Consider the following 121,896-nt stretch of genomic DNA (forward strand, 5'->3'; position numbering starts at 1 on the left):
AAAAAATCAATTAATTAATAGAGAGCGTAACAATTTTATCTGGCATAAATTAACAATATCTTTTCATATACTTTTTTATATTAAGATCACCAAAAATTAATATATAATCGTTTATTATTTTCTTTCGCACATTCGATAAGAGATATTTATGTGAAAAACAAAATTAATTATCCGCTATTTTATCCTTCCTCGCGACATTACCGTTCCTCCATCGTTTCTGCAAGTATATCGCGAAGAGATATAATAGAGCGCCTGGTCCCTGGCAACGAAAAAAAAAAAAGAGGTAGAGATGCTGAGGAGGCGAAGATGCAGATGGGCCGTCAGCCTCTTTTCCGCAGGGGCCCGCAATAAATTCAACGAGAGCCGGTTCGATAAGCATCGAACCATCGAGCATCGTGAAAGTGCTAAGTAACTACCGATCGTATCGAAGATACCAAAGAGAGAGAGAGATAGATCCCCTTTCGTATATTATATCCGTGCGGAGATGGATGTATTTATCGTGTCCCAGGGTGCGGAACGATCGGCAGGTCGGCGTCCCGAAATCGAAGGGCGACAATGGAGGTGCGAACAGCGTAAACAGTCGCGTTTGACGTTTATGAATCGAATTCCAACACCCCGTTGTATACAGATGGCAGATAAGGGCGAGAGTCCCATATCCGTAGCTAATCCCGACTCTCTTAGCGACCCCTGGAGACCTGGGATGAGCCGATGAAAATACCTAGTACTCCCTCTTTCCTTATCGACTTTAAGTCTCGTCGAATGCTAGAATGGTTTGAAATAATATTTATTATACGAGATATTGAAAAGTCACCGTGTTTATTTTGAATCCATTTGGTGATATAAACATCTTGTATTGTATACTGGCATCAATTTAAACGTAGAATTTTTTATTTTTATTATACTTAGGATAAAATCAATAAAGACATATCACCTATATTTTTCTAGGAATATTGCATAATGACATGTCACGTGTCACATTAATTAATTTTGCACAAATAACGTCGAGTTAAAAATTCTTAAAAATGAAAAGATTGAATTAAAAATTCAAAAGTGTAATTTTTAACCTTTGTCTCGAAAGCATCTTTTGCAATAGATAGATAAACTATTTTAGAAAATTCTAAATTTATTCCATATGTTAAAAATTTTAATTTTGATCTAAGAAATAATATAAATCAAAATTTATAATAAGACAATAAGTAAAATGAAAAGAAGAAACATGTTTTCAACAACTATATGCTATAGATTAATCTTTCTTTAGCGTCAACGATTAATAGTACATACACTACAATTATTAGCACATTTCTCAAAGAATTCTGAAAAATAATAAAAAGATTGATTTAAAATTGTTTAAAAATTAATTGAAAAATTTAATTTGAATGATTATGCGATGAGCAATCGTTGTGGGGATCTTTATGTTTCTCCACTCCCATGTTTGTGCGATGAATCGATGCGTTCATACGTTCTATAAAAGATATCTTATTAATTCATCCGATATACTCCAACTGGTTTCGGCGTTTATCCCACAGGAGGATCGCAATTTGTCGTAATGATATTACGTTTGCGTCACCGCGCGGCCTAATCCTATAGACTCCGAACCCCATGGAAGCTGTCAATCTCCGCGAGTTGTCTACGGGCGAACTCTATTGGACGAATCGCCCGGCCAATCCCCGAACACAAAAATCCGGAATGTCATTGTACAGAGGGGTTCCCGAGATGTTCGACATATGTTTACTGGGCCTGGCGTCTCCATTCCGCTGTAAGGGAATAAATAAGAGGGTGGAACTGGTTTTCGCGCGGGTTCGCTACCGATCTGCGGCACAAAAATTGCGCGAAACCGGTACATATATATATATATATATATGTACTATAAAAATTACTTTGTATTAAGGACATTTATATATATATATATATATATATATATATATATATATTTATATATATATATATAAGTTATCTATTGTATATATATATATATATATATATATATATATTGTATATAGCTAGCTATATATATATAAGCTATATATTTAGCTAGCATATATATATATATATATAACATATATAATAATATATATAAAAAAACGCGGTAATGGCGCAAGAAATATTCTTTTTAAGAGATATATCATTAAAAATTACTTTGTATTAAGGACATTTATATATATATATAAGTAATTTTTAATGATATATCTCTTAAAAAGAAAATTTCTTGCGCCATTACCGCGTTTTTTTACGAACGAAAGAAGAAGAGATAATTCTCGCATCGAAATCTGAGCTCAACAAAATTATTGCCGGGTCTTAATCCCTAATTTACGAGCGTGAGATTCCTTCGGCACGTAAGATCGATAGCATTGTTATTTATTGTCAATGTTCTCGCGATCAGGGAGCAGGTCCAATTATTCGCGAGATTCGGTTACGGGGTGCAATGCGTCGAGGCGCCAAGTCAGGATCCGATCCCGCGAGGGCGGGAAAGGGTGTAAGGTGACACCTCCGGGACAGGTCTGGCTTCCCGTCAAGAGCACGTCCGAGATAATCATATTCATAATTCGCAAGTTCGCAGAACCCGCGTCCGAGTTCGCGATGAAGAAAGAACCCCGCCGTCGAAAGATGGCGGATCGCTCCTTTTGTAATACAAAAGTCGAGATATTCGGACGATTTCTCGAGTGCGCTCCGGCGAGAGACAGAGTTCTTTGATAAATATGTTATATATATATATATATATTTATTTATTTATTTAGCTAGCATATAATTAAAAATATGTTTTTTCTTTTCATTTTACCACAATTGTCTTGTAAATTTTGATTTATATTTCTAAATGACATGCAGATCAAAATTAGAATTTTTGACAGATAGAATAAATTGAGAATTTTTGGAAAATAGTAATCTATTACAAAAGATGCTTTCGAGGCAATAGTTGAAAAATTATATCTTGAATTTTTCGTGTAATGCAGCTGCTTTATTACAACTTTTTTTGGCTTATCTTCATATCTTATTCTCCTGAATCTATAAAAAATGGATTTATATCACGAAATTATAACTGTGCCATCTTATCACAATATGAATTATAGAACCAAGTTAGATTTTCGAATAAACGGGGTGTTATGTTAGAAATATCACATACATAGTAATGAAACTAAATGATATGGCATATCCTGCATATAAAATGAATAATCAAACGGTTACAATTTTTTTGACAATTTTTCATTTTGATAATTTGTTCCTACATCTTTGTACCGTTGACGTGCTTTAAATAATAAAAAAGTGGCCGAGATACACATGAAAGAAAGAGAGGAATAGAGAAGAGAAGGAAAGTGGGAACAATCTTTCTTTCTGAAAAAAGGCAGGGAACGCATATACACATACGCACACGTATATTTAAAGGGGGCCCCGGCATTGCGTGAGTCCTTACGCGGACGTGTGGATGTTCCAGACGGGGCCCGGGCGTAATCTGACACCAATATGGCCCTCTTCTCCCTTTTTGCCCCCCGTTCGTCTTCCACCTAGTCAGGCCCCCTCGGTCCGTTCGTTCATTCGTTCGCTCGCATCCTCACGTCCCAAACTAAATCATAACCGTATTATGCGGTCCGACAATAGGGCCTCCCTTCTTCTCGCCGTACAGCGAGAAGCTGCCTCTAATCCGCCACCGCTTAAACATCTTGCTCATTATCTCTCCGTCTTCCTTTACCTTCGTTTTCTCTCTCGATGTGCTGAAATTTTTGCGAAAATTCGTGCTTTTAGAATAGCTAAATATATATATATATATATTTTTTTTTTGTTTCATTGAAATAGTGTAGAAAATATTGTAACCTTGAATAAAGAATGCCTCGTAAATGAATAAATGAATTTAAAATTTTAAATGACATTTTTTCACCCTTACAATAGAAATTATATACTTTAAATAAGAAATGACCGATATTGACGACAATAAAAAATTTATCCATATTTTTTTTTTTCATTGAAATAGTGCAGAAAATATTGTTACTTTTAATAAAGAACGCCTCGTGAATAGATATTTATAAATTTACAAGATTAAAAATTTTAAACGACATTTTTTCACCCTTATAATAGAAATTATACTTCAAATAAGAGATGACTGATATTGACCTTAATAGAAAATGTATGTATATATATATAAAGAATAAAAAATAAATTTCACTTCTTCATCTTCTATATATACTATATACAGTTAACCGATATTAATCTTACCGCGAATTATTTTCCTAAAGCGTCCAGCCGGCTTTTCCACAAGTCTCTCTTATCAACCCGATGTCAATCTCACCCGGGGAATTATTTTCGCGAATGCGCACATACCTACATCTGCATCATCTCTACGCCACCCATGAAACGTGTCGCGACACGAAGTATCCACCTACGATTTTCCAGAAAGATCCGCCGTCGACCTCCCTCCAGAGGGAGGACGCCGCGATTTATCTCGCGGCCAAACGTCGGGGACGGAATTTAAATTTCACAAATTAGTCTGTCCATTACACCCTCGGCGTAATCGGGGCCGGCTGATCTCCTTCTCGTGCGTCGGTCGCGGACGCGCCACGCGGACGACGATTCTTGGAAAGCGTGGGTGCCCACTCTCTCTCTCTCGCTCCGGACCGACCGACCAGGCCAGGATCACGATCTGGACGCCCACAAATCATAACGCGGGTGCACCGCAGATCTCGCCGCGAGATCCTCGGCCCTTCCTCGGGAAGACGCGATCCCTCTTGTTTCAGCCGCGCGCGAATCCTTCCTGGATCTCGCCCCGATGATGGAAACGCGACTGCGTCGTCGTCGTGAATGCGAGACTATATGTATATACTACTCGATTCCGAAAATTTTGAAAATTAAATTAAAGCACACAAAAATTTGTTAACTCGACTAAACCTTTCTCATGCAACTAAATTATTATTTTGGAAGATTTAATAATCGACCAAATCAGCAAAAATCAATTTTATGAATTTTCACGACGAGTAGCTATTATACTTTTATTTTATTTTTGTATTTTTAATATTATTTTTAATCTCAGAAATAAATATTTTTATCGGCTCTCAATATAAACAATATAAATATGATGTTTTCTAAATCGGCCAACAGAGCCAAAGTTCCATATATAAATTAATCTCGAAACTTACATATGGAGAAATAGACGAGAAAAATATTATTTTTAATGTATTTTTTGCAAGTATTGTTCACTTGATAAGGACCACAATCACATGGTCGAAACGTCGTGAAGATTAATAAAATTGATTTTTGCTGATTTTTGATGGATTATTTAATTTTTCTATTTATTGACTAGCGATTGGAAAGAATTATGTTTATGTTTGAATGATTATTTTGTTAATTGAACATATATTAGTATTTAAGGCAAGTATTAAATATTTTCATATGCTCAGTTAACAAGATAATATTTAGTTGAAAGGTTCAGTCAAGTTAACCAATTTTTCACGACAAATCAATATTATTAATTTCAAACAAATGATGTATGAAAGACTATTGAAATAAATAAATCTGTAGCTAACAGATTGTCGATATGACAGGACAACTTTCATATTTCTATTTTTAATTAATATAATTGCAGAATAAGAACAACACTTGAAAAGGACCCACAATGTGGGTCGAAACGTACTTATTTTCAATAAATGAATAGCCAGTTTTTGGTCGAATTTTTAAAATTGCATCTTATTATTTGTGAAAATTTTATCACTGGCAATCAACATAATTAATTGTGAAGATTTATTGAAATAAATATTTCTTTGAATAAAATTAAATAACTTTTTTCCGCGTACAAAGAACAATATAATATAAAAAGGCAACGCGATATTTTTTAACAAACCTCCTGCGATATAGATTGAAGCGCGATATTAAGACGCAACATTCGACAAAGATCTCTTACTTCCCCAACCAGGTGGGAAGTTGTTTCCGGGGCATCGGTCGGCCGATCTTCGCATAGCAAAGTCGTGCTCTCTCGCGAAACAACGAACTCGATCGAGCTGCTCGAGACTCGGAAGAGGGATCGACACGCGGAGAGGCTCTTCGTGCCCGTTTCTAATGGCCTGGGATTTCCTTACACACAAAAGCCCGCGAGGAGAAGTGAGTGATCGTCGCGAGGCCCGCGAATAAATTACGTGGCAGCCTATGCGGCTGCATAAATTAATTTCAGTCGGTCTGCCCATAAATATTCCCCCCTTCGAAATCGCTCGTCTAAGCTTCGCCTACAAGCGCGCGTTAGCCAACATCGTAATTTACATCGATCGCCCGTAAGTGGCGCATTTAATGGATTTATACGCCGCGTCAATGATCCTCAAATTCGCCTCGAACTCGACGATCTCGCGCTCCTTCGAAAAGTATCGCGTAATCGAAACTCGTATTTTTTTCTCCTCCGTCGTGTAAGAGAAACTTTTACGATGAATTGCATACAGAGGACTTTTTTCATCACTGATTGAACACAAGCAGGATTTTTTCATTCATAAATATTTACGAGTAATAAATCATTTCAGAGTTGAGTTACTAAGATTTAATGTAAATTGGGGATATACATTTTTTTCATAGATTATCTGTTTGCGTTTTGTAATCTCGTTACTAAATTTTTTAAAAAACATGTGATTAATATTATAAACTATTTTTAAGAACTAGAAAAATATTAGAGAATATCTTTTCTCAGCCGCTCTGAAAATAAAAATAATTTTGTCGGGCGACATAAAGATAAAATTACAAAAAATGTAACGTGTGATTTGTTACATAAATGCGAGTAGTATATTTTTTTTTCAACTCGGACGTTCCGGGAACATCATCGTATACTGTTCGGGACTTCGTGGGGTGGCGCATCGCGCATCCATTGTTGCAATTGAGCAGATGCGAGGAAAGGCCGGTGGTACGTTGCAGTTCCTGCCTGAATGCACCGTCATTACCGGCGCGTAATGATCGCATTGTAACAGTATAAAACTTATTATTTTCGCTCTAACGGGGATGCGCTACAGAAGACAAAAAAAAAAGGGATATATTTGGATGTATCACAAGCTTCGCGCCTCTTTCATGTGTGCGAGAGAAAATATTTTTCACGGCTATATATTTTATTTAAAAATAAATTATTTAATAATTTAACATTGCTTAGTTTAAAAAAAAAATATTTTATAAGAAAAAAAAATGTATACGAGTATAGAATTTTTTTCCAAGTCGTCACACTTTCAATTTTGTTCTATAACGATATTTTTTTTTTTTTTGCGAAATAAAAAGATAGCGGCGGAGAAGAGAACATCGTCCTTTGATCTTACAATATCCGAATGAACCCGGAAAGATCGGTGCTACGGATACGAACTGGTAATTATTTCAAAACGACCGTCCTTCGGCTCGCTATTAGGTCTATCAGCGATCGCGATGAAACAGATAAGATCTTTCTCCTCTTTGTGTCGATATTTACCAGTGCAGTTCAGATAATATCCTCTCCTCCGATCCTGAAAGAGAGCATCTGGCTTCTCCACGTGACCGGACGTCTCTTTGTGTTCGATTTCTTTCTTATCGTCGAGATGATCGCAGCCCGAGCTCGATCAAATTCACCAGAACTGTAATGCGTTGACGTTTCGTTCGAAGATTACATTTTTTCACAAATTTAATTAATATTTCATTATTTCTCCTCCACAACCATGATGCAAAAACAGATATAAAAAAATAAAGCACGAATAATTAATAAATTAAAATAATAAAAATAATAATCTATCCTTTTATCGAATGTTAACACTTCAGATATGATAAAAAAGGGAATAATAGAAAAATCATACGTATCTTCTCACAAAATCAAATAATCGTTTAGAAAAAAAGATTGTAAGTAAGACGTTCACAACAGAATAAAATTCTTCACGGTTTCGTTGCGTTGATTTCTCATTCGGCTTCCCTCGCACGATTTTTCTGAATCCGTCAGCGAGGCGGAATAAGAGCAGTCGACGCATGCTCATCGGCCTGTTATAATTTCGGTTCTATTAGCCGCGCGCGACGGGGCCCTAAGCTCCGAAGGGATTTTCGGAGATCGTAAAGTTAAGCACGGACCCCACAGAGGTATAAATGTGTATGTGTTTGAATGTGTATGCACGAGATGGAACGGGGGCGAGTGTGGGCCCCTGGCTGAAGAGGGTCCGCCGAGAGAGAGAGAAAAAGAGTGTACTGTCAAGTAGCATCTTGACACGGAGCTCACAATGGCTACTTGTTAGCACGCTGCGCCAACAGCGAGGGGAAAACGATCCAGACACTTGCCTTTTTCACATCGTGCCGGGCTCTTACCCGCGTTACGATTCTCGTTACGATCGCACGAAAGCATACATCGAATTTTCTCTTGGAATTTAACCGGAAAATCATGGTAATCGTGGTGGGACAACATGGGATTGGAAGAATTTTAGAAGAGTTTCTCTGATTGATATTTATCACGATAAAAAATATTAATATGTACATAGTAAATTTTACTATGTATATAGTAAAATTAATCGAGTATATTTTATATCTTATTGTGGTAGATATTCATATTTTTATTGTGGTAAATATTCAATCACAGAAAAACTCTTATAAAATTCTTCCAATACCATATTGTCCCAGGATACCATGATTTTCAGGGTTTTTAAGAGAAAATTCTCTCTGTGCAGAAATTTTTTACAATTACAATCTTATTGCTTTTTTTTAGTCAACTGTATTATTTTTCTGTAAAAAAAATAAAAAAACACATGTACAAGTTTTCGGGAGAGAATAAAAAGTGAACATTGAGAGAGAATCTTTTTACATGGAATCAATCTCGCTGTAGTTGAAGATTCATCTAATACAGATAATTATAAAACAATAATATAGGTGCACAAGAGATAATTTCTCTGATTGATATTTATCACAATAAAAAATATTAATATGTACATAGTAAAATTAATCGAACATATTTTATATCTTATTGTGATAGATATTCATATTTTTATTGTGGTAAATATTAATCAGAAAAATTCTTTTAACATTCTTGCGATACAAATTTTAAGAAAAAATTCTCTCTGTGTATAATCTTGGAAAAGAATTTTATTCGTATATGTAACATCAATCGAATTTTATTGAAACTATATTATTTCGAATCTTCTTCGTTAGGGGTTGAAATCAAGATGGTTCCGGTGAAATTTTATATTTTCTCGCTATATAAGATATGTGGAAAATTTATCTCTCTTATTCGATTACACGTAGGACCTTCGGAAGGACATGATTAAAAATAAGTGATTTATTAGATGTATAGTATTCAAATATGACAAAATAGACGTAGATATAGATGAAGAAAAACGTAAATTTGAATGTAATGCGAACGAATGTGTAATATGAACGAAAACAGAAACGTGAACTTGAATGTGGACGTAAAAATAAAAGTGGACTTAAAAATATATAAAAATATTTTTGTATATATATATATATATATATATATATATAAATATAAAAACATGAATATACATATGAATTTAAATATGATTTTGGAGAGAAAGGATATAAATATGCATGTAAATGCAGACTTACACATGGATATGTGTATGGTATTCGATTTTGAAACGCATTTTTGCACATTTATTTATTGCCGCTTCTTAAGAAGATACTATGAGATTTTTATAAATTTTAGAGCTCATTATTGTCCTGCAATTCTCATTATTTCCGATTAAAAGTATTCTCGCAGCTACTTACCCCTTTCAGTATTCAGCAGCATCTAATTGTAAGTAAAAGATACAGGATATTGTAAGAGGATGTGATAAACGCAGATAACAACATTTGATCTCTTATTACTTTAAATAACATCAACTTTACTCGATTACAGTTCGATCGTACATCGTGATCTCTTAACTTATATCTACTTACGCATCATCGTATCTCCCTTTTCATTTTTCCTCGCATTTATACGCACATATACACACACACACACATACATACAACTCGCCGATACGCACACACGCTCATGGATAACGACGTTCATAATCATTCTCGGCAATTCGTCTTAGTTAGTTGTGCAACGTTAGGTTTGTCCGCTAAAATACACGAATGAAAACCGGAGAGGACCAAGATGATAATGATAATAATGATCATTAATAATAATCGTCCTTGCGTCGCGATTCTCCTCTCGTTCACACTCGCTTCCGCTCTTTTTCCGCTCGAGTTTTGCGTGCGAGTTACGTGATTTGTGCAAGACTCTCATTACGATTAACTTTTCCTATTCGTAAAAATTAATTCTTTAACTTTGGTCGAATCGCAGCGTTCGTTTCGTAGAAAATTTCTTAAGTAACTTTCGATCGTGATTATCGGTTTACAAGCAAAAGGATCTCGGAAGTGTGGAGACAAAGCAACTTCCGGGGAAAACATTCAGAAAAAGTCAGTCGGAAGCTGCCCATTTGTGCATCATAATTTGTGTATACTCTTGAATGGCACACGTTTATACAGGGTGTATACTCCTAAAAAAAATTGATTTGCCCCTTTGATTTTAAAATATAGTTTTAATGAATATAAAATTTATGTTTTATATCAAGTATATCATATAATACTATATTATATTATTATATTAAAAAAAAAAATACTTCATTTATGTTAAAAATTATGTATAACAAATAAACTCATTTAAAAAAAAATTGTATTCTAAATATTTAAAATACTTCAATTTTACCTGGAATTTTGAACAAAAGTACCTGCGGAAAATCATGGAATCCTCAGGGAATTTATTTCTAAGATTTGAGTATACACCTTGTTATAAAAAACAGTTTATAATGTTATAAATAATTTATCCGAGGGCATATAATACTTGCTGCCTATGTGCGAGGCACCGCTATTAACGTAAAACTTGATTAAAACTATTTCGTATTTGACGAACGCGAAACTGCAAAGTGATAGTTTGTGTGTTTCATGATTTCGATTGAATCTTATTATCTAATATAATTTGATAAAACGTACGATATAGCAAGATTGGCTTTAACTTTGAGCTTTTAAAGGCGACCTAACAAATTATTTTCATCCAAAAAATTTTTCTAAATCTTACAGACATGTCAAATAATTAAGAAAAAATTGTCCATTTAATGCAAAGTTATTTAATTGCGTCGTAAATTCTGTCAAATAGCGGAAGGTTTTGTGTCATTCTTACTTGTTAGAATCATTGTTATGTGCATTCGGTTTTTTATCTCTTTTCGTTCAGATACATTCTACATTAATCGATTTCTTTGATGAGCCATTAATATTCTCTTTATTGTAACGCGTAATGTGGCACTTTCGAATTGTCGAATAAATAGTATAAAGTACTTTTGTTGGCGCGCGATTTATTCCCGTAAAGATGAGAACAAACACGCAGAACACACATAGATGAATGTGAAAGATGCGAAATGAAAATAACGCCGGTAGGTTCTGTGCCGTAAGATCGAAGATATTATTTTTTTTTTTTAACCCTACGTCTATCTCTTTCCTTTCACCTCGATTTTATCCCCTACCCTGTTTCGTCCCGAGGACTCTCTCGTAAGGGAAATCCTTTCTCTCCTTGACATCCTAGATAAGAATCTACAAGGCAATGTCGCAGCTAACGGAATATTCAGGACATCAGGCGCGCGAGTTATTTTACGAATGGAAAGTCGACATTTTTCAGATGAATTCAAATTCAAAAAAATAAATTTTAAAAAATAAATTTATTTGCAAATAAAACATATTATGCGTATTATAATACAATTTTATTTTAATTTTTATTAAGAGAAAATAAGAGTCACAAAAATCACGATGTTCGGGAATAAAAAAAAATTATTTTGCGAGCAAAAAAGCAATATCTTTAATATATTTCTCGCTTGAATAACAAATTAACGATTCATCTCAATATCTCGACTTTTCTATCTCTATCACACTCTCGCATAATGTCTTCTTCTCTTTTCTTTTCCCTTTCACATCCTTTTTTTTGCGCAACATTCTCGTTACTTCTCCCTCTCTCATTGTTTTCAGATATATTTTATGTACAGACTGCGAATAAATGATAACTTACGCTATCTTATATGCTGCGACAAGCATTCACTGTCTACTGGGAGTACCCTAAAGTTTCACACCCATTCCCCGGCTGCTTCTATGCAATTCAATCACTACACGCAATATCACATTTTTTTATCAATAATAATAATTACTCTTGATGAAATGTATCATCTTGCGCGATATAATGGTTTTTTTTTTAAATTATAATTATACTTCCTCATTCCGCACAAACCACGCATCTATGGAATGTGAATTGTAGAAATAATAAAACATCTTGTAATTTGAAATATTTTAGCTGGTTCATGTCCCGTTGTTGTTAAAAATGTTCACTATATTTTTTTGCTAAAAAAAAAAAATTACTGAATCAGAGTGCTCGAAATATGAGAAATATGTGTAAACTTTAATTAAAATATCAAAACCTAAATTTTTGTTTAATTAACGAAATCTAATCAACGACTCGGGGACACCCGGTAGGCAGCGAACAAGGACGAGATTAACTTAATAATATGTCGAATGCGTGTGTATTATACATATGTACATACAGGACAAACATAAAATCGTATGATGTAAGAGGAGCGCAGTTGATTACGACTAATTAATTAGTAGGCGGATCAAATCTATGAAATGAGGGAGGCTGGGGAGGAAATGAGTTGTAGTCTGTCGTTTGTATTCTGCGTGCGTTAAAAAAAAAAAAAAAAAAAAAAAAAAAAAAAAAAAAAATAAAACACTATCTTTGTGCAATTTATTCCGCTCGGACAGAAAAACGAAAAGTACGGCGCCAAGTATACGGAACAGAAAAGCTAGAGGCAGGATTTTTTGCCCCGTTGTTTACTTATGGAAATAACGGTAAACACAACCCGGTCTAGCCGGCTTGTCACGGGAGTTTACGAACTGGGAAAGTAAAATGCTAATATGTCTTTTGTTATATTTCGTTCGGAAGCGTCATCGCCGCCTCGGCGTATTCTTTGATATCGATTCTCACGAATACCCTTATAGAACGAGATATATTATCCTTTCATAGCAAACTAAACAATTTTTCTGTCTAAAAAATTAAACAGGTCATTTTAAACATATGTTTTTCGAATCTTGATTATTAAATTCAAACATACTAATTCGTATTAAAAGTTGTGCATATTATTTAAGTTATTTAAATAATTTTATAACTTATATTATATATAAAGTTTTTTATATAACTAGTATAATAGGAAGCTGCTTTTTTAAATTAGTAATTAATTATACTTATATTCATGCTTTTATGTATCTATAAAAATTTTTTTTTTTTTTTTTTTTTACGAAATTAAAAAAGTTTATAAACACCGAGGCGGATGCGACGATTTGACAGACAACTATTTTTGACGCTCTTCATACACGCTTGAAAATACTCATCGAGAAAAGCTCACGGAGAACGAAACGATTTATCCGTAGAGATCTTTCTCTCCTATTTATCTGAACATTATTGGATCGTCAAGGAATTATTGCTGCGATAAAAAAAGATATATTTTATATATACTTAAAGTTCTTTCATTATTTAATAATGGTGTTAATAATAAATTGAGATCGCTCACTGGGTTCCGTGTGTTTAATAATATAATTTTCATTAAATTTTTAAAACAATTTCCTATCCTTTTCTAATATAAATGAAGCAGATTTCAATATTAATAAGACTTTATTTTTCTTTGGTGAATAATAATCGATTGACGATCCAATTAATATCACAATAAATCATTCAAGAGTACCTTGATCGACCGGAAGTGTCGCGCCTCGCCGATGTGCATTAAGTCTTCTCCTGGCTCCTTTTGCTTTGGGTGCTTGGGGCCCAAGGTCACAAGGAATGGTACTCGCCCAGCACGAGGCCGCTATGGTAACTCGCGTGCGACGTCGACATCCCCATGGAGCCCATACCCTGGTAAGCGCCCATGCCCATGCCGTTCATCGACATGGTGTTCATGGTGTTGACACTCTGCATGGTGTTCGACAACATCGTCGAGGGCCCCATCGGGCTCAACCCGCCCATGGAAGGCGCGATCGCGCCCATTTGCATCGACGTCGCCGTGTGCGGCAAGGACTTTTGCAGATCCGCAGAGGTCGGCGTGCCAATTAGATAGTCCTGTCGAGCAGAAAATCGTAACTTCGTCTCGCGAGAGAATACGGATGTCGATGCGTGATATAAGACACATGTATATATGTGTTCGAATTCTATAATATATTTACACAGAGAGAATTTTCTCTTAATTTACCCTGAAAATCATGGTAATCTAAGACAATATAATATTGAAAGAATTTTAGAAGAGTTTCTCTGATTAATATTTACCACAACAAAAAATATTAATATCTATCACAATAAGATATAAAATATGTTCGATTAATTTTACTATGTACATATTAATATTTTTTATTGTGGTGAATATTAATCAGAGAAACTCTTATAAGATTCTTCCAATATCATATTGTATTGTCCCACGATTACCCTGACTTTCAAGGTAAATTCTAAGAGAAAATTCTCTCCGTGTAGAATCTGAAAAATCTTGTGTTTTTTTTAGATTTTCGAATGTAGAGTACATTTTAAAAATTTCAATATCTTTGAATAATTTATTTTAATCTTCTTTAGAATTTTTAAGAATACGTATGCACGCGCGCGCGCGCCATGAAACGTCAAAATGACGTCAATTTAATGTCGACGTTTAATTGACGTCAGTTTGCTACACTGAAAAAAATCCATGTACTTTTACATGGAAATTACTAGTTCAGAACTGGAAAAGTTACTTGCTTATCACTGTAATTTTTTTTCCATTTGTTTTAAAGTGAAAATACATATAAAAAAATATAGGTAAAATTACTATTTCTATGCAAAAATTATATGTAATTTTAAATTTACTATTTTTCCTTTATTAGAACTTTATTTCATAAATATTTATCTATTTTATTTATAGCATTTATACATTACCAACATTTCCCACGTGTAATTACATGTTCAGTGAAATATATTTAATCTTGAAAATATTGAAGAAATTTCATATAAAAAATTACATATAATCTGTAATCTTCCATGTAAGTATCAATAATCCATGATTATACTGGGTCGGAAAAAACCTAGCTTAATCATGTAATTTTACATAAATATTTTTTTCAGCGTCCTCGGGTTGTTATTTATGAACGTAAATTGGAAAAGTTCGCCTTACCTGCGGACTGTAGTACTGCATGTAATCCAGCTGACTCTTCTGCTGAGCGCAACTGGGCGGTGGTGGTGGCAAGGTAGCGGTGGGATGAACGAGACCGTGGGCGCCGACTTGGATATGATGCTGCAGCTGATGGTGGAGGTTCCTCTTGTCGTCGCCGCTCTCGCTGCTCGTGTCATGGTGCTGCATGTGCGGGTGGCTGAGAGACGTGCCGTGACTCTGGTGATACGAATGCGGGCTGGAGACCGTGACCGGAGGCGGAAGCTGGTACATGCCCGAGGTTTGCTGGTGGTCCACCATCTGCTGCTGCTGCTGCTGCTGTTGTTGCTGCTGAACGGCGCAGGAGGATGGCTGCTGCTGCGGCTGCTGTCCGGATTGCCGCTTCGTCTCGTCGCCGCTCTCGCTGCTGGAGTCTCCTAGACCCCCACCGTGAGTCTTGTCCTCCCTCTGCCCACTGAAATCGGAAAGCGAAGCGTTTGCCTTTTATAAAAAGAACAGCTGAGAGCCTTCTTTCTTTCCTTTTTCGAAGATTTATGTTTTGCATAAATAAATAAAAACGCGCGTTGTGTGCGAGGCGTAGTTGCAAGAATAACAAAAAGCAGCGGACGCAAGCCGGTTTAAACAAAGTTTTATGTTAATTATACCGTTATCATACATCGCGTTTGAGCTGTTATGCTAATTATATCCTATTATATTTCGCCGTTATCAAATTTTATCTTCTTAACGATCGTCTCATATATCTATCCTCTCTTTCTTTTATTCGCGCTCCCATCTATGTTGAAGAATTATTCATTCTTCTGGCTCTCTATGAAGGAATACAAATATTATGAAAAATCTTTTAATTATTATTTCAAGCAGAGTTTTGCCTCATTGAATATAATACCGCGTGTAGAGACACACAAATATCTGTGATCATCACTGTGATCCCTTCTTCTTATTAGCCATACGTTCTCTATCAACCCATTAATGAAGACATCCCAGGGGCCCGATTTAATTGCGTTCGCGAGCGCGAACCCTCGATAATCCGGCGACGCCGATCTCGACTGGGGAATCGAAATAATATCGTCTAAGATAACACCGGCACAGGCGCGTAAAGTACCGAGAAAAGGGTACCTATATTCCAGCGACTCTGCTGTACTTGTGAATTAAGGGCGGGCGCGGAATAAGATTTTAAAAAGGCGCGCAAATGGAAAAGGGAACGGAAGGAAAAAAGAGAGGAAAAGAGAAAAGGCGAGAAAGAGAGAGAGACGCTCTTGGTGTCTCGTAAACTCAATTTAGCAGCCTGGACCTCCTCGAAGCACGTGGGACCCACGGCCGAGCTTCTCCCTTTGTTTACCTCTCTTTCTACCTTTTCCACATCTCCACTTCTTTGTCTATCTCCCTCAGGTACCCAGCAATCGTTAAGCGCTTGTTTTACAAGTCGTTTAGACGCGAGACCGGTGATATCGCACGTTCAAGGCAAGTGCTGCGATACTTGTCTCTACGGGGTGTTTCCGAGAACCGGTCTTCGAGCACGAGAGAGAGAGAGAGAGAAACTACCGAAGTGATAAGAGAACACGGAAGACATCTCGAGCAATCTCGAAGAGCGTAGAAACATGTGTGACTTCAAATTTCCGGAATACTTTATAATTACGTCAAATTGAGATAAAGCGAATTAGGATATTATATTTAAATAAACATGTACACCGAGAGAATTTTCTCTTAGAGTTTACCCTGAAAATTATGGCAATCGAGGTATTAATATTTTATAAGAGTTTCTCTGATTAATATTTAGCACAATGAAAAATATTAATATCCATCACAAGAAGGTATAAAATAGGTTCGATTAATTTTACTATGTACATAGTAAAATTTACTATTTTTTATTGTGGTAAATATTAAGAGAAACTCTTATAAAATTCTGTCAATAGCATATTGTCTCACGATTACCATGATTTTCAAGATAAATTCCAAAAGAGAACGTTCTCTTCATAAATATTCTACATTTTCATTTTTTAGACATTACAAATTATAATATACAAAAGCAATGATTTATTAAGTCAACATAAATCTGAAAAACTGTTTCCGCGAATCCAGATATGAATACAAAAAATATTATTTTGATCATTTTTATATTTTTGTCTATCACAAACTACATGAAAATTAAATTCATCGATATGAATTTTCATTTTAGAGGCGTACCATATAATAACACCTTAATTAATTGAATCGCGACTTTTGTATCGTCCGTATGTATAGAGTAAGAAAAAGATATGTTATCCTGTGTACATCAAAGGCGACGTCCAAAACTGCGTTTATCGCACTGATCTTTTTCGAACCACCCCTTAAGAGATGCTATCTACACAATCATAATTACGTACTGGTTTCCAATTCCTGCACGCGAGAGATAAAATGTCTAATTAGTCGGGACGTTATTTTTGTTATATTCTAGTATTAAACGAGAAACACCGAAACAACGTAGGACCGCCGGGTCTATCGCATTGATCTTTTTTTCGTACCACCCGTTACATGGTGGAAGAACCTATAACCGGATGGAGGTGTCCCCAGGTATGCCTTATCTGTTCCGTGGATCACGCAGTAAATTTATCCGCGTTGCGTCGCACAGCCACGAGAAAAAGAACGGAATCTTTCGGGGTTATTATTATTTTCATTAGGATTTGTGACTCATCGCGTGCAAAAGGCATTTATTTTGAAGCCGTGACACCTACCTCGCGTCTTCGGATCGACGCTTCTCTCTTTTTCTTCTCTCCTTCGACGCAACTATGTATGTACATAGGATCGAAGAGATACAGGCCTTTTAAATGTTGGAAGCTTCGCCTTAACATGACTCCGAAACTCCGAAGGGAATAATCAATAATTATCTTCATGCCGACTTATCGTGTGATCTCTTCGTGTCTCTTCTCTTGCCTCTATTATTTCTTCAATTCTTTATATATAACAATAAGAATCAATCAGCTAAATTTAATCAGGTATCTTGTTATATGTGGAAAATAATCGATCGCGCGAAATATCGGAAAGAATCAGCGTTAATTAATTTCCACGGTCCTTAATTGAAAACCAAGCCGCATTTTAATGGAATGTATTGTTTAATTAAATCCAGTTATTAATGGAAATAAATTTAATAATTAAAACATTTACGTTAAAATTAGTCAAGTAACATAAAAGCTATTCTACATGTGTAATTAACGTATATTAATTGTGCTATATATATATATATATAATCAATGGAAATAAATTTGAAATAATTTTTTTTATTTCGAATGTTTATGTTTCTGTCGCGCACACCTAAGTCGAGATCAACGTCAAGGCTTATAAAAAATGTCGGGAATGTGACGAGATTCTATCTACGGACGGTTCTACGTGAATTGCCGTTGTCTCACGAAAAGTAGACGAATCGATCTTGGCCGACCGCTGCGGAATTTTCAAGTAAATCTTATTTACGAACTTGACCGATTAATAAAACCATAGCCGCGCCTTCGCCGATCATTATCTTTCTCACGTCCTAAAGTCGAGATCAACGACTTCGGCTATTAAGTCATCAAAAAAAAAAAAAAAAAAAAAAAAAGTAAATCAGGCGGGTGAAATTGTTTTACAGCGAATTTAAATAATCTATAAATAGAATAACATTAATTGCTGTGTTTCGGAAATTATTTTTATTGATTTATTAATTGTCGAATTAATTATCGTATCTCGTAATACAATTTAATTTATTGAATATATATGTAATTTATTAATTCGCGCATATATGAATATATTATTTTTTTGTTTTATATTTTTATTTAATTTTGAAGAAAATTGTCTTATAAATCTGTGCTATGTAAACTTTAGAAATTGCGCGAGATTGCTGGTGCAGCGTCAATCCAGCAAATTACATCGTACGAGCGACTTTATAGAACATGTCTTAATTTAATTGAGTGGCGCAAATCACGTATGTACACATAAATAATTGAGGAAACGCGATCCCATAAAACTGTTCATTCATGACGATCAATTTCGGATTGAGAAAACTCATGTCTCTATATTATATATATATATATATATATAAAACATATATAGACACTTTGTACTGTGTGTATGTGTGTGTATATATATATATATATATATAGGCCGCATTAGCATAATTTCTAATTTAATTTCTCGATAAATTCCTGATCGCACTCGCCTCGAAATGAGATGCTATCGCGGCATCGCTAATTCGCGTGTCTAAGTTTATATCGCCCGAGACCGGTACGAGACAAGATGGTATCTTTTCTTTCTCTCTCCTTCTCTTTCTGGTGGTTTCCTCATAAAATCGGATTATATCGGCTTTGTCGCCCCTGCGTTGTCGCACACTTTATTCCGGTCTACGTGCGATATCCACCCGTGGAAACGAGTTTGGGTCAGAGTGCGACTGCAGAATCCTTTTCCTTTCTCCCTTTTTTTCTTGTCTCGGAATCTCTTACGTGTCGTTATTATTAGTACGCGAGCGAATAGGAATTTCAATTCCTCAAGAACCGAGAATATGTAATTATTCGAGAAACTCTCGCAATGCGCGTATACGAGAAAAGATTTTTTACCGGATCCGCAGCAGCTTCTCTACATCTCTATAAGTCGGTTTAACTTACCGGTGTTCTTCTATGTAACTTCCAAATTGATTTTTCGCATTCCAAATATCCCACGCAACCGTCGCGTTTCGCTCTCGAGAAGATCCGCCAGTCTAGCCTCCGGGATTACTTAACTCGCTGAAGAAGGCAGAAAGGCAAACTTCGGGCTCCGTGGAGAGCAAATTGAAAAATCGGCCGACCCGTTTGTCGGCCCCGAAAAATCTCGAGGAACTCAAACGGCGGATTTCCCGGCGTGGAAACTCCGGAGAAGCTGGAGGGATCCATCTCCGTCCACTCCTCTCTCGGCAGGTGAGCACGTCGAGGAAGTTACTGGCAGCTGATTCCATAAGCAGATAGGGAAGGAGAGTTTCCCGGGCCTAAAATAATGGGGAGCAGCGTACCGTGTACACACCGTACGAGCCTCTGTTTGTAAACTATGGCGCTTCTAGCTTTCCCTCTATACCTGCAGGCTCTCTGGGAGTTCTGAAAACGTCCGGGCGAATTTCTCGCGCGAACACCAAATTTAGAAATCATCCGCCGGGAATTCGAAATCATTGGCAGGTTCGATTTACCGGATTGTAAATGATGAGCGTCAAACTATGCGACGATCGAATCGTGTTTCTGTTACGATGTGGGTAAACACAAGTCCAGATTTTCCTTCTTGAAAACTGACGTATTCGCCGAAGAATAATAATAAAATTTCCCGGATTGTGAAGACATGAGAAACGTCACCTCAAACTACGATGATCGTGTGTCTGTTATGACGTGTGTAAACACAAGTCAAGATTTTCCTTCTAAATCAAAAACTGACATATTCGCTAAGAATAATAATAAAATTAAAATTAAAATTAAATTCTATCGTTTTAAAATACTCGGAAAAAAGTCTTTTCGCCAGTGCGATGAAAAAAGAAATTCGTTATCTTGACTAAATCTTTCAACTAAAAATACTATTTTGCTAATTGACCGCATATAAAATATTTAAATTTGATATAACATTAAATCTAACAAAACGTATATATTGGACTTAAATACTAATATATGTTCAATTAACAAAAAGTAATTTAGTTGAAAGATTTAGTCAAGTTAACAAATTTTTTTTCAGTGTAGATTATTATGCAAACAATTTTACCAAATCTATTTAATTCATAACAGGTTTTCGAGTTGTATGTTTTGCGCAAATGCAAATATTAATAATGATGAAATGCTCGTTTATTAGAAGGGTGGACATTCTCGTAAGCATACAAATTAAGCAGAAAAAAATAATACGCTCATTGATGTACGTTGAAAATTATTTCAATGATAAATGATGCGTGTCACATTATTTTACTTATCATAATTTGATATAATTTGACATAATAAGCTAATGCACCATAAAGTGTGCCAAAGGATCCGCGTTCTCGTGCCAATTATTGTATGCGTCAATCTGAGGTCCACTTAAATTCGGAAATCAACAATGCATCGAGAGAGAATGTGCCAGTTTAACAGATAATTTATAAATCCTAGTAAATTGCTTGCACGAAACGCTTCAATCTAGCACCAACAACTGTTCTAAGAATACGAAATAAAGCGATTATTTTGATAAGTGATTGAGAAATATCGAGATGGTCTTATTTTTATATTACATTATAATAATCTTTTTTTATATTTTCTCTTTCATCGAATTACATATATTAATAACAGTAGATTAATGAATTTAATCGGGATTTTTATTATACAATATTACGTAATTAAGTTTTTAATTCTTAAATATCTTTCTCATATCATTATATAACTTCCGAATTAAGATTCTCTCAAAGAGAAGAAGTATAGACAAAATTAAAATTAAAATTTCATTATCCACTTGCTTATCAAGAAAACTTGTTAATCCAACGAAAGAGAGATTTGCATCTATTATATACTTATTATTCATTATAACAAAATATTATAATATAAAAAATTAATATTCTATATAAATTCACATTCTCACAAAAAAATGTCCACGTATTAGAAGGAACAATTCTCGGCGTGAAGATTTCGATCAAAAATGAAAGCCCGTTCATTCTATTTCTTTTTCTCTATTTGAACACCGCGGTGGTCGTCGACTCGGTGGTTCAGAGCTCGCTGTTTTCCATAGATCTATCAGAGACGCATCGTTATTTACGGCGGATCGACGAGATCTCCTCGCAGGTAGGAGAGACGGCGTCCTCGTATTAGGAAGCCCCTTTCGCGCCGCGGCGTTAAAACGCTTTTGCTGTTTTGGAATTTTTTAATCCGGATTACGCCGAACCTGACGGTACGCCGGTAGTTTTCGATGTACCGCGAGTGAGATCTCTGTCATCATCTCGTCTCGTCAAGCCGTCGCGTCGGTGTCGTGTGTGAACTCCTTATATTCCTTTGCTCCGAGGACCACGTGGATTTCATTCCGGAAGAAGACTCGAGGACGGACACCCAGCGCGAGTCCTTGATCCTCCGGAGGTTTTAGCACTCATATCGTCGCGCGTGCAGTTGACAACAAATTTAATTATAAAAATCTCTCCTCAAAGTTAAAAGTCGACCAGACTGGCGAACCTTAAGGATTATTATTTAAATTTAATTATATTTAGTAATGATTTTATCACATAAAATCAAATAAAATTATTACTGAATTATATTCAGTATCATAACAATATATGATATTTTGGAAGAATTTTATAAGAGTTTCTCTGATATTAATATTAATATTTATATCACAAAAATATTAATATCCACTATAATAAGATATAAAATATGCGTTCGATTAATTTTACTATGTACATGTTAATATTTTTTATTGTGATAAATATCAATCAGAAAAATTATCTCTTGTGCACCTATATTATTGTTTTATAATTATCTGTATTAGATTAATCTTCAACTACAGCGAGATTGATTCCATGTAAAAAGATTCTCTCTCAATGTTCACTTTTCATTCTCTCCCAAAAACTTGTACATGTGTTTTTTATTCTTTTCACAGAAAAATAATACAGCTGACTGAAAAAAGCAATAAGATTGTGATTGTAAAAAATTCCTGCTATTGCTAATAACATTTATTTTTGTTAAAATAACATTTAAATTATTACTAAATTATATTTAGTAATTAAATTTACTAAATATAATTTAGTAATAATTTTATACCGAGTATATACAAAGTCACAAGTATATAGGAAAGGAAGAAAAAATTGTTGATCTATAATAAAAATCTCACGTCGTACTTCTGGGCTAATTTATGATAGATATTTTATTAACAATAATTCTTATTTCGAAGAGTATGCGCTCCGAATTGAATGTGTATCTCAATTTGTCCGATTATTCGTATTTTACTCCCCTTTTACTCTCGAAGGACGCACTCGCGCGTCGATCGAAGAGGATGAACGCCCAACCGCAAACCACCACAAAGGATTCGTCTGAGATTGAAAGGCGCCACTGAATGCGCAATGCAATGCGTCGACCGGCCTTTCGCTTAAGAAAAGAAAAAAAAAAAAAAAAAAAAACAAGGGAAAAGGAAAAACACGCGAGAGCGAGAAAGAAAGAGACGGGGAGCGGCCATGTTGAATCGCCATTTTTGGGGACGAAAAAAGGCGGGATAGGGGGGGAGGCTCGCTTGGTGAAAACCGCTTTGAAGAAGACCATGTCAAATCTGACAGCTCGCGGGAAGGGTCCACATGTGGGCACGTAAGGGCCGAAAGGGCCCGCCTCGTTGCCGCTACCGTTGAAAAAGAGAACCAAACGCTCGAGAGCCCTCCCCCTTCGTTTCCTACCCCCTTTGCCACCCTTCGCGATCCCTCGTCTCTTCCTCTTCTTGTTTGGAACCATGAGGGGCATTCATTCATGTACGCATTCCCAGAATGCAACGCGCGAAGGGACATGGCGGAGAGGATAGGACGAGTATTTTCACCACGTGGATCTACAGGACGAGAAAAATAATCGAATCGAAGAGACGGTAAATAAATGTTATTAGCACACGGAGAGAATTGTCTCTTAGAATTTATCCCGAAAATCATAAAAATCGTATGGGATAACATGGTGTTGGAGGAATTTTATAAGAATTTCTCTGATTAATATTTAGCAAAAAATATTAATATGTACATAATAAAATTAATCGAGTATATTTTATATCTTATTGTGGTAGATATTTATATTTTTATTGTGATAAATATTCAATCAGAAAAACTCTTATAAAATTCTTCCAATACCATATTGTCCCAGGATACCATGATTTTCAAGGTAAATTTTAAGAGAAAATTCTCTCTGTGCAGGAATTTTTTACAATCACAATCTTATTGTTTTTTTCAGTCAGCTGTATTATTTTTCTGTGAAAAGAATAAAAAACACATGTACAAGTTTTCGGGAGAGAATAAAAAGTGAACATTGAGAGAGAATCTTTTTACATGGAATCAATCTCGCTGTAGTTGAAGATTAATCTAATACAGATAATTATAAAACAATAATATAGGTGCACAAGAGATAATTTCTCTGATTGATATTTATCACAATAAAAAATATTAATATGTACATAGTAAAATTAATCGAACATATTTTATATCTTATTGTGATATTCATATTTTTTATTGTGATAAAATATTAATCAGAGAAACTCTGATAAAATTTTTTCAATTATATCATTTTTTATTGTCCCAGGATTACCATGATTTTTCAGAGTAAATTCCAAGAGAAAATTCTCTTTGTATATATATGCAAGTACTAATCCCTTAAAATATTATCCTGGAAAAAAATTTGACAGTTCGTCATAAAAATCTTACGTGAAACAAGTCTAGAAAAATTCTTATATAGTTAACTCTTCAAGATATATGTAAAGGATATAAAAAAATAAGAGATAAACGTTGGTTTCCTTTGAAAAATGTAATCTACACAACTACAAGTGAATACGTAAATCTCTTTTTTAGAATAATGTCGACATAGTTTCAGGAAAATAAATGCGTTTTTACATCGTGAAAATTGCATAAGCCAAGTATCTTGGTTCGACCTTGGCGAGGTTGAGCCGCGCCCAATTCTCCCGCATGCGAGTATGACATGAAAGTGACGTGTCGTCGCGGAAAATTGCTCGACGTCTGAACGATTTCCTTGAGTCTGTGTCTCTCCTCTCTCGCCGCGGTCTGATTGCACAATCGATGCAAAAATATAAACGAATGCAGAACTACGATTTAGGTCGAGTAATACCGGCAATTATCAATGCAAGAAAATTCTAACAACGAATGTCAAAAACACAAAAGTCTCGCAAACGCGTACCATTAAATTATCTATATTAATCATATATTAATAAAAAAAAAAAAAAAAAAAAAATACAAAATTATATAATATATATAGTATAATTATATATAATTTTTGAGAAATAAATCGATATTAATATCGCTATTTTTCCGCGATGCCCGAAACCTTGACGACCTAATCCGCCGTTTGAATTACGACGTAACGTGGTCGCGGGGATTAATGAACGTCGAGAATTTGACATTTAGAGATCCAGAAATCTCGGAAGCGGATACGGCGCGACGGCGGTGCGTACGGCGTTGAAATGGGTTCTCTGGTTACAGACACGGGCAGCGCGCTGCCCAGACACCGTGCCCGCTGTAACCGTAAACCGGGGAATGGTACCAGTATTCGCGCGGCTATTTCGGGGCCACGTCGCGGCGCTACAATCTAAACGAGTGTCTCCTTCCGCTTGACCCGAAAGCATCTTTATTCGCGCGCGAAAATTCACGCGGCTAACCAAAACTCGCGTCCTTCTTCGACGAGCCGCAATCGACCGGAAAAGGGATGTACAAATCAATTTGCCGTCGATGTGTCATGGTGAATCTCTCGCGATTTAATGATCCAAATCGCGATATGCGTGCTTATAAATCTGCCACGCGAACAAAATGATATAATTCACCCAGAACGCGATTTTAATTAATGCGCTTGAAAAATATATTTTATTATTAAATGATCGAAATCCTATATTGAGCGATTAGCATGAAATTGGAAGATGTCGATTAATGTAACAAATCATGCACGTATCGGATCCTATTAAATATTGCGTGCATAATTTAAAACTGAATATCGAAAGTCTAATCGATGTCTATTTTATAATTTATTTGGAAGAAGAGTAAGAGCATTAATTGTATTTCTAATTACACAGATTCGGTATAATCCGATATGAAATATTTTTATATCGCACATATACATAGCTCGGTCTCGTCTAACATCAGAAACATAATATTAAATAAAATGTTAAAATATATAAAATATTTAAAAAAAAAAATAAAAAAACCTAGGACTGGATTTTTCTTGCTCGATATCGGTTTAATATAATTTGAAAGAGATAGTCTCTCCTCTTGACAGTATTTCGAATCTTCGAGTGATTAATGACGACAGACGCGACGGTGGCCAAAGTTGGTTCTCTAATGTCTATTTTATAACTTATTTGGAAGAAGAGTAAGAGCATTAATTGTATTTCTAATTACACAGATCCGGTATAAAATATTTTTGTATCACATATCTACATAGCCCGGTCATCTAACATCAGAAACATAATATTAAATAAAACGTTAAAGTATAAAATATAAAAAAAAATATCAAATCTAGGGCTGGATTTTTCTCGCTCGATATCGGTTTAATATCGTTTGGAAGAGATAAAGTCTTCTCTTGACAGTATTTTGAATCTCCGAATTTACAATATTTGGAAGAAGAGTAAGAGCATTAATATTATTTCTAATTACACAGATCCGGTATAAAATATTTTGGTATCACATATATACATAGCCCGGTCATCTAACATCAGAAACATAATATTAAATAAAACGTTAATATATATCAAATGTAAAAAAATAAAAACCTAGGGCTTGGATTTTTCTCGCTCGATATCGGTTTAATATCGTTTGGAAGAGATAAGGTCTCTCCTCTTGACAGTATTTCGAATCTCCGAATTATTTGGAAGAAGAGTAAGAGCATTAATATTATTTCTAATTACACAGATCCGGTATAAAATATTTTTGTATCACATATATACATAGCCCGGTCATCTAACATCAGAAACATAATATTAAATAAAACGTTAAAGTATAAAATATAAAAAAAAATAAAAAACCTAGGGCTGGATTTTTCTCGCTCGATATCGGTTTAATATCGTTTGGAAGAGATAAAGTCTTCTCTTGCAGTATTTTGAATCTCCGAATTTATTTGAAAGAAGAGTAAGAGCATTAATATTATTTCTAATTACACAGATCCGGTATAAAATATTTTGGTATCACATATATACATAGCCCGGTCATCTAACATCAGAAACATAATATTAAATAAAACGTTAATATATATCAAATGTAAAAAAAAACCTAGGGTTGGATTTTTCTCGCTCGATATCGGTTTAATATCGTTTGGAAGAGATAAGGTCTCTCCTCTTGACAGTATTTCGAATCTCCGAATTATTTGGAAGAAAAGTAAGAGCATTAATATTATTTCTAATTACACAGATCCGGTATAAAATATTTTTGTATCACATATATACATAGCCCGGTCATCTAACATCAGAAACATAATATTAAATAAAACGTTAAAAGTATAAAATATAAAAAAAATAAAAAATCTAGGGCTGGATTTTTCTCGCTCGATATCGGTTTAATATCGTTTGGAAGAGATAAAGTCTCTCCTCTTGACAGTATTTCGAATCTCCGAATGTATTTGGAAGAAGAGTAAGAGCATTAATATTATTTCTAAGTACACAGATCCGGTATAAAATATTTTTGTATCACATATATACATAGCCCGGTCATCTAACATCAGAAACATAATATTAAATAAAACGTTAAAGTATAAAATATAAAAAAAAATAAAAAACCTAGGGCTGGATTTTGCTCGCTCGATATCGGTTTAATATCGTTTGGAAGAGATAAAGTCTCTCCTCTTGACAGTATTTTGAATCTCCGAATTTATTTGGAAGAAGAGTAAGAGCATTAATATTTTTAATTACACAGATCCGGTATAAAATATTTTTATATCACATATCTACATAGCCCGGTCATCTAACATCAGAAACATAATATTAAATAAAACGTTAAAGTATAAAATATAAAAAAAATAAAAATCTAGGGATGGATTTTTCTCGCTCGATATCGGTTTAATATCGTTTGGAAGAGATAAAGTCTTCTCTTGACAGTATTTTGAATCTCCGAATGTATTTGGAAGAAGAGTAAGAGCATTAATATTATTTCTAATTACACAGATCCGGTATAAAATATTTTTGTATCACATATATACATAGCCCGGTCATCTAACACATCAGAAACATAATATTAAATAAAACGTTAAAGTATAAAATATAAAAAAAAATAAAAAATCTAGGGATGGATTTTTCTCGCTCGATATCGGTTTAATATCGTTTGGAAGAGATAAAGTCTTCTCTTGACAGTATTTTGAATCTCCGAATGTATTTGGAAGAAGAGTAAGAGCATTAATATTATTTCTAATTACACAGATCCGGTATAAAATATTTTGGTATCACATATATACATAGCCCGGTCATCTAACACATCAGAAACATAATATTAAATAAAACGTTAAAATATATCAAATGTAAAAAAAAATTTAGGGCTGGATTTTTCTCGCTCGATATCGGTTTAATATCGTTTGGAAGAGATAAAGTCTCTCCTCTTGACAGTATTTCGAATCTTCGAGTGATTAATGACGACAGACGCGACGACGGTGGCCAAAGTTAGCCAGTCGGACGCCATGCCGAAAGAGTACGTAGGGATGTAGGGTACGAAGGGCGAGGTAAAGTAGCGCCACCCCTCTTTGTGTCATCGGCGAGTCTCTGCTTTTCAGAAGGAGTCAATATTGGCGCAGCCACCCCTCTGTCTCTAACCCTTATCGGCCACCCCCGCAGCCGTTACGCCCTCTCTCGTCGACTCCCCCATCTGTCCCTTTCCATATCCGGCGAAGGCACCCTTCCAGGTCCCTTCCAGGAGAGAACTCACACACACAGCCACTTCGATTATTTTTAACCCCCTGCGTTCGAGAATCGATACTCGCGGTTAATCAACCGTCCGGATAATCGAAGAAGCGAAATTGTCTCGTTAAAGTTTGACGACGTATAAAAACTTAAGCGCGAACTTTACTTTCCATCTTAAGATTCGAGAATGTAGGTATTATATATGTCATAAATATTATATATCCAGAGAACGAGAAAAGTATGTATATTTGACCAAGTACTATTTTGAATATCGTTTAAAAATATTAATAGATATTACCGAAATGTGGATGTGAGAGATTAATCGACATTAATCGGATTAAACATTAGTAATAACGATTTCTTTTTTTTCTGTTCATTAAATTTTAACGCGGCGCGCACGTTACACAAGTAATAAAGTAATGATTGAAAATTTTATATTCATAAAACTTTTAATAAAATATATATACGCATATTGTTCACAATGAGGTGAAGAATATATTAGTAAAATAAACTTTAAATCGTATTAAACATATAAAATCGTATCATATTCCATTTTTATCCCATATTACTGTGTAACTTGCAAAAAGTGCATGCAACGCGTTACTGATATGCATTTTTATATCATTATACAGTAAAAGCATCGGGGTTATTGAAATTTAATCCTTACAAACTTCATCATCAAAATTGTAGAAATATAAAATACTGCGAAAAAAATATCTATTATAAAAATACCTTTCGCGCATTATTATATGATTTAACCCGAAATTCTAATTTGCTTATTTTTTCTAGTGATAAAAGGTTGATCAAGAAATAATAATTATGTGATAATATTTTTATACAAATATATAATTGATAACTATATTATTTCTTAAATGATTTACCCAAATACAGTCGTCTGTGTCATATTTTTTTATCAATATATTTTTTTAAAGATCCGATTAATTATAATATTTAAAAAAAAAATAATGTTATCAATATATAATATAATTAAAGCTAAAAAATATTGTACAGTCTTGTAAAAATATTCGACAGGACTGTAATGAAAAATTTCAGACGAAATCTGTTAAAAATAATGTTCCTTTGTTCCAATTAACTAAGCTGTTTTTCGCAACAGTGTTTGTATACCTTCCGGAATATACAATTTAATCGTTATGCATGCCGCTCCTCTTTGTTCGCGCGTAGAATTTTACGACAATGATACGGCGGATGATCGAGTCCAGTTCGCAGAAAACGTCAGAGGAACCGCACACGTCGCCCGATAAAACGTCGCGTCGCCACAAACAAACGCGGTGAGCAGAGAGCCGAGGCGCCTCTTCTCTCCCGCGTGAGCGTTTCGCTTATGCGGCGCGAATAAAACGTCCGTCCCTAATCTAATCTAATCTAAAGTGGACAATCTGACGGTACCGGCGGCGAATAAGAGAGACGTTAATCTTCCTGCCAGTAGTTTCCAAGCGGTACACAATCTCGCCATGTTTACGATTTACGTATTAATCCGCATTAATAAACTCAAGCAGATACCCTTTCTTATGCACTCTCCTCTTTTAATTGTAAATAAATTTATCACTTGTATAAGATATTCGAGTGCGAAAAACAAACACAGTAAGAGACTTTAAAGAATAATTTTGAAAATAAATTTAAAGGAAATGTTATACCTATATCATATAAGTGTGTGATGTAATTAATAAACCTAAATTAAAGCAGATACCTTTTCTTATACACAACCCCCTTTTAAATAAATTTATAATTTGTATACGATATTCGAGTGCGAAAAAAAACAGTAAGAGACTTTAAAGAATAATTTTGAAAATAAAGTTTAAAGGAAATGTTTTACCTACATCATATAAGTGTGTGATGTAATTGATAAACCTAAATTAAAGCAGATACCCTTTCTTATACACAACCCCCTTTTAAATAAATTTATAACTTGTATACGATATTCGAGTGCGAAAAAAACAGTAAGAGACTTAAAGAATAATTTTGAAAATAAATTTAAAGGAAATGTTTTACCTATATCATATAAGTGTGTGATGTAATTGATAAACCTAAATTAAAGCAGATACCTTTTCTTATACACAACCCCCTTTTAAATAAATTTATAACTTGTATACGATATTCGAGTGCGAAAAACAAACACAGTAAGAGACTTTAAAGAATAATTTTGAAAATAAATTTAAAGGAAATGTTTTACCTATATCACATAAGTGTGTGATGTAATTAATAAACCTAAATTAAAGCAGATACCCTTTCTTATACACAATCCCCTTTTAAATAAATTTATAACTTGCTATACGATATTCGAGTGCGAAAAAAAAAACAGTAAGAGACTTAAAGAATAATTTTGAAAATAAATTTAAAGGAAATGTTTTACCTATATCACATAAGTGTGTGATGTAATTAATAAACCTAAATTAAAGCAGATACCCTTTCTTATACACAACCCCCTTTTAAATAAATTTATAACTTGTATACGATATTCGAGTGCGAAAAAAAAACAGTAAGAGACTTAAAGAATAATTTTGAAAATAAATTTAAAGGAAATGTTTTACCTATATCATATAAGTGTGTGATGTAATTGATAAACCTAAATTAAAGCAGATACCCTTTCTTATACACAACCCCCTTTTAAATAAATTTATAACTTGTATACGATATTCGAGTGCGAAAAAAAAACAGTAAGAGACTTAAAGAATAATTTTGAAAATATATTTAAAGGAAATGTTTTACCTATATCATATAAATGTGTGATGTAATTAATAAATCTAAACTAAAATAGATACCCTTTCTTATACACCCTCCTTTTAATTATAAATAAATTTATCATTTGTATGTAATATTCCAGTGCGAAGAAAACACAGTAAGAGACTTAAAGAATAATGTTGAAAGTATAAATTTAGTAAATGTCTTACATCATATAAATGTGTGATGTAAAGACGCTCTTGAACGATCGAAGGGTTTCGTTGAATTACTTAAGATTATTTATGCGTGAAAAAAAATTGTGCGAGACCAAGAAATTTTCTGCCGACGTGAAACAACGTTATCCAAGTACATTTCGTATAATTTCTATATATTTCATGGCGCGATCGATCGATCGAATCGAGGTCAACGCAGAGGAGTCATCGATTAGATCGGTCCATAGGAGATAAGACGATTTAAAATTTTAACAACAAATCGATCGCGCGAGATAAGATTGTCGGTTGGCTGGAAATAACGTTTCTCTCTCTCTCTCTCTCTCTCTCTCTCTCTCTCTCTCTCTCTCTCTCTCGTGTGCGTCTCTCTCCATTTTTCCCTCTGTGTCGAATGAAGAGAGGGAAGGGAGAGAGCGAAGAAGACGAGGGCGAGGGCGTACGAGGGTTGGTACATTAGCAATGTTTTGTTGACATTGGAGAACAACGACGAAGCCATTACTGGCTTCTGCCAGCGTGATATAGCCCTTCGATCTATCGAGAAAGCCGGCGGATGGCAAACCCAGCCATCAAGCGACTGCTATCTCCTTCTATTGTCAAGATCCATTATTTATTGTGTACCATTATTATGTAAACTTATTTCCCATATTTTGTAGAGGCTTATTATATTTTAGGATCTTTGGAAAAAACTGTGAAATATAACATTTCGTAACTTTTAAATATATTATATATTATATTATATTATATATTATATAATTAATATAATTTTATATAATTATATAAAAATAATAATTGTTTCTTAGTCTTTACGTAAGAAATTCTTATTAAAACGTGAGAGTAAAATCATTCTGAGAAATCGCGTTTTGACATCTTGCGTGCTTTTACAACTCGATTATACCCTCGAGTTTTAATGCCGATAATCTTTCAGCTAAATAATTCGGCGGAAGAATAATAAATCCGAGAAACGATAAATCGGATGAGAGCTTTACGATCATAGAGGGAAGATATCTGTATTTTGCTCTTTATTTATTTATTTCTAGCATCACGCGCGTTATTGTTCTTAGGTCCTTCGGAGCCCTTCGAAGATCACCGTGGTGCGACTTTCTATCAGCGAGCAGAGTAGCGCGACAGTAATAAAGACGTTTTAAGTGTCGTATATACAAACGCGACCGCTCGCGTAGAGAGACGGAAAAAGAGAACGAGAGAAAGAGTAAAAAAAAAAAAAAAAAATATATATGAACACGACAGCGCGTGCGGCCGGGGTTTATTTTCGACTGTGAAGAATGAAGGCACAATGCACTCGCGGATGCACCAGCATCCGTTCCCCTTCCACTTCTCATCCCATCTATATTCCTGTTGTTTATCGCTTCGATCGAAACCGACACATTTTTTTAAGTGTCATACAGCGCGAAGCAGACAACAAATTATCCAACGTAACATTTATACTTTTTTGTTGCAAATCGAGCAATAGAATAGAAAATAAAATACAAATGCTGTTCAATCTTCTAGAGCTTACGCGGCTAGTTTTAATTGTTTTTTTTTTATATCCGTCACATTAATTTTTCTTATATTGTTCGAAAGTCTAAATGTATTATCATTTTTATATAATTATATAATATATATTAGGTAATTATATAAAATTATATTAATTATATAATATAATATATAATATATTTAAAAGTCACGAAATGTTATAATAAGTAATTTTCCCTTCACAAAGTATAATCACGATTTTTTAGTTGAGAAATCTCTCGAAGATTTTATACGTATTCATTATTGTGTTTTTTAAATTTCATTACCGTCACCTTAAACCGGGGTTAAAAAATAAGTAAATAAATATAAAATAATTTTTTGCCACCTTTTATTGTACAATAATTCATTATTAGACATTAGATTAAAGAATATTATTTTTATATATGACTTCACTTTTTAACATAATTTGAATTTTTTATATTTACTGCTCTTAACAGCCTTTTATCAAATTTATTTAAAAAATAAGCTTTCGGGCAAAAGTAACGCAGAAGAAGCTCTCTCCCTCTCTGTTGCAACGCGATACCCTGACGTACGTCGGAAAATTTCGAGAACGAGCGACGAGGAGGGCAAGTCGGATTATCCGGCGGCGGCGCCGATCATCTTAATCAGCATCAAGGCGCGTTATCTCGCGTTTAGGCGATACACGCACGTTCCACCGTCATCGGACACCGAGTACCGAGAACCAGCGACAGCGTTATCATCAGGCACCGATGCTGCTGCAACTGCAGCGACGCTGACGCACGGCGTCGATCGGCGATGATGATGATGATGATGATGATGATGATGATGTTGTTGATGATGACGCGTCGTCGTGCCTCGTGCGTTTTTCAAAGTGCAGCGGATGCACTTCGTCGCGCGAAGGATGCTGACGACTCTGTATCTCGGAGTAAATAAGTCGCGTTGATAATTTACGAAGCGAGAGAGAAGGGTCTTTCTCCTTTATCTCGACGTCGCAAGATTTTTTCGGTATGCAAAACACAGCCCCGGGATTTTTATCTCGATCGACGTCTCATTGTTTAAGTTTGTTGGGCGACCAGAAAGGAACGCAAGAGGGATTAAGAGAGCGAATGCTGTCGCGGATGTTTCGAGAATCCACGGTGTTTATATAGAGACCAATCTTATCTTTAACGCGATCCGGATCTTATTATATACTTCCGCTCGAGTGTGACTCGTCACACGTGTCTATAATCAAAACCGATCAATATTCATCCGTTTGACTGTCAGTAATGACAGGAAAAGAGTTTATGAGAATTAAATTATGATCCGGGAATTAACGCTTCTACAAAAATGTATTGCCACGTCATTATTTTTGATTATATAATTACTGCCGTTTATTTTCGTAATTACTGTAATTATTGTTATAATGCATTTATTATTGCTGATCCCTTCGCTACGTGACAGAATTCACGTCAAAAATTAATCTATCCTTAATTGATGAAAGGCTCGTATAAATTAACGAAATTAAAAGAAATAAATATTGTAGGCCAACTAACAAAATTTTGTTATTTAGACTTCGCAAGACACACTTGAAATTTCGAGAAGAAGAATTTGTTAAAACGATAATCATGATTAAATGTCTCAAAACTTGGAATCTCAGACCAATCGTCTTACTCATTCATTATTCATCAGCGAAGAATCGTTAACTTTGTATTTTAATATTTGAGTTTTATGTATTGAAGAAGACTGTAGTGCAGTCGAAACTTTTACTTTGTATATTGTTTCTCTAATGGAATGAGAATTTAATTAAAAAATGATAATAATTCAATCGACCATTGAGAATTTAATTATTAATCAATCTTCATATCTTATGTAATTTTGCTCGTTTAGTTGGCCTACAATATTTATTTCTTTTAATCTATCCTCTGTCGCTTGAAATATACGGGAAACACTGTTCCTCCCAAATTCTACATGGTTAATTCATTATCTTTTTCGCCTTTTTTTTATAGTCTGTGTTTCGTCGAGCGTGCGCGTTATATCGCGTCCAAATGAGGTAGTTAAATCGTTCGATAACAGCTCCCTGGGGGAGGACTACGGTCCCGTATTTGACGTTTTTTGCCTGCTGCAGACGCCCACGAGACGCCCCTGTCCCGAGGGAGGAAACACCGCCCTTGTATGTGCGAGATCGACTTAATTTCCGACAGCGTGCGTGCGTTAAACAGGCAAATAATTACAGCCTTTTAACCCGAGGAGGCGGTCGCGTATTATTTTTCTTCCTTACAAATGTTATTATATTTTATCACAAATAATAAGATGCAATTTAATTCGACCAAAAACTGGCTATTCATTTATTGAAAATAAGTACACACTAAATAAGTACTCAATAAATGAATAGTCAGTTTTTGGTCGAATTTTTAAATTGCATCTTATTATTTGTGAAAATTTTATCACTGGCGATCAACAATTAATTGTAAAGATTTTTTATTATATTATATTATAGACAGAGACAAGGTTTCACTCTCTCAAATCTTTTAGATGAATTCTTGGAATTTTCAGACTCGTTTATTAGCGAATCTATATATGATTAATGTCAGAATGATTGAAACTCTTCGTGAGAGGTCTTCACCGGATTTATTCATAATAAAATAACAGCAATTAGAATATTAATCTAGTATGTTCTGTGGAATTGTTTGGAAAGACTTTCAATCTTATTCCTATATACAGGGTGTCCCATAGGAAATTGCTGAATCTAATCGGCTGTCATTTTTTAATGCATGCAGTTATTGAGAAAACAAAAATTGTGTTGGACAGAGGAAAATCTGCAGTTTTTAATGGATATAAATAAAATGTTTGTATATCAGTTTATTTTATTGAAAAAAGTAATGAAAAAGTGCTAATAATTACATATGTAAACTAATGAGAAATATTTTCGAAGTGCGTACCATTTGAATTGGTAAAAAATTCTGTTCTTTTACGAAAACTCGTAAAAACTTTTTCTAACATGTCATTTTTAATGTTTCTGATGATCCTTTTAATAATTTTAAATCTGGCATTATTGAAAATATTTATCATTAGTTTATGTTGATTTTATGTAATTATTAGCACTTTTTTCATTACTTTTTATCAATAAAATAAACTATTATACAAATATTTTATTTATATCCATTAAAAAACTGTAGACTTTCCTCTGTCCAACACAATTTTTGTTTTCTCAATATCAGCATGCATTAAAAAATGACAGCTGATTAGTTTCAGCAATTTCCTATGGGACACCCTGTATATAAAATATACATGAAATAAAAAATATAAATCTCTAAGAAAATTTCCCGAGCAATTGAACAATCAGTAGTTGAAGTGCAGAATTCTATATTAATGAATCGATATATGTATATTTTAAAATAAAATTTACCCATGTAAACAATACGCTCTTCAATCTTTCCGCTGGCCGTGTGTTAACAAAAGTGTCAGCCAGCAAGGAGTGTCTTCATCGAAGGATACATAGATCCGTACGAATCGTGGTTACGTCTTCTCGCGAGGGAGGAAGTGGGAAGCACCACCGTGACAGGGCACACGTCATGCCACGGGGAACGTATTGAATTTCTTATGGCTTCTGTGTATTCCCATGGACAGAGGCAGGAGGTCAGAGATGCAGAGGTGTTTGCGAATTAACGTATCCCCGAGATCAAAACGCGGTGACGCAATCAGGATCCTTGGTAAAAACTCTTTTTCTAACATGTCATTTTTAATGTTTCTGATGATCCTTTTAATAACTTTAAATCTGGCATTATTGAAAATATTTATCATTAATTTATGTTAATTTTATGTAATTATTAGCACTTTTTTCATTACTTTTTATCAATAAAATAAACTATTATACAAATATTTTATTTATATCCATTAAAAAACTGTAGACTTTCCTCTGTCCAACACAATTTTTGTTTTCTCAATAACAGCATGCATTAAAAAATGACAGCTGATTAGTTTCGGCAATTTCCTATGGGACACCCTGTATATAAAATATACTCGAAATAAAAAATATAAATCTCTAAGAAAATTAAAATTCCATTTTTAATATTATTGTCAAATTAAACGTAACATTTGTTTTTCATGATCGACATTTCGACTGAACGAGGTTCTATCCGATTGATTTTCATTTTATTTTTTATGTCAACTGCAGCCCCGATTGTATCAGCTGCTAATTCATTTATTTAATAAAATAATTTAACAATAAATAACTAATTAATTTAATATATAATAGAATTTTATAATTAAAAAACACGGACATGTGTGACAGAAAGGTTTCGATCTTTAATAACGTCACTTGCAAGGTTTCTTCAATTTAATCCCTTTCTTCTTTTAATTCGTGATACTCATAAAGATTATGCATTATTTACTGTTAAATTACTTTGGTACAAAATTCTTATTTATGCAAGATATTACTTTCCGCAAATTTATCTGATTATTCGTCAAGGCGTGAAACGTTATTTATTAATTCCATTGCAGGTAAAATTTGTACCGAAAAATTTAGGAATATCTTATAGATGAATTCATGGTGATGGATATTATATCTCAAATTGCTTTGGATTGGATATACGCTCTATCATTCATTGTGTATATTAATTACAGGATATTCTACAAAACACCCACACTTTCGTATCACCCCCTAAAATCACACAAGTATAATATTCATTCAATTACTCGATCGTTGATCTCCTTCGCATTATTCTAACGGATCACTTTAGATCAATGTTTAAAAAAATTAGATATAACTCTGATGTTACATTATCTATTATTAATATCAAATTTCTTTGTCTCAACTAGATTAATTAAAAAATTATAATTTCCCTTTTACTTTACAATGGATCCATTAATTTGCGAAGCAGTGAAAGCGTTGGAAAGAACCAAGCAAATTTTGCATTCATAAATTAAATTACAATAAAAATCATTCTCTGTCAATATAGCCATAAAAAATGCATGCTTCAAAATATCTCAACGAACGTTATTTCTACGACTATGATCGTTTCACGATTCATAGATTAATTAGAAAATTATAATTTCCCTTTTACTTTACAATGGATCCATTAATTTGCGAAGCAGTGAAAGCGTTGGAAAGAACCAAGCAAATTTTGCATTCATAAATTAAATTACAATAAAAATCATTCTCTGTCAATATAGCCATAAAAAATGCATGCTTCAAAATATCTCAACGAACGTTATTTCTACGACTATGATCGTTTCACGATTCACAGATTAATTAGAAAATTATAATTTCCCTTTTACTTTACAATGGATCCATTAATTTGCGAAGCAGTAAAAGCGTTGGAAAGAACCAAGCAAATTTTGCATTCATAAATTAAATTACAATAAAAATCATTCTCTGTCAATATAGCCATAAAAAATGCATGCTTCAAAATATCTCAACGAACGTTATTTCTACGACTATGATCGTTTCACGATTCACAGATTAATTAAAAAATTATAATTTCCCTTTTACTTTACAATGGATCCATTAATTTGCGAAGCAGTGAAAGCGTTGGAAAGAACCAAGCAAATTTTGCATTCATAAATTAAATTACAATAAAAATCATTCTCTGTCAATATAGCCATAAAAAATGCATGCTTCAAAATATCTCAACGAACGTTATTTCTACGACTATGATCGTTTCACGATTCAAAGTCACGCGAAAGAATTCGCGCGAGATTGGCGGTTCTGCCTGGCCAGATGGCCAGAACTGGTAGTTATTTATTTATCAATCGCTCGTGGGAGAAGAGAGAAGGAAAGGACGGTCGAGCATGCATGCGACACGATGCTACGCGGCGGAAGGCATCACGTTACGTATATAGTTATGGGGTCTCCGCTCGTTTCTAAAATCGGATGTAGAGCAACGACCTTCCAAACAACACGAGGACTAAACTCTCCTACCCCGCGGACTCCAATCTCGCGCGGAGCGACGAAAATTCCACGCGCTAACGTACGTCAATTATACAATTACCCCGACACCCCAAGTTGGATCACTTACTTAAAGATGTTGTTTAAGTATGAAACCATTCAACGTCGGATTGATTTTAATTTTATTTTTGTATCAACAAATTTTCGAGCCGATTACAGATCAGCTGTCATTAACTTTGAGAATCATCGCTGCCTGCGCATGATTTAATTTTCTATTTGATTTATTTAATAACATAATTTAACAATATAACAACTTTTAATATAATAGAATTTTATAATTGAAAAACACGGACATGCGCGACGGAAAAAAGACTCGATCTTTAATAACGTCACAAGATTTCTTAATTCTTTTCTTCTTTAATAAGAGTTAAATCCTATATATTATTATTTTTAGCTAATTATATTTCCATGTTATGTACGACGTGGCTTTCTCCTATAGAGAATTTTTTTCGGTATAAAAAATATTTCTCATTTTTTTTTTTCGCAAAGCATAGCATCGCTCCGCCGACGATTTAATTACCTAGAAATTGAAAGCTCAAAGACTCACCTATGCTCGGCGGCGCGGTCTCTCTGCCTCCGGTTTTTGAACCAGTTGCTGACTTGCGTGGTGGTGAGGCCAGTGCTCTCCGCCAATTCTCGCTTTTCACGCGGCGACGGATACGGATTGGTGGCGTACCAATCCCTCAGAACGCTCCTGGACTTTTCCTTGAAGCAATAAGACGTTTCCTCGCCGTCCCAGATAGTGCGCGGTAGCGGAAACTTGCGGCGCACTCGATACTTTCCTGCAAAAGAAAAAAAAAAAAAAAAAAAAAAAAATTCATAAATCTCTCGAAAGCCATTGATTTAATTAGAGAAAAAAAAATAAATATTTCCGATATATTTGACAATAATTTTTTCCATCTCGATGAATGAGATGGATCGCGATTTTAGGGAACGCGAACGGAAGAGGAAGCGACGACACGACGTGCTTCTCGATTCCTTTAGCATGCGCGCAGCACGCTTTGTTCTTCAGCTTCTCTTTTTTCCTCGGGAGAGACGGATTTGGTTTCTGGGCCGAGAGCGCGCAACGGGTTGGCGTCGTCGCCTTCACGCGCCTCCGCTCGCAAATAAGATCGAGCGAGGTAAAATAGGGCCAAGTCTATACCGCTCATTAGCTCGAATTGCACTCGGTAATAACTTACTCCGTTCGGCCGTCCGTTAATGTTGAAATCGTGTGTACGGCGTTCACCGCGCGCGCGTTATTAATCGCCGCGTGCAATAAACATTAGCGCGAAAATAAACGTGGCGAGCACGCAACGCGAGATTTAAACGCCGCTCGCCGATATTGTTTAAGTTTAATCTGCGAAATAATATTCCATGTCGGAAATTGGATATATATATATATATATATATATATATATTCATTCAAATATATATATATATATATATATATATATATTTCGTTATCTATTATCTATTAAATACATATATATATATATATATATATTTCAAATAGTAGAGATGACGTTCAACAACTATCATGTGAAATGAATTATTGAACCGCGGACTGCATAAAATTATGGAGAAATTCCATTATCACGCAGGAAGTTCCGTAATTATGTTAATGTTTCAGTAGAGTACATTATCATTCGCGTATATATTACTCTCTCTCTTTCCCTATTTTATATATATATATATATATTCTATCTCTTATATGATTTCGTGCGATAATACAAGAGAAAGATAATATATTTAGTGGTTTCGCTATTCCTAAAATTATATATTATAAATACAATATATAAATTCGTGTTCTGTAGAAACTTTATTTAAAAACTTTATAGTTTAACCGTATAGATAAAATATATTTTGAAATAATATATTATTTTGAATTTTCTCTCATTTAATCAATCGAGGTAACATTGCTCGAGTTTTCAAGAATTATTTAATCCATCTGATATTACATAATTAATCTATTTTTAGAAAACTGTGTTTAATTTACGTCTCTTATTATATTATCAGACTAACTTTTGATTATACCCAAGATCGATCACAGAAGATGCAAGTTTTCTTCTCAAAATTTACGAAAACATTTTTCCATCACAAAAGTCTAACAATTATTGCCAAAAATAAAAGATGATTTAATCGATCGAATAAATTATTATTATATAATATTAATAATATATATTATGAAAAAATTACTATATTATTAATTAACAATTAAATAAATATTAAAGGCGATTTGCATTATCGTGCGTCACTAACAATAAGTCTGAATATTGCGTTCGGAAATTTGAATAATTTGGACTAATCCAACTCTTCGTACGAGCATTATGAAAAATAAATAAAGATCGTGAAAAGATTCTTACTAACCAACTGCGCCGAGGGGCCTGCCACGCAGCCTCTCAGCCTCGATGTAGTGGGCCTTGAGCCAGAGGGCCTGCAGCTTCGCATGATTGCTCGGGCTGAAGGTGTGACTCTCCAGAATCCTATAGAGCTCCTTAAACTGGCCCCGATGAAAGGCGACGATCGCTTTGGCCTTGAGGACGCTCTCGTGCCGATGCAACCTGGTGCACGCCGGCAGGGACCAGAGGAATCTGCTGAGCCTCTCCACGGAACCCGCCTGCTGGAGAACCTGGACATGCGACACCATCGCCTTGAAGACGATAGACAGGGGGGGCACACTGTTAGTCGGCAAAACTCATCCCGGGTCTCCTCTTATTCTAGTGTATCTTGTATATGTCTCGCATTCATCTCTATCTCTCTCTCTCTGAGAGCTGAGCGTTTCGTTTCAAGAAAGACGACTTTCGCGGACAGCAATTATCCAACAGGTTAATCAGTCGGGATATTTTCGCGTGACTGAGGGAATTGAGGACGGGATGAGAACGAAAATACAGCAAATGACTGACTGTGCGCGCGAGACTGCTTTTTGGAAAATTTCGGAAATTATTATAAAACGGTGAATTTTTTTTTTCAATAGAATTTTTTGCGGTCTTAGATAAAACTTTGGTTTATATTTCGAATCCTTTTTCAACTTTTATCACAGAAGCTATAAAGATCTGGTGGTAATTTTTTTTTTCAATTCACTTAAGTATCAAAGATCACATTAATAAAGAAGAAATTATATTAAATTATTTATTTTGAATTTTGTCCGCATTTTTCTTAAGAAATAATATATATAGTATTGTTTTCTCAAGTCAAATGTATTTCTTTTTTTATAAAAACGGCAAATTTAATTTTTATTTAAATTTAATAAAATTATACAAGTTTTTTATATGTGTGATAAGTATTTTCAATACTAATTATAAATTTAAAAAGATAAAATATAAATATCTACTTAGGATTTTAATCAAATGAGATTCAATATTAAATCAGGCTTAAAATGTCAAATACTAAGTTCAAAAAAGGAATGGATAAAAATCAGGATGTCTATCTCCTATTATCACAAATTTTAATTAATCAAATTTCTGCGAGCACGCAAAAGTGATTCTCGTGTCTCAGAGCGATTCAAACAAACTATGTATTTTCATAAATTACTTGAAATATCTACGTGAAAATTTTCAGACAGTCGGTAATATCGAGATAATATTGGAATCAATAATTACGAGTGAACATTTTTATATTTAGTTTATAGATTTCTTCTGCAAATATACTAAAATAAGATTATAATTCAAAGCTACGAAATTACAAAGATTTTAGCAATGAATTGAATAGAATAAAAATCTATAAACCTGTTGCATTTTTAATGAAAAAATAATGCAATTTAGTACAACTTGATTACTAATATAAGTAACGCTGCACTTGATATGATTTGACGTTTATTATTCGTACAATTTCTCGAAACAATCACTAATAAATGTAATCTATATCGATTTTATTTCGTCATATACTTCGTTTCATCAACATAAATTGTGTTATCCTTTACGATGACATAAATAAGCTATCGTGAATTCTGCTTGAGAAATGAGTTATCTATTTTTGCTGATCTATCTTTGCCGATATCTGCATATGTCGTGTCAGTGACGTTTATATTAGATATTATGCGCCGTGTCTAGATATCGTCTTATGTATCTTTAATTTACACATAACTGATTTCTAAAAGCGCGGTACTATCGTACAAAATCGATACGCGTTACTGATTGCAATATAAACTATACTTCAAGAAAATTCTATGCAGTCGTGTATTTATTTTATTTCATTCGTTATTATATTGCATTAATATTACGTAATTAAATTTATATATATTTTTTTTTTTGAAGAAATTTAATTTAAATTATGTCTTTCGTTGCATTATTCCCTAATAAATTCGTTTCGCAAACAATGCAGAACGCGCAAAATTACTTTACGATTAACCGACTGTCAGAATTGATGTAAGTTCCTTTCTAGCTGGTAAAATGAATTGCTGTGAAAGTACCGACGCGGAATGAAGACATCGCCGATCGTACACGGATGGATCTTTAATCACCGCTTAATTGGCGATATGAGCTCTGTAACACCTGTCATCTTTGTCTGCTCGCCGTCGTCGCCGGATGTCGCCGAATTTTCGCGGTACGGCCGATTAATCTTAGCCGCGTGGCATAATGAGAAACGAGTGTCACGTTACTGAGCAAAGAGAAATGTATGACACAGATCTCGAGATTGAATTTACTAATAATGCAGCTACCGCGATCAGAAATCGTGCAGTTTCATTACACTCTCTTCTATTCTAGAACTGAATAACTCTGCAGAAATGCATTGATATGATATACGAGCGTGCGATACGCATTGAAAAGTAAACGCACGAAACAAAGATATTATATTCAAAAATCAGAATTTTTTTCATTCTCTTCATTTAAAATTTCTAATAAAAGTGATCAGATTTATCAAGTGACTATACCGAAAAGTATCATCTTTAATCTTTTCTCGTTGAATCTTAGATGTAATTCTTATGTGTTTAATATGTATAATATGTAATTTAATAATTGATATGGATATTCGATGGATGTAGCCACTTATAATAAAAGATCAGTTATTAGGTTTATATTTAAAGAAAAAAAATTAGAATATAAAATTGAATATATTTAACTATTGTACTAAAACTGGGATTTAACAAAATCGATGTTCTAGAATCTAGAATAATCTAACCAGAATCAAAAGAAAATTATTCAGTTCTATCTATCAAATTCTCCTCTTTCTCTCAAATATACGTGATCTCGTTGGGATTCTAGATCGAATAATCAATGGAATCGATTGACATCCGGTGAAACGATTTCCTTTATGCCTCGAAAACGGATCTATCGATGGATAATACCTCGAATGATACAAGACAACTAGCGCCCACGTGTCACAGAAAGTATGGCAACAATCACTATATTTTTGTACAGATCGATAGGCGAAAGCGACCCAATTTCGCGGGTCGCGTCTTATCATGCTAACCGAGGCAGATATTCGCATTCTGTAAAAATTCACTCTCGCAAAATTTCCAACATATTATATTATAATCCTTCTGTGCGACGTGGGCAAGGAGTTAAAGTCTAGCCGCATAATTACAGCGCTAGTATACACACGCACACACATACAGAGGGATATGCACGTGCAAAAACGCGTTTGTGCAGTCCGCGATCGATTACTTCCGCGTTTGGCAAATCCATCTTTCTTCACGTGCAATCGATTATCTTCTTAATTCTCACATTCGTTGATTGACGTGTGAAAATCGTCGCAATCGTTCATGAATCAAGCACTTTCACCTTCTCGTGCTCAATTCAAAGAGTAATTTCTAATAATACTTTCGCGGCATAAAAAGTCCAAAATTAAATAGCCCCAATTTAAATATAAATAGTCCAAAATAAAATAACTCGAAAATCCAGAAGGGATATTTCGAAGTTCGAGGTATATTTTAAAACATTTTTCATTTGGAAATTAAAAAATACATCACAAGATAAATCTCTTTCGCCAAAAACATGTTACATTTTTATATAATTATTTCTATGTATCTATATATTCAATTAATAAGATAAAATAAAATAATGAGTTAAACATATCTCGATTGTATTTTTTAATTAACTAACACAAATGATGCTTATAAGAATTTGTTAAATTCGCGTAAAATATTTTTACTCAAGTTTCCAATTTTATTAATAGCGACGATCTTAGCATATGAATAATTCGGGGCTGCACTTTAAGAAAGCTTGATAAATGTGCGGCGAAGAATTAATGAGATTTTTGCCAAACGTATGCGGAAGGTACTTTTGCGAAAATCATTCTCTCTCTCTTTCTTTCTCTCCTTCGAATAGGATGAATTAACACGTGGGACGTTCGATATGAGGGACGTAAACGTCGCGCGCAAAACAATTTACGGTTACAGTAAAATCGTGCAGATTCCATTAAGCGTGCGACATGCAGGCAAATCTTGGCGCATACCGCTGCACATTGTCGGCGAAATAACGACCGCATTGTCGCGGCGACAATTTCATCATCGCGGCGACATAAAATCTTGGTCGTTTCCACATTTTTTAACAGTTAACGCGCGATGACACTGGCATCCGTACATAAATGTATGTATGTTATATAATACTATAATTTTATTTAATAAATATTTTATTAAACATCTACACGATAACATTCCTCTTCGAATATTAAATATATACACAGAGAGAATTTTCTCTTATTGTTAGAATTTACCCTGAAAATCGTGATAATCGTGGGACAGTATTGGAAGAATTTTACCACAGCAAAAATATTAATATCTACTACAATAAGATATATTCGATTAATTTTATCATGTACATACTAATATTTTTTATTATGAAAAATATTTAGGGAAACATAAAATTCTTCTAATATTGTCCCACGATTACCATAATTTTCAGAGTAAATTCTAAGAGACAATTTTCTCTGTATACACAATAATAATAGATATTTAGAAAGATAATAAAACGAAATGACGATACTCAAAAAGAGATGCACGATTGAATGTGCAATATTTTAAAAAAAACTTGCAACGCGAAATGAAGTTTCTGCGATATTTATGTTTCGTGAATAATCAAAAATTTACAAAATTGAGCGGTGTTATTTCGCCGAAAAAAGCGCAGCGACTGCTAATCAAATTTGCCATCAACCGCTCATTAACTATGCGTCGCGAACATGTATATATTTTCAAGTGACATAGCTCTTTTATTTCTGTTCACATAAATACAATAAATTATGCGCCATCCTTTTTACAGCGTGAATAAAATATATTTAGCGCATTTCAAATATTTAATGTAACTTGTCATGTTACGTTTTAAATTAACATTCACGAGATTGTATATGTTAGCACATAACGCTATTACGAGAAATGTTTACACCTGGAATTGAATTTCAATCTTCTGTCAATGGACCGCAAATGTATTTTCCAAACGTGACATGTAGTAGCGAACGGCTGATGGCAACGGGCGCGTGTCAAGCCTCCAGAGCCCCTCCAAATAAGTCGGCGAAGCGACAAGTTTCGAGTTTAAATGAAATTGCTCGCTCTTTCGCGCAATTCTTTCTGCGCTTGAAAGCGCGGTTTCGCACGATCCCAGCAAACACAGTATATAAATACGTATATGTTAGTTGTAATTTCCCACTCATAGATGTAACATTTTTAATATTACATATATTACATTGTAGTTATATTGTCATTATATCCCAAGATAGCACTGACTTATCAATACATCAATGTTCTATTTGGTATATAATTACAATATAACTACAATGTAATATATGTTATATTAAAATGTTACATCTATGAGTGGGAAATTACAACTAACATGGATGTTACATGTAACGTACACGTTATATTACCTGTTACATTCCGTTTTATTATAGCAATGTAACAATTATATATCGGTGTTTGTTGGGTTAGTTCTAATATATACCCAGCAAACACAGTATATAAATGTTATATACTTAAACATGTTACATGTAACGTATATGTCAGTTGTAATTTCCCACACTCATAGATGTAACATTTTTAATATTACATATATTACATTGTAGTTATATTGTCATTATATCCCAAGATAGCACTGACTTATCAATACATCAATGTTCTATTTGGTATATAATTACAATATAACTACAATGTAATATATGTTATATTAAAATGTTACATCTATGAGTAGGAAATTACAACTAACATGGATGTTACATGTAACGTACACGTTATATTACCTGTTACATTCCGTTTTATTACAGCAATGTAACAATCATATATCGGTGTTTGCTGGGATCCTTACCGGAGGGGGCTCTCACGCGAATACACAGACCCAGGTGGCCCAACTTACCTCGCAGACGCACGCGACTTGCTCCTGGGTGAAGCCGAAACTCGGCAGCTGGCCGTTTCCGCTGCCACCGGCGGAGCTCGCCGGGCTGTCCTGGGGGCTGTAGCTGGCCGCCCCGGTCGTGCCGGGGGTATAGGCGTTCTCCACGGTGCCGCTCGTGGTCGAGTGTCCGGTCAAGGGGGTTGGCGTGCTCTGGGGGCTGTAATCGCCGGCGGCTGTCCCGAGAACGTCCGTGCCGCCGCCGGCACCACCGGCCGACGGGCCCATCGCGCCCCCGTTACCAGCGGTGCCACCGTAGGCCATCATGGCTGCGTCATCGCCGGGGTCCACCACGACGACCCTCCGCACCGTGGCACCGCCGCTCTCCACCGTGCTGCTGACAACGCGCGATCGTCCGACCTCTTTCGCGTTCTTCTGTCACTTCGGGATGACCTGTCAGTCTCCTCTGACGTCACCCTCACTCGCCGCTCATCCTCCGAGGATGACCACCCTTCGCGGAATCACTGCGGATTCATCTGAGACGTCCGGACGAGGACATCTTTCCGATCCGAGTCGCGATTCTTTTGAAATATAAATATAGTATTGATAGGTCGGATAATCCTCAATGTGTCAACGGTGGAGGCTGAAGAGCACGCGTGATGAAATCAAGTCCACGTAGGGGAATAATGAAAGTAGCTTCATAAGATTCGAATGTATATCAATAGTGCTCCGATAAAATTATTTAATAAACAATTGTTATGTCGTTTGTCGAAGCTAATCCTGTGCACTGTACCGTGTAATTCGGAGCGAAAAGGAAGAAACACTGAAGCTTTCGTTTGATAATCGAATGTCCTTCCGAGGCATCGATTTGTAACGTTGCACTTTGATGGTTCTTCGATCAATCGATCCGATTGCTATCACGAGAATCGCGTGAAAATATTTTTAAATCACGTGTCAATTGAGACGAGAACGTCAAGAGGAAAAATAGAAAAAAATCTTCTCAGCGTCATTAAGGAGAACGATTTCTTCCTGATATTAGTCTAGCGATTAACTCCTTCCAGCCGACGGTCGGCAGATTCGCGCTGGATTCACAAGTCTTATCTTGGCGAGAATCTCTATATCTTTCACCGATCTTCGATCCAACACAGATTACACTTAAAAATCAGGAAGAAGCGAAACTACTCTTACTTTGTTGATTGCTTTCGAACATTTCTCGTACGCAAACTCCTCTTCTTATTGCTTGACACGTTACAACTTGCAGTAGTTCCACAAATAATTAAATCCCAAGCGATCATCGACTCATTCCTGGATCATTCATCCAAAAATATTTTTCCAATTTCGCGCACAATTTCGTTAATTAGTCACACGTTTCCCTCGAGAATTCCTCCAGTCCGCAAAACGATCCAAGCTCGTCTATCGCGTTGTTTCTTCCGTCTCGACGATTTTCTGCGCGCTTTCTTTCGTTTTCGCTGTCGGCACACACAGGTTGCACCGTGAAATCCACGGGCTCGTATTTCCACGGGGCCAGAGACCACTATTTATAGATCGCTTGGTACACTCGCGAGCGCGTCGCTATTATTAGAGGCGCCTTAACGACGTCTCCCTCGCACTCCTCGAATCCCAATCGACGCCTCTTCTCTCGAAAATGTCATCAAACCTTCGTCATCCACCTTCGGGATATTTGCCACCCCACTATCTCGAATGCTCACTCGACGATTTATCACGGCGACTTATGTGTAGAACCACATTTTTACAGCGTGCAAACGGCATTCTTTCTCTCCCACCTTCCTTAATACGGATGATTCTTCGTCTCGAGGTCTCATATCTCGATAGATCGCACCGACGAACTCTCAACTCGACCAAGAATCTCGAATCTTCCCCTGATCTACGAGAAAGTCTGTCGAAACCACGCCTTCGCTTAGGGTGTGTCAGAAAATTCCACCCGCTGCGGTTCACAATAGAAAGACGTACCTCCTGAAGAAACCTCACAAAAGAAAGACACAGCCCGCTTGGTCGCAAAAAAGGGGTGGTTTCGCGCGTCGACTCCTCGAGTTTGCCGAGTTCGACCGACTCGGACTCGCGCACCAAGAGTGATGATCTCGTCCAGCAAAGCCGATCGCGATTTCTAGATCACTCTGGGAGACGAAAGAGAGAGAGAGAGAGAGAGAGAGTGTGTGTCAGCTCCTCTCGAGGCGGTGGATCAATGGGCAGTTCTGTCTCTCTCGCGGCCACGCGAGAGAGAGACACTCACCTCACGCGCGCACCAGAAGGGACTGGCGATGCGGCGTGTCGGCGAGATGAACCGAGCGCGTCATGCGCTTTGCGGCGCGGCTCGCCGAAAGGCGTGGCCACTCTGACATCCGCGTGACGGGCGCTTCTATTGGATGCTGGGCACCATACCGCCACCATACCGTCCCGCCATTGGCGGCGCGCGCGCGCCGCCAAATGAGCCTCGTTAGCATACGGCGCGAGCATGCCGTAGTGCGTGGGTAGAGAGAGACGGATATAGAGCGAGTGAGTGAGAGAGAGAGAAAGAGAGAGAGAGAGAGAGAGAGAGGAGACACGCGAGCGAATTGCATCCAGACTGCGGATCCTTCCGAGGAGCTCGTTAAATTCCGAACTTCTCTGGATGTCTGTTCTCTCTTAATGACGCGCAAGCCAGGACGACGCGATTTTTATGTCGATGTGTTCGCGGCAAATGTTATATGTATATGTATGTCCGCGGAAAAATCTCCAAATTACGACGTATTTGAAAGACTTTTTTTTTCATCGGTTATCGAATTATAGAATAAAAGAACGGTATCATTGTTATTATTATGCAGTTTGATATCTGCAGTTTATTACAGCTGACAAGCTTGGCAGAATTAAATAATAAACGAAGTAGATGGGAGCGAGAAACGGTATACATCATATGTTTTATGATCTGATGGATTTTTAGAAGGAAATTACAAGATTGTAAAATTGTAACACACATAGAATATCGCAAAAAAGAGAGTCTGGTGCGTCGGATTTATCATGTGCAAAATTGCGAAACGTGCCGGTTGTGATATTAATAACGCCGGCGCGATAAAATAATCGCTCGCGAGATAGCGACGTTATTACGCTGCCAAGAAAGCATTGAACGAGCTGTCATTATTATTCATCATGCGAGGGAATTGCGAGGAAAAGCGTGTAAGAAAATAATAAATGGGGAAGAAGCGCGTTAAAGATCTCGTTTATCAGCCGCTGACTTATTCGCGTTTCGCGGAAGAGAGATAAAACGGAGAGGGTTGAGAATGGGAAGAGAAAGGGAAGGAAGGCAACGGCTTATCTTCCCCGGGGGAAAAATCGATTTATAGCACTCGCGGGGGTTTATGAACGCCCCCACGGAAGAAAGGTACCGTCGCTTAGAAGCTACTTACAACAGAAGTTGGATAAAGTTTCAGAGCGCTCGCGAGCGCTTGCGTTTTTTGCGTTACTTAAGGCACCGTACGCTCCTCGTCGTATATTCGGGCTAGAATAACAACCGCGATCTCCTCGCCACGTAGCGAAATCGCCGACCTCGTCCGATTTAACTGCGTAAGAAAGCAACAGCGAGACTTCGCACGCGACTCTTTGCGATATCTTTCTTGTACGCGAGAAAAAATAGGGTAAAAACGCATGTCGATGTATTCTTCATATAATCTTCTTTTTTCTCAAAATTGTTCTAGAAAAATTGAAATAAATTGTAAAAACAATTTGTTATGCATAACATTTTTTCATAAAATATATTTGAATTTTTCATGTTATTTTTTCTCGAACTCCAAGTCAAAATAAAAATGTTATCTAGCGCGTGTGCGATGAGTCGCTGGAAAGTAAAAGCAGAAATGATCTAACTTTTATTATTCCTTGAATTTTCTTTCGGAATTTATCTTTGAAAATTGGGAGACAATATGGTATTGGAAGAACGGTTTATGAGGGTATCGCTGATTAAATATTTCTCATAATTATAAAAAATATTAATATGTACATATTAAAATTAATCCAACATATTTTATATCTTATTGTGGTAGATATATTAATTTTTTCTATTGCGATAAAAATATTAATCAGAGAAACTTATAAAATTTTTCTAATACTATATTATCTCACGATTACCATGATTTTCAGGGTAAATTTTAAGAGAAAGATTAATTGCAAAAAAAAAATTATGAAAATAAAAATATATACATATACATATATATATGTATATATCGCAGAAATTAATAAAACATTTAAATAAGATTTTCTGCGATTGTAGAGAACAAAAATCTCTTTCAAGGTTTAAAAAAAAAAACTTGCACCTTTTTATTAAAATTATACTTATATATGTAAATCGCAAGTCGCAACTTTGAACTTCATGACTTTCTTGCAAACGGAGGAAATAACAGAACGTCTTATTTATTCAGATTTAAGCGGCAAGGTCTTTCAAATGTCACTTTCTATAGAAAAACAGTCTTAAAATGAGGCATATGTTCTATAATTTTTCAGAGATAGAAAAATATTTGTTTTACAGGACATTTCTCGTAGGAATGTCTTGAACTTTTGACGTGGGTCTTTGATGGTGTACAACTGTTCTACGTGTCCGTTGTATCAGAAAACCCTTTTACTTTTTTCCTACCTTGTTATCAAATTCGAAAACTTAAGGAAAGAAGTGGGAGAAGAATAAATTATTTCCATTTCTGCCAATTTTAACGTCTCTTATAATTTTGCATACAAAGATCGGCATTAATTCGTTATTGCATTAAAGGATCCAATCAACAGTAAAAAATAAATAACTAAGGAAGATCTAGCTTGGATAAACCATATAGTAATGTAGAACATTGCATTAATTTCGATGCACCGACGGCAGTGCAACGCCGACGGATGCAGTATGAAACTTCATATATAGACCGTCTCTATATAATTTCATATTCTTCCTTATTAATACTATTAATAAATCTATACTCGAGATTTTAAAACGATATCATTATAATTGTCTAGAAAATTACGTATACATTACTTTTGCACCTTAGACGATTAGTTTAACAACATTCTCCCTCGTTGTGCAATTTCTATAATATATTTCACAATATTGTTGTTCTGTTTTATATTTATATACGGAGTTTAGATGCATAAAAAAATACATACATACATATATATATATAATATATTTCTTATCTATAATATATTTCACAATATTGTTGTTCTGTTTTATATTTATATACGAAGTTTAGATGCATAAAAAAATACATACATATATATATATATATATATATATATATATATATAACACGTTGGTTCGTGATATAATAATGAAAGGATGTCCGTTGCGCGAGACTTCCTTCCTCCGAACAATCGATTCTCGAAGGAAAAAGGAAGCTCGGCATCACAAGTGACGGAATTGATACATTTTATTTAGATTGTACGTACCCTCTGGCTCCCGTGGCGCGTCGCCATTCATCCCCGAGACACGGTTTGTGGTCCACGATGAGGTCGTTGATGCCATAATGTGATGTATAAAGGACTCTCTCTCTCGGGACTCTCGTCCTAAAGGGCCACCGGATCGACCGCTCGATCTTGCTGATGGGACAAGTTCGTGCCGATCTGTAATCATTTGCACTTATCGTCAGTTTACTTTTCGTGTCTGATTGAACGAGAACGATCTTGTGAACATCTTTATGAAAAATGAATGAGAAGGGAAACTGAGATAAATCGATATTAAAAAGTATTTATGTTAATATATGTAAGAATGATCGATTTCTTTAACACAAATTTGATTGCATGATGTTAACAGGGCAAAAGTGATCTTTTAGGAGAGATAAAGCTTAAAATAATATGCATGTGACGTGATTAAGTTTTTATAAGAAATTATATTTAAGTATTATATATATATATATATATCTTACTTATTAAATATCTATATCTTATGACGAGGATGCAATATTAATTACGACAGATTAATTAAATAGTCTTAATTAAAAAATTATACGAGAATAAAATAATGTTTTGACATTAGGGAGAAATGTAATATAGCAATTTCGAACATCTGCACAAAGAGAATTTTCTCTTACAATTTACCCTGAAAATCATGATAATCGTGAAACAACATAATATTGAAAGAATTTTATAAGAATTTCTCTGATTAATATCTACCACAATCAGAATATATAAAATATGGTCAATTAATTCTACTATATCTGTACATATTAATATTTTTTATTGTGGTAAACATATGTTATAACCAGAGAAATTCCTACAAAATTCTTTGAATATGAGTATATTGAGTTTCAGGATAAATTCTGAGAACATTCTCTGCGGGTGCACTGAAGACAAACGTGTTAACTTGACTGAACCTTTCTACTAAATTCTGCCTTTCTACTCTATTGTTAAATCAACATATAGTAGTATTTAAGTCAAATATACGTTTTGTTAAATTTAATGTGTTATATTTTTATAGGTTCAATTAGCAAAATAATATTTAAGAAAGGTTTTTTTTTAAGATTCGACCACACCTGCAATGCTTTATGTAATTAATCCTTATAACACGATGTTTCGATCATGCGTGAGTTTTGGTCCTTCTCAAGTGTACTAAATTCCGTTAGTTGTCAAAAAAACGGTCAGTACTTTCGTAAAATAATATTTAGTTCAAAGGTTTAGTCAAGTTAACAAATATCTTTTCCGTATCGCGACATAATAAAATAAGAATCTTATCATCGAAATAAAAAAAAAAAATTGGTCGAAACATAAAAAATCGATTCTTAATGATTACAATGTAACATATACTACACATCCGATTCGGTTTGCGCATTCACACGCATTCGCGCGCTTATTACACGCTCGCGATCATTATTTCGGCGTTCCCTCTTCGGATTCTCCCCGTTGACGTTGTATGCGGCGTGGCGCGGCGCATTGACATTGATTCCCTTTGTCGGGGTGCACGAGGGTGACGCGAGAAGGACGGTTGCGTAACAATGCGAAAACGCAAGAGAGCATCCGACGAAAAGCTCGTATCACATTCCCATAAGTGGCGGGAATCCCGCAGAGACGTCCTCACCACGTTCTCTCTCTCTCTCTCTCCATATCCACCCTGTACACGTTCCACGTTTCAACGTCTCCCTTGGCCCGGGACGTGTATACGTGCAGCTCTTCTTTCTCGCTCTTACGTTAGAGATAAAGGGACAGGCGCCAGGTAGATGCCTACGAGCGATGCCCCGTGGCGAGGACTGAATAAACTCGTAATTGGGCCTCCTGGCCCATCGCGCCATTCACGCCTCCGTCGCGTTACAAAGACGTCTAGTGAAGAAACGCGCGAGAAACCGTCCGGTGAGGTGCGTTTCGCGCCCGGACGAATAATTCAATGCTCGTCCGACTTGGGGAATAATTGAATTGTCGTCTATAACGGAACAGGGTTCAATCATTTCAATCGACCACCTTATCTAGGGCAAGGAAGCTCGGGCGAGGCGTATCTCGAAATGATGAATTAACATATATCGTATCATGTACGATATCAGAAGATTATCATTTATCATTTTGGCCAAGATATATGTTCGCACCTGAATATCAATTGGTTAATGTCATTGTGTATTCATAGATGAAAATATATAAAACGTATACACAGTTTATATTCTTTCGTCGTGCGAGAGAATTGTGCGCTTTTGCAAGTATCGCAATGTTTAAAACACATAAATGTAAATATTTTTAAAGTTTTCGAATTTGGGGGATAAAAAACAGAAAGGAAAGAAAAACGTAACGAACAATATAGATATAGATATTCAGATTACGCGATATACAAATTTTATCTGTATTTTATTTTTTATCGAATCGTATATCATATATCAAAATACGTTTTTCAAATATATGTTATTACAAAATGAATAAAATATAAAAATTTTTATTTTTTTTCACAATATTAAAAACTTTATAAAAATTTTATATGTATAAATGTTATATATAAAATTTAATACTGAAATAATCACATTATTTAATATTATATTAATATATAATTTATTTTGACCTTTAGAACTCAATTGATTCCGGAAGTCGGTCGACCAACGATCCAGTCATAATCGTCCTCTTCCTCTTCGTCATTCTCTATTTCGATATAATTTGGCAATTCATTCCCGTGAATAAAATCGCTGTTATTTGCAGAATAGTTCTGAATCGTTTTACTATGATCCGTAGTTCGCTTGATAGCAAAATCATCCTGATAACTCACTTTTGTGGCAGAGAATGATCGATCAAACATTACATTCAACAGTTTGATATCTCTGTAATTGCATCGTATAAAATAACTTATTATTATAAGCAACAATAGATTATTGATCGCAAATAATATATTGCAATATAATGAATAATTACAACAATTGTGGGTAATCCTAATAGTATAAATTACATAAGAAATTAGAATAAGACATATTATAGAAGATATTATAAAATATCTTTTAATGTGCACAAAATTATTTTTTTATAATTATATTTAATACATATTTAATATAATTTTTTAATTTTTTTCTCTTTCTGAGTTTTTGATTTTTTGGATTCTAAAGAAATGGTTCACTATAGAAATAAAATTTAAACTAAAATACTAACTTGGGAATAATTGAAATCTCGCCATTGATGATATTAGATAGAATGCTCAGCATTTTGTATGCGATAGCGTTAGAAAAGATTGGCTTATTCAGCACACTTCTAAATTTTCCATTATTTGTTATTTCTTCTTGTTTACATAGACTAATTACGCTATTCAAGTCCGTCAATCTGTATTTTGTACAGTTCTTCTTGATTTCAGCTTTTTTCTCTTTTTTCTCTACATTTTTACCCTTTTTGCATTCATCTATCTCTTTATATTCGCGTTCTATTTGTTTTCTTATCGACTCGTCCATAGGCTTCTTATCTGCCAAGAAAAATAAAATAAAAAATAATTAGAAATTTAGTATGAGGCTTCTTTTCTGTGTACATAAAGAGATAATTAAGAATTATATAAGAATAGACTTTACCTTTCACAGTAATTGGCTGTTTTTTCGCCGCTTTCTCTATCGGCTTTTTGTCTGGAAAGAAAAAATTAAAAAATTGAAATTAATTAAAAATCGGTGTAAAATACAAAGGGCGGATGAAGAACTTATGATTCGAGTTTACGTGCAGAACTTTCTTACCTTTTGTAATAGGCTCCATCTTTCTGTTGGCACAATATTCCGCGTGACTGCAAGATTTTTGCGCGGGTTCGCAAATTTTCAATTTTTTACCTTCATCTTTTGCTTTTGTAGACTGACAGGTCTTGTCGACGATCGATTTTCTCGACATGCACTTGGCTGGGCCTTTCACACATTTCTTTTTAGTTTCATCTTTTCTCGTGGTTTCACACTTTCTCTGTCGTTTCTCGCAAGACGGGCCCTGTTTTATACCCTTCTTCTCGTTTTTGCCGCAGCTAGAGTAAAATGCCTTCGTCGTTTTTCTCACGTCCGTGTCGAGTCTGATTTCGGGAATCAAAGTGGAGAAAGATCTGTGAACTCGCGAAATGGAGAAAATTGATTGTTGCGAATAATGTCGTCTTCCATATTTCTTGCCACAGTTTGTATCTTTGCTGCTCCGAGAAGACTTTCCTTTCTGACAGCTCTCGGATCGCCTTTGATCACTTCCGCTGCACTTTGACTGTTTTTTCTTATCGGATTTGCAGCAATCATTTTTCCGTTGCACTGAATTCTTGCAGACCAGGAGCGAAGGTTTCTCGCAATCTCTGCGTTGTGTGCACGATTTCGATTGTTTTTCTGACGATTCACATATTGGGGAATAAAAGGTAGCGTATTTTAGACAAGAAATTGCTAAATAAAATAATATAAATATATATGTGCAATATAAATGAGAATTGGGAAAAATAGGGAAAGTGGAGAAAGGTACAAATAAATATACCGACTGCATATTAAAGTCGAATAAAATAAAAGCAATAATAATTTCTATTTATTACTCTGCGAATTCGAGATATTAATTTAAAATATTCCGCGTGCCGATGCATCGCGTTAAAATTAAGTTCGAATGTTAAAGCAACTACAATATACAGGGTGTCCCAGAACTGGCGGAAAAGTTTTTAATGGCAGATTTCTCGTATCATTTGGAGACGATTTTTCCTTAGTGAAAATGTTGGGAGAGGCCATCATTTTTAACATGTTCCCAATTTTGTTATATTATGTATCTTTATAACTAAGCCTTATATTAAAATTCTATTAAAGCAAACTCTATCTAAAATTAACTGACGAATGCAGTCCTGTTAATGTAATATTTTATTTCTACAAGGCTTAGTTTTCAAAAAAGCCTTTACTTTCGACTGCTTATAATTCGAAAATTATTGGTGTCTCGACATTTTCGCTGAGGAAAAATCGTCTCCGAATGATACCAGGTATATAATAGGTAAATAGATAATTATGTCGTTCCGCTTTACTTTCGCTGCATTTCGTGTCAATGTCCTTTTTCTGCGAGCAATTAAAATCCCTTTTCGCGGCTTTTCGAGGGGCCTCTTCCGGACACTTGTTTTCTTCCCAGTTGCATCGTCGTATCCGCAGTTCAGGACATGGATAATGTTGGCACGACTTGGATTTGCTCTCCCGTCGTTTTTTACATGTGTCACTACTGCGAGACGAGACGTCTTTCCGTCGCGGTTTCTCACATCTCTTCTCGCTTTTATCTCGATCTTTCGCAATCTTGCGAAAACATGAGTCCTTGACTTCGTATCCCGATTTGCGCGATTTAGATCCATCGTTCTTTTCGGAGGATTTTTTCAAAGCGTCGCAACAAAATGATTGCACCTTCGCCAGGGATATGCCTGCGATAATTGATTTTCCAAATTTCTGATATTAATTAGAAGTTAAATATATTATGATATGTGAGATATGCTAATTTTCAGTATTATCTTATAATATACATATTCAGAAAAAATTAATATTCGAAAAAATTGGATTGCATATACACATAAATTCTATGTACATAAATATTTCAAATTAAAGATTATTTAAATGACAAGTTTCAGAAATAAATGACTATTTAAAAATTTGAAAGAACCTAATAGATGTTTCTCGCGTACTTCTCAAGCGAATGATCGATGGATTCGCGCTAAACATATCCTTCCTCGAGGTTTCGATTTTTCGAACAGAACTCCGGATCGCGGTGCAGCTTTTCGAAGAGAAATTGCGACGTGGTACAGAAGATGAAGGATTTTGAGACCCTTGATTCCCCGTATTTCCGGAACAAGTCAATCCATGAAACTGAGATGATCCACAGCGTGTACTTTGTTCTCGTTGCACTGCTCGAGTATCGGAAGCGAAGACATCGTCGCATTTTACGTCATTTTCGATCCCGGCTGATATTTTCCACGTGTGATATTCGCGACGAGGACATGGTTGCTTCATGGAAAACCATTTCAACGGAATATTGCGCGGCATCTCTGTAGCATGTAAATTATGTAATATTTCTCCTTACATCAATTCGTGCACTGAACAAAAATTTGGTAACTTGACTAAACCTTTCAACTAAAGATTCTTTTGTTAATCGAACCTATAAAAAAATTTAAATTAAATATAACATTAAATTTAACAAAACGTATATTTCACTTAAATACTAATATATGTTGATTTAATAAAATAGTAATTTAGTCAAGTTGACAAATTTTTGTTCAGTGTGTCATTTAAATTTATAAAGTGTCTTTACCTATTTTTGCGAATATCGCGGATATTTTCGTATCTTTCGCGCATCTCTTCGTCCTGTTCGACTGCTCAAGTATTTCAAATGAAGATGATAATGGCTTGGAGATGATCGCAGGCGTTCGCAAGATGCACGGAATAATTCGCGATCGCTGCTGAAGTCGAGGCGTTGTATTCGAAACGGAATCCTCGCGCGTGTAATCTTGCAATTCCCGAGATCGCGTCGATATATCATATTCTTGTGAATATTGATCGTCCGGTGATTTAAACCGGTCTCGCGATCGCTGCCGCTCGATCTCCGATGTTTTCGATTCCGATTTCGCAGGAGGCAGAGCACCCATGTTTCTCGCAGCAATAACGGTCGACAAATTATCCGTCCGTACTTGCTCGATCGCATCATCAAATGTAGGCTCTTGACTTTCTCGAAGCGTGGAAACTATCTTCGAAGCGCAACCATCGATTTTATTAATAGTCACGTTTCTGTCGCCATGTATAAAGCCGTAATCATCAGCCGGGTTTCCAGCCAGCAATGCTTTCGGATATTTCATCCTCGTATTTGTTTCGAAATTGAAAAAATGCATGGGCGATCGAGCACCGAGAATTATCGGCGCGATGTCAGATGAAGTCATCTGCGTTGTAAAGATGGATTCCACATCGTTGGAAAGCTTGGATGAATTGATTATCTTGTTTTCACGAACATTTTTTTCCTCGCGAGAGGAGGTAAATAAATTCCAAAAACGGCGCTTAATTATGCTCGTAGGTACGTGTGTTTCATGCTGATTTATTTCGAGAATAAAAATATTTTATTATCAAAAGCTAAGAATTGCATATTGAATATTTTCACATAGTTATAAAAAAAATATACATTTTTCATTAATCATATAGTTCTTTGATTCAAAGACTGATTTAAAAAATACGAAATTTTATACATAATGTATATTAAATTAAATTTTAAAAATAAATGTAAACTACAGAAACATTTTTTGAGATGTTATATTAATTATAATACCTCTCTTTCTCTTTAATATTTTTGTCATATATTATTTATAATCAAACAATTAACTTTCACTAAGTGGCGAGGTTGACAAAACTTGATAGATACCTGCAGGCATTTAACAGGCAGCCTGAGTGATAAATCTTGCAATGCCCATATCTTAAACCCATTCATGCTTGTTTGATCGTAAAAATTTAATTAAAATGTTGTAAAATTCCACTGAAAATTTTAAGGAATCGAAATATCGGGAAATTTGATTGAAGATGTCACGAATAGTCTGAAGCTTCAGCAAATCGTTCGAAAATGCTCCGACAATCGACGATCGATCAATCTCGCGAATATCAAACAATATATTCAAATATATTGTATATCGATATATTAATAAAATATGATATTCAAATATAAATGAAAAATATATTAAAAAATAAATAACAATAATAATAATTTCGTATATCTTTAATGATCAGAGGACCACGATGATATCGTTTAACAAATATATCAGAGTTACAGAATTTTCTGCGGCGATGAAACTGCATTATATCCGCTCCTCTCGCACCTTTGATCGAAAAATCTTATTACGCGGGAAAATCTGATCGGACATCGGACGAATGGGTGTAATACAATATCTGCATTTGCTGCAGTTTTTATTGTAATGTAATGCAATGCTCGCCGCGCGAACGAGTTTAATGATCAGCGAACGTGACTCTACGCTTGCTGGCGGTCGCTTTTCTTCTTCCACGAGCCTTGACCTTCTTAGGAAACGCGAACTTCAAAGCCTCGTGATGTTCGCCAGAATGTTCCTCCCTTGCGAATCCATCGCCATCTTTCGCGCTATCGTCGGACGTGGTCTGTTGCAGCGAACTCCAAAATTCACTCTATATTTACGCAAATATCATTTATTCCAAGTACAAAATTTATTGCAAAATTTTGTAATTATTTTTTTATTATAAATTATAATTGCAGAATATACTTATAATTTACAAACAAATTCTGACTTTTAAAATTCTACTCTTACCGTAATTAAGAACTCAATTATGTCACCTGGCATTGAGATTCGACAGTTGATTGGTTCTGATTCTGTTCGGATGAAGGGAATCGCGTGGTACACGAACTTCTATCCAACAGAATTCGCACCTGGCTGTTCTCCATTGATCGAGAATCGCGCGAAATGGATCTCGTAACTTTGTCTCGTTATTGTCACGAGCACGAATCTACGAGAGGATGATAAACAATTCTTTGCACTTTTGATATATTTAACTTAAACCAGATATACATTTATCGTTGTTCTTACCGATGCGTTCTTGAGAGTGGAAAGCGATTTCCTTGATACTTTAAAAACAGGAAGCAACTTTTGTAATGCGTAGCTCCTACTTTTGTTCATGTCCGTTTACGGTATAATATATAATTTATAATGCGATTATTTTTTGAGATAAATTTTTTCATCTTTTATAACCAAAAAATACTTCTCCACTGCGTTTCACATTGCAAAACAGATCACGATCGAAATTTCGAGATGTAAATTTCTACACAGAGAGAATTTTCTCTTAAAATTTACCCTGAAAATCATGGTAATCGTGGGACAATATGGTATTGAGAGAATTTAATAAGAGTTTTTCTGATTAATATTTACCACAAAAAAATACTAATATGTACATAGTAAAATTTACTATATACATATACATATTAATATATTTTATTATGATAAATATTAATCAGAAGAAACTCATAAAATTCTTCCAACACCATATTATCCCACGATTATTCCATGATTTTCAGGGTAAATTCTAAGAGAAAATTCTCTCCGTATTATTTTTATCTTTAACATATGAAATATGGTACACACACATGTATATAAAGTATTTGCATTCGTAAGAATATTATAAAACACAACCATAATTTCCAAAGAATAAAGTAGACGCACAAATTTCATTTCAATTTTCTTTGCGTATATATACATTTTCTGCAATTATTCACGCGCATTTTTATAGTCGTCTATCTGTACTCTAATTAATAACAGATAATTATATATACATATATATGTATATATATATCATATTGCATGCGCATTATCGCGTGTACCCTGTCATTTATGAAGAGTAGAACACCGCAATCACCACGTTGCACAATACCGTCCATCCAAAGCCAGAAGCATGTAGATCCACGAAAGCGTTACTTAATCCGTGTAAGGGTGTTGCAGAACTTGGAACTTGGTCTACGTCGTTTCCGACCGCATTAACGAGCCAAGTTCTCGCCGTTGACGGCTGATACTCACGGCGAGTAATTTAAGCGCGCACTTTGTTGCAGGCGGCGCAACATAGTTAATGAGTAGAATTGGCGAAGCACAGTTCGCTAAAGCGTTAGGACGGAAGCACGAAGTTGCACGGGAACAAAGTTATGTATATCAAAATGGGAATTTAAAAAAAAACGACCGCGTATTTTTATCACGACATATCATTTTTTCAAACACAAATATATTGTGATTTCAAAATTAATTACTAAAATTAAAATAAGCAACGCTTATTTTTATTATCAATCTGTAGTTCGATATTAATTCATCAAGATTTAACAAATTATAACGATATTTGATGCGAAAGAGTTATATCGCTGGATAAAAAATTATGTTCTCTCTTTATTTGCTTCCGGTTGAAGAAAAATAATTAATCGAATCAGAATTTCTTCACGTACGTATTTCAATAATAATTCGCGCGGTATATTAATTGATTTTACTTAATGAACGACGGCCGCGCGGGTGCGCGCGAGACGAGTAAATTTCTCCGCGAAGAGAGACGCCTCGAGTTCGATTAATTCGAAACAAAGTTAAAGTCAGGTGACGTGTCCAGCCGACAGCGCGAGCGAACGGGCGCAATCGAGCGAGTGCAGAGCGGGTAACGTAATACGGAGTCGGGCTACCTGTGAGCGATCTGACAGCAAGCCCGAAACAAAATCGGTCGGCGCATCCGATCGTCCGCATGCAGCTGGGTTTATATACGAGGCAAAATTAAATTACGAATAAATTTCAAACATATTGTGCCGGAGCGTTACATAAATAGGGTTGAAGAATAATAATGTAATCCGGTATACACACAGGAGCACGTGCACTCGTGCAATTAAACGACGAGTATATCAATAACGTAATTACTAATTAACATAAATAATATATGACAGTAAATGAATATTTTGTTATTTGTATTATTATACGAAGAGATTTTATAATAAATATTATAAATAATATTAATTGTCAGCATATATTCTGAATTGCAATATAAATATTACAATAACAATTGTTGTAAAGAATTCAAAAATATTTTCCAATCATATAATGCGCATTATTTATTTTTACATTCAACGATGAAAAAAATCTGTAATTATAATTCCGCTGACTCTACAGAATTATTTCAGGCTACCTTAGAATTCAACAAGATTTTTCAATTACCAAAGTATTATTTTGTTTTACGCATCTTAGAAGTGGTGCATATATTACGTAACACGATTACGCAATGTCTCGACTGAGAAAAGCCGAGTTTCATTGGAGCATGCTCTGTGGAAGAGACAAACGTCAGCGACGAACAGATCGATTATTCGCGTCCATGGAAACCACGGATGGACCAATGCGAAGAGGCTAACTCTCCTTTTTGGACAGGCGCACCTGCCTTTCCCATGCGGTCGACCAATCGTATCATAATTTATTTATTCGTAATTTTTGTAATTTTGCAAATATACCAAATATGATTAATATTTAATTTTTGTATGACATCGCGAATTTTAATTATTCAAAATCAATTATGCGTTCTATCATTGACTCTTGTAATTTAATTGCGGTTTTGTATAAAGTGCATTTCGATTAAAAGTATCATTAAATATGCGACTTGGCCAATTTGTGATTAATTCAACGAAAAATATAAAATTTTCAAAAATATATAAATATATGTATTAAAAAATTATCAAATAGGTCTGAAAGTGGAAGAAGAAAAGAGAGCGGACCCACATATCCGGCATCCTCGAGCTTTGACGATAGACTTTCTTGTTGTTTGCATAACTCGTAAATCTCGATATTAAACATAGGCAGAGGATGCATCGTGATCAGTAAAGATACTGAGTAATCTACTACCACTCGTGGGCGTGAGTACCCGAGCCATACTCGGAAGCGCGATAAATCTTGCGATTCACGACTTCCGATTTTTACATTCTCGAGGATTCATCGCGGAGAAACGCGGCGATTAACCCTTGAACTCTTCAATTGAAATTGCGTCCAATCTCGTACGCGTTAACAATGCACGTGCGTGAGGACAACTGCACATTTATGAAAAAAGTGCATTTATAATTTATAACAATATATGAAACTACCTACAATAAATACAATAAAATAATAGGAATAATCTTCAATTATTAAATAAAATATAATCATATATTATGATTTTTTTTCATAGAATTTTTTTTATATAATACTTTATGCAAAAAGTTTTGCCCGAACGCATATATTTGATATTGTTAATCTGTAATTGTAATACTGTCGACAAATTATGCAAGATGGTATATTTTAAAATATTATAACATACTCCATATTAAAATTGCGTATAATAAAATAAAATATATGATATAAAATAATAAAACGGAAAAAAGGAATATCTCGAAAAAATATATATATATAATCACGTATTTATATATCGTGATTTTTTTACATAATATTTTCCGTAAAATCGTAATTTCATCGAGCGTTACGTAATATTCGGCGCGTAATTATCGTCACCTCTCAATCATTATCCTTGTTATATATACATTGCGTATTATGTATATTTGTATATATGATATATCGAATATACATATATGTATATGTATATATATATATATATATATATATATATATATACATATTCGTGCCTTTCGAATTCGCGCGACAAACGCGCGATGCTACTGCATTCGCGTTTAGAATTAAAATAATGGCAAAGTTGTTTGAGTTTGATCTTATGACTAAATATGCGCGGCAACCAAACACACGTATGCACACACATACACGTATGCATTGATACATATGCACACGACGCACAAACGTATCGCATTACCTATGGAGCAACGCCCATTATCAGTTTCGGATAGCAGAGAGCGTGCACGCGAAATCAACTATGCACGCATCAGCGCGATACGCCGCGAATATGCGTGTGCGTGATTGACATCCGGACGACACGTCGCGGTCGCGTCGTCGCGCCGGCGTAGTTTACGAAAATCGCCTCGCACAGCAACACCGTTTATATTAGCTGAAAACAAACGGCGTCACGTGTGTTTCGACGCCGCGATCGAAAAATCAAATTTTGCTGATTTTCCTCAGTTTTCTTCTCCCAATCGCTCCCAAAGTACTTTTTCAGTCTTTAGCCATTTCGAATTAATCGCAAGTTTGAAAGTTCAAAAATTCGCTTAAATCTATATATAACTCTTCTCTTGAGAAATATTGAGAAGATAAACGAATTATAATTATATTATAAAAGAAAGAACAGATTTATGAGTATAGAAAAATATTATACACAATAATGTTGAGAATTTTCGTGCTGCTCATTTGTGTTTATGTAATAATAAAAATATAGAAAAATATTGCAATGTAGAATTTACGCCCTGCTCTCTTGCTGAATCAACGAAAATATCACCGACAACACTCACAAAAAAAAAATTAGTCACCATAATTAAATTTTAGCCATCCTTATAGCTTAAAATTTAGATATCATGCCTAAATAGTTACAGTTTAACAAAAAATTCTATAGCTAAAAAATATTAGCTATCATAGTTAAAATTTCGACATTAATAACACAATTAAATTTCATATGTAATATAGGGACAGCTAAAATGATCTAAAGAGAATTATCACCTTTCGAATACCTATTTGAGAGTCTACGCCTTTAAGATTCATGCACCTTTTTCCTATCCCGCGATTTATAATTTTCTGACGATCTAACACATGACAAATTTTCTTCAACTCAAAGCGATATCATCAACGATATCAATCGTTCGTGATTTATCGTATTTAGCAAATTGCGCGATTTACAAGACACGATCGGCCGAGGGAGGAATCTGACGGTGAAAGAGAGAGGCGAGAGACGACGAAGAGGCCCCGTGTCGATCGTATCGGGGTCCCGAATCTCGGAATTCGAATTTGTCGTCTTATCTGCGAATTCCATCGTAATTGCTTATCTACGAGGTGCCTGCACGCACCGGGACCAGGACCATATCCACTTACTTTATATCTCGCCCGGTACGAAACACGCGCGATGTCCTCTCACGTGTTGGCCCATCACCCCGACTTCGGAACGTTTATCGCCGAGCAGTAGGAGCAGATCGTATACACGTCGCGCTCTACGTGCCCCTTTTCTACTAGTCGTGTGGGGAATTCCGGTGGCGCCTATCCAAGCCGCCCGGAAATTGATATCTTTCATCGTTATCACACACGAGATAACGTTGTAAAATTCAATTTAATCCAACGGGATTCGTTCTAAATATATATAGTTAAGAGTGATGAGGAGACTCGATTTTTTTTTTCATTTACAATACAATAATCAATCAAAGCATTTTATTTATCTACACGGAGAGAACTTTCTCTCTTAGAATGTACCCTGAAAATCATGTTAATCGTAGGACAATATGGTATTGGAAGAATTTTATGAGAGTTTCTCTGATTAATATTTATCGCGAAAGAATTAATATCTATCACATAAGATATAAAATATGTTCGATTAATTTTATTATGTATATATTCATATTTTTTATTGTGGTAAATATTCAATTAGAGAAATTCTTATAAAATTCTTCCGATATTAATTTTCAGGGTAAATTGTTACGCACAGCGTAATAATTATAACTCTTACCATTTGTTTTTACAAGAATATGTGCACCTCTTGAATGATATAATACACAGAGAATTTTTTCTTAAAATTTAAAATATTTTTATATATTTAAATAAATTATATAAAATTATTACTAAATTATATTTAGTATTATAACAATATGATATATTGGAAGAATTTTACAAGAGTTTCTCTGATTAATATTTATCACAAAATAAAAAATATTAACATCTACCACAATAAGATATAAAATATATTCGATTAATATTACTATGTACATAGTCAAATTTACTATTAATATTTTTATTTTAAAATATATATTATATATATATATTTAATTTAAAATATTTTTATATATTTAAATAAATTATATAAAATTATTACTAAATTATATTTAGTATTATAACAATATGATATATTGGAAGAATTTTACAAGAGTTTCTCTGATTAATATTTATCACAAAATAAAAAATATTAACATCTACCACAATAAGATCTAAAATATATCCGATTAATATTACTATGTACATAGTCAAATTTATACTATTAATATTTTTGGACAGGATCGAGGTATTCCGCGAAGGAAATCCAAAGGTGGAGTCGCAGGTAGACTTGCACGGTAACGTCTACGAGTGTCTGGCACGAGGCAGGGTACAGTAAGGCTGGCCTGGCTTCGTAGCATGATCGGACGTAGTTAGTTCGGAACCGAGCGGCACGCATCCCAAACTTTGATTAAACGAGTCGCAGGGTCTCGCGGCCCGACTCATTTGTCTGCCGTCTGCCTTCCTCCTCCATCTCTTCAAGTCTTCTTCCACCTTCTCCGTTTTCTCTCTTTCTCTTTCTCTTTTACCTGGCTTCTGCTCAACGTTACCAAGAATCGCAAGCATTCTTGGAAATTCAGCCAGCCAGCCTTATTGGCTCGGATATTTATAATGTTTTCTCGAAACAATCGTTTCTGTCGTTTATCGTCGTGAAAATCAGTGACGAGAAAAGGCGTACTTTCTTGTATTGATAATAAATGATCGAAGACGTACGGGTGGTCCATGTAAAGCATTACATGCTGGTTGCTAGAAAATGATTAGGGATAGCGACAACATTCTTCTTCAGTGTTAAGCTCGTTGAGATCCATCGCGGGACAAATAGGGTATACTGTCACCAGACCCTTGAAGAAGGAAAGAGGGATTAAGGAAACGCAGCCTTCTCATTTTTTCAAACGGAACTACGCATCTGCTTTTTTTACATAAATTGATTGTCCTACGTGTGACAATATTGTAAGATAAGATTATCGTAGAGTGTGAATACTTTAATGGTTATCTTATATCTTAGCCTGATGTATAAATGAAACAACTAGTGAAATATTCATTTTCCTGTGATCTCACTTTTACACGTGGAATGACGAAGAGAATCGATTTACGTAAGAGAAAACAGTTTCATTAAAAAATAAATGAGAAAGTTTCTCTCTCCTGTTTCTAGAAAGACCCTAATCTGTCCTATGAAAAATAAAGATCCGATGAAATTTAAAATTAAAAAAATTTTTTTTTTCGACATCTTTAATAACTTTTGAGAAAACAGCTCGTTGAAAACATCTTACGTTGCTCAATTCTTTGTACAAATGACAATATAAATTAAGGTTTATAAACAAAATGAAATTTAACAAAAATAGTTATCATTCTTCATCTCCTTATTTTCGCATAAACGCTATTTTCAAAAAAAAATTTATTTCAATATATTTCACATACAAAGATAATTTTCTCTTAAAATTTATCCTGAAAATTATGGTAATCATAGAACAATATGGTATTGGAAAAGTTTTATAAGAATTTTTCTAATTAATATTTACTACAATAAAAAATGTTAAGTACATAACAAAATTAATCGAACATATGTTATAAGTCCTCTTATCGTGATATAGATATTAATATTTTTCATCGATGATTAAATATTTAACCAGAGAGAATCTTATAAAATTCTTCCAATATTATATTGTCTTACGATTACTATGATTTTCAGAGTAAATAAGAGAAAATTCTCTCTGTGCAACAGAGCAGTAATACAAAAATTTGCTTTATACAAGGTGTCCGGTAAAACTAGATAAAAATATAAATAATATAATTGAATCGCTTTCTTTCTTATATAGTTCGTAAACATCGTGTTTTTTTATTCGATACAATATTCAGATAATGTTCGATAAAAATTATCTCTCTTCTTATCTCGTTTTCCATGTATCTAGCTACATAAATTAATTGTCGCGATAAAGAATGATAAATTTATTCTTTATCGGGATGATTAAAATACAGGATGATAAACTAATTCTTTAACGTAAATTTTAGATTGTATTTTTTATACTATGAGATACGATAGTATTTCTTTAGTAGATACAGTTTGTACTAATATATAAAAACATTTTTAGATAAACTATAATATATATTAATTGTAAGTTGTAAAATAGACATTGACATTAACATTTATACAGGATGTCCGATAACTAACGGACCAATGATTAAGGGCGGATTCTCTGGCCAATTTGGAGACGATTTTTCCTTAACAAAAATGTTGAGAAGTCAATAATTTTCGAGTTATAAGCGATTGAAAAAAATGTTTTTTTTTGAAAACTAAACGTTTTGGAGTTAAAAGTCTAACATAATTACATTCTTCAGTTAATTTTAGGTAGAGTTTACTATAATGAAATTTTAATTTGAGGCTTAGTTATAAAGATACATAATGACAAATATTGGAAAGTTGTCAAAAATGATGACCTTTTTCGACATTTTTGCTGAGGAAAAATCGTTCCCAAATTGACCAAAGAATCGTTGGTCCGTTAGTTACCGGACACCCTGTATAAGTTGCATCGTACAGCATTGATTTGAAAATAGTCTGTTTTAACGTAAATTTTAGATTGTATTTTTTATACTATGAGATACGATAGTATTTCTTTAGTAGATACAGTTTGTACTAATATATAAAAACATTTTTAGATAAACTATAATATATATTAATTGTAAGTTGTAAAATAGATATTGACATTAACATTTATACAGGATGTCCGATAACTAACGGACCAATGATTAAGGGCGGATTCTCTGGCCAATTTGGAGACGATTTTTCCTTAACAAAAATGTTGAGAAGTCAATAATTTTCGAGTTATAAGCGATTGAAAAAAATGAGTTTTTTTGAAAACTAAACGTTTTGGAGTTAAAAGTCTAACATAATTACATTCTTCAGTTAATTTCAGGTAGAGTTTACTATAATAAAATTTTAATTTGAGGCTTAGTTATAAAGATACATAATGACAAATATTGAAAAGTTGTCAAAAATGATGACCTTTTTCGACATTTTCGCTGAGGAAAAATCGTTCCCAAATTGACCAAAGAATCGTTGGTCCGTTAGTTACCGGACACCCTGTATAAGTTGCATCGTACAGCATTGATTTGAAAATAGTCTGTTTCCTTAGTGGTACTTTGTGAGTTTAGGGTCAACCTGGGTTAACGTCGAGCTCTCTCTCTATCTCTTTGTCGGAATAGAACCGTATACCGCTGTTGTACAGTCGCGAATGCATCGAATCGTCGCCGATTCGTCGCGCGTACGGCAAAACTGATTACCGTTATCGGCACTGGGCGTCAACGCGGTTCCATAAACGGATAATGGTACGCCACCTCCTCGGTCCTATTCCCTTTGGAACATCCGTATGGAAGCCGTCTGCAGGCCGCGGATGGGGCAGATATCGTATTACTAACGTCATCGTTGGCGAAGCACTCGGAAGAGAGGGTGTGAGAGGAGAGAAGAGAGGGTGAAAGGGGGGACAAAAAGGGGGGCTCGAAACGGATGGTAGGAACCCATGCAGACCACACAGACGGTTTCCACGGGTGCGAACTACCGTGCTGGATCCCTCGATCTTAACTCTATCGCCTGGCGATCGAACGCAGACGCGACGGGCATCGCGCTAACTTGAAATGGAAACTCTCCCGCGTGCAATTTCTCCGTAACTTAATCAAAGATTCCTCAGAGGAAGTAAGGACAGGCCATTTTATCGTCTCTTGGAAAGGACAGAGTGAATTCGGCTTAAAGTCACGGACGTTACATGCATGACTCTATATTTATGTATGTATACATCCCTTCTTAATGTAAATATTAATATAATATTCTCTTTTTCTCGAAATATAACATTTCGCGGATTATACAGGGTGTCCGGTAACTAACGGACCAATAATTAAGGGCGGATTCTCTGGCCTATTTGAAGACGAATTTTTCTTAGCAAAAATGTTGAGGAGTCAATAATTTTCGAGTTATAAGCGATTGAAAAAAATGGGTTTTTTGAACGTTTTGGAGTTAAAAGTCTAACATAATTACATTCTTCAGTTAATTTCAGGTAGAGTTTACTGTAATAAAATTTTAATTTGAGGCTTAGCTATAAAGATACATAATGACAAATATTGGAAAGTTGTAAAAAATGATGACCTTTTTCGACATTTTCGCTGAAGAAAAATCGTTCCCAAATTGACCAAAGAAATCATTTGTAATCGTTGGTCCGTTAGTTACCGGACACCTTGTATACGAGAAGCGAAATGTTATGTTTCGAGAAGAAACAAATTTTATTTCAGGCATGATCGAAGAGCCGTTAAAATATTACAAATTATGACACGTTAATCTGCACGAAAAGAATTTTTAGAATTTACCCTGAAAATTATGATAATCGTGAGTCAATATGGTATTGGGAGAATTTTATAAGAGTTTCTCTGATTAATATTCACCACAATAAAAATATGAATACCTATGCCATATAATAAGATATAAAATATGTTCGATTAATTGTATTATGTACATAATAAATATTAATATTCTTTATTGATTTTCAGAGTAAAAATTCTAAGAGAAAATTCTCTCCGTGTGCAATCGGCGTTGCGTTTAATTCGCGTGCATTACATAATATATATGGTACATGACAGCGGAACGAATGGAACGAGTGAGTTTTATCTGCCTTTACGCATCACTCGCCGTTCATCGCGCGTACGAAATAAAGAGCGCCGAATTCTGGCGATGCACCCTGATGCATCGCGTCAAATGTGTATACGCATACCTGTGTGTATATGAGTTTGTGTGTGGGTGTCACGGAGTGACCACCTGTCTAGCGAGGTATGCACCGATAGCATCACCGGAGAGAGAACCGAACGAACGCCCAGCGCTAAGCAAAGACAAGGGCGGTAACTCAGCCCGACAAATTATAGAGTGGCCAGACAGCGCGTCTCTGTCTCTCGCTTCATTTGGACTTTTTATTTTTTCTCGCTGCGCCAGCGCCTGCTCGGCCCCCCAGATTTTCTCACACCCTCGGGAAAATCTATTAAGCATCAATGGATAAGCAATCCCGCAACTGACAACACTAGAAAGGCAATTTCTTTCTCGTTTTACTGTAAATTGAGATTCTGTTGACTTTATATAGATAACTGTTGTATTAAAATTACTCTGTTATATTTGCATGATAAGGTCCACTTTAAATGATTTGTAATTCGCGCGATAGACTTTCACATAGAAATCTATTTATTATGTTATGTGTCATATGTGTATTTCGATATGTATATTGAACATGAAATTTTATTAATTTTGAAAAGAAATTTCTATAATTATTTTTTTCATTATATTGGATATTCGAGGAAGAATATATTTTCTGATTAGCATTTCGTCTTGTAAATTAAAAGTACGCTTATGTATCATGCATGACATAGGTATAGCTTAAACTTTACTTATTTTAGACTTTATTTTATTTTTATCCGAATTTGATTTTTAATAGGCTGAAAAATATAGATTTAATAAGTAGAAAATTCTAAATTTCTTATAAATAAAATATAAGTTTATACACTTTTTCCAATACCTATATGTTTGACAGAAACGTCTCTTGAATAATTAATAAAAATTCAATTAATAAATAAGAAATAAATTAATAAAAATTAATAAAAATTAATAAATTAATAAAAATTATAAGATGGCAAATCGACGTTAGTCAAAGCGAAAATTACGTAAATTATTTTGCATCGAGCGATCCTGTCGTGCGTGCGCGTGCACGCATAAAATTCACGGCACGCTCTAGTCCCTGCGACTTAGCGACTTAACGAGGCGTACCTCGTCATGTAAATTACAAATAATAAATATCCGGTCGGCGGTCTCTTATCGAGTCTGACAGATCGGAGATTTCGGCGATCGAGGAAAGGGAAATCCCCTCGCGCTGCGATGTGGGCGGGCCTCTCCCTGTAGCCCTTTTGCGTGGCCCCCCATGGGTATAAAAAAAAAAAATATACCTTGCTTCTCGTTCCGCTCCGAACACCTTAACTTAACCCATCGCACTCGTGTGTCGCCTGCACGCGATGCACCAGAGGCCCTCTCGCGCGAATGCATCGCGAAACTCGATGATCGAGCGATTTTTTGTCAAACGCAGTAATCTCACGGATCGAAGAATACACACGTGCGATCGTCCCGAAATTAATGGAAAGGTGACCGACCCTAATATCGCGATTATTTAATTTTTTAAAAATTTATTTCACAAAATAATTCTTTTTATAAATATACATACACACACACAGAGAATTTTCTCTTAAAATTTACCCCGAAAATCATGGTAATCGTGGAACAATATAAGAATTTTGTAAGTGTTTCTGATTAATATTTACCACAATAAAAATATTAATATCTGCCACAATAAGATATAAAATATGTTCGATTAATTTTATTAAGTATGCCCCATAGTAAAACTTACTGTGTACATATATTAATATTTTCTTATTGTGGAAAATATTAATCAGAGAAACTCTTACAAAATTCTTCCAACATCCAATCGTATATACAGTCTTTCGATTGCCATGATTTTCAGGGTAAATTCCAAGAGAAAATTCTCTCCGTGTACACGTTAATAAATTTCAAGATAAAATATAGGTATTTATAAAATTGAAGATAAATATATAAGCATCCATAAAATCGCGAAGTTACGGACGTGTGATTTTATACGTTAGCCTGATTGATCGTAATGTCTGTAGGTCTAGTTTTTCATCAAACGATCGCGACAAGCTGCGTACCCGGTTTTAAAGAAGGTCGGTCCGTTTGCGGGACACCCTGTTGAGGAAAAATGTGCCGATACAGTTCCCCGACAGACGGTAGGTTAAGTAAGAGAGTTGCCACACATAGGGGCTCGCGATGGTAATTCAATCCCCCTGGACGTAGGTAGGTGCGTACTTATGTGCGAGCGTGTACGTTATAAAACCGACCACACACCGGTGCAAAAGGACGAGGACAGCAGGAGGGAATAGAGAAAAGTGTCTCAACATCGGTGTGGTAATCTAAAATGAAAGACGGATGTCGGGAATTAATTGGAAAAAAGAGAGGAAGGATTTGTGTGTAGACTTTTGGTCCATCTGTCAAGCTAGGGTAGAATTGCGGCAAAAGAATTCTATAAATGAATCGAATAATTTAACTTCTGCATTTTTAAATAAAACTACTAAGGCTTTGTTCAGTTTGTTATTGATGCGCGATTAGTTCAAGCTTGCTTATTTCAGCTTAATAAGGCTCTTATGCTAAGGTAGGATTCAGATACTTCCCAGCAAACACAGTATATAAATGTTATATATTCAAACATTTTTAATATTACATATATTACATTGTAGTTATATTGTCATTATATCCCAAGATAGCACTGACTTATCAATACATCAATGTGCTATTTGGTATATAATTACAATATAACTACAATGTAATATATGTTATATTAAAATGTTACATCTATGAGTGGGAAATTACAACTAACATGGATGTTACATGTAACGTGCACGTTATATTACCTGTTATATTCCGTTTTATTATAACAATGTAACAATTATATATCGGTGTTTGCTGGGTTATTAGACTCTCGGAATAGATGAAGATTCATAAAACCGAAGAAAGTGTCTTTTTCCCAACATTTCTTTCTTATCAAAAAAAAAAAAAAAAAGAATGATTTTGTAAAAATTAAAGAATAATGTCTAAAACACGAGATATATCGCCGATGCGTCGAGAAATCCAAGTCTAGGCGAAGAAATACTGAATACGGAGTACGAGAAATCACCTTGTTCTAATTAAAAGAGGAAAAAAGGAGAGATATCAAGCGAAGGACGTGGTGGAGAGGGAAAGCTTGTGCGGAACGATAAAGGGGAAAAGGGAAGAGGAGAGATATAGAAGAGAAATACGAAGGAAGCTCGCCTTGCATGGCGGCCTCGAGTACCGACCGACTCCCACCGGCTGGCTGCACCATCGCCGTCGTCTCCACCTTCTTCGCCCCACCTTCCATCTACCTATCCATGCCGCGTATCCTGCACCTTCAGGGTGGCGTCACGCTCAAGACGCTTCCGGTGTTAAATTACCCCGTGCTTCTCTCCCTCTCTCTCGCTCTTTTCCCTCTGTCTCGCTCACTTTTTCCACTTCTCCCCAGCTGCAGCCTTCCTATACGTCTCTCTGTTCTTCTGTCGGTGGAATTATATCCCATATTCCCCAAAAGTGCGTGACTTTTGAAATTTGCGCGATAACAGATCGAACACCATGCGTTTCAAAAGTGGTTTCTGGTTCTCATTTTTCATGTACCCAGCAAACACCGATATATAATTGTTACATTGCTATAATAAAACGGAATATAACAGGTAATATAACGTGTACGTTACATGTAACATCCATGTTAGTTGTAATTTCCCACTCTTAGATGTAACATTTTAATATAACATATATTACATTGTAGTTATATTGTAATTATATACCAAATAGCACATTGATGTATTGATAAGTCAGTGCTATCTTGGGATATAATGACAATATAACTACAATGTAATATATGTAATATTAAAAATGTTACATCTATGATTGGGAAATTACAACTATTACATATACGTTACATGTAACATGCTTAAGTATATAACATTTATATACTGTGTTTGCTGAGTATATATTAGAACTAACCCAGCAAACACCGATATATAATTGTTACATTGCTGTAATAAAACGAAATATAACAGGTAATATAACGTGTACGTTACATGTAACATCCGTGTTAGTTGTAATTTCCCACTCATAGATGTAACATTTTAATATAACATATATTACATTGTAGTTATATTGTAATTATATACCAAATAGCACATTGATGTATTGATAAGTCAGTGCTATCTTGGGATATAATGACAATATAACTACAATGTAATATATGTAATATTAAAAATGTTACATCTATGAGTGGGAAATTACAACTAACATATATGTTACATGTAACATACTTAAGTATATAACATTTATATATTGTGTTTGCTGGGTAATTTTTGCATGCGATGTAAAAGAGATTTTTTTCTATTCTTCTTTGGAAATATTAGAGAACAATGAATGTGTCAGGAGCTCAATTGAAGAGTGAAGTATATAATTTGTCAAATTTGTTTTAGATGTATGAAACTTTATATCTAACCTGAACCTTTTAAATTATGAATGATAACAGAACGCGAGCTCAAGTGGTTTATAACCATTAGACTCATCTTTGATAAGCGTTATATAATACGAGTATAAAAAATAAAAAGGATTATAAAAACTGAAGGATAGCGAAACGTCAAACGTCCTAAGATACAAATTTTCGCCAGATGAATTTTATTTAATTACACATCTGTCAAAATACCTATAAAATTTCGCATTTCTAATTACCGCATATTAATCAGCATATCTCTCCCGCATCATCGACTTCTCGCAACTCGTCTGTTACGCGAATGATCTACGGCAGCCTAACAAGTATCTCCATTCTCGGAAACTTTCGGCTTTGCGATGTTTCTGCCCTTGACTTATCGATTCGCACGCACACACACACACACACACACACACATATAATACATACGCAGCCCTTTTATATATAATTACTTCAGTAGATAATTAAAACGGTCCCTCTCTTCAGCGCTTCACCGCGCGCGCTTCGGTAATACGTCGAAGGGTGTATAATCGATACCGACATCGAGGGGTGTCCATAACGGGAAACAACCACCCTTTCCGACAATACGCGTATCGTCCCCCTAAATATACATACATCTTCCTTCCGTAAACAACCACAGGGGTAACCTAAATGCGTGTAGCGATGATTTTCATTCGTATAATATAAACGCGCACACGCGTCATAAACAATTAATTATGCGATGATTGTTATTGCTGTTATTGTAAATAACTGATTACACGGACAGAATTTTCTCTTAGAATTTACTCGGAAAATCATATATGGTAATCGTAGAACAATGGTATTGAAAGAAAAATCATATATATCTGAGTTTTTCTGATTAATATTTGCCACAATAAAAATATTAATATGTACATATAGTAAAATTAATCGAATATATTTTATATCTTATTGCGATAGATATTAATATTTTTATTGTGATAAATATTAATCAGAGAAACTCTTATAAAATTATTCTTTCAATACGATATTGTCTCACGATGATTTTCAGGGTAAATTCTAAGAGAAAATTCTTCATGTATGACATAATAATATATGTGATCGTTATTTTGTGACTGATAAGATGTGCATGCACAATGGATATGGATTACATGCAATTTTTTCACGCGCATATATTTTTTATTTCTACACACATTTTCGTTAATATTTTTTTGTAACACACACAGCATATGCTACGGCCGAAATGAATCCTAAAATTGTCGGAAATTCTACGCTCATGCTGTTTTTTTATTTCGAATAATATCGATTTTGCAGCTAATAATTTTGTCTCCGAATGAAATTATTCCGATAGAAATGTCCACTAGGGAGTTAGACTACCTCCTGAAGCTTAAGTTTCATTAAGTTCTCACACAGATCCGCACTTTGGGCAAAAAAAAAAAAAAAAAAAGAGCGAGGATGTCAAAAATCGGTGTCGAGAGCGTCGGACGGTAGACGCGAGGACACACGGACGAACGGACGGACGATGTCGATGATGGCAAACTCGCGGAGGCACCGGAGGAAGATGAGGTCGGAGGTAACCCGACACCCGGCCGCAACGTCGGTAACGTGAGAGCCCCTTTACCCGCCCCTGTCCCTCTTTTTGCCACCCCCTTCTGCCTAACCGGCTCGTCCTCCCGGTGCGGACTCTCATCCGCGAATCCAGCGGAGTGCTCGCGCACAGAGAGACAAATCTCCTTTTTCTCCGTCGCGCGCACCGCACACGCTCGTTGACAACGGGCAAGGCGCGGGTCCTCCGCGCGAGAGACGGAGGAGAGGACTCAATTATATGTCCGCGTGGGATGAACATTAGTCGCTCTTCCTCTCGCGCGCGATGCGCGGATGCGACGCGATGCACTTTTCGCGAATTACGCTCTCCGTTCTTATTAAGCTCCTCGTGCCGCGAAAAGAGTAAGATGCGAACTCCCGGTGTCTTGCCTAGGCTCTGAGAGTTTCGACTTTTTTTTATAATAAAACTGTAATTTGCACACTCAGAGAGAATTCACCCTCAAAATCATGGTGATCGAGGAACAATTATATGGTATTGCAAGAATTTAATAAGAGTTTCTCTGATTAATATTTACCACAATAAAAATATTAATAATAAATTTTACTATGTACATAGAGTAATATTAATCGAACATATTTTATATCTTATTGTGGTAGATGTTAATATTTTTATTGTGATAAATATTAATGAGAGAAAAAAATTCTCTTATAAAATTCTTTCTGTACCATATTGTTGCACGATTTACTATGATTTTCAGAGTAAATTCTCTAGAATGGCTAATTAAAAGACTACAAAAAACCTTGTTCAGCTCTATTTATATATGAGTCAATATGATATTGGAAGAATTTTATAAGAGTTAATATTTAACTACAATAAAAAATATTAATATCTACCGCAATAAGATATAAAATATATTTGTTGTTACTATGTACATATTAATATTTTTTATTGTGGTAAATATTAATCAGAGAAATTTTTATAAATTTCTTTTAATATTGATTTTCAGAGTAAACTCTAGGAGAAAATTCTCTCCGTGCGCATGTTGCGACTTTGGTTACTCTTTGGCTTTCAAAATTAATAAGCCATAATAATAATTAAGTGTAAAAGATTCCATCTTCTTATGCGCGTAAAAATTGCATAAAAGTATTCGAGTGATATAAAATGATACGCTTATAAATTTGATTCAAAATTATTTGAATATTTTCATTATATGCACGATAATTTTTCTTATTTTGAAATAAATGAAAGCAATATTTATTTCTGTCCCCCTTTCCTCTTTCTATTTTCCTCATCGCAGATAGGAAATCATAAAATAGATTAGCAGTCGCTGTTTATCAGTCTGTCGTGCATCGACGATTATGATCGACAGGCTTTCTCCAAACCTATTATCGGCCCGTCGCCTCTAGCCACGTGTTGATCCACGTGCATGTCCAGACGATCCGCGTGCACTGTATTCTCATAGATCATACCGCGCTGGAGGTTGTAAAAGGATGATAAATAGACAAGAGGGTGTCGCGTGCGTAACGAGATCACGGTACCGAGAAAATATCTCGTGCAAGAAAGGTAATCTTCTCGCCACCCATAATCCTCCTCGATTAGCCGTCTTGTTCTAGCAACTATATATTATAATATAACTCCGCTCTGCTCTTCCTTCAAGTTGGGTCAAATCAAGATAAGAATTCAGATACAATATAAATAACAATATAGCGGAACAAGATATAAATAAATTGTTTAACGAGAAATTACGCGAAAATATTCCACGAAAATTCCGTTTAGAACTTTCTAAAGTTATTATTATAAATTATTCTGTAAATTATTACTTCTTCTCGATTCGAAGTAATATATTAATGTTGACGCGCGATGGACGAGATTGAAAGCTAGGAGAGAATCGTGCACTCGGTGTGAGAATAACAAGACTAATTTGTCGAGACACAATAATGAGGGGGTCATTAAGACGACGAGCGGATCGAGCGCGTGTCGGTGCCCGTACCACGTGGCTTCCTCCTTCGCTAGTACCCTTCCTTCCATTCAGCCGAGTATCAGTGGTATCTAAAACCCAAATCGCCCATGATGGGCCGCCGACACGTGCTTCTCGCGTCGATCACGTGCCGCGAATTTCCTATTACGCTGTCCAATTTCCCCGTTAGACACCTTCTTCCACGACCTATACATGGAAGAGTATATCATCCTTGACGCATCTTATACATCCTATATATGTTACGATGCATAGAGAGAAAATTTTCTCTTAAAATTTGCCAGGGTGTCCAGACTCAATGAAAAAAATTCTCTCACTTTTTCAGATTTTCCAAGACCAGAAATTTATTTTTTCCTGACTTTTTAGTATTATTTTTCCAAATATATAATTTGCATATATCTATATAATAGTAAATCAATTAAATGTTTAAAAAAAGCATGAAATCCTTGAGATATTTTTATCAACAATGAAAAGGTTCGAAAATTTAAAAAAAATAACGAAAATTTTAATTAATTATACAATCTGCATTATGTACAATAATCGAAACAAACATGTTAATCGAAACAATTACTATAAACTATTTAAATAATCACCTTTTTATTTATATTACATCAATTTTTTTCATTTTGACTCTATCAGATACATTGAAATAAAATAACACGACGATGAAAATATAAATTAACGAACACGATGTAGAATCGATTTTTAACATCACAGAAAATTAGCGTGCTGAGAGTCAAGGAAAAGTTTATATTTATTTATTTAATAAAAAATTTCAAATTATTGAGACAAATGTAGAATAATGTGAAAAAATCCAGATAAATAGTAAAATTTCCTGACTTTTCCTTGATAATTTATAGATTTATAAAATTCCCTGACAATGCCCGATTTTCTAGATTTCTCTGACCGCTAGACACCCTGAAAAAATTTTATGAGTTTTCTGATTAATATTTACCATAATATAAAATAATATTAATATCTACCATAATAATATATGTATAAAATATGTTGGATTAATTTATTATGTACATGTTAATATTTTTTATTGTGGTAAATATTTAATGAGAGAAACTCTTAAAAATTCTTCCAATTCTAAAAGAAAATTCTCTCCGTGTGTCTTGCATCGAAACATAGCAATCGAAATAACATAACTTTAAGCTTTTTAATTACAATGTTTGCACGAGAAACTGCAAACGTATAATACATTAAGCGTATAAAATTTGACTGTATAAAGATTTTGAGGTAAAATTATTTTTATATATTAATTCAAACGATATATTAAGTTATAAATTTACATATATATAATTTTTTGAGATCAACTTTTTTTCTTTTTATAAATTAGATCATTCACTTCCATTGAATCCCTCTTACATATAAATGTAAATGTACTTCCTAATTAAATAGACATTCATGATATAATATACATGTCTCAAATATATTCTGCAATTTAATAGACTACTTAAAAGAGATAACATTGCTCCTTTTTGCGATGGGTTAATTTATTTTTAAATGTCGATCGCGCTATTAAAAAATATCTTGCACACTTAACATATATCTCTCTTTATATATGTTGCTGTAATAAAATAAAATAAAATAATCGGGGCGTACGAGGAATTCGCGAGAGAGACTCGCAAAATCTTTTCCCGCGCAGAAGGCAAAATCGTAATCTAAAATCCAATTTCCCGGGTATAGCGTCGCGGCGCGCATTTACGAGTCGGCGCACTTATGGTGCGCGTGACTTTGGGGGACCGGCACGCCGCCGCTGGCATCCAGCAATGCATCGGTAATGAAACGAGGTGGGCAGGACGCAATAGTCATAAATAGCCGGCTACCTACTTACTCGGGGGCGCGAGAAGGAGGTGTGGTGGAGATCCTCCTTTTGCTCCTGTCGGTTGCTCGCCGCGTCGGTTGCGCTGTTATTGCCGGTCATCCCGTTGAGAGCCATTAATCCAGCGCAATAGAATTGTTCGCGATGTGTTTTTCTCATTACGCGTGTAAATTAACAATTAGGTAATACGGCTCTTTCCAACAGCTTATTCATTATTTTTGTGGCTAGCTGCGCCGCGTCGAATTAATAAAAGCTTATTTCGTTAGGTTTGATCGTATCGAGAAGGTAAATCGAAATAAATATTTATATAAAAGACATTTCTATACTCAAGAATGTATATAGGACTTGCAAGATGATTATAATTTTTTTTTATGCAACGCAGATGCATCAATATCTCATTATTATCTTGTCCCCTCTTTGTAATTATGTATATGTATTCAGGGCGTTCAGCATTTTCAATGAAAAAAATTCCCTGATTTTTTCAAATTTTCCAAGAGCAGATATTAATTTTTTCCCTGACTTTTTAGTATTATTTTTTCCAAATATATATAATTTACACGATATAACACGACGATGAAAATATAAATTAACGAACACGCTGTAGATAAATCGATTTTTAATAACACAGAAAATTAGCGTACTGGGAGTCAAGGAAAAGTTTATATTTATTTAATAAAAACTTTCACATTATTGAGACAAATGTAGAATAATAATGTGAAAAATCCAGATAAAATTTCCTGACTTTTCCCTGACAATTCCAGATTTATAAAATTCCCTGACAAAATCGGGTTTTCCAGATTTCCCTGACCGCTAGACTGGTATTAACAAAGTAACAATCAGTCTTCAAGGAAAGATAATAATTTTTTGCAAGAATTTTTTTTCTTAAATATTTTCAATACAATTCCCTGATAATATCCGGTTTTCCAGATTTCCCTGACCGCTAGACTGGTATTAACGAAGTAACAATCAGTCTTCAAGGAAAGATAATAATTTTTTGCAAGAATTTTTTTTCTTAAATATTTTCAATAAAATTCCCTGATAATATCCGGTTTTCCAGACCGCTATAGACTGGTATTAACGAAATAACAATCAGTCTTCAAGGAAAGATATTAATTTTTCGAAAGAATTTTTTCTTTCTTAAATATTTTCAATAAAATTCTCTGACAATATCAGGTTTTCCAGACCGCTATAGATAGGTATTAACAAAATAACAATCAGTTTTCAAGGAAAGATATGAATTTTTCGAAAGACCTTTTTCTTTCTTAAATATTTTCAACAATAAAAGTCGTATAAAATTTCAATTCCAGAAAAGTGCTGAAACGATATTAGCTGCTGTTTGATCAGACAGATGAAAAATTCCGCAACAATGTACACTTGATCATGATTGATCAAAGGACGAGAAAGAGCGAAAGAGATAGATTTGCGGGAATCATCGATCTCAGAATGGTGGATATCGGGGACAGACACGACGGAAGAGAAGGATCGGTCCGCGAAATTGCATGTTCGAGAAGCGGGACGACCGGACGACGTTCACGGTGCCGTGCGTTCGTGGTACCAAGTGCGCTCTGCTCCGGTAACCGGAGCTCCAGAGCCAGGTATCGGTTACGGAAAACTTCCGTGCACGCATTAATAACGTCGCACGTCCTCTCGTACGACGGTCGCGGCGTTCGTGGATACGCGACAGGTTCGCGATAGATCTGGGTCGCGCGCGTTTAACCCTCACCCCGACTTAATTGCTATTTAGCGTCCTAAAATCCTCGTCATTTATCCGCGAGGTTTTCAGACATTCAATTTGCGGAACAAATTGACAGTTTTGAAAGATCTCGTCATTTTCAGTTTTAAATTTCTTCGAGTGAGATCTTACCCCAAAAGAGTGAGATTCCACTTCAAGAAATGTAGAAAGTAGATTGAAGCTTATCGTTAGCTAGAAATAGAGAATGAAGTAACTCTCAATTAGATTTCACATAAAAATGGTGGGTCGATTTTTTCTTGCATTCTTTGATAAAAAAAAAAAAAGTGTCGACAGACTAGATAGACATGAAATATAAGACGAAGGAACAAAGTAAAGTGTGTTTTCAGTGAAGATCATCTCTTCGGTGAAATCCTGTGTCGCTGCTTTAAAACAGTGACTATTTCAGATAATTCAGTTTAAGAGAGTACGAAAGAAAAGATGGATAATAGATTAAATAAATACGTGAGAAATGTACAGCGCCGGCGTGAGAAAAAGAATGTGACGTATAGTACACCTCAGGGTCCTGTGGAAGGCGTCTCTTCTGAAACACCAACAACGCGCGCCTGCTTATATTATTGCCTGCATACATATTTATGCGCGAAGGTGGAGGAGGTTGAGAAAGGTCGACGATGGAGGAGGAAGGACTTGCTTGAGTTAGTTATTACTGAATCAATTACTCGCTCGTATTTATAGGGTGTGTAGCGCGTGTTTCTTTTCTGTTTCTCTCTCCTTCGTACTTGCTCGCGAACTTCGCGGAGGCGAAGGCGAAGAAAAAGAGAGAAAGAGAGAGAAGAAAGATATTACGCCGAGATACGACCGGAAATTCACGGAGGCTTCTCGAAATATACGGTGTTGACGACGGTGCGCGACACGATCGATCGATCGCGTGAGATCCGCTTTGGCGCGACTTATTAAATCTTCGACGGAGATGGGGCGACTCTTATTTTCTCGTATATCGCTTAATGTGTAGTAGTACATAGGAACCATGCTTGTTATAAAATGATTTATCATCATTGTTAAGCTTTTATTTTCTTCTGATTTAATGCCAGCTTCATCAATGTCAATTGATGCCTTTCATATATTAAATTGTAAATATGCTTATTATTTACTCTATTTTTAGATTTATGTATAAGAATTGTTATATTTGTAAAAAATCATAGAAAATAAATAATATATCTGTGTATGTCCAATAATTTAAGTTACAATTATATTATCTATATTGTATCGCAAGAAAAGCTCCCATTCGTTTTTATTTTCTTACTCCGCATTGTTGTATAAAGAGAGTTTACAATTTCTTTTTGTTTAAAAAATTCCCAATGCATAGATATCGATTTCCGACGATTGTCCCGATTTTTTTTGGCTATAGAGTTAAACGGATACTTTGGACTACAAATGCAAATTGGATGTACGAGTTCGAGCAAAGTGGCCGGCGGATTTCTAGCATCTCGCACCTTCATCGATGCTTATCTCTTATCCGGCGCGAGGCGGGATCGCCAAAAAGGGAGGTCTCCCTACAGCACTACGCCCTTCGTTCGTAATTAGAGAGATACGAGACACTCGGTTATTATCTGTCGAGCGTAGCGGCAGTATGGCGAACGGCGGCACATACAACACGCACCCCCTTCCAACCCCTACGTACGACTCCTAATATATTTCGGAACCCTGTCGAGGATTGTGTTACGCGAACTGAAAGATTCCACGCCATAAATTTCGCGAGTATCCGCAAAAATCCGCGACGTAGTCTGGCAGAGTTTTCATTATTGAAGATACTCCCGACTGTCAAGAAGCATTACTCAAATAGTCTCTCCAATTTTTCAGCCCTCGTAAAATTTATTTAATTGTTTGATTACACCATGTCTCTAATTGTGTTAATTATTTTAGTTTTAATTGTGAAATAATATTGAATTTTTTTTTCATATAATATTGTGACTGAAAACTTTGTTGTGTAACAGTATAAAACTTAAGAAATATTCAATTTATTATTTAATTGATATTTAAGATATTAGAATGATTATAAAAGCAGAACAGAACGTAATCATTTTTATGTATGATGTATAAAATCTAATATACATATAAATACATATAAATATTGAAGATACTCCCGACTGTCAAGAAGCATTACTCAAATAGTCTCTCCAATTTTTCAGCCCTCGTAAAATTTATTTAATTGTTTGATTACACCATGTCTCTAATTGTGTTAATTATTTTAGTTTTAATTGCGAAATAATATTAAATTTTTTTTCATATAATATTGTGACTGAAAACTTTGTTGTGTAACAGTATAAAACTTAAGAAATATTCAATTTATTATTTAATTGATATTTAAGATATTAGAATGATCATAAAAGCAGAACAGAACGTAATCATTTTTATGTATGATGTATAAAATCTAATATACATATAAATACATATAAATATTGAAGATACTCCCGACTGTCAAGAAGCATTACTCAAATAGTCTCTCCAATTTTTCAGCCCTCGTAAAATTTATTTAATTGTTTGATTACACCATGTCTCTAATTGTGTTAATTATTTTAGTTTTAATTGCGAAATAATATTAAATTTTTTTTCATATAATATTGTGACTGAAAACTTTGTTGTGTAACAGTATAAAACTTAAGAAATATTCAATTTATTATTTAATTAATATTTAAGATATTAGAATGATCATAAAGGCAGAACAGAACGTAATCATTTTTATGTATGATATATAAAATCTAATATACATATAAATACATGGCTGCAAATAGTTTACCAAAATTCTTATTTCACGATGCATGTTTGGAATTTGGAACAGAAAAAATTTATGCTTTTAAACACTTTTATTTATTAAAAAGATGAATAAAAAAAATATATATTATTAAGTATAATTTTATAGAGAAATAGACAAATGACAATTCTTAAATGCGATATAACATTAAAGATGCAAATGTAGACACATAAAGTTATCTTTCTATCTAATATTTTCTCCCATGTATTGATACATTAAAAAAAAATGGTTAGGCAGATTAATCCTGAAATATATTTCTACACAAGATGCAAAAACGTTCCGCGTTATTTTATTTTCCGTTGGAAACTCTCGTTGAAAAATAAAATACAATGGCCATCGGCTGTAAGGTAATTGCGTGCAAACAATCAGCCGGCGGCTTGTTTTACAACTGACAAAATTTGTAAATGGGTTAATCCATCTTTGTAAAATCTGGAGAAGATTTTGCAGGAATTCGCGATATATATATAGACTTATAATAATAATATATTTGCCAATGTTTAAAGTTAACAATGGGATCGCGGCCTCTCTCAAAAAAATATTGACATTCAAGCTATCACTGAACACAATCGCTTTTTGCGATCAATTAATAAATTAATCACTACAAAGATCAATTGTATCATTAATGCGCGTAAATAAAATATTTAATTACAAAGAGCCGCGATTCAATTAAATGTGTGACATGATACTGTCATATTACTTGAATATGTATATATATATAAATAATTGAAATATATTAAGCATAAACGATGAAATTATATTTATAAAAGTTATTTATTTTACTCTGTCTTTATTTTATTTTATCGGTAAGAGAAAAGAAGATATTGAAATCCTGTAAATAGATCAGATATAATGTAGTAAAAGAGTAAAAAAAGACATTAAACCAGGCAGATAGTCAGTGCATATAATCAAATGGATATATTGCATGTAATGAAACAAGAACAAAGATCGTTAATATCGAGTAGCAAAGGTTGGATACTTTTAACGAGGGAATATCGATTACCGAAAACGTCAGACACGAGTTACGACTAAGTTTAATTACTATCCTGCGAATAATTAAGTGAATCTCTGTTTCCCTCCCACTTTCCATTCTGACCCGTTTCTATCTCTCATATTCATACAATCTTTCGCCCGCGATTTATCATATAATAGACAGTATAAAAGATATTAATATAAGAAAATAATTCACGACTAAGGAAACATTTCTTTTGCATTTTGCTGAATAAATTCGATGCAGACCATTAATATATTTTTAATTACATTAATGCATTTTTTTTAAAATACATTAATATGGATATTCTGATGTCAAATATGGTATATATTATATATATATATATATATTAATTTATTCATCGAATAGCAAATCGGTCGCTTATAATATTTAAATGGAATAAACTAGTTGTAGAATGCATTCCGCACTTTATTCAACATGAAATAAAACGCAATGCGAAATTCCATCTAAAATTCCATGTTAGAAACTTCAGGCGTACGATGACTAAGAAACATTTTTTTCTACCATTTTTCGAATAAATTCGATGCAGACCATTAATATATTTTTAATTATATTAATGCATTTTTTTTTAAATACATTAATATGCATATTCTGATGTGAAATATATATATATTAATTTATTCATCGAATAGCAAATCGGTCGCTTATAATATTTAAATAGACTAAACTAGTTGTAGAATGCACTCCGCACTTTATTTAACATGAAATGAAACGCAATGCGAAATTCCATCTAAAATTCCATGTTGGAAATTGCTGGCGTACGATGACTAAGAAAAATGCTTTTCTACCCTTTTCCGAATAAATTCGATGCAGACCATTAATATATTTTTAATTATATTAATGCATTTTTTAAAAAATACATTAATATACATTTTCTATCAAATATACATATTAATTTATTCATCGAATAGCAATCGGTCGCTTATAATATTTAAATAGACTAAACTAGTTGTAAAATGTACTCCGCACTTTATTCAACATGAAATAAAACGCAATGCGAAATTCCATCTAAAATTCCATGTTGGAAATTGCAGGCGTACGACGAGGCCGTATAAGTCCATACTGAATGAGGTTCGTACCTATAGACAGCCTTGGCGAGGGAAATCGCGGGAGAATAACCGGGAGCAAGAGGGAAGAAAGGGACGAAGAGCTCGGGGCGAAAAGGTAGTGTGGGGTCTAGGTGTTAAAACACGGTAATTAACAACGAGGAACGCCGCGGAGAACCGACGAGAACGAGAGAAACAGAGAGAGAGAGAGAGAGAGACCACTGATCTCTCCGGTGGCTACCAAGATTTACTGCCAAATGGCCGCGTATTTATGAACTACGCCTGGTTGGTTGCAGGCACACCCGCACGCGCTCTCGTGTGTTGGGCTCGGCTTCGTAGCGGATGCGCTCGCGAGGGTCGGCGAGAGTGGAGTGCTAACCGGCCATCGATCATCTTTCGTGGATAGTTAGGAGCCATGAAACATTCATGCGCGATCGACCACCCATCGCAGCCGCGGTTTTCGTGTCCGGAGCTCCAACGGGCGTGCAACCATGTCGCAGTGCGGTTGGAGAATTGCACTCGCATAGAGATGCCAGAATTAGAGGGGATGAACCGAAGGAATAGGAATGTTGCAACGCGACAGAGAAAGGAATACTTCAAAATTGCACGAATCAACTGACATCAAATCAATGATTTTAATACACCTTTCTGTTTTCACGTATATTCGTTATATTAGTATTTATTAATGTAATTTTTAATATATAGTTTAATTGAATTAATAATATCGTCTTTGTTTTTGTGCGGACGAAAAATATCAAAAGCAACATTTTATTCTTATTCTAGCGCGCCTAACTCTGAAAGTTAAAAATCAAAATTTATACCCAAAAATATTTACTACGGACTGTTTTGTATCAGATTGTTTTGCATCAGATGTATCACAGTTTTGATAATATTGTTTCAAACTTTTTTTGGAAGCAAATACTCTTTTTAAAAATAAATGAAAAATTTGATTCCCAAAACCTAACCCATAGAAACATGATAGTGTAACTCACAGTGGGAAAGATAAAAACAAAAATGAAACAGATTTAGAAAAATCTACAAATACATATGTCGAAAAATGTAATATAAAAAAAAATATTCTGTTTGTGCTGTTGTTTAAAACTGACAATACATCAAAAAAAGTTATAAAGAAGAAATTTTTAAAAACTATAAGACTCTCGAGACAAATTGATTTAGCATATAAACAATGCGAAAATTGTAAGCTTGCCATGATAAAATGAACTAAGCAAATCAAATTTCATAATAATTCTAATAAAGCACAGTTCTTAATTATTGATTGAGGAATAAAGATAGATATGTCGATTTTTATTATGAATAAAAAATTCATCTTTTCTTTATATTAAATTTATATCATTTCTATATATATAATTTTATTTTTAATTCCACTGAAAAAATATTTTTTTTCGCGCGTATGCGTTTTTAATTGAATACAGAAATATTTTTAATTTTTAATTATGTTTCATGGATCAATAAATGTCTTAACAATTTAATAGCTTAACCAACATGTTCGTTTACGTTGGCCTTTGTTTATTTATTAATCCTTTTATATTTATACCAGCCTATAGTGTGGTATAAAATTATATATATCTTTATATTCAAAATTTGTAATTTTAAAGAGTTTTATACTAATTTATTTCAAATGTCAATTAAAATTTCTATTCGCTCGTGTATTGTATAAAACAACAAAAGTATTCAAAAAAAGGCCAACTTATCGAGCAATATTTAAGATGTTGTATCCAAATAAAATTTATTTCATAAACAAAATATTAAAATTACAAAAAAACCTTCCATAAACGTTTCAACCGCACGCGGTCTTCCTCAGTATAACAGTGTTTCGTAATTTATAATTCTTACAAAAAAATAGATCATACTATTCTTAAACTTACTAATAGTCCGTTAATTCGAGTCGAGAAAAATGGTGTTAAAACTGTGAGAAGAGGCGACACAAACGCCTATGGATATTAAGAATTTCTCGCTTAAAAACGAAGAAATAATTTACGAGACCCAACATCATAATGATCACATTACGGCGAATACTTTTATAAATTAAATATGACAAATTGTAACACGCATAAATTTCTAATAAATTCTCGACTCGAACGTTTGAAACGTTTATGAAAGGTTTTTTTTATAATTTTAATATTTTGTTTATAAGAAATAAATTTTATTTGTGAATACAACATCTTAAATATTGCTCGATAAGTTGGCCTTTTTTTGAATACTTTTCTAATTTATTTCACTTATAACTTAGCGGGAAAATGCGAAAAATTCGCGCGATCGAGATGTATCGCGTCGTCGATCGAGGAAGCGATGGATCGAGCGATCGTGTATCTCGCGCGCGAGCACGATGGCATTTTCCGAGGGCTGGCTGCTTTATTATCGGCGCGCGGCATTAAATCTCCAGGGCCCCACACCCGCAACAGACCCCGTGATGCTCCTCGTCGAAGAGCCTTCTTCCCCCGGCGTGGCAGCCGAGCCGTTGCCGGCCATAATACATTATGCCTACCTAAGGCTGTTAGTGGCCGACTCGTGCTGGCGCGCGTTAAGTTATTAGAGAATCAATTACTCCTCCGCTATTGTTTATGACGGGCCCCGAGGGCCCGAGACGCGCCCCTCGCTCGTTCTCTTCGCCTTGTCTCCCCCCTTATGCCACTTACCTCCACCGACGTGATACTTTGCCAGTTTAACATTCATACCACTCTTCCACTTCCATTAAAGGGCGCATTTTTTTCCCTCACTGCCGATACGCGGCTGCCGTTATTACGGCGTGCTCGACTAAATGTTCATTCACGTATGTATGTATAATCTATTGTGCGAATTTCTAATATATTTGAAACTGTATATTTTTAACTTTATACTTTACTATTTTACCGTGGAACATTAAATTTTCTTTTAGAATTTACCCTGAAGAATTTTATAAGAGTTTTTCTGATTAGTATTTATCACAATAAAAAATATGTGTGTGCAATTTTCTAATATATTTGAAACTGTATATTTTTAACTTTATACTTTACTATTTTACCGTGGAACATTAAATTTTCTTTTAGAATTTACCCTGAAGAATTTTATAAGAGTTTTTCTGATTAATATTTATCACAATAAAAAATATTGTGTGTGCAATTTTCTAATATATTTGAAACTGTATATTTTTAACTTTATGGTATATACTATTTTACCGTGGAACATTAAATTTTCTTTTAGAATTTACCCTGAAGAATTTTATAAGAGTTTTTCTGATTAGTATTTATCACAATAAAAAATATGTGTGTGCAATTTTCTAATATATTTGAAACTGTATATTTTTAACTTTATATACTATTTTATCGTGGAACATTAAATTTTCTTTTAGAATTTACCCTGAAGAATTTTATAAGAGTTTTTCTGATTAGTATTTATCACAATAAAAAATATGTGTGTGCAATTTTCTAATATATTTAAAACTGTATATTTTTAACTTTATATACTATTTTACCGTGGAACATTAAATTTTCTTTTAGAATTTACCCTGAAGAATTTTATAAGAGTTTTTCTGATTAATATTTATCACAATAAAAAATATTGCGTGTGCAATTTTCTAATATATTTGAAACTGTATATTTTTAACTTTATATACTATTTTACCGTGGAACATTAAATTTTCTTTTAGAATTTACCCTGAAGAATTTTATAAGAGTTTTTCTGATTAATATTTATCACAATAAAAAATATTGCGTGTGCAATTTTCTAATATATTTGAAACTGTATATTTTTAACTTTATATACTATTTTACCGTAGAACATTAAATTTTCTTTTAGAATTTACCCTGAAGATCAAAAGAATTTTATGAGAGTTTTTCTGATTAATATTTATCACAATAAAAAATATGAATATGCACGCAGTAAAATTAATCGAACATGTTTTATATCTTATTAAGGTGGATATTAATATTTTTTATTTTGTGGTAAATATTAATCAGGGAAACTCTTATAAAATTCTTCCAATATCGTGTATATTGTATTTTCAGGATAAATTCCAAGAGAAATTTCTCTCTGCGTATATGTATGTATATTCAAATAGATATGATTCTCTGTGGCTGCTTATAACATTATACATTCTGTTCAAGGCGTCAAACGACATGATCCGCCCCTGAACACAATCCAATCGATCCTCGTTCATTACAAGAACATCCATTTAGCGTTGACTCTTCGAAGCAGCGACAGGGAATATAAACGAGCGCTGTTTAGTACGCCGGAGGTGCGTCGACGTGAACAGAAACTACTCTTAATTTATGTTCGTTGTCGATATAAGTACTGCGCATTACCTTGTTACACAAGTTATTTTTTCCTAAATTAACAAACATTTTTTCTGCTCTCTATATTTACATTAAATTTCTCAACGGTGTTAGACTCATATTATTGCAAAAATTAATTAATTACGCGGGAAGATTTCTTTAGAATAAATTACAACTTGTCGATATAAGTATACTGCGCATTACACAAGTTATTTTTTTTTCTAAATTAACAAAAATTGTTTCTCTATATTTACATTAAATTTCTCAACTTATATTATTGCAAAAATTAATTAATTACGCGAGAAGATTTCTTCAGAATAAATTACGACTTGCGCGCGATCATCGTGAAATATAAATTATTAATATTGGAATAATATTTGTAATTAATTATTGTATATGTGCATTGCTTTCCTTCAAAGGCAAAGTAATAAGTTTGAGGGGCTCAACGGAAGGGAAAATTTTGCAGATGGGATGTAAAAAAAGGGACGCTCTTCTGTAGGGCGTGGGGATACCGCATGGCGGCGCGAAGCGGCCTGTCATTAGGCCCGATATATCTCACGCCGGCAACAACACATCGCAAACAAGAAATGACATCGAGATTTCTCTCACTCCCTTTCTCTCTTCCTCTCTTGCTGCCATTAACGCGTCTGCGCGTACCTGCAACTTCGAACGCCTCCTCCGGCCAATACGATGACCAGTTATGTCTCGACAATTCGTGAGAAATCCCACGACACCACCTTTCCTGCTTGGCTGACGGTCTTTTGCAGGGGATTCAATTAGAAATATCTTATTTGCGAAAATGCATTTGTTCTCTGCAGGACCAGATGCACTTCTTAAATTATGAATTTCGACGTTGCATTAAATATGCACAAGATAGCTCTTATTGCTAATGGGTAAAAATTCTTATAATAGATAGATAAGAAGATACTTGTCAGATTTCTACAATTTTTAAGATTCATCACAAAATCCCACGACACCAGCACCTTTCCTGCTTGGCTGATGGTTTTTGCAGGGGATTCAATTAGAAATATCTTATTTGCGAAAATGCATTTGTTCTCTGCAGGACCAGATGCACTTCTTAAATTATGAATTTCGACGTTGCATTAAATATGCAAGGTGTCCCTTGCTATAGATAAAAATTGTTAATATATAGAGAGATAAGGAGATACTTGTCTGATTTCTACAATTTTTAAGATTTATCACAAAATCCCACGACACCACCTTTCCTGCTTGGCTGACGGTTTTTGCAGAGGATTCAATTAGAAATATCTTATTTGCGAAAATGCATTTGTTCTCTGCAGGACCAGATGCACTTCTTAAATTATGAATTTCGACGTTGCATTAAATATGCAAGGTGTCCCTTGCTATAGATAAAAATTGTTAATATATACTTGTCTGATTTCTACAATTTTTAAGATTTATCACAAAATCCCACGACACCACCTTTCCTGCTTGGCTGACGGTTTTTTGCAGGGGATTCAATTAGAAATATCTTATTTGCGAAAATGCATTTGTTCTCTGCAGGATCAGATGCACTTTCTGAATTATGAATTTCGACGATGCATTAAATATGCAAGATGTCCCTTGCTATAGATAAAAATTGTTAATATATAGAGAGATAAGGAGATACTTGTCTGATTTCTACAATTTTTAAGATTTATCACAAAATCCCACGACACCACCTTTCCTGCTTGGCTGACTGTTTTTGCAGGGGATTCAATTAGAAATATCTTATTTGCGAAAATGCATTTGTTCTCTGCAGGACCAGATGCACTTCCTGAATTATGAATTTCGACGATGCATTAAATATACAAGGTGTCCCTTGCTGTAGATAAAAATTGTTAATATATAGAGAGATAAGGAGATACTTGTCAGATTTCTACAATTTTTAAGATTCATCACAAAATCCCACGACACCACCTTTCCTGCTTGGCTGACTGTTTTTGCAGGGGATTCAATTAGAAATATCTTATTTGCGAAAATGCATTTGTTCTCTGCAGGACCAGATGCACTTCTTAAATTATGAATTTCGACGTTGCATTAAATATGCAAGGTGTCCCTTGCTATAGATAAAAATTGTTAATATATAGAGAGATAAGGAGATACTTGTCTGATTTCTACAATTTTTAAGATTTATCACAAAATCCCACGACACCACCTTTCCTGCTTGGCTGACGGTTTTTGCAGGGGATTCAATTAGAAATATCTTATTTGCGAAAATGCATTTGTTCTCTGCACTTCTTAAATTATGAATTTCGACGTTGCATTAAATATGTAAGGTATCCTTGCTAATAGATAAAAATTGTTAATATATAGAGAGATAATTTCTACAATTTTTAAGATTCACGCATTATTGCGGTAATATAAAAACAATCGAGAATTAATAGATCACTGCAGATTCAAAATGGTTCTATCTTTAATTTTCGTTCTTCTATTGCGAATAATTTTTGCAAAAGGATAAGAGAAAGAGAGAGAGAGAGAGAGAGAGAGAAAAGCATTATATTTTGACGCGCGAAACGAATTATTTATTCCGAGAGAACAGGTAATTTACAATTACGCACGTAACTCCGGGCGTTTCGTGTCTGATCATTATTATACGAGCCCCATCGTTTTCGCGAAGCCAATAGTGTGCCCCTCGGGTCTTCCGTCTGCCCGTTCGCGAATCAATTTTTTCCCTCCGCGAGTGTGGACGCATGTATGAAATTAAAAAAGGAACTCGTGCGCGAGCGGGGATAGGAAGAAAATAGTACCTGCAAGTAATTTGATCCGTGCAGCACACGTGCGCCTTGCAGTTTTTTTCCAAAGACGCTTAATAGAACGATGGGGCTGCGAGATTGCGACCCGCTTGATGGCTTTATGTCTTCCGTATCCAGGGATGCAAATCATCTCGGAATTGTCACACATTACGAGCGTATTACAGTGATCCGATGGAAGGATAATCTTAATAAGAGCGCGCAGCAAACTGCAGGTATCCGAGTAGGCGTCCCTCGATCGGCGGATCATCTTTAAACCGCTAGTAATCATCTCGCTCGTTCATCTCGTCGCTCTTAAATAACATCGGACCGATTCACAGTTGAGGCTACATCTTCGAATTTCAGGAATGCAATAACACTTGCAGGTAAACTTTAAATTTACACTTTCACCGTATAATATTTCCAAACGTCACAATTTTTCACAAATACATTTTTTTATATGTGTAAATACACGTGAAGATAGGAAATATAATATTGGAAGAATTTTATATATAAGAGTTTCTCTGATTAATATTTATCACAATAAATATATTAATATGTACGTAATAAAATTAATGGAATATATTTTATATCTTATTCTGAATATTAATATTTTTTGCTGTGGTGTAAATATTAATTAGAGAAACTTTAATAAAATTCTTCCAATACTATATTGTCCCATGATTATCATATAATTTTCAGAATAAATTCTAAAAGAAAATTCTTTGTGCATATTCATTTTTTATGTAATTATTCATATAATTTGATATTGATTATGTATGTACCTGAAATAATATACGTATTGTCATAAACTTTTATATATCCAATTTAAATTTAATTAAAATTTACGTATATATTTGTATAAAGACAAAAGAAAAAAATATTCAAAAATACATAATAAAAAATTCATTAAAATGTGTAAAAATATTATTATCGCGTTAAGGAAGTTAAATTTATCTTCTTTCAAACAATAAAATAAAAAAATGAAGTATATAATTAACGACAAATATATTGAATAGTTCTCCACAAAATTGTGACGCATTATTTGCAGAAAAAATTATTAACGATATCCCGTTTCACGGTAGTTTTTAGGAAAAATGCTGCTCGCGAGAGAAGTCATTTCGACTGAATCGACCTGACGAGTATCGTGGGCCACGAGGGTCACGAGAGAAGGCCCGTTTGGGTCCAGTGGGATGTGATCTTATTATACCGCGGAGCGATGATGACCGTGTTTAGGTGTTGGCTTGCCAGATTTAAGAATATACCTCGAGCCTGGACGATTATGGTAACGAGGCCTCTTTAGTCACGTTGACGTGCACCTTATTCGCGAATAAGGCGCGATATCCCGTGCATGTACGGCGACCTATGTCGGTTCGCCTCCTTATTGAAACTTTGCGGTTGTAAGCCGCGATAGCGAGTTGTTAGACGAAGAACTGTCAAGTAGCGTTAGCGCGATAAATGTTTGGCATCGCGTGAATTTTTATTATTTTATTTAGATTGTATGCAAAAATAAAATTACGCAACAAATAAAAATAAGCAAACGTATAGCTATTTTTTATGTGTCTATTCCTTTTAGTTTTATTTTTTGCATAACATCATCCAATACCATGTATAATATATATAAATTTTTAAATTTTATGTTTTATAGAAATGTATAAAATTTTAAAAGATATTTTTCAAGACTTAATTATTCAAATAATAATTATTTAATTTCGCTATATGTTAATATATCAATTTTTCTATATGATCTCTCGCTTGGAGTAGAATCTCATTCCGGGACATTTAGAGAGATCCTAGATTTAAGTAAATAATAATATTTAGATAGTTAAGAAGTTATCTAAAAAAAAAAAAAAATTAATTCCCATACCAACATTCATTACATGGTGAATTAATGACTTTATATTTATCGAAAAACTCGTCGGAATGTCACACATTACGGGCGTATTACAGTGATTCGTGAGATAACCATAACAGGATCCTAAAAGTACAGGGTATATATCGAGGCTAAGAGAGCATCGAACGCAAAATCATCTTTTAAACTGCCGATAATTTCTTAGGTCGCTCTTGCTGTTTTTCTTTCCCGAGGTGGGGTAAGATACACAAGTGTATCGCGTGCGAAATTCATTGCAACGATAATCTCGTATCAAGCGAGCGCATCTTGATCTTTGATGCTCGCGGCCCGGTCGTGTGATCGTTGAAATTTGCCAAGTCTGCGATTTTATAGCCGATATACTCGCAAAATCGGCGAGTATTTTTCCCCCGCAAATATTGTCCGCAATATTTTATTTCTCATAATAAATAATCGTTGAAAGTTAATCGTTTTATAAAATTATATATTATTTATTTTTACCACCGAATGAGAAAAGCCAATAAATAGCGGAAAGCATTATAAACAACCAGATTCATAAATATTATTGCAATTTTGTACGAAGAGCTGTGTGACAAATATATATTTTCCAGTTTAAGCTTTCTCATTTGTTGCAAAAACATCATATGCAGATATTAAATCGCGAATTATGCGTGTGATTAACGTTAGTATTACGCGATAAAATTACATTGTTTTCAAATATATAATTAAAATATTATAATCAGCTGTTAATGGAAATGAAAATTTTATTTTTATTTTTAGCTTCATATTATAATATTGCCTGTTTTTTATTGACTCAGCATACACGCATCGTTTATTAAAACGCCTCAAATTTTCTCAGTCAACCGAAAGATTATTTTAATAATTTCGACATTTTTAATTAATAAAATATTGATTGCAATTCAGCCGAAGAATCCGTCATAAAAATTTCTAAGACACGGGGATGTCGCGCGACACTTTATATATATATATAAATGTGGTTTTTTTCATCACCAATAAAATCAAACCCTTCGATTTTTTTTTCTATACAGACGCGGGAGGGTTAACAACCTAGCGGGAACGAGGAGAACGAGCAGAGAACGGCGGAGAAAATAAGCAGACATCGAGGGAGGAAGATCGAGCAACAAGATCTCACGAGGTATCTCGATAAATCCCCTTCGCTGGACAAATAACGACAAGGCTCATTACTATAAACACGTCTCGCGCGCGGTCTCTGCGTGTGGCGCGTCGTGTTGCCGCGTTCTCTCTCCACGACCATTTATTTTTATATCTGCGCGTGTGTCTACCTTGTTCGTTATTATATTATCCGACGCGTCTTCGTCCCAATCGCGCACGTCGCCCGCTCGACATTTTTGCGTTCCCGAGCCGGCTGAGGGTGAAGAATGAACGAACGCAACGAGAGCAACGGGAGATTTCCCAGCAAACACCGATATATAATTGTTACATTGCTGTAATAAAACGGAATATAACAGGTAATATAACGTGTACGTTACATGTAACATCCGTGTTAGTTGTAATTTCCCATTCATAGATGTAACATATTTTAATATATAACATATATTACATTGTAGTTATATTGTAATTATATAGGAAATAGCACATTGATGTATTGATAAGTCAGTACTATCTTGGGATATAATGACAATATAACTACAATGTAATATATGTAATATTAAAAATGTTACATCTATGAGTGGGAAATTACAACTATTACATATACGTTACATGTAACATGCTTAAGTGTATAACATTTATATACTGTGTTTGCTGAGTATATATTAGAACTAACCCAGCAAACACCGATATATAATTGTTACATTGCTGTAATAAAACGGAATATAACAGGTAATATAACGTGTACGTTACATGTAACATCCGTGTTAGTTGTAATTTCCCATTCATAGATGTAACATATTTTAATATAACATATATTACATTGTAGTTATATTGTAATTATATAGGAAATAGCACATTGATATGTATTGATAAGTCAGTGCTATCTTGGGATATAATGACAATATAACTACAATGTAATATATGTAATATTAAAAATGTTACATCTATGAGTGGGAAATTACAACTATTACATATACGTTACATGTAACATGCTTAAGTATATAACAGTTATATACTGTGTTTGCTGGGTCTTTTCGTTTATCGAAAAAAACATCGCATCAATCCAAAATTTGCATGTGTAGGATTCGTTTCAATCTTTTCCGCTTGCGGTTGCCTTCGATTAAACGCGAGAAATTTTTACGTACAGTATTAATAATAATTATAACTCTTGTCACATTTGTTTTTACAAAAAATATGTGCACCTTTTGAATGATAATGGCAATTATTATACACGGAAAAAAATTAGCTATTATAGCTAAAATCTATCTCTGTATCACACATGAAATTTAGTTATTATCATGCCTAAATTTTAACTATGATAGCTAATATATGTTTTAGCTATATAGAATTCTTTGTTTACTATAGCAAAAAATATTAGTATTAGTTATCGTAATTAAAATTTAGGCATGATAATTAAATTTCAGGTTGTAATATGTAGGGACAGCTAAAGCCACAGTGGCTAATTTTTTCCCCATGTATGATTAATATAATATTTACAATAAGCGATAATTTTAATTTTTTTCATTAATATAATAATATAGAGCACAGAGAGAGAAAAATATAGACATTTACATATAAATATATATATATATATATATATATATATATATAATTCCACTTTTTTAATAATCATGCTTGCTTATCATTCTCGAATAAAAAATGCGACGTCATTATTCGATCATTGTTTATGTGGTAGGTAGTATAAGCTGGCACCACCGAGACATCGTTACAATGTGTCTGCCCAATCGATACGTCAATTAATTTTCGAAAGGAGGCTGCTCTCGACTAATTTAAATGACGAGCCATGTGGGGCCGCCGATCGTGTAACATAACGCACCTGGTGATTTTCTCCTTTTCAAACTCACGTTTTACCCACTATTATTATTGCAAACACGTTATGATGTAACAAGATGTGCAATAAGTATGTTCTGTATTTTTATATAATGCATATATAAATGCATGTATAAATAAATGTATATACATATATAATAATGTACATTATATTTAGACATACATTTTATTTTATACCATAAAAAATCAGAATTTATATCTTATTGCACATCTTGTTGCATTATAACATATAATAATGCAATAATATATTTATTTATATTTTTATATTTATATCAGATTAAATAGAAGATATAAAAATATCAATTTTGTAATTGGAAATGCAAATACGTGTAAAAAATTATTTTATAATAGAGATACAAGTTTATTAAGTATGTATTGTGGATATGTATACAAAGAGAAAATTTTCTTTTAGAATGTACCTTAAAAGTTATGGTAATCATGGAACAATATGGTATTGGAAGAATTCTATAAGAGTTTTTCTGGTTAATATTTACCACAATATGAATTATTAATATGTGCATTGTAAATTTTAATATGTACATTAATCTACTAATAAGATATGAAACATGTTCGATTAATTTTACTATGTACATAGTAAAATTATAGAACTATGAACATAGTAAAATTAAGCGAACATAATTTATATCTTGTGATAAATATTAATTTTTCTATTGTGGTAAATATTAATCGAGGAAACTCATAAAATTCTTCCAATACAATATTACCCGATGATTAGCATGATTTTCAGGGTAAATTTTAAGAGAAAATTCTCTCTGTGTATCTTTCTCTTACACATAAAATATAGAAATATAATATTCATCTTTTTTAAAGATTTAATCAAATTCTTAAACCTTTTTCGAAATTTTTATTTCGTTTTGCGTTCGTTTGGACGCAAGATGTTCTACAACAAAAACAAAAAAAGAGAATGCAAATGCGAGGCATATAAGACAGATGTGCGGATGTCCCACCTGCGCGAATCCGCGGTACAATACGAAACCGTTTGCTATCTCGGATCTGTATCACCTTAGATTTTAATTACAGTGTTTGCACCTAGTAAACAATTATTCTTGGCACGATATGCCCGTATTCTCTCTTTCCACCACCTCCTTAATTCTTCCTGCGCGTTTTTCGCGCCCGGGCGTACGTGCTCCTCGGATCCGCGCGCGTGGAGAGAAAGTGGCCGCTCTCCGAGAACGAGAGGGGCCCGAGCGTCTCATGTAATTTTCATCGAGTGGGTGGATACCCATTATTCCGCATTACAGGGTCCTTACGAGAGGTAAGATCGTGCCGGTCGTACGGATCGAGCGGAACGATCGAGGCACGCATTAACGACGCGAGAACTCGCGCGATTTTACGTACAAATTTGCACGAGCCGGCCGCGACAATACATGCATGACAATCGGTAAGATATGCTTTCCAATTGTCTTATCTCCGTGATATCTGCTCAGGTTTGATTCGCTAAAAAAATCTTTGAGATGATATATTTGTGATTCATAAATTAAAACAATTTTGCATTTTTTTTAAACGCACGTGCAAGAAATAAGTCTGTACAATTCCTTCTCTTTTATCAGATAAATTTTAAATAGAATCTCATATATTCTAATTATTATATTTATATATATATTATATATTATACATATTTATATATTAAATTTAGTATATTCTAAAATTTATCTTCGCGTAAATTTAAGTAGTTTATCGAAGGGAAATTTACTTGAAATGAACGTTAAAGAAAATCGATGTCGGGTTTAGATCGAACGTCATGTATTGGATAGATTCGTTTGTCGATCGGGGAAAAAAAGGAAACTTGCGACGTTTACGATGTGAATATTTTCTCGCGGGATAAGGATTTTAACGCCAATAATGCTATATCGGCGTTGTAACACCATCTTTTTATTTCTTAATATCGGATCATTAGCGGCGAGCATTAGCGGACGGGGTTTCCGAGAGAGAAAGAGCGAGTTAACGATAACAGATTGTACAACAGGGCGCGATGTTTGCGAGCATTATTGACGCCACTTGTACATCGTTACCGGTGTACGTGACGTATCGGCCAAGTATCAGAGAGGTCCGCACCATCCACCATATCATTATGACGCCTCGCAGGCAGAACTATCGATCCCGATCGATGATATTAATAGTCGCTAACTACAGTCCTCCGAGCCGCCCGTTCTTATACAAGCTCTACAGCAAGTTTCAGTATAAAAGACGCTTCTCTCGATCGTCGCCCGAGCGTTTGTTTATTTTATTTTTGCCGCTATATTCGGCTCCGCTGATTGTTTTTCGTTGCTCGTCAAGGATAAACATCATATTCGCGCGAAATTGTTGCACGCTAACGTTTTGTTGACACGATAAAACTTGATTTTGAATTATTGGATGATTATTGTTTGTTAATAATTATATAGAGCAGTTCGTAAATGTGACTGCGGTTTAGAGAGAGAGCATGAATAAAATTGCGATTACGAATTTATATGTAGAGACAATAGAATCTTATTGCCGCAATACTTTTTCGACAAGCTTCGTATGAGTTTCAAAATTTTGTATTTAGCGAAATTTTAGCCCTACTTTCAATCTCAATTTTCTAGCGTTTATATATGAATTTCGATAAATTTAATTCATGTAGAAATCATAAGAGAACTCTTACTTTCTACTCAAATAGATAGAAACGAATGCTTATTTAAAAATTTCAAAAACGAGTTTTCGACTTAAATATAAATACTTCATTTAATAAATTATAAATATTTAATTAAATAATGTCGAGAGGGTAATTTGATTATATGTATGTCTGTTTATAAAATATCAAAATATATGTTAAATTGAAATTGAACAAAATTGAGATCAAAGTAGAAAAAAATTTCGTCTCAGATTGTTAGTATTATAATGTACGTGTATGTAAAACTGGTGTCTCAATATCTATAGATATATGTAGATATTTAGTTGTCTTCATTTTAATTTACTTAATATTTTTTGCTTTTAGAAAGCAGAACTCTTTTTAGAACTCATGTAGAATCATAAATTTGTTTAATTCTAATAATTACTAATAAAATTAGTTTGTCCCAAGACATTTTCTTTGCTTTAATCGTCAAAACAATTTATTTGAATTATCAAGCATTCCAGAAATATTGCAAATAAAGTCAGAATTTTTAATTATTTATGAATTTTCACAAAATGACACCAGTTTCATACACTCTCATTACCGCTATAGAAATGTTATGAAATAAACAATGCTCGCTCACCGAGCCGTGCAATTGCGGAATTGTAGTACACAGCCCATTGATCTGAAAACAAAATATTCAAATTATGTACATATATACATAATGTATTTATATATATATATTTTTTTTTTTAAATTTTTATTTTGCATACCTTTTCATTTGTCCCGTTGCCCGATGCTTCCCCGAGCCTCCTCCTCCTCTCTTGGTCCTTTGTAGCACTCACGACACTCGCGAAAACATGAATAATTACAATCGCCCGACACTTTACACGGCACTCCCGACGCGACGCGTGAATCTATTTCGCGTACATGAGAAAACAATGCGAAAATTATAATCATGAAACAACAATCCGTTTGGCACTCGAGAATCTTGCAGTCGAACTCGCGTGCAACTTAATGCTTAGCTGTAATAACAAATAAAATACATATATAGAGAGAGATAACTTAAACAAAAATATAATATGTGTTTCTTAAAAGAAATGTTATATGGATTTATTTTGCATACCTCACGCAGTTGCTCCGCTGTCGTCCTCGTCCTCCTTTCTTGATCCTTCGTAACACTTACAACATTAATTAATTCGCGAAAACACGAATAATTACGATCGTCCGATATACTTTATACGGCATTTCCGAAACGTGAACTGTTACCTGTAACAAATAAAAATAATATATATAATATTATAAAACATTAATGAGAGAGAATATTTATAAATATTTATAAAATATAAAATATAAAATATAAATATATACATATATATACATATATATTAAAGAATAATCTAATGATGGATATATATCCGCACACGGATCGCAACACGTATACATTCGCGCGTGCGAAAACAGATTAGGTTGGGTTATGTTGATTAGGAGCATTGGCAAGAAATTTTGCATCGAATTTCTCGTGAAATATAACTTTCGAATTCGAACAATTCCGACTACATATATATATGAACGTTGAAATTATGATATGCGATTGATAAATATTACAATATAAAAGTTAGAAACGATTATATACTTACTAATTAATCACAGCGGGATGCAGCTGCCTGATACTCGTCGAGGCTATTCGTTATCCTACAAATCGGCAACTTCAGTCTAATAGCGCCAACTTCACACAATATGCATCCCAGCAAACACAGTATATATATACACATCTTGATGTTATTTTTTCTAACCAAAATAAAAAACAGTCTATATTATTTGAAAAATCGCGCATCTTCGACAAAAAATAAGGATGATATGTAATAATTCATTAATTACCATAAATATATTTGCGATAGTATTTATCATTGTTCCACATCGTGATCGATTCGCGAATATATTTTTTCTCTCACTCTCTCTCTCTCTCGAGCAATATATATCAATAATATATAGTTATTCTTTCTAATCAAAAATCGAATGACAATCATATATCTATTCGGAGCATCTTCGAGGAAGAAACAATGAGAAAAATATAACACTTACCATTTACATCGTTCAATGGAAGAATATCGGCCCATGAATACTCGCGACAGATCGACGAACTTCCGATTCGCAATTACGCGCGACCAACCTTTCCCGCCAAAATTGTGCAAGCGGAGAGCACGCGAGTTCTAGGGAATTTGCTGACTCTCGCTTCCGGCGCGTGCCACTACTGTCCCTACGCCGGCCGCCATGTTGGACGCGGCGCCGCCGCGAGATGGCGCGCGCGAGCCTCCGGGAAGAAGATAATAAACAAAAAGAATCCGCTGCTCATGAATCTGCTCGAGAATGCGTCGCGTTGGGTCCGTGCGGTTTGTTTGAGCGTTTCTGCTTTAACGAGAGACCATCTTGGGGGTGAGTTGTTCCGGGAAAAGAGAAGAAGCGCGTCCAGTTTTTGTCGCTCGTGAAAAAATCGCGACTGTAAATTCGGACGAGTCGCGGCGCCGAGACGCGAGAGTCTCGTTGCGGGTTTTTGAGGTTAGGTCGGCCGTAGGCGCGCGTTTAGCCTTGGCCGCGTGCGAACGACCTCGATTGCGGTCGGAGACGCTCGCGGAATCGTCCTTCTCCCTTCGTACTCGCGTTACATAATTGCTCGTCCGTTTGCTCGCGCGACACTTGCCGCGTCCCCGAAATCCGTGTTCTGTCATAACGCGCGCTATTCCGACCCGCTATTGATATTGCGCCATATTGATAGCAAAGTGTTTTTAATTCCGTTTATTTGCGTTTCCCTTCGTATTTTATACCGTGAATTAGAAATTCTCGAAACACAGGATCTCGAGGAGTCTACTTACGACGTGTGCGATAAGTTTTTAACTGATTCGACAAATAATCTTGAATTTTTTGAGATTCTCTCTCGTCCGCGGATGCTTGTGACGCGTTATTAAAATTATGGGAGTCGTGTGAACCGTATCTACATGTAAATGTTTTTGAGAAATTAGTCGATCGCTGCTCCGGTATTTGTCGTAAATATCACTGACATTGAAAAGTCTTGTGTGCGAAAGAAATGGCATTTTGATAGCGCAGATGAAAAGTTGTTTGCATAGAATTCTTATGGTCGAATAAATTTTCAGCTGCAAAATGACAGATGTGCCCAGAATGAAGCGCAATGGTGCGCGACTTTTTAAGAACCCTCCGCAGCCGCATATGTGCATAGAAGATTATATACAGGTAATATACCATTATAATGAGAGTACGATTATTATAAGAGAATATTGTTTACACAACTCGAAGGAATTGATAGCATGAATGTTATATTAATCAATCTTCTCTCGATTTAGGGCACTACTGCACCATGTTACGTAAATGTACTGTCTTGGGATAAAATTGCAATGCCTCGCAGACCTTCACTGCCCGTGCCGCTCTATGGAGGTATGAGAGTACCACCACCTCGCACAAAAACAGAGGCTATTGTGTTTGCTGTAATGGCCAATCCAGAAGTCCTACGAATGAGTGGCAAGAATGCTCAGGATCCAAAGGTAATTCATCTTTTATAGAATTATGTACAGAATAGTAAAATCTATAAAACTTTTATAATAGTTCATGAGTAATTTACTTGTTACATATGTATTTTATTATCTTCCACAGAAGCGTATGAGCTTTATCGAACTACTACTAGACTTTGTAGAAGCAATGAATGTAGGAGTTTTCTTTACTCGTCATTATACAATTCTAAAAGACCGAGATATCACGGGCGAGTTAAAAGAAGTTTGGAATGCTGTGTTAGCCATTCGCGATAGCGAGCAGCGTCCACCTCAACAAGAAACCTGGATCGATGCTCAACCCTCTATATCACAGTATCCTCAGTATCCAGAACAACAGCAGCAGCAGCAGCAGCAAGAGTACGCACCACAACCACCGCAGTATCACTCGAACAGTATCTTACGAACTACTTATGGCAAAACTATTGGTAATGAAAATATGCATTACGACAATTATGGTCTTCAGCCTCAGAGTCCGGTAATTCCCAAGAACGAGCCGATTTTTATATCCGGTCCTATTTTGTCGAAGCAGTATCATAATAAAGTTCCTCAAGTACTCTCACTTGATCATTACAATTATCGGGAACACGGCAGAGAAGATCAAATCATGCAAAATGTTATTACTGCGCAGCATCAATTTCAACCTAGACAACCATGGCCACATGGGTACGTGAATACTACATATATGCATCCTAATTCGAATCTGCCGTACGGACCGGCCGCAAATACTCCTCCAATGATTAACCCTTCGAGTCCGATCAAACCTTTTCAGTCATACGGCGCTTATCAACAACAATCGCCGCCGCCGCCGCCGTCGCCGCGTATGGATAACGTGATGCACGTTGACATTCGCAGGATGCAGCAGCAACAACAGCAACCACAAATGCACTTGAATACTGTACAACCGCAACCACATGAGCAGCCTGGACCGTTTAATGTACAAAATAATGTGCACAGAACGGGTAGACCGCACATGGGAGTAATTCAGAAGAATAACGCTACTAAGAGGCAAAATTCGCCTATACCTACTTGTACAAATTGCCAAACGAAGGAAGATCAATCCTTGACAAAGCCGAAAAGTCCCGTTAAGGTTCTTCAAAGAGAAACACCGACGGAGCGGCAGGATATAACTAATCATACGGAGAATAATAAAGTTTCAGGAGAAAAAACGGAGGAACCGAAGACTGTTTTAGCGACAGATCTGAATGAGGATCTAAAAAAGGATAATGAAGTCGTGATTGCAGATACGTCGACGAAAAAAGAAGAAATCGACAATCCGGAAACGGCGTGTACCATTGGTGACCCGCCATGTGAGGAGAATTCTGTACAAATAGATAAGCCTTCAGAAACGAAAGAGACGGAAGTGCCAGTAACACCACAATCAACTGTTCAGAAGAATCTTAACAAGTTTACCAGGAGCAATGCGCGAACGCGAAAAATGACGAGAAATGATAAACATAATACTCTCGCGTCGGAGAGTCCGAAACGCTCGCAGCCAACGATGAATAGCATCATCAAGAGCGTGTTCAAGATCAACCCGAGCGGATCCGGCGAAGAGACATCTAACAAGAGAAAAGTGAACGGTCAAACGAAGACGGTTAATGGTAAAGCGACGTGCGAGAACGAGGAACAGGGACAGGGATACACGATATTAAAGAAAGAGGCTCAGGAGGACATAGTGAGCGAGATTGCTCAGATATCGATTCAAGACTGCAAAGACGCGACCGAGGTCGGTCCTGTACTCTCGTGATAGCCTGGTCTACAGCTGGTTCGCAGCTGTGCCGTCACGAGAGTTTTGATGTAAATAGATAGAACATTATTATTTGATAGAAAAGTCACGAGAAAACAAATGATACTTGGAGGTGAGAGGAAGAGAGGAGGAGATACGCTTTTGACGATCGAAACATTTCAAACAGAAGAGAGATATTTCGAGTCCTTTCACTCGAAATCTGCGTCTTCCTTTGGGAAAATTGACGATTGAATATCATCGCGCAAATAGCTAATATTATGGACTTTATAGTGCGTAATTCTACAAATGCGGCGAATCGTTGTGCCGTTGAATTTTTCGATAGTCGGTATCTGAAAATACTGTCATCTACAGAAGACACTTCGATAGTCGATATTTTAATTCTTGGCGATCCACAACTTTTCAATTGTCGCACAATATTGAAAGTTTTTTTTTATTATTAGAGTTTTTGCTTCTTGAAAGATTGGAATAAACTTACAGAGTTCGGAATACAGCAATGATAGCAAAGGATGGATCGTTAAGAATTAATCAGCAGGCTGTGAAAACTGTTGCGAACATAGCTTATATGATCATACTAGAGTAACAGTACTAGAGTAAAATCAACGTGTCTATTTATCAGCTATCGTCGACTATAGAAATGTCAGAAAAGCCATTCGTTTGGGTACAATTTGAATTTTAAAACAGTTTGATTAATCAACTTTTTACAATGTATGGCCATATTTAAAATGTAGATTATTTTCTTCTACTTTGTTTTTAGTATTTAAGTATAATTCGATTATTATTTTTGTAATACTCTTGTAATTATTACTACAAAGATATTGCGAGGTTCTAAAATATTGGAAAACATTTGTTACAGTGAAATTTATTAGATTTTTGTTTAATTGAATTAGCCAATGAGTTGTGACAAATTCAGTTTTCCTTCTAGATTTTATACAAAACTAAGTGTTATATAAAGTGATGATACAAATAATTCGTTAAATGTTTAAGTTTTTTGATTTAAAATAGATATATATATACATATATGTATGTGTATATATATGTATATGTGTATATATATATATATATATATATATATATATATATATATATATATATATCAAAAGAGAGAGTGAGTGAATGACTAAATGAGTATGTTAATGAGCATATGCGTATGCGTGTGTGTTTGAAAGTGTATGTATGTATATGTAAACACTCTGAACAAAGCTAAATTAATTTGTTTGGTATTATTGTACCCACTACGGCGACGAATGCGATCACTTGAGAGCACGAGCTCACGTTTGCTAATCGAAATCCGTCTATCTAACAAATAATCGATCTGCTTCCAATATCTCGCGGCAAAAGGGAGTCGGATAAACAAAGAGAGTGATATTAAAAAATACTTTTAAGTGTACGAGGTATTCTGGGACACTGCCTAACGTCGTCCCTATGCACGAAAATGAATTGACATTTACTTTGAATTTGAATAAGCGCCAAAGCTGGGTAAAACATAGAAGCGCAGTAGTCGAGTGAATGAATACATTTATGTGCTATTTAGAACAGCGATCTCCGAATGTTGTGTAACGCGAGATTTATCTTGATAAGTAGTCACATATGTACGCGAAATCATTTCTATGATATTGATCATCTTCACTGATTAACGCATCATGTGATAGTTCATTGAATCGCTAATAACTGTTCAGAAATTTGCTCTGTGATTTCAATGTGTGAATCAGTGTTTTACCCAGCTCCGTTAAGTATACAGCGACATTGTCGACAATCTACCATTAGAGTGAAATGGTAGATTTAAGCCGAAGTAATTATTGCTAAACGAATGTTGCCGTAGGTTAATGAGGAAAGAAGCATTTTATTATAGAATGTATAATCTGATCATCTCTCGTACTTATCTTCCTACAAAGCAATCGGAGAAGTTCCTATCGAAATTCGCATAACTTCTCCTTTCGGAACGTACAGTCAGCGAGGATCGTTCTTTCATTTTATTTATCATTGGCTATCAAAGGCTGTATAAAATCTAATATAAATAACTTAATACTAAAAATTATATATTTGTATATTTTATTTATATTTAAATTACATATAATATATAATTTAATTCGAAAAATCGACATTTTAATTTTGTCGAATTAAGTCGGACAATGACTCGCTGATCACGTTCGTACAAAAAGAAAACTGCTTCTATCCATTTTTAATTTCTCAATTGCAGATTGATTGCATTTCAGTTCCTTCGACATCATTCATCTTTCGGTTTGAACGCCAAAACTCAGAGCCAATTACGCGATTTAAAATCTGCCATCACAAACTCGCTGTACAATCTTATTATTGAAAGAATGTACAGTGACACCGTATAGTAACCGATCTGAGGAAATACGCTTCTCAATTGGATACTCTGCCAGTTTTATCAGCCTAAGATATGCGTCGTATACAGCCTGATCGAGACTAATCGGTCATTTATTGCGCCTATATAGACATAATCGCCCAATTAGCCCTCGATTAGGTCACGACTGGGTCGCGCACATTATTTTCCTATTTAATGCGTTAAACGCACCGCACATTAGCGACCTTGTCCCTAAGAGCTGAACAAAAACTGCAGTTTTAGCGAAACATATATAATGTTTAAAGAGCATTAAGTAGCCGCCAACTAATGCTAAACAGTCTTCTCTAAGTATAAAATAGTGTTTGGCCTCTAATTGTAGACGATATACCGTCATTATATTCTAACAGTTTCCACAATAGCTGCCACGATAAGAGTGGTGGAGAAAGCTGCCATTTTTAAATTGAAATAGTTGGAAAGAGTCGATTTTTAATCGCGCAAATAGTGCTACGCATAAATCATGTGTAATAATTGTTGTTAAATCTAATTGTCGATGAAGTCGACTTTCTTCTTTTTTTCCTGAACTTTAATAACTCAGGATGAGCCTTTCTTCACGATCTATTTTATTTCAGAACATTTTATGACAAGAACAAGTGATATTTATATCTAACAAAATTTGCCAATAAGTCGGCTTCATTAAAATATATTTTTATACTTCATAGTGCGAATTTTCAGCTGATACTCTAACTATTTAAGAATTGTGAAATTATTCTCAGAAGCATTATTTTTTTACGAATACCAAAGGTTATAAATATACGTAAATGTTAAATTCTTCTATCATGCAGTGTCAAATTAAACGCTGTATTATTTTTTTTTCAGTTTTATTGTAAATGTTATCTAATTTGTGAGTTTTTTATTTTTATTTGCATATCCTTAATTTCTGATTTATTATTATTCGAATATACAGACACTATACGCGCGTAATATTTTCGTAACTTTCATTTTAAAGAAAAGCGCAATTTTATTACGTTCTTATATATATAAAAAAAACTATTTTTAAAACTAGTTCTAATTATTAAAGAAAGTTGTAAAACTAATTATATTTTTAGAAAAATACTTTGAGCGTCATTTACAAATTAGCAAGTTAATATTCCAATTTGGAAACGGCATTTTTGTAAGAAAAATCTGCCTTTTCGCGGCAATTTTATCATTCTCTGAATATTCTACTAGGTGTATCATCAGGCTAAAATAGTTTTAAGAGACCCGATTCGGATTACTACAGGGAGACTCTTTGCAACTATTTAAATTTGCGAACCGCACTTTTATCATGATTCTCGTGTCGCATGTTTCGATATTTTAATATGTACTTGCGAACTGTTTGAACCAGAGAACTCGAATTTTATTTCCGAACATTAGTCATATTTGTTCATCGTATTCTCAAGGTGCTTCGTTAGTAACGTTAAAGAGATCTCAGCTCGCGATTAATTTATATATGCGGTAGTAAAGGAAAGGGCCACAATTTTTCGCAGAGAGACAGTGCGTATAATTATAAAAAACGAGGAGAGAAGATGAAACATGCCGCATAAAATAAAAATGTGATGCGAAAATACCTCTATTATTGTGGAAAATGGCGATTTTACAATCGGCTGAATTCTCCTAGAAACGGTGTGGGAATAAGGCTGTGTAATTATTATATTGCGACCTCTGAGTCCCTTCTATACATAATATAGATATTGTTTTATTTAGTACACACTAAGCGTCCCTTCATAAGCGACTCGTAATTGATTAAGTTAGGCAAGCGAATCGATGCGTTATATCGCGCTCAATTTTTACGAAATTAAATATATACCTATACATAAAATTCTAAATAGAAGTCATAGACTTTGGAAAAATCAGATTCAACGATCAGATACAATCTCATGAATTTAAATAAGACGCGATACATTTTTGATCGTATCTTCCTTCCTCTCTTCAAGTATGCAAATGGACTTTATTAAAATTCAAAACTTTCACTATTCTGGCGAAAAGCAAAGTTTCGTCACGAAGAAAAAATATTTTAAACGAAAGAATGTAAGATTTTCTCATATGAATTTATTACAGTTACAATACAACATAATGAGTTCTGACTATATAGAATTTTGAGTCTGTTAATTTTATTTAACTATAAAAAAAATAACTATCAAATTATTTTTTTCTTTTTTTCAATTTTTTTTTCTCGATGGCGCTTAGTGTGTTGGCGGACGTTTTTTATTTTTAAGTTTATTTAGATGAATTAAATTGCGTATCTCTTGCAATGTGTGGATCTTTAATAACGATACTGAAACAGCGGGTTTTTAAGTGCTTCTTTTAAGTCTTCAGAGAAAGTAGCGTATTCAAATGCCGACACGAACTTCGTCAGTTTTATGACTTTATCACGGCATTTTTCTTTTAATTAATTCTACAGCGGCCTGGCTCGTTTCTCTGCCAAAACGTCCTCGACGTCGCCCTTCATCTGATTTGTTAATAACATGTATTTCAGTATTTGTGTTATTTTAGATTCTTATTATTATTGTCAGGTACATATGAATATATTATAGTTTATTATACCATTATTGCCACGAACATTATACTGTATTATTATTCTATAATATATAATTTTTCCAAAGTCTTTTTAGTATTATTGCTATTTATATACTCGCTGTCCATTTAATTTTAATGTAAACCATATTAATTTTCTTTATATTGACTTTGTAATTTATTTTTCTTTATTGTCCATTCTAATATAAGTTTAGGATTTTTCTTTACCGAAAATATCAACGAGAATCGTTTTAATTTTAATTTTAAACATTTTTGTTAGTTAAAATTAAAATTTTATTAATGATGTTTATATAAATATTAGAGCTGTGTGTTAACTCAATATTACATTAGATCAAGCAGAAATTCATATATATTTTTTGGACTAAGATAACTACAGCAGTTCATTTTTCTTAAGCAATGATACATATTTATTCATTATCCATTTTTTACGATTTTACTGGCAATAATGTATTCCATGTATGAGTATTAAAAATCGTTTGTAATTTGCGCATATTTATTATAAATATGTATAAGCTAGATATATATATACACACAAATATATGTACGTACCTAGCTTATTAATATTCAATATAAACATATTATAAACTTGATACTCGATGAAAATATTTTTTCGAAGCTAACACATTCATATTTTGACAATCATGTTTTTTTTTATAATGTTCTATATTTCTGAAAAATGTTAAAACGAACAGAAAGACAGTCGAAAGCAGTAAAAATAATATAGCTCGATTCGTAATGATCTACGCTTTCACTAGCATGAAAGGGGGAACCGCTTTGATACTTGATTTTGCGATGTGTAGAACGACTTTACGCGGGAAGAACCAAGGTGGGAGGACTTTTCTCTTCCGTTTATGCCAAACGAGCCGTGCGACTCTCACTTGCGAGACGTTATTTCTCACGAGAAGAAGTCGATTTTCGTCGACCACTTGTCAACGTTGTTCAATTTGCGACAGTGACGCGGGCTCTTCCGGGTGTGAAACAGCGAATTTGCGCGAATAATGATTCCGGTGGACATCAAAGTGACATTTAATCAAAATACCCTTTCGGAAAGGGAAGAGACTGAAAGCGACGAAATTTAACTGCGGAAGACAATTCGTGAACGCATTCGCGCAACGCTTGCATCCGATTAGAATCGACGATTAGGAACATCTTCCGTGTTTTCTTCATGTGAAAGCGACGTGATATCACGTGTGACTCTTACCTCGTGCATTCGCAAATAGATTTTGGATGGTCATGCATTATGTAACGTCAAATAAACAAGGTTTTATTTGCAAGTTGTGCGAGTTGTGCTAAATAAATCCGGTAGGCTGTGCTAAATGTTCTAATGAACTTCTCCGTTTCGAGTTTCGTCATACTTATCAATTTTAAAAATTCGAACTTTAAATTTTTGCCGCACAATCGGATTATAAATTACAATTTTTTTTTTTTTTTTTTTTTAAGAGAAGAGTGTAGTTTTTGAGATTTCTCAAACACACATCAGACGTGGATGAGTTGGAAAATTCATAAAGAAAAAGAAGAATTTCAATGCATTTCTTTTTGGAATCATGCGAAACGTTAGACCTTGCACGAAAGTACGCTGTTCTTCAGGTAAGACAGCATCCACTACCAAATGTATATGGAAGGGAAAAAGAAAGTGGAAGGGGTACCTTTCTCCAGAAGACTTACGACTGGAAACCAGCTTCTGTAAGAGAGCTCGTTCATGTAACAGAGAATCTAAATGTAGTTAGTACAATATTGAGACTTGCAGAGAATACATCTCGCGAAAATCTTTGATAGTACAAGTTTGCACGTGGATGCATCGACTGCAATTAGTGCTGCACCTATAAGTGAATCAGCATTACCTAGTTCTAACGTGGGGCTCCCGATGACAAAATAAAGGCGACCCAGAAAGATGACTGAAAATTTATCGGTTAATGTTTCTGTAGAAGGTCAGTTATTTTGCATAAAAGGTATGCTTTTTGGTTCGAGTGTCATAGAACAAACTTTATTTATTAGTAAAATCTCATTAAAAATAATTTGATAAATTTATATGATATTATAAATAAATGTAAGTTATGTCAATTCTTTTACAGGACATATCTTAAAGTTATTGACATTATAATTTCAATAATTCGCGATTTCTTTCTTTCTTTGACTAATTCTATTTTTTTCAACTAAAATAAAAATTTTTAATTGGAAATTATATAAACGTATATAATATATAAGCAAAAATATATATGATAAATTTTAATTGTAATCTAGGAATATATATATGTATGCAATATCAAGTCTAGAAAGCTGCTGGTATAAAAAATATAAAACATATGTATACGCAATTATAATTACCTTATAAAAATTTATCACTAGTAACGCCAATTTATCACTTATTTCGAGTACTTAATCACTTATTTCGGAGTACTTAAATTACTGTATATCAGAAAATTAAATTTTCGTTGGAAATAAACTGTGCACAAGGCATGTATCAATGTCTCGGTATACTACCAAGATTTAAAATATCTCATAATTTTATATTTGAGATTTAATTTCAATAACCTCTAACCCCCCTACGGAAATAAATAAATAAATGCGAGAGAAATAAATAATTAATTGGCGTTATTAGTGATAAATTTTTATAAGGAAATTATAATTGCGTATGCATATGTTTTATATTTTTTATACCAGCAGCTTTCTAGACTTGATATTGCATACACATATGTATTCGTAGATTACAATTTAAATTTACCATATATACTTTTGCTTATATATTATATACATTTATATATTTATATATTTAAAGATTATCTACAAGGGTTCTCAAACATAAATGGCAAAAAAATTAAAAGGTGACGTAAATATTTTGCGAAATATTTAATGGTCATTAAAAATGAACTATCTCCTTCAAGGTTGTGCTTAGTAGACCGCAAAAAAGATGTAGAGAAACTGTTTTTTCTCTTCCATATATATTTCCGAAGAGACATTATATAAGACTTTCGAATCGTGTGCTAAATTATATGAATGATCGAATGAATATCGAAATTATTAAGTATACAATAGAAGTTTCATTTCTTATTTGTTTTAGAGAAAACAAATCATTAAAAGATATCAAACAAATATTAAAATATACCAAATATTTTCAAACAGTACGTTATTTAATTTTAATTGCAAACAGTAATGAAAATTATTATACATTGTTTCTTTTTTTATTTAATTAGAAAAAACAATAAATTAACTATTAAAAATATAGAAAATTAATACAAGTCGCCTATTTAATAGAATAGTTATTTATTTACTGTCACATACATATGGTATATGTTTGACGAAAAAATGCAACATAGTAATAAGAATTTATGCAAAAAAGATTTCCCTTTCATTTTCATCTTGCATGAGAGAAGCACAGCTTATTTAACGAAAGTACGAATAGAATGCAACTTAATTTGTTAAAGTATTTTTTGCTGCAGTACTTCCCGCATTAAAATTACGAAATGCTAAAAGAAATCGCATGTTCATACTAAAGTATGCATCGAAAATGAACGGACAAACTAGTTTGTATCCTTTTAACAGTTTGCAGATTCTGTCGATGAGTTCGAATTTTTTCAACTATATCCGCAAAAATCTTTTAATTATAAGGTTAATTATTATTTTAAATTTAATAAATATTTAATTTAATAAATAAATATTTATTAATAAATATATTATTATAGTATTATACATGTGTAGGATCGCGGGTTTCGGAAATTATTTATTTAAATCAATAAATTAATATTAGCTGGTCTTTAGCACTTGTATTTAATATATAAAAGATGTAAAGATATGAAGACACGTGTACAGTCTCTTTTATTTAACTCGCAAGATAACCCGACTCGAGAATGACGGGACAAGTACATCGGTCAAATATACAAATATAATAATAAAATTTATTCGATTCCTACACATGTAACACTGATTATATTTTAATGTCACGTTCTATATGAAAAATATCTACAAAATATTTGAATTCTTTTAAAAATGTATAAAATAAAATATAAAAATCAGTACTTAATGCTATAATGTATATCTTTTGAATCAATCTTTTTATATAAAAATATTATTTAAATTTTATAAATATTTTTAATAATGTTTTGCTAAAAAATGTGATTTAACTAGTCTATATCTTATGCAAATCCCGATATTTTTTGCTTATAAGTTTATAAATTCTGCATTTGCTACGTTACAAAGTATTTAATAATTATATAGGAATAATTATATATATGCTAATATTTTTTTCCGTGTAGTAACACACATTGGTTGTATATCCTTGTCAAGCAATACGAATATTTTAACATAAAAAGCACACATCTTTATTTTTATATTCTTATTTCAAGATAATATTTTGTGGATATAATACAAACATACATATAATAATAGAGTACACATATACATACATTTGAAGAATAGAATATTTGGATAGTCATAACGTTTCGAAAAATAAAAGTTTAAATATTTTCTCTATATCAAAGAAAAATTTTCATGTCAATATATATTTTGACATGAAGATTTTTCTTTGATATAGAGAAAATATTTAATATTTTACATAAAGATATTCTGACTGATATCGATTTTTAGATTTTCACCAACTTTCAGCATTTTTTAACATTTGATGTTTTTTCAAAATTGTAAAAGATTATAGAATTGAGATATATGGTAATAAATGTCTTAAATTTGCATGAAATTTACATGTGATATACTTCTTCCTCTCTTTTAAAACATTTATGAAAAATTTATATGCAAATATGTAACAAAAAGTTCAAGGCGAGAGGCTATATTAATGAATTCTTAATGAATTCTCATGTCTTGCATCTTGGATTATATAATTTTGCACTTCAAATATCTCATAAAAAATATTTTTTCTTGATTCAACTTGAATTCTTAGTTCGATTTTTAATTATGCATGGACATATTATTGTCATTATTTTTGAATAATTACGCTTGAGGAAAATATTGAGCAATTTTAATCGAAAAAAGCTATTTAGTACTAATCCGATCGATTTTTATTTTTCGATCGGCTCTAGGTCTATCCGATAAAATAATATCAGTAATGTACTTTCCGATTAAATGTGAACGGAAAATAAGCCGTCACTTATTTGTCCGATAAAATACGATCGGATTAATATGCAACTTGATCGACCATTGCACTTGATCGGATAAAATCAAATATCAAATGAGTGATTTACATGAAGAGAGCACAGATCTTATCGTTATACAAAACTATCTGTATTGCAGGCAATATAATATTTCATTTTATACTTAATAATCTAATACTTATTTATATATTTATTAATATAACTGCAAAGGAAAGAAGAATACTTCTGTTGCATAACACAGCACATTTTAATAAAAAAAATTCCATATATATTTTTAATATATTTTATAGTTTAATTTATTTTTAATATATTTTTAATATAATTATTAGTATATTTTTAATATATTTTATATTTTAATTTATTTTTAATATATTTTATTTTAGTATATTTTTAATTATTGTCCGACAAATAATCGTGTATCTGGTCATACATATATAATTGCATGGGACGCATGCGTTAAGTCAGATTGTTAAAATTCTGAAGTATTTCTTCGATTCTGTTCACGTACACGTGCACATATGTCAACGTTGATTTTGGCATTTTTACATGCGGAACATGTTCAGTCGACTTGTGCGATCGCGATCGCACAACATCGTTACATTACATGCATCCTCCTGTTCTGCCAAGCGTAGCTTTGGAAATACCCCATTATGTATTCACACAATAAGCATGATTTCAGCAAAAATTCCTTTGGAGACGTCACCGTGATAAAAATATATTTTATATATATTTTTTGCTCTTTAATTTCTTATTCAAAAATGTTGGCAAAATTTACAATGCAAATTAGGAACTAAAATAATCAAGCATATTACTGCGTATTCTATATTAAAATTTTGTTATGATCTATAGGTATTATTTGCGGGCTAGAATGATCAAATAAAAAAGAAAATGTATATTGAATTTTAAAAAATTAAAAGAACAAAATGGAACACATATATGCGTTACTTAAAAATATTTTATGTTAAAACATATATAGATAAAATATTTAGAAATTTAATAACTTTTTTGCTAAATTATTTTATTTAAAAGCATAATTGTTTTCGATAAATTTTCAGATGTGGTGGAGAAACGATTGCGTATCATTCTTAAGGAAGGTGCTGACACTCTGGTAAATTACGAATCTTTAAAACCAGAATTGCCGCCGTTCTACGATGAGAAAAAATTCCGACTTGGTCAGCAAGCCTTTTACAATAATGTTTTCTCGATGATGATTGCAAAACTTTGTGGTCTGGTATCTCTCTTGGCTATTTCGACCATACTTAAAGTAGTTAGATTCACCAAACAAAGCGGTACTCCTTGTATGGCGTATCGTAGATATGCGATGACGATTCTCCACACATTCGTATGGCACGAAAAGGATCCTCATGGCAAGCCCAACGAGTAAGATTCGAATACATGAATATGAGAGTATCACAATATAAGAAAAGAACAGAGTATATCAAAAATCAAAGTAATATTCAACATAAAATTATTTAATTCGAATATAGAAGAAATGTGATATACATATAATATTATGAAATTTTTAATTATTAAAAATAAAAACAATTGATACGAATAAATTTGTATAAACATATAAATCTACTTTATTAATTTTTATCTTTTTTTTAGATTATTTTTATAAATAATTTTTGTAAACTTAGCAGAATTAATAATAAATTATAAGTAATTAAAGTTTTCAAAGAAAAAACTGTAATATACTATAAAATCTACTTCATTAATTTTTATAATTTTTTCAAATTATTTTTAATAAATAATTTTTATAATTTTTTTCAGATTATTTTTATAAATAATTTTTGTAAAATTAGCAGAATTAATAATAAATAATAAGTAATTAAAATTTTCGAAGAGAAAACTGTCATATACATTAATCAATTCGAAATTACAAAAACATAAATTTATATGAGACTATGAGATTTTCAATCTACATAACAAATTATGTATTTAAATAATTAAGTTTGAACGTTGGTATATTTTTTCTTGAATATATGTATATATAATGTATATTATATAATCTCAAATAATTTATATGTGAAATATGAATAATAATCATATATATCTTTTCGATTATTTTTTACACTTATTATACATATAATATATATATATATATATATATATATATATATATATACATTTATTTATTATTTATTTCTATATGTATTTTTATGAATATATGAATATTTTTCTTTATGAATATATATGCAGTATTATGAACTTATTGTAGATTCTTGGAGTCCTTGAAGATCGTGAGGAGAAAGCACTGTGTTGCATTCCGACGAAGCACTGAGGCTGGCATTCATAAACCAACACAACTGGATATGGCACTCGCTCAATTCGGATTTATCGGATATACTATGATAAGCGGGGAATATTTAGGAGTGAAAACTACTCCCGAAGAAATGGAAGGTGTGGTGCATCTCTGGAAAGTCATCGGAAGCATGCTCGGGATGGACGACAAGTCGGTATCCTTACTTGTCTTTTATTGCATACAATAAAATAAATAATAATAATAATAATAATAATTATTATTATTATTATTATTATTATTAATAATTAATAAAATAAAATGCGAGGCGGATAATTGTCAAAAATTTTGCTCTTTTAAATTGTTCCACAAAATAATAATATTTATAAATTATACATATAAAACAAATTACAAGGCATATTACAAAAATATTTAATATTTTCCAAAATTTCTTATTTTTTTCTATATAATATATAAGATATCTCTGTCATTTATGTGATGTTCATAAGCAAACTTTTGCTCTTCTAGATTCAATCTCTGCACGGGAACGGTTGAAGAAACTCGCGCTTTATGCCAAAGGTTATTGGAAGATATATTTATACCCGCTCTGGCCAAAAAGAATGAATACTTTGATGAAATGGGCGACGCGATGCTGCAGAGTCTCTGGCCCATCAACTTTAATATCGACCCAATAGCGTTCATGACATTCACACTTTATCTGGCTTCTTCGACTGCGCGTAACAATAATCATTCTATCGAAATAGGTAGATTGTCAAACTCAAATAGATATATAAAATTTTTTAATATTTTTATATTTCTATATTTTTAATATTTTAATATTTTTAATATTTTAATATTTTTTAAAATATTTTAATTTTTAATAAAATAGATATATACAATTTTTTAATTCCAAAAAAAATAATGTGACAGAATTAAAAAATAAAATAAATAACAAAATAAAAATTCACTAAAATTCTTAATCAGATTAATGGATTTTTTGTGATCATAAATAATATTGATTCTGAGTTTAAGAAACGATAGGTCTAAGATATATGATAGATATAATTTATTATTTATACAATATAGATAATACAAAATATATTTTCAGATTCTTCGACTATGCCGTTTTACAGCTGGTACTTATTCAATCTGCAACATTTTGTGCTAAAATATTTAATGCGACCCGATGCCTGGTGGTCCCCATTTTTCCGTGCAATTCTTAATTTTTTAATGCGTTTATCGATTTTTTGTTTGGAAAAATATCCTTTACTTGCTTATTGGACCTTCGGGAAAGAATACGCCGACGTTAAAATCTTTCATTATCATTTTGATTGAATGTTTAATCAACGAAATAATAATAAGGGGGATAATATCGGTTTTATAAAATTATATTAAAATTACGAGAGTCAATGTAAAAAAGGTATGTTAATATGTGTACAGAACCAATTATTAATTTATTTTTATATGTGTATATGGTGTAATAATTGTTTATTGAGAAAAACTAAAGAAAATACGTATATCGTACATGTATTCTTGAAAACAACAATTGCGACCTTTAAAAGCTGTCATAAAAGGGAAGCTTAATAATGTATGTATGTAATTATAGACTTGTATAATTGTAATAATTATAGTTACCAATATAATTATAGTAATGATTGTCACTAAGATAAAATAATGCTGACAATTAAATTTCTAATTGTGTCTATTTGAAATTAAAAAAATTTTTAAAACATTATTAGTTACATTTAATTATTTACAATAAATAGAACATTTTGCAAATAACACAAATGTTTAAAATGTAGGTATATTTTTTATGTATATTTTTATGCATATTTTTATGCATATTTTTCTCTTACTTAAATCATAAATTATATAAAAATGTGGCTTTATATTTT

General features: G+C 34.0%; 4 protein-coding genes and 2 long non-coding RNA genes across 7 annotated transcripts; 2 read left to right on the plus strand and 4 right to left on the minus strand.

The window, feature by feature from the left end:
• Positions 1 to 9,752: 9,752 nt before the first annotated feature.
• Positions 9,753 to 49,572, minus strand: so (SIX homeobox 1 protein sine oculis). 2 transcript variants are annotated; one of them, XM_029312452.2, is made up of 5 exons: positions 47,246 to 49,572; positions 41,334 to 41,595; positions 39,532 to 39,766; positions 15,147 to 15,597; positions 9,753 to 14,074 (listed from the first exon to the last, which is right to left on the minus strand). In XM_029312452.2, exons 1-5 carry the CDS (start codon positions 47,546 to 47,548, stop codon positions 13,790 to 13,792), a joined length of 1,536 nt encoding a protein of 511 aa, XP_029168285.1. In that variant the 5' UTR covers positions 47,549 to 49,572; the 3' UTR covers positions 9,753 to 13,789. The 2 variants fall into 2 exon arrangements, with proteins under 2 accessions (XP_029168285.1, XP_029168284.1); XM_029312451.2 differs by having other exon boundaries at positions 41,334 to 41,616.
• Positions 49,573 to 52,479: 2,907 nt separating this feature from the next.
• LOC114944353 (uncharacterized) lies at positions 52,480 to 104,241 on the minus strand. The gene is made up of 5 exons (XR_014924460.1): positions 104,109 to 104,241; positions 103,595 to 103,737; positions 103,242 to 103,493; positions 103,112 to 103,153; positions 52,480 to 52,804 (listed from the first exon to the last, which is right to left on the minus strand). It is a non-coding gene; the product is annotated as an uncharacterized LOC114944353 (long non-coding RNA).
• LOC146723634 (uncharacterized) lies at positions 55,224 to 60,186 on the minus strand. The gene is made up of 8 exons (XM_085481388.1): positions 59,927 to 60,186; positions 58,895 to 59,663; positions 58,263 to 58,631; positions 57,633 to 58,013; positions 56,353 to 56,964; positions 56,197 to 56,247; positions 55,790 to 56,093; positions 55,224 to 55,467 (listed from the first exon to the last, which is right to left on the minus strand). The coding sequence occupies exons 1-8, from the start codon at positions 60,053 to 60,055 to the stop codon at positions 55,224 to 55,226; spliced, it is 2,859 nt and encodes a 952-aa protein (XP_085337514.1). The 5' UTR covers positions 60,056 to 60,186.
• Positions 60,390 to 61,071, minus strand: LOC114938434 (uncharacterized). Its single transcript, XR_014924457.1, has 2 exons — positions 60,923 to 61,071; positions 60,390 to 60,756 (listed from the first exon to the last, which is right to left on the minus strand). It is a non-coding gene; the product is annotated as an uncharacterized LOC114938434 (long non-coding RNA).
• A 549-nt stretch (positions 104,242 to 104,790) lies between the features above and the next one.
• Positions 104,791 to 112,728, plus strand: LOC114944343 (uncharacterized). Its single transcript, XM_029320238.2, has 4 exons — positions 104,791 to 104,904; positions 105,621 to 105,717; positions 105,828 to 106,025; positions 106,135 to 112,728. Exons 2-4 carry the CDS (start codon positions 105,628 to 105,630, stop codon positions 107,776 to 107,778), a joined length of 1,932 nt encoding a protein of 643 aa, XP_029176071.2. The 5' UTR covers positions 104,791 to 104,904; positions 105,621 to 105,627; the 3' UTR covers positions 107,779 to 112,728.
• Positions 112,729 to 113,301: 573 nt separating this feature from the next.
• LOC114944346 (uncharacterized) lies at positions 113,302 to 121,675 on the plus strand. Its single transcript, XM_029320241.2, has 6 exons — positions 113,302 to 113,962; positions 114,101 to 114,588; positions 118,815 to 119,139; positions 119,981 to 120,214; positions 120,530 to 120,765; positions 121,110 to 121,675. The coding sequence occupies exons 2-6, from the start codon at positions 114,552 to 114,554 to the stop codon at positions 121,334 to 121,336; spliced, it is 1,059 nt and encodes a 352-aa protein (XP_029176074.1). The 5' UTR covers positions 113,302 to 113,962; positions 114,101 to 114,551; the 3' UTR covers positions 121,337 to 121,675.
• The last annotated feature ends 221 nt before the right edge of the window (positions 121,676 to 121,896 follow it).

This window comes from Nylanderia fulva, unplaced genomic scaffold (assembly GCF_048542155.1).
Source record: "Nylanderia fulva isolate GAGA-0341 unplaced genomic scaffold, ASM4854215v1 Scaffold18, whole genome shotgun sequence".
Classification (NCBI taxonomy): Eukaryota; Metazoa; Arthropoda; class Insecta; order Hymenoptera; family Formicidae; genus Nylanderia; species Nylanderia fulva.

Bases quoted from the DNA above. Each gene is read 5' to 3' on its own strand.
- LOC146723634 (XM_085481388.1), bottom strand. From the start codon at position 60,055: ATGAATGGGTTTAAGATATGGGCATTGCAAGATTTATCACTCAGGCTG. The intron at 59,664-59,926 runs ATATGACAAAAA...GAAATAAATCAG, and splicing joins ATTGTTTGATTATAAATAAT to CATGAAACACACGTACCTAC. The intron at 56,248-56,352 runs GTAAGAAAGTTC...TTTTCTTTCCAG, and splicing joins GATGGAGCCTATTACAAAAG to ACAAAAAGCCGATAGAGAAA.
- LOC114944346 (XM_029320241.2), top strand. From the start codon at position 114,552: ATGACTGAAAATTTATCGGTTAATGTTTCTGTAGAAG. The intron at 114,589-118,814 runs GTCAGTTATTTT...ATAAATTTTCAG, and splicing joins GGTTAATGTTTCTGTAGAAG to ATGTGGTGGAGAAACGATTG. The intron at 120,766-121,109 runs GTAGATTGTCAA...ATATATTTTCAG, and splicing joins TAATCATTCTATCGAAATAG to ATTCTTCGACTATGCCGTTT.
- LOC114944343 (XM_029320238.2), top strand. From the start codon at position 105,628: ATGACAGATGTGCCCAGAATGAAGCGCAATGGTGCGCGACTTTTTAAG. The intron at 105,718-105,827 runs GTAATATACCAT...CTCTCGATTTAG, and splicing joins GCATAGAAGATTATATACAG to GGCACTACTGCACCATGTTA. The intron at 106,026-106,134 runs GTAATTCATCTT...TATCTTCCACAG, and splicing joins AGAATGCTCAGGATCCAAAG to AAGCGTATGAGCTTTATCGA.
- so (XM_029312451.2), bottom strand. From the start codon at position 47,548: ATGATGGCCTACGGTGGCACCGCTGGTAACGGGGGCGCGATGGGCCCG. The intron at 41,617-47,245 runs GTAAGTTGGGCC...ATCGTCTTCAAG, and splicing joins AAGTCGCGTGCGTCTGCGAG to GCGATGGTGTCGCATGTCCA. The intron at 14,075-15,146 runs GTAAGGCGAACT...TCTGCTCGACAG, and splicing joins TGCAGTACTACAGTCCGCAG to GACTATCTAATTGGCACGCC.